This window comes from Zootoca vivipara, chromosome 1 (assembly GCF_963506605.1).
Source record: "Zootoca vivipara chromosome 1, rZooViv1.1, whole genome shotgun sequence".
Classification (NCBI taxonomy): Eukaryota; Metazoa; Chordata; class Lepidosauria; order Squamata; family Lacertidae; genus Zootoca; species Zootoca vivipara.
In genome coordinates, this window is record NC_083276.1 from 132,566,670 (window position 1) to 132,710,848 (window position 144,179).

Here is a 144,179-nt window from a genome sequence, read left to right on the forward strand (position 1 = left end):
GAGTAAGCAACTAAGCGAAATAAAGCCATGGAACGCTTATTTGCCTTCTATCTATGCATTCTGACACTCCAACAATGTGTTCTGCTTCAATTTGACTCATTTTACAAAGGTGCTTATTCCTGGAGTGAATATGCAGTTCTACTCAAGAGTAAGCAACTAAGCGAAATAAAGCCATGGAACGCTTATTTGCCTTCTATCTATGCATTCTGACACTCCAACAATGTGTTCTGCTTCAATTTGACTCATTTTACAAACGTGATTTTTCCTGGAGTGAACATGCAGTTCTACTCAAGAGTAAGTAACTAAGCGAAATAAAGCCATGGAACGCTTATTTGCCTTCTATCTATGCATTCTGACACTCCAACAATGTGTTCTGCTTCAATTTAACTCATTTTACAAAGGTGCTTATTCCTGGAGTGATTATGCAGTTCTACTCAAGAGTAAGCAACTAAGCGAAATAAAGCCATAGAATGCTTATTTGCCTTCTATCTATGCATTCTGACACTCCAACAATGTGTTCTGCTTCAATTTGACTCATTTTACAAACCTGATTATTCCCGGAGTGAACATGCAGTTCTACTCAAGAGTAAGTAACTAAGCGAAATAAAGCCATGGAACGCTTATTTGCCTTCTATCTATGCATTCTGACACTCCAACAATGTGTTCTGCTTCAATTTAACTCATTTTACAAAGGTGCTTATTCCTGGAGTGAATATGCTGTTCTACTCAAGAGTAAGCAATTACGCGAAATAAAGCCATAGAACGCTTATTTGCCTTCTATCTATGCATTCTGACACTCTAACAATGTGTTCTGCTTCAATTTGACTCATTTTACAAAGGTGCTTATTCCTGGAGTGAATATGGAGTTCTACTCAAGAGTAAGCAACTAAGCGAAATAAAGCCATGGAACGCTTATTTGCCTTCTATCTATGCATTCTTACACTCCAACAATGTGTTCTGCTTCAATTTGACTCATTTTACAAAGGTGCTTATTCCTGGAGTGAATATGCAGTTCTACTCAAGAGTAAGCAACTAAGCGAAATAAAGCCATGGAACGCTTATTTGCCTTCTATCTATGCATTCTGACACTCCAACAATGTGTTCTGCTTCAATTTGACTCATTTTACAAACGTGATTATTCCTGGAGTGAACATGCAGTTCTACTCAAGAGTAAGTAACTAAGCGAAATAAAGCCATGGAACGCTTATTTGCCTTCTATCTATGCATTCTGACACTCCAATAATGTGTTCTGCTTCAATTTAACTCATTTTACAAAGGTGCTTATTCCTGGAGTGATTATGCAGTTCTACTCAAGAGTAAGCAACTAAGCGAAATAAAGCCATAGAACGCTTATTTGCCTTCTAGCTATGCATTCTGACACTCCAACAATGTGTTCTGCTTCAATTTGGCTCATTTTACAAAGGTGCTTATTTCTGGAGTGAACATGCAGTTCTACTCAAGAGAAAGCAAGTAGGTGAAAGAATCCAATAGAACGCTTATTTGTCATGTATCTATGCATTATGACACACCAACAATGTGTTTCACTTCAATTTGGCTTATTTTAGGTAGTTGCTTGTTTCTGGAATGAACATGCACTTCTACTCAAGAGAAAGGAAGTAAGTGAAAAAAACCAATAGAACGCTTATTTGTCTTGTATCTATGCATTCTGAAACACCAACAATGTGTTTCACTTCATTTTGGCTTATTTTAGGTAGTTGCGTGTTTCCGAAGTGAACGTGCAGTTCTACTCAAGAGAAACCAAGTAAGTGAAAGAAACCAATAGAACGCTTATTTGTCTTGCATCTATGCATTCTGACACACCAACAATGTGTTTCACTTCATTTTGGCTTATTTTAGGTAGTTGCTTGTTTCTGGAATGAACATGCAGTTCTACTCAAGAGGAAGCAAGTAAGTGAAAGAAACCAATAGAACGCTTATTTGTCTTCTATCTATGCATTCTGACACTCCAATAATGTGTTTTGCTTCAATTTGGCTCATTTTACAAAGGTGCTTATTTCTGGAGTGAACATGCAGTTCTACTCAAGAGTAAGCAACTAAGCGAAAAAACGTATAGAACGCTTATTTGTCTTCTATCTATGCATTCTGACACTCCAACAATGTTTTTTGCTTCAATTTGGCTCATTTTACAAAGGTGCTTATTTCTTGAGTGAACATGTAGTTCTACTCAAGAGTAAGAAACTAAGCGAAATAAACGTATAGAACGCTTATTTGTCTTCTATCTATGCATTCAGACACTCCAACAAACCTCTTGAAGAAGTGTGCATGCACACGAAAGCTCATACCAAAATATAAACTTAGTTGGTCTTTAAGGTACTACTGAAGGAATTTTTTTATTTTGCTTCGACTCAGACCAACACGGCTACCTACGTGTAACTCCAACAATGTGTTTTGCATCAATTTGGCTCATTTTACAAAGGTGCTTCTTTCTGGAGTGAACATGCAGTTCTACTCAAGGGAAAGCAAGTAAGTGGAAAAAACCAATAGAACGCTTATTTGTCTTCTATCTATGCATTCTGACACACCAACAATGTGTTTCACTTCATTATGGCTTATTTTAGGTAGTTGCTTGTTTCTGGAAAGAACATGCAGTTCTACTCAAGAGAAAGCAAATAAGTGGAAAAAACCAATAGATCGCTTATCTGTCTTTTATCTATGCATTCTGACACTCCAACAATGTGTTCTGCTTCAATTTGACTCATTTTACTAAGGTGCTTATTTTTGAAGTGAACATGCAGTTCTACTCAAGAGTAAGCAACTAAGCGAAATAAACGTATGGAACGCTTACTTGCCCTCTATCTATGCATTCTTTCACTCCAACAATGTGTTCTGCTTCAATTTGGCTCATTTTACAAAGGTGCTTCTTTCTGGAGTGAACATGCAGTTCTACTCAAGAGAAAGCAAGTAAGTGAAAGTAACCAATAGAACGCTTATTTGTCTTGTATCTATGCATTCTGACACACCAACAATGTCACTTCATTTTGGCTGATTTTAGGTAGTTACATGTTTCTGGAGTGAACATGCAGTTCTACTCAAGAGAAAGCAAGTAAATGAAATAAACCAATAGAACGCTTATTTGTCTTGTATCTATGCATTCTGACACACCAACAATGTGTTTCACTTCATGTTGGCTTATTTTAGGTAGTTGCTTGTTTTTGGAGTGAACATGCAGTTCTACTCAAGAGAAAGCAAATAAGTGAAAGAAACCAATAGAACGCTTATTTGTCTTGTATCTATGCATTCTGACACACCAACAATGTGTTTCACTTCATTTTGGCTTATTTTAGGTAGTTGCTTGTTTCTGGAATGAACATGCAGTTCTACTCAAGAGAAAGCAAGTAAGTGAAAGAAACCATAGAACATGCAGTTCTACTCAAGAGAAAGCAAGTAAGTGAAAGTAACCAATAGAACGCTTATTTGTCTTGTATCTATGCATCTTATTTGTCTTCTATCTAAGCGTTCTGGCTTATTTTAGGTAGTTGCTTGTTTCTGGAGTGAACATGCAGTTCTACTCAAGAGACAGCAAGAAATAAACTTGCTTTCTCTTGAGTTTATTGAGTAGGGGCGGCACATCCAGGCTCCTAGAACCCAACTCCTAGGGGTCAAGGTCCTTTTAGGCCTCCCAATAACATGTTTCAGGGGCCTGAACCACATGTTGATGGGCGGTGCCATTCAAATGGTGGGGGATACCGTGTCATGTGATCAATTATATGGGGCAGAGCTTACCTCTGTCTTGGCTCCATTTTTCACTGCTGCTGCTGCAGTGACAGCAATAGAGAGCTGCAGCATGCTCCTTAGAGACTAAATCTGCTGTCCCCTTGGCAGCCTCTACAGCAGCCTATTGGTGAATAGGACTCACTGCTGGTCTCCTCCCTCTCTTGTTCCCTTCACTCCCTCCTTCTCCCTCGGAGGGAGGGGGGGAGAGGGAGAGAGAGCGAGAGTGCAGCGCCATTTGTGGCCTCACGGGCCAAAATTTCTTGGGCTGGCCCAGGGTGGCAGGGTTCAGAAGAAGGATTTTCCTCAGAGCTGCATCAGGGGAGGCACTCTATGCCTTCACCACTGTGAAGATTAAAGGGATGAATAACTGCCCATGTATGTCCCACTGAGCCAGATAACAAATTATTATCTCCCCCTACCTTTGATACAAGAGGGACGTGGGTGGCGCTGTGGGTTAAACCACAGAGCCTAGGACTTGCCGATCAGAAGGTTCGAATCCCCACAACGGGTTGAGCTCCCGTTGCTCGGTTCCAGCTCCTGCCAACCTAGCAGTTTGAAAGCACGTCAAAGTGCAAGAAGGTAAACGGCATTTCTGTGCATTGCTCTGGTTTGCCAGAAGCAGCCTTGTCGCAACCCCAGAGTCAGTCACGAGTGGACCCAATGGCCAGGGGTCCCTTTACCTTTACCCTTGATACAAGGAGCTTGGAGAGACTTTGATAGTTCTCCGCCTGCCTATTTTATCTTCACAACAACCCCAAAAGGTAGGTGAGGCAAGGTGATATCTTGCACTCAAGACAGTAGTGTGGCACAGCAGCTATGCCTGCCTCCTACCAGTACATCCCACCAAGGAGGGGGTGACATAGGGCTGGTGTGGGATGTGGCCAGGGAAGGTAGAGTGCCAGAAAGCGAGGCTAGATAACTTCGTTTGTCCCCACCTCACCCCCAGGCCTGAGTTTTCCCACCTTTGGCAAAAATGATAGAGGCAGTCTAAATATAACAGTACTTTAATAATGTTATGCAAGTTGTTTCAGGGATTCTTATGGATCAATAGATGGGATAGAACTATACCAAAAAAGCAAAAAGTCCCCCTGAAGTAGGTACCCTGTGCCTGCCCCATAAGCACTTCTGATGATTTAATGTTTCTCTGAAGGCTCACACAAATTTTGTGAACATATTTCTAACAATCTGGAAGAAGTACCCTATCTGAGAGACTGCATTCTCTCATACAAACCTGCCTGAGCTTTGAGATTTTTGGGGGAGGCCCTTCTCTTGGTCCCACCCACCCACCTTCTTGGGGGCTGCTCTCAGACTTTGAAACTTCCTCTCTAGAGAAGCTAGACTGGCTTCCTCCATTGAAGGCTTTTAGGAAGTGACCGCCCTGCAGTTTTTATTGTAATGATTTTATGTGTTCTTTTATGTGTATGTACTTTAATTCCACTAATGTTTAATTGTGTTTCAGTTACAGTTCAGTTACAGCGTTTCTTTCTGTATGTTTTTAGCTGCTTCGATTTTAGTTGTAAGCAGCCTTGAGTCCCCTTATGATGATAACAGCCCTCCCTTATATCAATATCCACTCCTCCTCCTTAGTCACAGGGTTTTGTTCCATCTACTTCGGGTCGCTATGAACGACGATGGCTCCATTCGAGAAGCGCTCACCTCCAGTCGGAAAGTGGTACAGCCCAGACGCAGGCCGGCCACCTTCTCTCGGAAAACGACAACTAATGGGGAAGCAGGGGAAGGAAGGAGAAAGGCCCTTTCGGCGAGGCGAAGGGGCGGGAGATTGCTGGGCGGGGAGTCCGAGGGAAGAGGAAGCAGGGGAGCGACGGGCGCGGGGGGAGGCTGTAGCGGACGCGCCCGCTGCCTGCCTGCCAGCCAGCTGGCCGAGCGCCCTTGTGCAGCCCCTCCTCTCGCCGCTCTCCGGCTGGGCGTGGGATTGCGCGCTGCGGAAGGGAGGGGAGGCGGAGCGAGGGAGGGAGGGAGCGAGGAGGGATTTGATGGATTGAACTGCAGTTGCGGGGCTGGAGGCTGGCGAGGAGCCGCTGGGAGCGCGCGCGGTGGGGGTTTCCTCGCGGGCGCATCGTCGGGGAAGCGAAGCGGGGAAGGAGGCTTCTTCCCTCGGTAGGTGGGCAGGTAGGTGAGGAGGAAGAGGAGGCCGCCGCCGCCTCCCGCCTGAAAAATGAATGAATGGGCCAGGAGGCGCAGCTGAGCCGCCGTCGGAGCCGTTGATCCAGCCGGGGCCCTCGCGGGTGGAAGGTCTGGCCAGCGAGCCGCCTTTGTTCGGCGCTCGGCAGGGCTGCGGAATTATGATTGCCGCCGGCAGCCGCCGCCGGCAGCCGGGCGCGTCGTGAGAACGGGCCGAAGCGAGGCCGGGCTTGCCTCCCCGCAAGATCCTCGCGGAGGGTGGGCGGCGCGGGAGTCTCTTTCAGCGGCGCTCGCCGAGCCAGCCCTCCGCGCGTCCGCGGCGCCATGGGGAATATCTCCTCCAACATCTCCGCCTTCCAGTCACTGCACATCGTCATGCTGGGCTTGGACTCTGCGGGCAAAACCACGGTGCTGTACCGGCTCAAATTCAACGAGTTCGTTAACACGGTGCCCACCATCGGCTTCAACACGGAGAAGATCAAGCTGAGCAACGGCTCCGCCAAGGGCATCAGCTGCCACTTCTGGGACGTGGGCGGCCAGGAGAAGCTGCGCCCGCTCTGGAAGTCCTATAGCCGCTGCACCGACGGCATCATCTACGTGGTGGACTCAGTGGACGTGGACCGGCTGGAGGAAGCCAAGACGGAGCTGCACAAAGTCACCAAGTTCGCCGAGAACCAAGGCACCCCGTTGCTGGTAATCGCCAACAAGCAGGACCTGCCCAAGTCTCTGCCGGTAGCGGAGATCGAGAAGCAGCTGGCTCTGCACGAGCTGACCCCGGCCACCACCTACCACATCCAGCCTGCTTGCGCCATCATCGGCGAGGGGCTCACCGAAGGCATGGACAAACTCTACGAGATGATCCTCAAGCGCAGAAAGTCCCTCAAGCAGAAGAAAAAGCAACGGTAGACAAGAGACCCCGAAAGGGAGCTGCGGCGCCTTGAAACCCAAACGGAGCTTGATCTCCTGGTTTGACACGTCCCTTATGGAGCATCAGATGAATGCCTGTTTCCATCCACCTTTCCATGCTGTCCCAGACCCCCTTCCGTTTGCTTCCCCATTAAGAGGTAGGGTATCGTTTTCGTGTTGGCTGGCGCTTGGGAGGCAGGTCAGATATGCGCATGTCAGCTTCCCCCTCCCGCTGCGAAACCGCCGCGAGCCCTTGGACAAGGAGGGAGGCTCTCCTGGGTTTTCACATTCTGAATCTAGCAGGACTAGAATACAGGCGAGGACAACATGGCTTTATCAACTGCTTCCGTCCCTGTGGACTAACCTACACAACGCTTACCCTTGTTTAAATTCCTCTGGAAGGTGTCTTTTTAACTAGATATGGATAGATGGAGAAACGATTTTGGGAGATGAAAGCCAGAAGGCTGGATAGCACAGGGCAGGACCCTGTTTAATCTGGATTAAAGTTTGTGCCACCATCTCAAGATCTGAGTAGAAGCCCAAGGTGATGTGTGCATGAAGAACACTAGACTTAAGAAATATTGCTTGATAGGAAAAAGATGCTGTGGTTAGAAGGAAAAAACTGATGCAGATGAAAATACATCATCAGTGTATATGGCTCATTGAAACCAGCCTTTGTGGAAACGGTTTTCAGTCTTAAGATAGACATCTCCAAGGTATTTATGGTCTGGCAGGTTATTATTACCACAGTCCACATGATGTGGTGCTACTTCCTGGAGTGACTTATGTGTTTCAATAAAAGTGTCCCTGCCATTTCAGTTAGGTGTGAGGATGTGCAGCAGTGCCAGAAAGCGGGGGTGGGGTGGGGGTGGGGGTGGGGCCTTCAAACTGTGGGGACAAAGAGGACAGCCCTTTAGGCTTCGTTCAGAATGCAACACCCATGTACTGCTATGTTAAAATAGAATTCTGTATGTTGATTGTGTGTTAATGCACTTGAATTGTAAAATCTTGAGCTGCCTGGATCCTTTGTGACCTGCAGCTGCTGCCTGGTGCTGTGTTCTAAGCATTATGCTAACAAATTTTATTATCTATTCATAACTAGTCTATACACTGTAGCAATAACCAGGAAAACATTTTCTCAATCATATGTCCTTACTGTAACATTTGACTGCAGACATTCCACCCCTTCTTCACTAAATCCAATCAGACTTAAAATACTCTCTGATGATTTTCATGAACCAGAAAATCATCTCACTGCAGCAATGAAAAGCAATGGGTTGTGGGAGGGAGCCCACATACACTTTGACTAAGCTGATGAAGTACAAAGAAGGATTCCGTACCAAGTGGATATTCTGAAGAGAACAAAGATTTTGTGTAAGCGAGAGAACTGCCAATTCACCTCAATGAGTGGAATTATGAGTTACATCAATGTAAGCACTTGAGTTTGCCGGACCCTCCCCTCACTGTTCTGAGGGGGTTCTCTCAATCCTCCAGAGTAGATTTGCGGGGGTGGGGGATATCCCAATTCCTCTAGTGTGAGAACATGTGCAGGGCTCCCAAACATGAGACAGGTTCGATGAATCCTGCCTATTTTTTCTTTTTCAATCCATGGTTAGTTGTGCTGCCAAACATAAAGAAAATGGCAAGAATACTTCCCCATTGTAGGATTCCTATGGATTTCTGCAGGCCAGGAGAAATGGGTATTGTTTACATAGGTTCTCATCCTGCAAAACTAACAGAGCCATCCTATACATGTCTGTACAGAAGTAAGACCCATGAAATAAATGGGATTTTCTCCAAGGTATCTAGGATTGCAGGCCCTTGGAATTCCATGGGACTTACCGGTACTTCTAAATAGGCATGTATAGGATTGCACTGTAGGGCTGCAGCTCTAGTCATACTTAACCTCAGAGCAACTTCATTTAGTTCAGTGGTATTTACATCTGAGAAAACATGCATAGAATCAGGTATGCACACTTACTTGGGAGCAAGCGCCATTGAGCATGGACTTCTGAGTGAACATGCCCAGGATCAGGTTGCACAGCCAGTGATGATATAGTAAGAATATCAAGAAAACAGATTCATGAGAAGTTGGTAAGGGAGTTTGATCATCTTTCCTAGAATGGTTTTTATATAGGCTTTGAGTGACAAGCCCTTTTGTGTATTAAAAAGCCTGTAAAAAAGAAAGCTTACATGCCACATGAGAGAGTTACACCTGTGGTTCACTGATTTTAGCTTACTTACCATAACTTATGGAGCTATGATTATCTATTTTCTGCTTTAAAATGTCCCTTCCAAAAACAGAACAAGCCTAAATTGGCAAAGGAAGAGGAGGAGGGGGAACTGATTTTCCCTTTCACACCAAGCTTTGTAGGTCTTTGTAGGAATCCATGTAGTACGGTAATTATCACCTTTTTCTTGCGGGGTTCTGAACCTTTTTACAGCTGCATATTAGGTAAATATTAAGAAAGCAAAGTTGTAGGGTTTGTTCCCACTGTTGTATTTTCATGTTAGAAAAAGTTTTGCCTGCTGAATGTTTGCCTGCTGTGCAGCTGTTTAGATAAGTAGTTGGTAACCTCTGCAGTCAAGTATTACTTACATGCCTGGAGAATTCTAGTTACATGCATAGAAACCTGTTCATTGATCTACAGAGCGGGCTGGTCCCATTGTTTTAGAACACCATAGAACTGTGGTGGGTTTTTTAAAATTGTTTTTATCTTCTTCCGCTCACAGCTCTCTCAAGCACATTTGTTACCTCATAACTAAGAGAGACACAGAGAGAATATATTTATTTTGAAACAATGTTAAAAGCCAAATGCTGTAATTTTGTAAACACTGTTTAGGAATTAGAAAATGCTCAGATCAAACTCCACTATGCCAGTGTGTATGGATTCTTTTGTTATTGGCACAAAATGTTTCTTACAAGCCTTAGTAACAATTGCTAAAAGCTACCGGTAAATTGTCACATAATCTGCTCCTGCAGACCAAGTTGCACAGGTGCTAAGTGACTGGTGCTTAGGCCTTTATCACCCCAGTTCTACAAAGTATTAGATATGCCAGTCTCTCTATTGGACCAACTTCAATTGGCACTGGAGTATGCAGACTTGTGAGTTATACAGAGTTCTTCATCCAGCGGAATGGAAAGGAGGGATGGATAGATAACACCTATAAACATTTAAACACTTGTGTTTGGTGAAAACAACAAACCTGAAAGATCTTACACATTTTCTGTGACCCATATGGCACCTATATTTTGTTTGAAGCAAAGCATTTAAACATATTCCTGGCCTGATGGAAGCATATGCACCTCTTAGGTGGAAATCCTATAGACATTTACCTGGGAGTAAGTCCTACGGGATGCGGGTGGCGCTGTGGGTTAAACCACAGGGCCTAGGGCTTGCCAATCAGAAGGTCCCACTGTAGAGTGGGAAGGTAAACGGCTTTTCCGTGCGCTGCTCTGGTTCGCCAGAAGCGGCTTAGTCATGCTGGCCACATGACCTGGAAGCTGTATACCCGCTCCCTCAGCCAATAGAGCAAGATGAGCGCCGCAACCCCAGAGTCAGTCACGACTGGGCCCAATGGTCAGGGGTCCCCTTTACCTTGACCTAAGTTCTACTAAGCTTTGGGGGACTCATTTCTGAGTAGACGAGTGTAGGATTGCACTTACTTTCTTAACTGAGACCAGTTAATTGGGCTTGAATGCCCAATTGGTGCCCCTAGCATGCAGATTGCTTTTTACTGCCAGTTGTTTTCTTGTTATGAATAGCCAGCACAGTCTTTACTCTAGCCAAAAACAGTCCTGACAGGCATCTTTGTCAGTAAATTGCCTTATCAAAGGCAAAGGCTTCGAGAACTAAGGTGGCAAAACACCTTGCCATTAAAGCGTTATATTTGACCCTCCTTTGAGAACAAATTCTTCCCACTCCCAGGTATTTTGTCCTCTTCAAATAATGTTGGCAGATTTTTAACAGATGTTACAAGATGTCACATTTCAGATGTTTTCTTCACCATGCACCAATTAAAGTATTGTAGCAAAAAACGTATCTGACCAATGTTACATTTTCATTTCATGTTATCTCTTTCCAGACTTGCTATCTCTCTTTTTATTTATAGGTAGGTAGGGACCCAGGTGGCACTGTGGTTAAACCACTGAGCCTAGGGCTTGCTGATCAGAAGGTCGGCGGTTCAAATCCGGGGTGAGCTCCCGTTGCTTGGTCCCAGCTCCTGCCAACCTAGCAGTTCGAAAGCATGTCAAAATGCAAGTAGATAAATAGGAACCGCTACAGCGGGAAGGTAAACGGCATTTCCATGTGCTGCTCTGGTTTGCCAGAAGCAGCTTTGTCATGCTGGCCACATGACCTGGAAGCTATACGCTGGCTCCCTCGGCCAATAATGTGAGATGAGCGCGCAACCCCAGAGTCTGTCACGACTGGACCTAATGGTCAGGGGTCCCTTTACCTTTACCTTAGCCGTGTTGGGCTGCCGTAGTCGAAACAAAATAAAAAAAATTATTTCCAGTAGCACCTTAGAGACCAACTAAGTTTGTTATTGGTATGAGTTTTCGTATGCATGCACACTTCTTCAGATACCATTGCTACAGATGTGAAATTATTCATTCAATGGGGCGGGGGAGAAAAGTAATCCTCATTAGGAAAGGTAAGGCTTCCCCCTAGGAGTTCTGGAAACACTGAAGGGACTCCATTGGAGCTGCTTGCATATACTAAAATATGCTTGCGGAACCTTCAGGTAGCTCTTCTGATAAACGGTTGTGCACTTCAGTGCCACTTCAGAGGTTACAGGATTTATCGACAGGAAGCAGCGTGCAATCTGCAAGCAGGCCACACATGCTTTGAGCCAGTGTGGTGTAGTGGTTAAGAGCTGTAGACACCTAATCTGGGGAACCGGGTTCGCATCTCCGCTCCTCCACATGCAGCAGCTGGGTGACCTTGGGCTAGTCATATGAATATGTCTCTCAGCCCCACTCACCTCACAGAGTGTTTGTTGTGGGGGAGGAAAGGAAAGGAGATTGTTAGCCGCTTTGAGACTCCTTCTGGTAGTGATAAAGCGGGATATCAAATACAAACTTTTGAGCGCACAAATAGGTTTCTGCAACTCGGATGCTTTATATGAGCCGGTAAGCCTCTGCCTCATCTTTGCTCGCCTGCTGTCTATATGCAACAGAACCCACATGCGCAGTTATCACAGGTTGCATGTTAATTCTTACAAAGATACTGGGCAGTATCTAACTAACTCAGTCCATTGGTGCAAGGACTGAGCAACATAATTTCCTCCCACACTCCTTTCCCAATCTGCTCTGGGATTTTCCTCAATCCTCTGAAGCAGATTTGGACAAGGGTGCAGGGTGCCCATCCAGAGAGAAGTGGGACATTCTGTTGCACAAGCATAAATTTGCACTGATGGGCTCAGTTTGATACTGTTTATACATTTTACAATGTGTAAAGCAGCCTTCACTTTAATTCTTGTTTAGTTAATTTTCTCTGTACTGTTAAGCAACAAAATATTTCAAAGCAGGCGCCAGTTCCATCTCAACTTGCATGCAAATATGCAATGGAGCTCTTCTTAAAGAAGAAAAATCAGGAAAGGATTCTCTTGAACAGAAAAGTAGGAGATGGAAGAAAGAGTACTAAAATCAAAATGCATGTCTGTTGCATTCTGCCTCTAAATTGTTGGTATTTTTATATGAGCAAGTTTGCAAAGACTTGTTAGCAACCTACTTTAATCTTTGATTTTGTGGCAGGGAGTGAATGTAAGCAAAAGTAACAATAGTTTCACCCCTGGTGAAAATTTAGGGCATCTTATACATCTCTCCTTTTCATCCCATGACAAATAACCATGTAAACGAAAGGAGAACTGTTATCTCTGGTATGCAGTGCTGGGTGGAGAACTAGCTTCTCCAGAGAGACAGGGACTGATGAATGAGCAAAAATGATTAGCAAGGGGAGGGGGCATTTAAAGAGCCTAGGATTATTTGCAGTCCATGTAGACAGGCTGCTGCTGTCTCTGGAGAACTAGGAGATAAAGAATGTCTAAATCCTAATGGTTGTATAAGGAGCTCTGTTTCCAAGCAAGACTTTTTTTTAAAAAAGAAACCCTTAAGCTAACAGGTACTCCTCCCACCAGATGTCAAAGAGGACAACAACTACCAGACTTTTAGAAGACATCTAAAGACAGCCCTGTTTAGGGAAGCTTTTAATGTTTGATGGATTACTGTATTTTAATGTTTTGTTGGAAGCCGCCCAGAGTGGCTGGGGAGGCCCAGCCAGAAGGGCAGGGCATAAATAAATAAATAAATAATTTTTAGTTCTGTACCTGCAGCTTAGAACAATGGCTCAAGGAGTTGCAGATGGAAAGAACAGTGTAGTACAGAATATCAGCACCTTCAGACGTGTATGGTTCAAATGATAGACTGGCAATTGGTTTGTTGAAAACTTCTGCTGCAATTGGTTCTGAGTCCTGTGCCAAGTTGATACTGAGACTTATGATAAATCACACAAATGGAGCTTGATCTTTACAAATCCCATACTATCATGCAATTTGCTAATAAAATAATGCTGTTTTAAGACATTTTGCCCTTTACTGTAATGGTAATAGGGACGCGGGTGGCGATCAGCAGGTCGGCAGTTTGAATCCCCACAATGGGGTGAGCTCCCATTGCTTGGTCCCTGCTCCTGCCAACCTAGTGGTTCGAAAGCACGTCAAAGTGCTTCTCTGGCAGGAAGGTAAATGGTGTTTCTGTGCGCTGCTCTGGTTCTCCAGAAGCGGCTTTGTCATGCTGGCGACATGACCTGGAAGCTGTACGCCGGCTCCCATGGCCAGTAAAGCAAGATGAGTGCCGCAACCCCAGAGTCATCCGTGACTGATTGTTAGATCAGGGGTCCCTTTACCTTTACCTTTAATAGGATGATGTGACTTCACAATCTCATTACTGTTTATAATTGAGTTGACTACAACTAGAGATGGAGCATATAGATTTAGCAAGAACATGCAGTCTGATAAATTAATGCAAAGTTCAGTCTCAGATGCAAGGAACTAACTAAGAGTGAATGTGTTCTATCTGAGAACCAAGACCAGATTAATACAGTATTTTAAAACCCTAAAAAGGTAAAGGTACCCCTGACCGTTGACGTGGGTGGCGCTGTGAGTTAAACCACAAAGCCTAGGGCTTGCCGATCAGAAGGTCAGTGGTTCGAATCCCTGTCAGTTGCTCAGTCCCTGTTCCTGCCAACCTCGCAGTTCGAAAGCACGTCAAACTGGCGGGAAGGTAAATGACGTTTCCATGCGCTGCTCTGGTTTGCCAGAAACAGCTTAGTCATGCTGGCCACATGACCCAGAAGCTGTACACTGGCTCCCTTGGCCAATAAAGCGAGATGAGCGCCGCAACCCCAGAGTCATCCGTGACTGGACCTAATGGTCAGGGGTCCCTTTACCTTTACCTTACTCGTTAGGTCCAGTCATGGACGTCTCTGGGGCTGTGTGCTCATCTCGCTGTGTAGGCTGAGGGAGCCGGCATTTGTCACTTCCGGGTCATGTGGCTAGCATGACTAAGCCGCTTCTGGGCGAACCAGAGCAGCACACGGAAACGCCGTTTACCTTCCCGCTTGGAATGGTACCTATTTATCTACTTGCACTTTGACGTGCTTTCGAACTGCTAGGTGGGCAGGAGCTGGGACTGAGCAACGGGAGCTCAACCCGTTGTGGGGATTCAAACCACTGACCTTATTCTTCTTCATCATCTTTTAAAAAAATTTATTAGAATTTTATTTACAACATACCGTAACACAACCCCCCCACCCCCAATACACAAATCCACCCTCATTAAACATGAACATAACATACAGTGAGCATAACATACAACAATACAAACAATGAACCTCCGACCTTCTGATCGGCAAGCCCTAGGCTCTGTGGTTTAGACCACAGCGCCACATATAAATAAAAGTGAAATGATATAAGAAGCATTTGGATTATTAACGTAAGCAAATGAGCATCTGCTACTCACTGGCTTACTAAATTACTGAATTTAAATAATCAAAAGCAATATGTGAAGTTATAGAAATATATAAAATAAAATTAAAAAGTTTCCAATTTTATACAGTTTTCTTTTTCTTCCCCCCCCCAATTTTTTTATTGCTTTTATGAAAACAAATATATAAACAACAAATAACACAACAACAACAAAAGAAAACACAACATTACAAACAAAAGCAAGAACATATAAAAGAAAATATACGTTTCACAATTTTTCATCCTTTCTAATCATTTTGGGGTGACTTCCTCATATCCCCCCATACTGCGTTTCACTGTATTTCAATTCTAACAATTTCTATTTCCTCACCTTTTAAGTTAATACTTATTTTAAATCTAACCATTAACTATCATTCTTTCATATTATCCTTAATCTTAAAATAATCTCTAAAACTACAACACAACATTATACGTATTTCCAAATCCATTTCAAGCTAACTAATATTGCAATATTTATTCAAATAATCTTTAAATTTATTCCAATCTTCTTCCACCAACTTTTCTCCCTGGTCACGGAGTCTCCCGGTCAGTTCAGCTAATTCCATATAGTCCATCATTTTCATCTGCCATTCTTCCACCGTTGGTATTTCTTGTGTCTTCTCTTCCACTTCTTTGCTATCAAAATTATTGCTGCTGTTGTGGCGTATAAAAAGAATATAGCATCTCTTTTAGGAATTTCTTTTCCAACTATACCCAATAAAAATAGCTTCTGGTTTTTTAATAAAGGTGTTTTTCAACACATTCTTCAATTCATTATAAATCTTTTCCCATAAGTCTTTTATTTTGGGGCAAGTCCACCACATGTGGTAAAAAATTCCTTCAACAACTTTCCAACATTTGTTATCATGTGTATGATAAATTTTTGCAAGTTTAACCGGTGTTAAATACCACCTATACATCATTTTCATCATATTTTCTTTCAAAACATTATTTGCAGTAAACTTAATAGACTTTTCCACAACCTTTCCCACTCCTCCACCATTATATTATGCCCCACATCCTTTGCCCAATCATTCATTACCGATTTCACTTGTTCATCTTTCGTGTGCCACTCCAGCAATACAGTGGTGCCTCTCTAGATGAATTTAATTCGTTCCACGGGTCTTTTCTTATAATGAAAAAATCGTCTAGCGAATCCCATAGGAATGCATTGAATTTTTTTTGAATTTTTTTTTGCCCATAGGAACGCATTAATTGAATTTCAATGCATTCCTATGGGAAACCGCGATTCGCTAGATGAATTTTTCGTAAAACGAATTCATCTAGCGAGGCAACCTCCACTCGAAAAATCCTCTCGTTAAGCGGAAATTTCGTTAAGCAGGGCATTCGTTAAGCGAGGCACCACTGTATATTTCAACCACTTGGCTTCCATATGTAACCTTTTCTGAACCTTGGCCTCTAATGGTGAGATCCACCTTTCTTTTAAATTTTTTTATTAAGGGTTTTTTTGGTATACACAATGTCTCTCTTATTTTTTTATGAGGTATTCTACTGAACTTATCTAGTAGGGTCAACAAACAGGGAACCAATTCTGAAACCAACCAACTATTATGCTTTAATATTTCTTTAACAAAAGGAACATGCATTGCAGTGCGGATCTGGGGCAGCGTGCCAGGCAGCTGGCAAGGGGCCAGGGCGGTGCTGCTCCCCACCATCCTGGTCGCTGCGGCTAAGGGAAGAGGCGCACGATAGGCAGCGCCCCTGAGGGCCCCGGCAGCAGCAGCAGCTGGAGGTGGCACGAGAGGAGCAGGCAGAGGGGCGTAGGCGGAGGGCACTGCACCAGCCCCATCCCCATCCTGGGCGCAAGCTAGGCCCACCGAGCTGTCGGGGCGCGTGCACGCTCCTGCTTCGCACTCCGTCTGCTACTGGCCGGGAGCCGAGGCGCTCAGCTGATAGGATTGGAGGCCGAAAAGCAGCTGAGCCAACGCGCAGCTCCCAAAGGCCTGGCAAGGAAGGGCGCTCCCTCGGCACCGTCGCCCCCAAGGGAGCCGGGCTGGAGGCGCGCACCAGGAAATGTCCTCTCGGGCGCGGCGTGGTGCTGTCTTTCTCTGTGCGCTCCCGCGCTCCAGTTCGCTCTTCCTGCTCTCCGCCCCTCGGCCACCCGGCTGGCCTTCCCCTCCCTTGCCTGGGCAGAGACTTCTTTCCTGCAGAAGCCGTGCTAGCAGGGGCGACTATGCCCCCTGTAGACATGGGAGGCGGCCCCAGGCAGCGCCGGGTGGCGGGCGCCAGGCAGCGGGCACCAGGCACCGGGCAGCGGGCACAGGGGGCGGCGGGCAGGCTGGCCAAGCAGCGCCCCTCCATTCTGGCACTCTAGGCAGTGGCCTAGTCTGCCTAAGCGGATGCGCCGGCCCTGGATGTTGTCTAGGTTTGTCATTGCTTTTCTCCCAAGCAGCAGGCGTCTTTTAATTTCGTGACTGCTGCAGTGATCAAGGAGCCCAGGAAAGTAAAATCTCTCGCTGACTCCATTTCTTCCCCTTCTATTTGCCAGGAGGTGATGGGGTTTTTTTATCTTGGTTTTTTTTTATGTTGAGCTTCAGACCATATTTTGTGCTCTCCTCTTTCACTCTCATTAAAAGGTTCTTTAAATCCTCCTCACTTTCTGCCATCAAGGTTGTGTCATCTGCATATTTGAGGTTGTTGATATTTCTTCCGGCAATCTTAATTCCGGTTTGGGATTCATCTAGTCCAGCATGATGAATTCTGCATATAAGTTAAATAAGCAGGGAGACAATATACAGCCTTTCCCAATTTTGAACCAATCAGTTGTTCCATATCCAGTTCTAACTGTAGCTTCTTGCCCCACATAGAGATTTCTCAGGAGACAGATGAGGTGATCAGGCACTCCCATTTCTTTAAGAACTTGCCATAGTTTGCTGTGGTCGACACAGCCAAATGCTTTTGCATAGTCAATGAAGCAGAAGTAGACGTTTTTCTGGAAAACTCTAGCTTTCTCCATAATCCAGCGCATGTTTGCAATTTGGTCTCTGGTTCCTCTGCCCCTTTGAAAACCACCCGGGGCGGGTGTGTGCTCACCACTTGATGGAGTGGGGCATGCCACCAGAGTGACTGCACCCCTCCCAGGTGCCCTCCAATTGAAGGGTGGCTGAGGGGGAAGAGGCGTGTGTGCACCACCCCCACATTGCTTTTTCCGGCAGGGGCACACTGCCTAAGCCACCACATCAACCCCTGCAGGCACAGTTGTTGAGCTTTTCTAAAGATATAAGCCAAAGTTGCTGAGCTTTTTGGGGGGGGAGATCAGCCAAAGGTGTTGAAGGAATACGAGTTACAGGCTCTGGCCTGGAATGCTTGCTCTCTGACTTGGTTGTGATCAATAGTTTACCCGAGAACAACCAGGAAACAGAAACTGAAGGGAATTGCTTAGCTTGGGGCTGAGACAGCTGATGACAGAAAGGTTTTTTCTGAACCCTCAACTTGCTTCTGCCTCTGGGTGGGAAGTGTGGCTAAGTTGCTTATCATTACATAGCTGCCTGTCAAAGTGGAATTTCCATCACAGAAAACAGAGATGAGCCAGCCACAAAGGAATGTAATGATCTGCCTGTTTTCCTCTTACACCTCTAAGCCTTGCTAAGTGCAGCTTTGAAAGACACAGCAGGGGGGGGGCGGGCGTGATTCATGGTGCTTTGGCATCCACCATCTTCTTCCCGTTTCCTAAATATTTAGAGAAGAACAGAGGTCCCAATGGAGGTACTTTCATTATGCCTCTGCCATCTACTCCAAGTGCAACATGCCAGTGATCCCAGAGATAGGTGTGAAGGATGGTGCTTTTCAAAACAGTGCACAACTTCTGTTACTAGGGTTCATCAGCATGCTGTGGATTCATCTTGGAAAACTGACAGTGTTACTTCTCTCCATGTGTGACTTCTACCCAAAGTAAGAGCATGGCTGAGAAAACACTGATAACACAGCAGCTTTTGTAAACTGCAGTGTTGTAAACTGGTCTGGGACTCTGGGCCTTGGCAAGAGTGCAACTTTGCCAAAACTGCTTTCACCAGCCATGGATTTTGTGCGGGGAAATTCATAGGCAAGAGAAAATTTAGATTTATATTTGATCACTAGCACTTTCTGGTAGGCAATGTGGATCCTCTTCTATCTATTTATGTTAAGATTAACACAAGAGAGTTAACTCAAAAGTTTGCATGCCCTTTCTGTGCCTATCCAGCAGAAGTTGGCTTACCTGCTTACTGCCTTGTAACATTTACTCTACAGATGTCCCTTTTAGTGAAAGGGTGTGTAATAAACAAAATCTGCCCTCTTCTGGGGTACTCTTTTGTACCCCATCCTTATGGGTAAAAAGAGTCCTTTTTAGGTTCTCCATCGGTAGGAAAAAATAACAGAGGCCAACCAGAGAATATTGAGAAGCAAAGCAGCTAATAAGCTTGATCTTTATTAACTGTTGCAACAGGGTGTTCTCTCTCACACAGGAGAGAAGAAGGACCCAGAACAAAAGCGTGCCTGCCCTTATATAGACATTTAAAATTGCCCACCCTCCGGTCCGAGGCCACCCCCATACATACATCACAGAAGGGGTGTAGCCCAAGACCACACCCCAAACACGTCACACCTGCATCACAGAAAAGGGTGGTCTACAGCAGAAATATGAGTATGTTGCTTCTATCCTGTCAGTCAGGAGACCTGATAATACCTTATCTGATTGCATTTCCTGGGTAGCCTGGCCATTCCTTTGAGATGGTAAATACATTGTTGCGTACACGCGTGCTAACTCCTGTCTGTGGTGCCTACCCATTTCCCCAATAAAGAGGCAAGAGTATGGATTAAAATTGGCCACAACTTTATTGAACTTCAGAAGTGGGAAACTTGGCCCAGGCCTTGGCAGGTAACCCTCTCAGCCCGACTGGCTGAGGATATGCAGGTTGATGAGGCCAGTGATTGCATCCCTCCCAACTTGAAGATAGACAAAGGAAACCTTGCCAAGGTCTAAAACCGCCAAAGTTGTGACGAATTGCTGTGGGAAGGCGAAACCTGCCAATGCAGGGAAAATTCCTTCCCGGTTCTGAATACAGCAACCATCTTATGACGGCAGCAGCGCCCGCCTACCTGTAACGCAAAATAATAAGCTGTAAAGCAAACACTGTTAGCCTGATGATCGCTGACCTAGGAAGGAATTTTTGGAAAGAAAAATGTTAATAGAGTGGGTGGGTGGCTGCAGAAGAAAGGAAGAACTTATCCACTGTGCTCAGCCTCCTTTCTTCGGCCTTACTCCGCCCCCTCCGGCCAGGTGTCCTTTGTCCAACCTGGCCAGGTGGCGGGTCATAGGCCAACTTGCCCAGGTGGGTGGCACCGGCCAGGTAAGCTCCACACAGTGTCGCAAACCCCGCCCACCTGAGGGGAGGGGTGAGGGCGGATATTGCGTACACACGCGCTAAATCCTGTCTGTGGTGCCTAACCATTTCCCCAATAAAGAGGCAAGAGTCAAGAGTATGGATTAAAATTGGCCACAACTTTATTGAACTTCAGAAGTGGGAAACTTGGCCCAGGCCTTGGCAGATAACCCTCTCAGCCCGACTGGCTGAGGATATGATGAGGCCAGTGAGAGGGGACTGTAAAGCACAAACTTACACAGCATGCCCTTCCACTAACCCCATCCGGGAGTTTGACCTACGAGCTGCTGCTCCAGGGCCAGGGACTCCTGATTTTGCCCATTTGAATGGGCCCCTGCAACGCCGCCGCATGGGAAGGGAGCCTGATTGCATCCCTCCCAACTTTGTCTATCTTCTAGACAAAGGAAACCTTGCCAAGGCCTAAAACCACCACCCAAGGCCCATAAGGGCCTCACCGCCAAGTCCCACGACCAAGTGACCATGGCCCATACTCTAACGTCCGATCCTGATGACCAGCCAGTCCCTGAGGGCCTGCCGCAAGTCCTTTAGCCAGAGGTCATTCCCAAGCGGTGTCAAATGCACCCCATCGGCCCTATAAATGCCAGCCTAATGGTGGGGTGTGGGATAGAGAACCCCCAGGTTTTTTGCATGGTATTGCGCATAGCTCTGTTGATTTTTTGCACCGCAAAGTTAATGCGAGAAGGATTGGGAACCCCCCTCCAGCACAGGCAGGGGGGTTAGATTGGACCAGCCTATTGCCATCGTTGGGTACAAGGTGTGCAACATCTCTATATCTGCCCTTGCCTCAAGGATAAGAGCAATGCCTTTTTGCTCAACCAAGTCATTTCCCCCCAGGTGTACCACCAGTACTCCCGGGGGGCCATGCATTGCTGCAGTCTTACTAAGCGTGGGCATCAGGGCTGACCACCGCATGCCCCGGTGGCCCATCCAATAAATGCGTACTTTAGGGTGAATGTTAAGGTGAAGACCCCCTTCTTGGGACTGGGCATGTTCCACTGCCCAATGTACGAAGCTGTGCCCTACCACCCAGATCTTCATGATGGGCAAACCTGCAAGAAAGTTAAATTGCAAGCGTTAAGGAAGAGGAGCCAGGGCGAATGTAGCTTTTGTACGCTGCTGAGCGCCAGCACCCTAATGTCTTGATGCAGACTGGGTCCCAACCCTGGATCGCCGCTGAAGTGGCAGCACCGATACGGAAGGAGTGCCCCGAGTATCCTTGAGGATCTGCTCCGCAGGCTGCTAAGACTTTGCGCAAGACTGCCGTAAATTGAAACCGCGATAAAGGCCGGGCGTTAGCATGTATGAAGAAAGGGCCCTTGCATTTTGGCTGGACCCTGGAAAAACTGCGTGAGGGGCAGGCACCCTCTGGACCTGTTGGGGCAAGCATCAGTGTGGCACCTTTTTGCAGTTGGTCTGTTTTTGAGGACCGAATTTTGACATTGACAGTGTCCCCGGAGAACTTGACATCTGAATCCCGCAACCCTGCTTGCAGTGCTCCGGCTGCCAGACACTTCCCAATACGCATAGCCCCAAAGAAGGCCAGCAAGAATGCCGCTCGAAAGAGACATGTTTCAAAATTTCTGGTAATTTTTTCCTAAGTAGATTCAGGATGTCAATGGTAATGGGCTTTCTGCCATCCTGACGCGGAGGGATGATGCAACGCCAGCAACTTTTTAACGAGAAATGTGTCACATGGGTCCGGCCAGCGAAGGAATTTACAAAAGAAGGATATAGCTGCCCTGTAAAGCATTAAAGTTTTAGTGGCCAGGCCCCTGTGCTTCAGGAGAACTAGGAATTGAAGTACTTCCCCCTCAGATGCGCGCCACGTTTTGGAGCGACGAAAACGCCCAAAGGCGTCCCAGGCCTTGGAATATGAACGTCTGTTGGAGGTGTGGGATAAGCAAGGGTGATCTTTACCACATGTGGTGGACTTGCAAATAAATTAAAATATTCTGGAATCAAATCTATGAAGAGATAAAAAAAATGTTAGGAACAACTTTTGTTAAGAAGCCCGAAGCCTTTCTTTTAAGTATCATTGGGAGCGAGATACCAACCTCCATGAAAGAATTATTTTTGTATGTGTGAGGGACGAGGGATACAGGGAAGTCCCTCCCATCTTAAGTTCCAGCCCATCCCCAAGCGCGGGAGAGAGTAAGGAGAGCTCTGCCTCCAGCGGAGAGTCAGGAAGTGGTGTCCGAGGCTCAGGCAAGGTTGTGGAGCCCAGGCCGCAGGTGGGACAGGAAGTAGGACGCACAGGGGGGAGGCCAATTCCCCCAACTCCCGAATTGCGACGCAAACGTAGGGGGAAGAGGTTGGGTCTGCCAAAGCTGTGGTGCTGGAAGAAAACGCGCCAATCGCCATTCGGGAGTTCAGACACCTCACCTTAAGGATGCATTTTTACTGCTCTGAACACTGTAAATAATCAGCACTTAATAAAAACCTTAAAAGACCATGCTGGAGTCGTTACTCTAGAGTAGCCATACCAGGCCCTCTGACAGCAACTCCCGAATCTTTTTTTTGGCTACTTTGGAGTGCAGCGATGAGCGCTCAAGAGGCTGAGCATTGGAGGCTGGAGGCCGAAGCAGCGAAGCAGGAGCTGCAGAACCTCACAGCGCACGCACAGCAGCAATTGCATGCCGCTCAGGAGGAAGCGCGAGGGGCGCAGGAGGAGCTGAACAAGCTGGTGGACCAGGTGAGGACAAAAGAGGAGACTGAGAAACAGCTAAGGGTGATGGTTTTGGACCTACAGAAGAAGTTGGAAGAGGAGAAAGCCGCTAGAGGTGGGGGGGTGCCCCAGCCGCAGCTAGTCCAAGTGAGAAGGGGACAGAGCCTAGTCACCAAGTTTAGCGGCGACCCTAGGGAGTACCTAGGATTCGAGACAGAAATAAATTATGCGCTGGAATTGCATGCAGCAGAATTCCCAGATGACGCGCACAGAGTCTCCTTTATCATAGAGCATTTGACGGGGGCCGCCCGAGAATGGGTAAGACCGCTCATCGCGCAAAAAAATCCTTGCATGAAGAACGCAAAATTATTTCTAGAAGCTTTAAAAATAATGTACGCTAGTGACAGTGAAATGGAGGCCACTAAAGAGGAGCTTCATAACTTAACACAAGGAAAATCGACAGTTAGGGACTACTGGGCGAGATTCACCATGCTGGTGCACAAACTGGGGTGGGATCTGCAAAGTGAGCCAGTGAAATCAGCCTTCTACATGGGTTTGCACGCAGACGTTAAGGATGAGCTGGCAAGAGGTCCCAAACCGCGAACTATGGATGAGTTAAGCAAAGCGGCGCTAGCGGTGGGGGTGAGACAGGAATCCAGATGGAATGACAAACAAGCGACGCGCGCAGCAAAACCTTGGTTCCCACGCTCCCAGGACAGACCACATCACCAAACCCCACCCCAGGGCCCGCCCCCACACCCGCCCAGGCCAAGCCCAGAGCCGGAACCGATGGAGATCGGAGGAGCGCGCGCGCGGGCTTTTCAAACCCCGGCGGCGCCAAGACGCAAGGAGGGAAGAGGCGGGAATTGCTTTCTCTGCAACTCCCCCAGGCATCGCGTCAGAGACTGCCCTCATCGCAGAGAGTGGCAAGGAAAGGCGGGAACGGTTGTACCTTCCCCAGCTGACGCAGCACCACAGCAGGGAAACGAGACAGCCTGGCTGCAGGAGACAAGGGGGAGCGGCCAGGCACAGTCAGCAGACAACAGCCCCCGCCCGCCCACCCGCACAGAGAGGAGCACAGCCAGCCCACCACTCCCAGAGCAGGAGTGGTTCTAGAAGTCACGCTCACGCTCCCAAATGGCTATCCCCTGACAGTCCTCGCCTTAATTGACAGTGGTGCCTCAGCCAACTTCTTCTCGAGAAACTTTGCGGAAGAGCACCAGATCCAACTTCTGCAGCTGGATTTTCCCCTGCACGTGGCCACCATTGACGGCAGGGAGCTGCTGGGAGGGGCCATCACGCATCAAACCCCCCCCATGAGAATGACGGTGGGAAGGCACTCAGAGACACTGGCTTTCAACGTCACAACCATCTCAGACCCCCCCATCGTCTTGGGCATGAGCTGGCTGACGCGCCACGACCCCTCCATAAGTTGGCACCAGAGATGCATCACTTTTGGATCGGACTTTTGTCTGGAACATTGCATGCAGCACCAACCAGGGGAGGGGCCTCCGATAGCCACGGTGGCCACCATGCACGTCAAGGGGGGTGAGGCAATACCCAAGCCGTACTGGGACCTGCAGGAGGTCTTCAGCGAAGCGGAGTCCGACCACCTACCCCCACACAGGCCTTTTGACTGCCAGATCAACCTGGTGCCAGGGGCAACTATACCCCCAGCCAAGCTGTACGCCATGTCAGATCAGGAACTGGAGGATCTGCGCGCTTTCATCGACAAGAACCTCAAGCGGGGGTTCATCAGAGAAAGCAAGGCAGCAGGGGGCAGCCCGGTCTTCTGGGTGGACAAGAAAGACACGCAACAGCGCCGTCTGGTGGTGGATTTTAGACGGCTGAATTCGGTGACAGAGCCAATGGCTTTCCCCATGCCCAGAGTGGATGATCTCCTGGCAGCGGCACGCAGGGGCAAGATCTTCACCAAGCTCGACCTAAGAGGGGCGTACAACTTGATTAGGATCCGGGAGGGTGATGAATGGAAAACCACGATGTTCACGCCTCTGGGCTCTTTTGAATATCTGGTGATGCCCTTCGGGTTGCAAGGGGGCTCAGCATGCTTCCAGGCCTTCATGCACCACGTCCTGGGGTCCCTCCTCTTCAAGAACTGCTTGGTCTTTCTGGATGACATCCTTATCTACTCCAATGACCCAGTGCAGCATGTGAAGGATGTCAGGGAGGTGTTGCAGCGCCTGAAGGACAACCACCTGTATGTGAAGCTGGAGAAGTGCAAGTTTCACACCAAAGAAGTGGACTTCCTAGGCTACAAGCTGTCAGACAAGGGGCTGGCGATGGACAAGGACAAGGTGCAGGCCATTCTGGACTGGCACAGCCCCAGGACGCGCAAAGATGCCCAACGCCTACTAGGCTTCGCGAACTTCTACAGGAAGTTCATCAAGAACTTCTCTCGCGTCACGGCTCCTATCACCGACTGCCTGAGAGGCAAGCAGAAGTTCCGGTGGACACCAGAGGCGCAAGCAGCGTTCGAAAGCCTCAAGAGGGTATTCGCTTCAGACCAGCACCTGTTCCACGTGGTGCAGGATGCGCCCCTACGCCTGGAGACAGATGCTTCAGACAAGGCTCTGGGAGCGATTCTGTTGCAACTGGACGCCAACAGAGAGTGGAGACCCTGTGCCTTCTTCTCCAGGAAGCTGACCCAGCCGGAACGCAACTACACAGTGTTTGACAGGGAACTTCTCGCGATCCACGCTGCGTTCCAGCACTGGCGACACTTCCTGGTGGGCGCCAAGCACCCCATCCAGGTGTGCACAGACCACAAGAACCTGGAGTTCTGGAGAACTGCCAGGGTGCTCAACCAGCGGCAGATACGGTGGGCAGAGTTCTTCTCGAACTTCAACTTCTCCATCCACTACATCCCGGGAGAGCAGAATGTCAGGGCGGATGCCCTCTCCCGCAAGCCAGAGTACATGGAGGAGGAGTTGCCACCGGCACCCAGGCATATTTTCCCCCCATCAGCATGGTCCTGCGGAGCAACAGTGGTGAGCGAGGCAGAACTCACAGCACTGACAGCAGCTGATGAATTTGCCACCCGCATCTTCAGAGAACTGAGAGGGGGGGGGGAGCAGGCCAAAGACTTTGAGGAAAGGAGGGGTTTGCTTTTTTACAAGGGAGCCCTGTACCTGCCAACCAAACAGCTGAGAGGTAAGGCCCTCAAGCAGATGCACGACAACCCAACGGCGGGTCATTTTGGAAGGGACAAAACCACTCACCTAGTCATGAGACACTTCTGGTGGCCAGGGGTGCGGGAGGATGTTCGGGATTATGTAAGGGGATGTGACACCTGCCAGCGAGCAAAGGTGGTCAGAGCGCCACCAGCTGGTTTGCTGGAGCCCTTAGCCACACCGCACAGGCCGTGGGAAGTAGTGTCCATGGACTTCATCACAGACCTGCCGTCGTCCAGGGGCAAGACCGCAGTGTTGGTGGTGGTGGACCTCATGTCCAAAATGTGCCATTTTATACCGTGTGCCAGGGCGGTCTCGGCAGAAGAGACGGCCAAACTGTTTGTTGACCACGTATTCAGACTGCATGGATTGCCTTTAAGGGTTATTTCGGATCGTGGCCGCCAATTTGTTTCCAGGTTCTGGCGGCGGCTCATGAACCTCCTGCAGGTGGAGGTCAGCTTGTCGACGGCTAGGCACCCGCAAACCAATGGACAGGCGGAGCGGGTCAACGCCATTCTGCAGCAGTACCTGAGATGTTACGTCAGCCAGAGGCAAACGGACTGGGTGGATCGCCTGCCACTAGCAGAATTTGCCTACAACAATGCGGTGCACGTCTCCACAGGGGTGTCGCCCTTTAAGGCCAACTACGGGCACGACCTCAGATCTTTCCCGGAGAGGGAGGGGGAGGAGGAGGAAGAGGGCCCACAGGCAGAGGATTGGGCAGAGGACCTGGAGACGGTGCACCAGCAGCTCAGAGAACACTTGGAGAGGGCCAAGGAAGCGTACAAGAAGGGGGCAGATCGCCACAGGCGACCGGGAGAGGTCATCAGGGTGGGGGACAAGGTTTGGTTATCCTCGGAAGGTCTTCCCACCAGGGGGCGATGCAAGAAGTTAGCACCCAGGAGGCTGGGCCCCTTCACGGTCACGCAACAGGTCAACCCGGTAGCCTTCAGGCTAGCACTGCCGGAGGACATGAGAGTGCACCCAGTGTTTCATAGATCGCTGCTGTCGCCGTACAGGGAAAGTACCAGGTTCAGGGACAGCGATCAGCCTCCAGAGGGAGGGGGGGAGACGGGAGACGCCCGACAGCTCAATGAGGCAACTGAGATTTTAGACTCAAGGAGAGGGGTGAGAGGACTGGAGTACCTGATAGCATGGGAGGACACTCCGCCGTCCCACAATGAGTGGATACCGGCCACAGAAGTACCTGAGGAATTTTTAGTGGAAGAGTTCCACGCCCTGTTCCCCCACAGGCCCAAGCCCTGGCACATGGAAAGGGAGGGAGAGGGGGAGGGGCAGGAGGAAGGGATAGCAGGCAGCAGCTCTCCATGGAGATGGGAAGCGGAATTTGAGGACACGGAAGAAGAGGTGTGGGTTTCACCGAGGTCAACGACGTCAGAGGCAGGAGAGGACTGGCAGAACATTTTTACTCCCACCAGCTCTGACGCCACTGACTTCTTGGGATTCCCGTCTTCTCAGGGGGAAGGAGAAAGATCGCAGGATTGGGGGGAAATTTTTACACCCACAGGCTCGGATGCCACAGACTTCTTGGGGTTTCACTCGTCCCCAGCAAGCGGAGAGCCACTAGGAAGGGGGGGAGAGGAGCCTGGGAGGGGGATGGATGTGAGGGACGAGGGATACAGGGAAGTCCCTCCCATCTTAAGTTCCAGCCCATCCCCAAGCGCGGGAGAGAGTAAGGAGAGCTCTGCCTCCAGCGGAGAGTCAGGAAGTGGTGTCCGAGGCTCAGGCAAGGTTGTGGAGCCCAGGCCGCAGGTGGGACAGGAAGTAGGACGCACAGGGGGGAGGCCAATTCCCCCAACTCCCGAATTGCGACGCAAACGTAGGGGGAAGAGGTTGGGTCTGCCAAAGCTGTGGTGCTGGAAGAAAACGCGCCAATCGCCATTCGGGAGTTCAGACACCTCACCTTAAGGATGCATTTTTACTGCTCTGAACACTGTAAATAATCAGCACTTAATAAAAACCTTAAAAGACCATGCTGGAGTCGTTACTCTAGAGTAGCCATACCAGGCCCTCTGACAGCAACTCCCGAATCTTTTTTTTGGCTACTTTGGAGTGCAGCGATGAGCGCTCAAGAGGCTGAGCATTGGAGGCTGGAGGCCGAAGCAGCGAAGCAGGAGCTGCAGAACCTCACAGCGCACGCACAGCAGCAATTGCATGCCGCTCAGGAGGAAGCGCGAGGGGCGCAGGAGGAGCTGAACAAGCTGGTGGACCAGGTGAGGACAAAAGAGGAGACTGAGAAACAGCTAAGGGTGATGGTTTTGGACCTACAGAAGAAGTTGGAAGAGGAGAAAGCCGCTAGAGGTGGGGGGGTGCCCCAGCCGCAGCTAGTCCAAGTGAGAAGGGGACAGAGCCTAGTCACCAAGTTTAGCGGCGACCCTAGGGAGTACCTAGGATTCGAGACAGAAATAAATTATGCGCTGGAATTGCATGCAGCAGAATTCCCAGATGACGCGCACAGAGTCTCCTTTATCATAGAGCATTTGACGGGGGCCGCCCGAGAATGGGTAAGACCGCTCATCGCGCAAAAAAATCCTTGCATGAAGAACGCAAAATTATTTCTAGAAGCTTTAAAAATAATGTACGCTAGTGACAGTGAAATGGAGGCCACTAAAGAGGAGCTTCATAACTTAACACAAGGAAAATCGACAGTTAGGGACTACTGGGCGAGATTCACCATGCTGGTGCACAAACTGGGGTGGGATCTGCAAAGTGAGCCAGTGAAATCAGCCTTCTACATGGGTTTGCACGCAGACGTTAAGGATGAGCTGGCAAGAGGTCCCAAACCGCGAACTATGGATGAGTTAAGCAAAGCGGCGCTAGCGGTGGGGGTGAGACAGGAATCCAGATGGAATGACAAACAAGCGACGCGCGCAGCAAAACCTTGGTTCCCACGCTCCCAGGACAGACCACATCACCAAACCCCACCCCAGGGCCCGCCCCCACACCCGCCCAGGCCAAGCCCAGAGCCGGAACCGATGGAGATCGGAGGAGCGCGCGCGCGGGCTTTTCAAACCCCGGCGGCGCCAAGACGCAAGGAGGGAAGAGGCGGGAATTGCTTTCTCTGCAACTCCCCCAGGCATCGCGTCAGAGACTGCCCTCATCGCAGAGAGTGGCAAGGAAAGGCGGGAACGGTTGTACCTTCCCCAGCTGACGCAGCACCACAGCAGGGAAACGAGACAGCCTGGCTGCAGGAGACAAGGGGGAGCGGCCAGGCACAGTCAGCAGACAACAGCCCCCGCCCGCCCACCCGCACAGAGAGGAGCACAGCCAGCCCACCACTCCCAGAGCAGGAGTGGTTCTAGAAGTCACGCTCACGCTCCCAAATGGCTATCCCCTGACAGTCCTCGCCTTAATTGACAGTGGTGCCTCAGCCAACTTCTTCTCGAGAAACTTTGCGGAAGAGCACCAGATCCAACTTCTGCAGCTGGATTTTCCCCTGCACGTGGCCACCATTGACGGCAGGGAGCTGCTGGGAGGGGCCATCACGCATCAAACCCCCCCATGAGAATGACGGTGGGAAGGCACTCAGAGACACTGGCTTTCAACGTCACAACCATCTCAGACCCCCCCATCGTCTTGGGCATGAGCTGGCTGACGCGCCACGACCCCTCCATAAGTTGGCACCAGAGATGCATCACTTTTGGATCGGACTTTTGTCTGGAACATTGCATGCAGCACCAACCAGGGGAGGGGCCTCCGATAGCCACGGTGGCCACCATGCACGTCAAGGGGGGTGAGGCAATACCCAAGCCGTACTGGGACCTGCAGGAGGTCTTCAGCGAAGCGGAGTCCGACCACCTACCCCCACACAGGCCTTTTGACTGCCAGATCAACCTGGTGCCAGGGGCAACTATACCCCCAGCCAAGCTGTACGCCATGTCAGATCAGGAACTGGAGGATCTGCGCGCTTTCATCGACAAGAACCTCAAGCGGGGGTTCATCAGAGAAAGCAAGGCAGCAGGGGGCAGCCCGGTCTTCTGGGTGGACAAGAAAGACACGCAACAGCGCCGTCTGGTGGTGGATTTTAGACGGCTGAATTCGGTGACAGAGCCAATGGCTTTCCCCATGCCCAGAGTGGATGATCTCCTGGCAGCGGCACGCAGGGGCAAGATCTTCACCAAGCTCGACCTAAGAGGGGCGTACAACTTGATTAGGATCCGGGAGGGTGATGAATGGAAAACCACGATGTTCACGCCTCTGGGCTCTTTTGAATATCTGGTGATGCCCTTCGGGTTGCAAGGGGGCTCAGCATGCTTCCAGGCCTTCATGCACCACGTCCTGGGGTCCCTCCTCTTCAAGAACTGCTTGGTCTTTCTGGATGACATCCTTATCTACTCCAATGACCCAGTGCAGCATGTGAAGGATGTCAGGGAGGTGTTGCAGCGCCTGAAGGACAACCACCTGTATGTGAAGCTGGAGAAGTGCAAGTTTCACACCAAAGAAGTGGACTTCCTAGGCTACAAGCTGTCAGACAAGGGGCTGGCGATGGACAAGGACAAGGTGCAGGCCATTCTGGACTGGCACAGCCCCAGGACGCGCAAAGATGCCCAACGCCTACTAGGCTTCGCGAACTTCTACAGGAAGTTCATCAAGAACTTCTCTCGCGTCACGGCTCCTATCACCGACTGCCTGAGAGGCAAGCAGAAGTTCCGGTGGACACCAGAGGCGCAAGCAGCGTTCGAAAGCCTCAAGAGGGTATTCGCTTCAGACCAGCACCTGTTCCACGTGGTGCAGGATGCGCCCCTACGCCTGGAGACAGATGCTTCAGACAAGGCTCTGGGAGCGATTCTGTTGCAACTGGACGCCAACAGAGAGTGGAGACCCTGTGCCTTCTTCTCCAGGAAGCTGACCCAGCCGGAACGCAACTACACAGTGTTTGACAGGGAACTTCTCGCGATCCACGCTGCGTTCCAGCACTGGCGACACTTCCTGGTGGGCGCCAAGCACCCCATCCAGGTGTGCACAGACCACAAGAACCTGGAGTTCTGGAGAACTGCCAGGGTGCTCAACCAGCGGCAGATACGGTGGGCAGAGTTCTTCTCGAACTTCAACTTCTCCATCCACTACATCCCGGGAGAGCAGAATGTCAGGGCGGATGCCCTCTCCCGCAAGCCAGAGTACATGGAGGAGGAGTTGCCACCGGCACCCAGGCATATTTTCCCCCCATCAGCATGGTCCTGCGGAGCAACAGTGGTGAGCGAGGCAGAACTCACAGCACTGACAGCAGCTGATGAATTTGCCACCCGCATCTTCAGAGAACTGAGAGGGGGGGGGAGCAGGCCAAAGACTTTGAGGAAAGGAGGGGTTTGCTTTTTTACAAGGGAGCCCTGTACCTGCCAACCAAACAGCTGAGAGGTAAGGCCCTCAAGCAGATGCACGACAACCCAACGGCGGGTCATTTTGGAAGGGACAAAACCACTCACCTAGTCATGAGACACTTCTGGTGGCCAGGGGTGCGGGAGGATGTTCGGGATTATGTAAGGGGATGTGACACCTGCCAGCGAGCAAAGGTGGTCAGAGCGCCACCAGCTGGTTTGCTGGAGCCCTTAGCCACACCGCACAGGCCGTGGGAAGTAGTGTCCATGGACTTCATCACAGACCTGCCGTCGTCCAGGGGCAAGACCGCAGTGTTGGTGGTGGTGGACCTCATGTCCAAAATGTGCCATTTTATACCGTGTGCCAGGGCGGTCTCGGCAGAAGAGACGGCCAAACTGTTTGTTGACCACGTATTCAGACTGCATGGATTGCCTTTAAGGGTTATTTCGGATCGTGGCCGCCAATTTGTTTCCAGGTTCTGGCGGCGGCTCATGAACCTCCTGCAGGTGGAGGTCAGCTTGTCGACGGCTAGGCACCCGCAAACCAATGGACAGGCGGAGCGGGTCAACGCCATTCTGCAGCAGTACCTGAGATGTTACGTCAGCCAGAGGCAAACGGACTGGGTGGATCGCCTGCCACTAGCAGAATTTGCCTACAACAATGCGGTGCACGTCTCCACAGGGGTGTCGCCCTTTAAGGCCAACTACGGGCACGACCTCAGATCTTTCCCGGAGAGGGAGGGGGAGGAGGAGGAAGAGGGCCCACAGGCAGAGGATTGGGCAGAGGACCTGGAGACGGTGCACCAGCAGCTCAGAGAACACTTGGAGAGGGCCAAGGAAGCGTACAAGAAGGGGGCAGATCGCCACAGGCGACCGGGAGAGGTCATCAGGGTGGGGGACAAGGTTTGGTTATCCTCGGAAGGTCTTCCCACCAGGGGGCGATGCAAGAAGTTAGCACCCAGGAGGCTGGGCCCCTTCACGGTCACGCAACAGGTCAACCCGGTAGCCTTCAGGCTAGCACTGCCGGAGGACATGAGAGTGCACCCAGTGTTTCATAGATCGCTGCTGTCGCCGTACAGGGAAAGTACCAGGTTCAGGGACAGCGATCAGCCTCCAGAGGGAGGGGGGGAGACGGGAGACGCCCGACAGCTCAATGAGGCAACTGAGATTTTAGACTCAAGGAGAGGGGTGAGAGGACTGGAGTACCTGATAGCATGGGAGGACACTCCGCCGTCCCACAATGAGTGGATACCGGCCACAGAAGTACCTGAGGAATTTTTAGTGGAAGAGTTCCACGCCCTGTTCCCCCACAGGCCCAAGCCCTGGCACATGGAAAGGGAGGGAGAGGGGGAGGGGCAGGAGGAAGGGATAGCAGGCAGCAGCTCTCCATGGAGATGGGAAGCGGAATTTGAGGACACGGAAGAAGAGGTGTGGGTTTCACCGAGGTCAACGACGTCAGAGGCAGGAGAGGACTGGCAGAACATTTTTACTCCCACCAGCTCTGACGCCACTGACTTCTTGGGATTCCCGTCTTCTCAGGGGGAAGGAGAAAGATCGCAGGATTGGGGGGAAATTTTTACACCCACAGGCTCGGATGCCACAGACTTCTTGGGGTTTCACTCGTCCCCAGCAAGCGGAGAGCCACTAGGAAGGGGGGGAGAGGAGCCTGGGAGGGGGATGGATGTGAGGGACGAGGGATACAGGGAAGTCCCTCCCATCTTAAGTTCCAGCCCATCCCCAAGCGCGGGAGAGAGTAAGGAGAGCTCTGCCTCCAGCGGAGAGTCAGGAAGTGGTGTCCGAGGCTCAGGCAAGGTTGTGGAGCCCAGGCCGCAGGTGGGACAGGAAGTAGGACGCACAGGGGGGAGGCCAATTCCCCCAACTCCCGAATTGCGACGCAAACGTAGGGGGAAGAGGTTGGGTCTGCCAAAGCTGTGGTGCTGGAAGAAAACGCGCCAATCGCCATTCGGGAGTTCAGACACCTCACCTTAAGGATGCATTTTTACTGCTCTGAACACTGTAAATAATCAGCACTTAATAAAAACCTTAAAAGACCATGCTGGAGTCGTTACTCTAGAGTAGCCATACCAGGCCCTCTGACAGTATGCGACCGCAGCAGCTAGGTTACTGATAGCGAAAAGTTGGAAGGAGACCAAAGTACCTACTTTGACGGAATGGCAAAGCAAGCTACAAGAACTAGCAGAGATGGCTTTGCTAACTAATAACCTGAAAGGCAAATCGCAAAAAAAAAAAATCAGAAAAATGGGTAAAGTATAAATTATACGTTCAAAAATACACTAAAGGTGCACTGAATTTGGTAACAATCGATTAAATCAAAAGAGGGGGGGGACAAAAATAAAACTTATATATGAGGTTTTGATGCATGAAGAGGAATGAACGTATTGGATATGTGTATTAGGGGAAAAAAGGGGGTTTAGTACATTCGCATAAGTTTAAAATTACATCAGAAATTGGCAGGAAGTTTGATAAGAAAAGAAATGTATAAAAGAAAAAGAAAAAACCAAACAGACATTTTTTTTCGTTTCAATATTATCTGTTTTATTGATTCTTATTGGATTCTCTCTCCATACTCCAGCGTTAATATAAACAATGTATAGCAAGATATAAATAAATAAGGGGAATGGGAGGGAAGGGGGTAGGCGGGTGGAAATGAAGGGATGGGAAAGGGCGGAAGAACGGGAGGGGGGAGGGGGAATTACAAGTATTAAGGTTCATTTGTAAGATTTGATGTGTTCTTGATTTCTATATCTTTTCTATTTTGTAACATTTTAAATATTCTAATAAAAAACTTTAATAAAAAAAGAGAAAACGCCCAAAGGCGTCCCAGGCCTTGGAATATGAACGTCTAGTGGAGGGGGCAAGGGCTGACAATACTCCCTGGTTCACTTCTCGCTTCCAATCTCCCACAGCTCACCTGGAAAGGTGTCCGGGGTCTGGGCTGCCTCTGGTGCCAGCTCGCGGAAATGCTCCATCTGGAAACGAGATAATGCGTCAGCAATGTTATTATTGAGACCAGGTATGAAACGGGTTATAAAAGAAATGTTGTGCCTTAGGCACTCCAGAACAAGTAGGCGCAGCACCCTGATAGCCCGGCTGGACTTAGGGGACTGCCTGGATATGATTCTTACCACCAGCTTGATTGTCAGACCAGAAACACACCCTGGAATTTGCGAAACGGATTCCCCAGAGGCATATGGCAACTAGACTAGGGAAGAACTCAAGGAAGGTTAGATCGCGAGTGATGCCTGCTTTATGCCAGGTGGGCACCAGTGGCCCCTGAGGAATACACCAAACCCATGATGGCCGGAAGCATCCGAATGTACCTGGAGTTCCACCCCTGGGTCAAAGATTTCTTGCCAAAATGAGACCCCATTATAGTCCTGTGACCCAGATTTTTATATCTTTCTTTATCTGCTTTGTCACCCTTATGTGATGGTGGGGAGCTACCCCCCCCCCCGGCTGTCAGGCATGCCAGGCGGGCACAAAAGGTTGCCTGGCGCAACCACCCTACAAGTGAAATTGAGATGGCCCATTAACGACTGTACCTGGCGAAGGGTGGTCTTCCAATAGCACTTTCAAGGAATCAAGTTTGGCCTGGGGAAGCCGTGATGACTGCTGTTGTGTGTCCAGTTCAATACCCAAGTAGGTGAGAACCGTAGAAGGACCCTCCATCTTATTGGCGGCCAACGGTATGCCAAAGTCCGCCACCAGGCGCATGAAACTGGCTAAGGCCAGGGCGCAAGTGGGCGAATCGGGGGGCCTCATTATCAAAATGTCATCTAAGTAATGAATCACGTAAGGGGAGCCAGATAAAGTTTTTATGGCCCACTCAATGAATGTGCTAAAAGCTTTGAAGGCCGCACAGGCCACTGAACAACCCATAGGCGTGGCCTTGTCAAAGTACCAACTGTCATTGAATTTAAATCCCAGGAGCCAAAAATCTTTAGGGTGAACTGGGAGCAGCCGAAAGGCTGACTCAATGTCACATTTTGCTAATAAGGCCCCCTGGCCTAGTTCCCTAATCATTTTAATTGCCACATCCAAAGACGCATATTTTACCGAGCAGTGTTCCCGTGGTATGGCATCATTTACCAACCCACCCCTAGAATAAGACAAATTGTGAATCATGTGGAACTCACCCAGGATTTTCTTGGGCACTATGCCAAGCGGGGAAACTATAAATTTATTAAACGGGGGGGGGGGAGGAAAGGGGCCAGCTATCCTGCCTAGGCGCTGCTCCTTCTCGATTTTGTTGGATGCATTTCCCTTACTGCCTTCTGATTGGGAGGGGTTCTGGATACTAGTGAACTGGAAAGTGGTATGCGGAAACCGTGGCGAAATCCGGCCTCCAAGTAGTTGGCTGCCGTCCTGTTGGGATAAGCTTGCAATAAAGGTAACATTGCTGCCAAAGTGGGGCCAGAGTGGGAAAGACCTCATTTCTTAGAGGTCCCCCTTAACGTCCCTGAATGCACTCCTCGATCCAGTCTTCCAGAAGCCATGAAAAGGCAGCTTGGCTCGAAAACACTTAGTGCGCGGGTGTGAACCACCACAACGCTCGCACACATGGTCAAAGCGGCAGCTGTCCCTACTACACAGCCCATTGTTATTCTCCCAGCATGCAGACGTAGCCACCCTCCTTATTTTCGCGGGGGGGTTACCTGACTTATCCCCGTGAGGCCGTTTTTGGAAATGGGGGGCCACTACTTCGGACCAAATGTTGCTATCTTTTATGTCCCAGTGCGCCTTGGGGTCTGCAACCGCCCTCCCCCGAAAGTCCTCATCATACTTCAAGGCAGCGCTGTCCCCCGCCATCTTTCTGGCCTTTAGGATGATCCCTAGGTAATTTGCCAGGTGCCAGGCCCTATCGGGATAAGCGGCAGCCACCAACCCCATGTAAGAAGCATAGGTGATGAGCCAATTATCAAACGTCCTGTCTACCTCTGCTGCCTTCTCTTTCCTTTTATGTAATTTTGGCTTGTACTTAGAGCATAAGGAGTGAAAACATATCCACAAATTCCCCATTTAATATGCTGTTGTGCAGCTTCTTTTTCAGCTGGATACCGGGAGGCTGATCTGCCCACTTAAAATTGGATGCCCGTACCTTGCCTTTTGCATCGAACCCATCTCCGCCGCACGGCTCCTTTGCCCCAAAAGGCGCAGCGGTTACGCCAAGTGCGCTGTTCCCAAATCCAACTAGGCAGGAGCCTTGCAGCGCTCCTCCTCCAACTCGTCACCTGAGGAGTCATACGTACCAGAAAGGTCTGAAGAATCCAAAGAGTCCCTCTGGTGCTTACGCCCATGCTTCTTTGAACTGTGCGACCTCTTCTTCTTGTGTTGTGTTCTGCGCGAATCGGGGCTGGAGGAGCTGTCCGACGAGCTAGACCTACGCCTCCCTGCGTGAGAGCGCCTACGAGGGGATCTGGACCAATCCTTAGCCTTAGCCAGGCGACGCTGCAGGACACGGTTTTGGCGCCTTAATTCCTGCAGCTCATCTATGCTGGCCAATGAAGAATCGCTCTCTGAAACAGAAAAACGTCTTTTTTCCTTAGGGGAGGCCCTGTAGAGCCTAGCCTCAGAAGGGGAGGGGCCCTCCACTTGATCTTCCCTCACCTTTCTCCTGGCGAGTACCAGTTTCATGGGAGGAACCTTCCTACCTGAAGATAAAGCCCTTTTCTTGATTCTCTTGGCTGCTTTAACCGCATTGCTCGGCGTGCCCCTTGCAAGTGCCCTCAACCACACGAGGGGGGGGGAGCTGTCCTTTTGTCCAGTGGCCATGGCTTGTGCCTGAAAGGACCAGGGCGTCTACTACTGCTACAGTCACTTTGAATTACTAACCTGATTTTAATTTATTACCCCTATTAATAACTATTTTACGTATTGATTTATTGATTAATTTATATTATCTGTCTGTTTGATTAACAAAGCTCAGGACAGAACCAACCAACCTACTGCACTCACGCACGCTAAACTGTATAAAGAGAGTAAAAGGTTAAATTCATGCCCACTGAAATTGAATATGCACCACATGAACCAATCAAGCTGGAAAGGAGCCGGAAGGTCATCTAGTCCAACCCTTGCAATGCAGTGCAAGGCATTGCAGTGCAAGCCGGAAAAAACTCAACCCTGATATAGTCGGAGAGTCCGACTAGGCCCCAGTGGGATGTCCCCAGTGGTCCACAGGTGCCGCCACCGCCAAATTAGTCGAGTTAGGAGCGCCCACTGTTGAATCAGTGGCCGTGGATGGGCCTGCCAGGCCCTCCCACAAGCCGCTGTCGCCGAATTAGGCCGCAGCGTGGCCTTCTCACAGCCGCCTGCACCCCAGCTGAGCCCAGCGGGGTGCCCTATTGAAGCAGTGGCCATGGATGGGCCCGCCGAGTCCCCAAACACGCCACCGCCGCCGATTCAGGTCGCAGCGCGGCCCACTCACGGGCGCCCACAGCCCAGCTGGGCCCAGCAGAGCGCCCTCTGTTGCAGCGGCGGCAGCGGATGGGCCCACTGGGCCGCACCACCGCCAAATTAGGCCGCATCGGGGCCTTCTCCTGGGTGACCGCAGTCCAGCGGAGCGCCCCCCGTCAAAGCGGCGGCCATAGAAGGGGCCGCGCCCCCACATGCCGCTGCCAAATTTGGCCGCTGTGCGGCCCTCTCCCCCCGCGTGCTGCCGCCACGAAATTAGGCCACAGTGCAGCCTTCTCCCGGGCGCCCACAGCCCAGCCAGGCCCAGCGGAGTGCCCACATCAAAGCGGCAGCCACGGATGGGCCCATCAGCCCCCCCCCCGCGCCGCCGCCACTAAATTAGGACACATCCCAGCCCTCTCCAGTGCACCCGTGGCCCAGCCGGGCCCAGTGCAGCAACCCCTGTAGAAGTTGGGGACCATGGATGGCTGCCCGGCAGTCAGCACCTCCTCATGGCCCCCACCACAGAGAAACAGGCCAGTGGAATCAAAGTAAATTAAAAATAGATTAACTATAGCAGTTAACCAATAGCTCCCACTACAGCCACAGGCACGGCCTCCCAATCAAATTAAGTTAAACATAGATGGTATAAACCATCATGAAAAAACCTCACATTTGAGGCCTAGGTGGGGGTAGGTCCAAATTAAATTGAATGTACTTACTTGGATCCGTCTGAAGACCCTCGAGGAGTTCCTGGCTGCAGAAGGAAGAAAGAACAAAGAGGCTTCTCCACTGTGCTCAGCCTCCTTTCTTTGGCCTTACTCTGCCCCCTCTGGCCAGGTGTCCTTTGTCCAACCTGGCCAGGTGGCGGGTCATAGGCCAACTCGCCCAGGTGGGTGGCACCGGGCCAGGTAAGCTCCACACAGTGTTGCAAACCCCGCCCACCTGAGGGGAGGGGTGAGGGCGGATATTCCTGAATCTCTTACGCATATTGATAGTGTGCTTAGCTTAACAGATACTTGCCAGACTGTATTTACAGGGAGGTGTTTCCCCCTACAGTCCAAAGACAATTGGAAAGCTTTTCCCATTTCCTTCTTCCTTGCATGGAAATATTTGAGGTCAATTTGGGAGAGTCAAAATGGTTTCAGGACTTTTTCAGTACTGTTTTCAGTCATTGGTTTATATATTTATGTACATGTTTGTCTTGTATATTTATGAACATATATATCTAAGACCTTAAAATTCTTATAACAGGTGACAAATGGAGTTAAAAGGGGAAAAGGCAGAAGAGTTGTCATGACTCTCCTTGAAACCCATCCAGGAGCCCATGGGGAGTTCACATGCCTCAGGCTGAGCAACTCTGTAGCGCTGCATTAAGCAAAGGGACTAACATTTGTCACATATGATTTGTCTCTTCTCATCCCACTCCTTGTGCACATTGAAGCACACAGCCTAGCTGGCAATTAGTTTTAAAATGCCATTGATTAAAAAGTGGGGCAAGCTGGTGTTGAGCCAAGGTCTTACCCAGGGGTCACCAACCTAAGGACCATGGGTCAGAAGCAGCCTGCTTGGAAGTCATTTGACCGGCCCCCAAGCCACCCCCAAGCCGAGCTGCCCACTCGCTTGCTAAACTGGTGCAGCGTGTCGTGGGGACTCGCTTTCACAGCGCTGGAAATTGCGCCTGCGCAGATGCAGATGCTGGAAATTGCAGGCAGGTGCAATCTGGCCCACGGAGGGATCTCCGCGGGACCGATCCAGCCCAGGCAAGATAAACCTTGCTGACCCCTGGTCTTACCACAAAGCCAGTTTGGCTTTTGTCTTCTGCTCTGGAATAAAAGATCTGAAGAAAACATATAAGGAGTTGTAAATGAAAGGGGTATTTCAGCCACAACACCCTTCTGCGTGTTGCCCTTTGATGCACTGCAGCCAAGCCTTTCAACAAATATAATAATAATAATTTTTTATTTATACCCCGCTCTTCCATATTCACCTTTTTCAAAGATACAGTACTGGTTTTAATGGGGAAAGCCACCACGGTGTTTTCTCTTCTAATAGATCTTTGTATTTCTCTTTAAATTTATCCAATCCCGGATCCAGCAAATGCAAGATGCCTCATAATATAATCTTAAATCTGGTAGAGAGAAACCTCCTCTATCTTTATATTTAATTCTTGGTTTCCCCCTTCTCCAGATAAATCTTGAAATGCCTTTTTGCTATTCTCTGAAGCAGCTCACACTGCTTACCACCAGGATTGACTGAAATAAAAACATTTTTTTGCAATACATTCATCTTAATCACAGAAATTCTACCTAATAATGACAAACTCATGCTTCCCCAGATTTTTAAATTCCTTTTTTTATTTCCAGAATTTTTCATAATTATCTTTAAATATATTAATATTCTTAGCTGCCAACCATATTCCCAAATATTTACAGTAACTTTATATATATATATATAATTATCTCTGTCTTCTGCTGTATCTCCTTTTTATCTTGCTCTGAAACATTATTCACTAAAAGCTTATTCTTATTTTTATTCAATTTAAAACCTGATACTTGTTCAAATACCTGTATTTTACCTAATACTTTCAGTAATGAGTTTATAGGGTCTTCAACTGCTATCACAAGGTCATTCGTGAATGCTTTCCGTTTATATGCTTTATTTCCTACTTTTATTCCTCTGATGGTTTCTTCTGCTCTTATATTTCTCACCAGAATCTCTAATACTAAGATAAACAATAATGGTGACAATCCCTTTTAGAATTTTGCATTTCTCAGTAATAATTCACTATTAATCTTCCTTGTTGCTCTGAGTAAATTGCATCTATTCCTCTTCTAAACCTTTCCCCGAAATTCATCTCTTCTAAAACCTTATACATAAATAATCAATAAATATTATCAAATGCCTTTTCAGCATCAATACACATCAAGGCTGCTTGTTTTTCATTTCTTACCTCCAGGTACTCTATGACATCAATTATATTCCTTTTATTATCTTTCATCTGATGAAAGCATTTTTAATGTTATTTTCATTAATATGCCCACTTTTAACTAAGATACGACAGGAATGTCAGCTTGGCCCTGTGACCATGGGTGCCTGGGGCTCTGGATCCCAGGCAGCATGAATGGCCCTGGCACCAAAATATGTGGGTGCCCATCCTCTTCATGGGGAATTTTGTGGGTACTCAGGCCCCAGGGCCCCAGGGAGCCATCACCTATGGATATGCATTTTTGTAAACACTGGTCAATCTCTCTCTCCTTTGCTCCTGATGTAGATCTTCCCTCACCCCTTCTTCCCTGGCAGGGGAGCACCATTTTGGGGTCCACCTCGGATGCCAAAATGTCTCAAGCTGGCCCTGCCGTCCTTTCCAAGCATGGGCCTGAGTAGATTTCTGCTTCCCCCAAGCAAAACAGCTCTTTAGTGCTAAATTGGTTGACACGACTGATGTCTGCTCCAATTCAGGGCTCCTGCAGACTTCCTTTTGTGTCACGTTTCTAGGCACAGATTCCTACTCTAAAGTTCTGTGTCCAATGCTGCTTTCTATACCCCGCTTGTTATGCTGAATGCATGAATGCTGAAAGATTGGGGGGGTGCTGTTGTTTTGCTGTACCTTGATAGCCTCAAGGCCTCATATAATATTTCAGTTAAAAATGTGAAAAGGGAGAATCTGTCTCTGAAAACTGGCAACCACTCTAACAAAAAACTGAAAGCTGAATGGTACAAATTCCAATGTGGGGTTGAACAAAATTAATACAGAAGAAGTTCTTGCTCTGACAATTGCTGCTTCTCCAGTCCTGGAACAGTCCTAGTCCCCTTTATGCTGTGGAGGGACTGGGGATGAGGCTGAGGGGCAGAGGCAGTAGTTCCAACCACTACAACTCACTGCCTTTTGCAGAGGTAACATGCCACCGTGTATGCCTCAAAGATCACATGAGTAAGGCTGTGATCACTGAGTAATGGAACTCAAGGGATGCAAAAGTAGACAACAGAAGTCAGGTCAAAGAGGTACTGGCCCTTTGTTCGGAAGGAAGAACAAAGGAAGATTTTATAAAGATCTCTTAACCAACAAAATTCATAGCCTTACCATAGTGCCTTGAGATTGCCACAATCCAAGAAAGCCTACAGAAGTTATGGTAAAGTTTAAGTGATGCAATGAATGAACTCTTTATTGTTAATGTGTACAGCTGTTGGATCAAGAAACTAAAGCAGCTATGTATTTGAGAAATAAATCATGTGATTCATGAGAAACATTTCCAGATGATTCAGCTTCCCATATGAAATGAACTGTGTTTTCTTTAACAAACTCTTCTAAATGAGCAAACATTTCCATGTTTGGATTATTATATTTTATGAAACTTACTGATAACAGCCATAGCTCTCAGTGGCATACTGAATATCAGGATGAGCTGAATGTTATGATTAGTTCTGTGGTATTTCTTTTGAAAAGCACTATGAATGTTAGTGAGGCATTAAGAACATTAGTTTTACTTCTTTCCAGAAAGTACAAGTCATTGAGGGTGTTTTTTTTGGGGGGGGGCTGCTAAGTCACAAGTATCAACAAGTTTGTCTGGTGGTTGGAACTTCCTCCAGTAACAGGAGCCCATCTGCTCTGAGCTTTGCATGCAGTTTGCCACAGCTGCAGTTGGATTGAGCATTAACCCCCACAACTCCTCTTTTGCAAAGTCAGCCTGCAGCCTTGTGACAGATTAAAATAATGGAAAAACTACCAAGGAAGCAAGAACGAGATCAGGCAATCTACAATGGCTCATGTGCTTAAATGACTGCTTGGGCTGAAGCCTCTCCTCTGTATTTCCCCCTAGCATCCTCGCACCTGAAAATGTCCCTGATGCAAAAGAATTCTCATGCATGTCCCGCTTTTTATGGACTTTTAAGAGCTTGTGCTTCCAAACAGATAAGATTCCCCAGACATGCCTAGACATGCTCAAAATTCCCAAGATTTTTAAACCTTGTACTGCATTCTTCTTCAGACAACCCTCCATCAGCTAGATCTTGACTATCTACATTTTTGTACTGCTTCTTAATTACATCTCTTTCTGCTTCACCTCGTAAAGGAAGAAGTCAAATGCAGACATCACTATACATCCTTGAAACATTGTATCTAAAGAGGAGTTCCTTGAATGTTCCTCGAATGTACAGATACAATGGATTCAGGAAACAATGTTACTGTATCCCCAAATCCAGATATACCAACCTTCTAGAGCTTTAAACTATGTGCCTGTATGGGGTATGTCATAGAATCATAGAGTTGGAAGAGACCACAAGGGCCATCCAGTCCAACCTCCTGCCAAGCAGGAAACACCATCAAAGCATTCCTGACAGATGGCTGTCAAGCCTCCGCTTAAAGACTCCACCACACTCCTTGGTAGCAAGTTCCACTGTCGAACAGCTCTTACTGTCAGGAGGTTCTTCCTAATGCTTAGGTGGAATCTTCTTTCTTGTAGCTTGAATCCATTGCTCCGTGTCCACTTCTCTGGAGCAGCAGAAAACAACCTTTCACCCTCTTCTATATGACATCCTTTTATATATTTGAACATGGCTATCATATCACCCCTTAACCTTCTCTTCTCCAGGCTAAACATGCCCAGCTCCCTACGCCATTCCTCATAAGGCATCGTTTCCAGGCCTTTGACCATTTTGGTTGCCCTCCTCTGGACATATTCCAGCTTGTCAGTATCCTTCTTGAACTGTGGTGCCCAGAACTGGACACAGTATTCCAGGCTGCCACATCCTGCCACAGCCATGTGTTGGCATCCTCCACTGGTGGTGTCCCCCGAAACCATGAAATACCCCAATTTCTTGGCCTTTTCGCCCCAAGACGAACATCTTCCCAAACATTCCAAAATCTAGCACTTCTGTGAGTCTGCAAAACATGAGCTGCATCTAACACGGAAAAGCGAGCGGCCCTCTCTTCATATATTATTTTTCTCTCAATAAAACAGATGGGTTAAACAAAAACCAAGTGCCAAATAACACCCCCACCACATCTGTAAGAACTAAATCATTTTGTGTGGCAGCATCTACACTTTGGAACTCTCTGCCTATTGATATCAGGCAGGCACCTGCATTGTATTCTTAGAAATGCTGAGCTGAATTTTAATCTGTTTTAATATTCTAACTTGTTGTATATTTTAAAGGATTGTAATTTTTCTTGATTTTATTGCTTTATCTTTCTGTAAATTACTTTAAGGGTTTTCTTTACAATCAAGCACTGTGTAAATTTCATTAAACAAACAAACAAACAAACAAACAAACAAACAAATAATAACATTGAGTTATATTTCCTGCCCAAGTTTCTTTACATTTGATTTTTTCAAGGTTCTTAACCATCCTGCTTTTCTCTGATGTCACAGAAGCTAGGAAAATGCTGTTTGCGTTTGTATGGGTTTCATTTTTAAAAGAGGGACACTTTCTGGTTCTATTATGAACACCACCATAAATTAGGATTGTTCCGTAGTTAAGCAATGAGCATTCTGAAATCTCTTTTGCCAATTTCGCCACCTAGTGGCTAGTTCATTAGTTTTATCCTGAAAGGCAAAAATGCATACAGTACATGCAATGACCGAACATGAACATAGATTGAAAGGTAAAGGGACCCCTGACCATTAGGTCCAGTCGTGTCCGACTCTGGGGTTCCGGCGCTCATCTCGCTCTATAGGCCAAGGGAGCAGGCGTTTGTCCGCAGACAGCTTCCAGGTCATGTGGCCAGCATGACAAAGCCGCTTCTGGCGAACCAGAGCAGCTCACGGAAACGCCGTTTACCTTCCCGCCGGAGCGGTCCCTATTTATCTACTTGCACTTTGACGTGCTTTCAAACTGCTAGGTTGGCAGGAGCTGGGACCAAGCAACTGGAGCTCACCCTGTCGCGGGGATTTGAACTGCTGACCTTCTGATTGGCAAGCCCTAGGCTCAGTGGTTTAACCCACAGCGCCACCCGCATCCCGATAAATCCTCCACACACACACACACACACACACACACACACACACACACACACAATATGTTTTTTTTTTCATAATCATTTTTATTGTTTTATCTTTTCATACATCATCAGAAATCGGAAAGTGACATTTCAATACAAAAAAAGTTAAATAAAAAGTATACAAATTCCGAAATATGTCTTATCGTATTTTTTAGCTAAACTAAGAATTGCTACAATTTATCAACTTCATCTTATAACTTATTTGTTTCTGTTCACTTTCTTGTTTCTATAAATATTTTCCTTCTGCTCCTCTTCTAATCGACTTCCTCCTCTCTCTCTTTCAGACTTATTCTTTCATTTAATCAGTTTTGCGCTCCCTAAAATTGTACCCGTCACAAATTATCTTACAAATTAAACATAAAATTTTTGACTTAGGTTACTTTACCACTGTTGCAATTTGTAATGTTATATTAACCCACCGGCGTTTCATGTCTTACCATGTTCCTTCAAGTACTCTATAAATTTTTCCCATTCCTTTTGGAACTTTTGCTCCTTTTGATCCCTTATTCTTCCCGTCAGCCTCGCCAATTGCAGATATTCTAACATTTTTTCTCTCCAGTCCTCCATAGTTGGTATTTCAGTCGTTCTCCACCTCTGGGCCAAGATAACTCTCGCGGCGGTGGTAGCATACATGAAGAGTTTATGATCCTCTTTTTTTATATTCCTGCTCAATATCCCTAATAGCATTTCCTCCGCTCTTTTTGGGAAAGTATATCTTAATACTCTTTTCAATTCATTATATATTTGCTCCCAATAAACTTTGACCTTTTCGCAAAGCCACCATTGATGATAGTAGTCCCCCTCTTTAGCATTACACTTCCAACATTTTTTGTTGTTGGTTTTGTTAATTTTGGCTAATTTAACAGGCGTTAAATGCCATCTAAACATCATTTTCATGATGTTTTCTTTTAGAAGGGTACAGGCCGTAAATTTAATCTGATGTTTCCATAGATTTTGCCATTGATCGATATTAATATCATGGCCCAAGTCTATTGCCCATTTAATCATACATTCTTTGGTGATTTCGTCCTTTGTGTTCCATTCCAACAGGAGGTCGTACATCTTTGTTAATAATTTGTCTTTACCTTCCACAATTTCCAATTGGAATTTAGATTTGTTAGTCTCGAATCCCTGATTTTTATTATCTTTTTTGAACATGTCCTGAATTTGATAATATTGGAGCCAACCTATTCCCCTCTCTTTCAATTGCTCATATGTTTTAATCTTCCACCCCTCTTCCGATTCAACAAGGATATCCTCATAAGTTAGCCAATTCAATTCCATATTAGTTTTTTTATAGTCAAAACTTCTGTTGGTGACAACCACCTAGGAGTTTTTCTTTCAAGTATGCTTTTATTTCTGGTCCACACTTCATACAGTGGTTTCCTAATCACATGGGATAGGAAGCCTCTGTGTGATTTAACTTTGTCTTGCCACAGATAACTATGCCAGGTGAATCTGTTGTTAAATCCTTCAAGATCTAGAAGGTCCGGGTCTTTTAGCGAGATCCACTCTTTTAGCCATACCATACAGGAGGCCTCATAATACAATTTAAGCCCCCTCTTTCCTTTTTGTCAGTTAGTATCTTAAACCTGATCCGTGGTGTTTTTCTCTGCCATATATATCTTGAGATTACCTTCCTCCACTCCTCAAATATACCAACACCTTTTAGTACTGGTATCATTTGGAACAAAAATAAGAGTCTAGGAAGTATATTCATTTTCACTGTGGCTATCCTCCCCCACAGTGAGAGATATAATTTTTTCCATGTTTCTAGGTCTTTCCTTATATCGTTCCAGGTTTTGATATAGTTATCATTATATAGGTTTATATTCCTTTCTGACAGCCAAATTCCAAGATACTTTACCCTCTTTACCATTTCAATCCCGTATTTCTCCTGAAGCTCCTCCCTTTCCTTTTTTGTCATATTTTTAATAATCATTTTGGTCTTTTTCTTGTTCAGCCTGAATCCTGCTAGAGTTCCAAATTTGTCTTTATGAGGGGCTTTCTAATAAAACAAAACAGTATTAAAAAAAAGGAGAGGGAGAAGAAGATAGAGCAAATATTTAGGTCCCAATTCCCTTGATACCCAGATATAATCTATCCTTCCAGAGCTCTGATTGGGCTCTGAAAAGAATGTGTACTGCTTAGAGGTGGGGTTTTTATACCTCCAACTGTCAATTAGGTCTAACCTTTCTACCATGTTGAAGAAGGACTTTGGTAACTTGCAGTCTTTATTTGATTTCCTCGTCCCCGATCTATCCAACATTGGGTTAACCACCCCATTGAAATCTCCCAAAAGGAGCATCTTTTCATCTATGAATTCTAATAATCTTTTCTCTAATTTTTTGTAAAATGTTGCTTTTCTCTGGTTTGGGGCATACACTCCTACAACCAGCAGTTTTCCCCCTTGCACCATAACTCTAACTGCAATTACCCTGCCCTCTTCATCTTTAAAAACCAATTCCGGTTTAAACTTCTCTTTTATATAGAAAACCACGCCCCTTTTCTTTTCGTCACTTGAGGTGGAAAATTCTAGGCCTAATTTTTTATTCATCAAAATCCTTTCATGTTTTTTTACAATATGGGTCTCCTGTAAACAAATCAGGTCTAATTTTTCTTTTGTTAGAACATATTCAAATTTGTTTCTTTTGCTTTTGCTATTTAATCCATTCACGTTCCAAGATTTTATTTTCAGTGCCATAGTTTTTATTTCTGTTAAATATATTTTATTTGTTTTTCGTAGGAATACACTATATTCACTTTTTTTTTAATGTACGTTCCTCCTTATCTATATCAATATCTGAGTTTTCTCCTTCTCCTTCACCCATGCTTTTCTCTTCCCCCTCTTCTGGTAGTTCTTCCTCTTTCTCTTCCCCTCCCACCGCTCCCTCTTCTTCACTCTTTTCCATTCCTAAGATCTGTCCATACCTTCTCCCGAATTTATCGATATCACCTTGATTTTTAAACGTAAATCTCATACCCTTGAAATGAAAAGTAATTCCATTCGGGATTTCCCATCTGAAACCGATATCGTATTTTCTCAACACCTTGATAAACTCCCGGAATTTCTCTCTCTTGCGTAGTACTCTTGTGGGCACTTCTTTAAATATGATTATCTCCCTCCCGTCAATTACAAATTTGTTTGAAAAGCTTAGTTTTAGAATTTCATTTCTTATGTACATCGAATTAAAAATAACTAAACAATCCCCAGGGACCTTTTTTGTCTTTGGTTTTACCGGTTTCATCCTAATCCTAAACGCATTCATAATTGCGGCCTCAATTTCTCCTTTGTCTATGCCCATCCACTTTGCTAGCTCCACCGAGAGTTTCTCCTTTACGTTCTCATCCCTTTCTTCCGGCAGGCCCCTGAATTTCAAATTCTGTTGTCTTTGTCTATATTCCATAAGGGCCATATTATCCAACATTTCTTCTTTCTCTTTTTTTAATTTGTTTATCTCTTCCCTTAAGCTTTCGGTTTCTTTTTTAACCTCTTTCATGTCTTTTTGCACCTTTTTAGCACCTTCTTCCAGACCCTTGGTTTTCCCTGCCACCTCTCTAATTTCTTGGGTTAACTCCCCCACCACCTTTTCAAATTTTTGGTCAATTGAATTCTGTATGTCTACTAATTTTTTTTCGATGTTTTGCTCACTTTGTTTGATTTCTTTTTTTATCTCACTTAGGAGTCCTTCCCAATCTTTACCATCCTCTTGTCTAGAGGGGCGTCTGTCTGATGGGGTTGCTATCGATTTTGCACCTCTTTTTTCCCCCATTTTCTTATTTTCACTTAATCGTCACTTTTTATATTTCCCGCTCTTTTCCCTCCCCACTTTCTCCCCCCTCCTTTACAGAGACAACCCTTGCCTTTTCCTTATACTGTTGAGAGTTCTAAAAAATAATTGTTACTTGGCTCCCCCCCAAGTCTATTTCCCCACTTATCACCAGTTTGGTGAGCCAGGTGTATTAAATGTCTTTCTCTCAACAGAAGGTAGTTCCGTACAGAGAGGAAAAAACTCACAGTCCCTCCTCTTAGATGTTCACTGTTGTCCTCCTTCGTGGTCCGATCTCTTAGAATTCAGGTGGCCCTCCGTCAGTTCCAAAACAATAAGTCAAAGTGAGGTGGGGGTCCCAGATATATCCAAATATATTTAGGTAGGTCTGTTGGTCCACCATATTTAATAATAGAACAGTCTGTGCAGACCCAGATGACGCCCAAAAGGTCAGTAAGTAGCGCCAAACTAACTTCAGGGTCTTAAAAATAACTCCGTTTTTCTTTCTAAGTCCACGCCGCTAAGCGTTTCTCCCCTCCGTTCTGAAGCGTGGGAGTGGCTGGGGCGGGGATCACTTCTGCGGGGGTTCGCGTTGTTTGCCGAGATTGCCTTTAAGTAAATTAACTTCCCAGAGGGGAAACTTCAAATACTTAAAGTAACTTAAAATATTTTAGTCCAGGAGAGTCACCCCCTTCAACATACCTCTTTATTCCGCTGGCTACAGCACGACGGGAAGAATAATATTCGTTTTATTTATATTTTTTGTCACTCTGCACCGCGGAGGTCTCTGAGACGAATCTAGTTGTATGATTCTCAGAATAGTTTTACCCTCACTTTCCCCCACCTTTCTCTGGGGGGGAGGAGGCTCCTCAGTCAGTCTTTCCTTGAGACACCGCTGGTGACACACTCCTCCGCGGCCGGTGAGTAGTTTATCCGCCGGTTACTGGTTACTGGTTTTGGTCGGCGTTTTCTTGCAACCTTTAATCGAGCGCCATCTTTAACTCCAAATAGAGAGAGAAGTCCATTCCAAATTCAGATTAGCCCCTCTGAAGCCCGGCAAACTCCACACAATATGAGTGTGAAACATAATATTGCTTTTTCAGTACCAATTCTATCTTTTTCTTTGAAGAACATCTTAAATGCAATGTTTTATTTTATTTTATTTTTAAAAAATGTGTTAGTAGGTTAATGGTTCAAACCACCTATACTCCAACCAATAATAAATTCAGATGTCCCATTAGCCATCCTCTATATACCTTTTAATAATACTCATAGGAGAATGCTTGATGAACTCCTGGGCTGAAAAAAACTTGCCTCTGCCACAGGTTTACAAATACTTAGCTGAAACTTGTAATAAAGTGTCATGGTGCTAACAGGCATGGAATTAACTCTTTATTGCCAAAAGTAAACTTACCAGTTAGGCAAAGGCATGTCCATCAGTCCTACATCTCTCAGATGCTCCTAGGTATGCACTCAATGAGGCAATTTCAGCAACTGAGAGGCCCCACCTGAGCTGAATGCAAGCAGGAGAAGACTCCGCCTGTGTGTCACCTGTTTTGGCTCCCCCTGCTTCAATCCTTTCCTGGTTCTGCAAGACAGTGGAAGAGGAGAGGTGAGGGCTGGAGGAAGAGATGTGGAAGCCCCTGACAATCCACCAGCCTGATCTCTCTCTTCCTGCACCTGTTCCTCACTCCTGCCTCCGAGTCTCATCTCATGACCGTTACAGGTTCCCCCAGATCACTGATCTCATCTTCCAAGTAACTCTCCAAACCCGCTTCTCCCCGTGCCCACTCCTCAGAGGCCAGCCAGTCCCTGACATGTTGTTGTTCTTTAGTCGTTTAGTCGTGTCCGACTCTTCGTGACCCCATGGACCATAGCACGCCAGGCACTCCTGTCTTCCACTGCCTCCCGCAGTTTGGTCAGACTCATGTTGGTGGCTTCAAGAACACTGTCCAACCATCTCGTCCTCTGTCATCCCCTTCTCCTTGTGCCCTCCATCTTTCCCAACATCAGGATCTTTTCCAGGGACATAGCACCCTGGATTATAGATCTCTTATTTGGGCCAGGCAATCAATATGTCCAATTACTCTTTCAGTAAATATTTGGTAATTTGGGCTTTGTAACAATTACTGTACAATTAAGAAATATCAACAACCTCAGATATGCAGATGACACAACCTTGATGGCAGAAAGTGAGGAGGAATTAAAGAACCTTTTAATGAGGGTGAAAGAGGAGAGTGCAAAATATGGTCTGAAGCTCAACATCAAAAAAACCAAGATCATGGCCACTGGTCCCATCACCTCCTGGCAAATAGAAGGGGAAGAAATGGAGGCAGTGAGAGATTTTATTCTTGGGCTCCTTGATCACTGCAGATGGTGACAGCAGTCACGAAATTAAAAGACGCCTGCTTCTTGGGAGAAAAGCAATGACATACCTAGACAGCATCTTAAAAAGCAGAGATATCACCTTGCCGACAAAGGTCCGTATAGTTAAAGCTATGGTTTTCCCAGTAGTGATGTCTGGAAGTGAGAGCTGGACCATAAAGAAGGCTGATCGCCGAAGAATTGATGCTTTTGAATTATGGTGCTGGAGGAGACTCTTGAGAGTCCCATGAACTGCTAGAAGATCAAACCTATCCATTCTGAAGGAAATCAGCCCTGAGTGCTCACTGGAAGGACAGATCGTGAAGCTGAGGCTCCAATACTTTGGCCACCTCATTAGAAGAGAAGACTCCATGGAAAAGACCCTGACCAAACTGTGGGAGGCAGTGGAAGACAGGAGTGCCTGGCGTGCTCTGGTCTATGGGGTCATGAAGAGTCAGACACGACTAAACGACTAAACAACAACAAAAACAAAACAATTACTACTCAACTAACAGTACCAAATTGTTTATTTTTGTCATTTTTAAATTTACTGATATGTTCTATATTTTGTCTATTGGTATTTCCAATACTCTATATTTCTATGTTTTGAATGTTTGTTGTAAGCTGCTCTGGGCACAGTTCATTGTGGAAAAGTCACATATAAGTAATCTCAATCAATCAATCAATCAATCAATCAACAATCAATGGTGTCCTGTAAAGATGCAAGCCAGGCTGAAGGATTCAAACTCAGTGGTAACAAAGATAGCTTAATGGAGTCTCAGTGTACAGACATGGACCTCTACATTCCAGCTGCTGGAGCCCAGCGCCTTTCTGTCCTGCTTATGACCTCCCAGAAGCTGCCAGCATAGAAAATAGATGGACTCTAGTTTGAGCTAAGTGATTACAGTGGTACCTCGGGTTAACAACTTAATTCGTTCTGGAGGTCCGTTCTTAACCTGAAACTGTTTTTAACCTGAGGCAATTTGTGTTCTCATCCTGAAGCAAAAACCCGAGGTACTATTTCTGGGTTAGCAGTGTGTGTAACCTGAAGTGTCTGTAACCTGAAGCATCTGTAACTTGAAGTACCACTGTATTTATTCATTTGTTCATTCATTTATATTGACTTTCAGATCTTCTTTTGAGTAGTGTTATAAGAATTTTAAGGTCTTAGATATATAATAAATGTTCATAAATGTACCAAACAAACACGTACATAAATATATAAACCACATGTCTGGAACAGTGTTTTGCATGTGGAAGGTCCAGGTTCAATCTATAGCAATGCCAGTTGCTGGAAACTGCAGGAGGGGAGCTTGCTCTTGTGCTCAAATCCTGCTTGCTAGTTTCCCACAGACAGCTGTCTGTCCACTGTGAGAACAGGATGCTGATGAGCCTTTGGACTGATCCAGCAGGATCTTCTTCAACATCCTTCTGGACCATCTAGAGGGGTTGGGAGCTGGGGGCACTGTCATACAGTGGTTCCGCTTCTTCCTCCTGGGTTGTGTTCAGAAAGTGGTGGTGGGGGATGAGTGTTCAGACCCCTGGGCCCTCACTTGTCGCGTGCCTCAGGGTTCTGTCCTCTCCCCCATGCTTTTTAACATCTACATGCAGCCGTTGGGAGAGATCATCAGGGGGTTTGGGCTGGGTGTTCATCAGTATGCGGATGATACCCAGCTCTACCTCTCTTTCAAATCAGAACCAGAAGGCGGTGAAGGATGGATGACAGCTAACAGATTGAGGTTAAATCCTGACAAGACAGAAGTACTGTTTGTGGGGGACAGGAGGCGGGCAGGTGTGGAGGACTCCCTGGTCCTGAATGGGGTAACTGTGCCCCTGAAGGTGCACAGCCTGGGAGTCATTTTGGACTCACAGCTGTCCATGGAGGCGCAGGTCAATTCTGTGTCCAGGGCATCTGTCTATCAGCTCCATCTGGTACGCAGGCTGAGACCCTACCTGCCTGCGGACTGTCTCGCCAGAGTGGTGCATGCTCTAGTTATCTCCCACTTGGAGTACTGCAATGCACTCTACGTGGGGCTACCTTTGAAGGTGACCCGGAAACTACACTAATCCAGAATGCGGCAGCTAGACTGGTGGCTGGGAGCGCCGAGACCACATAACACCGGTCTTGAAAGATCTACATTGGCTCCCAGTACGTTTCCGAGCACAATTCAAAGTGTTGGTGCTGACCTTTAAAGCCCTAAATGGCCTTGGTCCAGTATACCTAAAGGAGCATATCCACCCCCATCATTCTACCCTGACACTGAGGTCTAGTGCCGAGGGCCTTCTGGCGGTTCCCTCGTTGTGAGAAGCCAAGTTGCAGGGAACCAGGCAGAGGGCCTTCTCGGTAGTGGCGCCCGCCTTGTGGAATGCCCTCCCATCAGATGTCAAAGAGAAAAACAGCTACCAGATTTTTGGAAGACATCTGAAGGCAGCCCTGTTTAGGGAGGCTTTTAATCTTTAATCGATTATTTTATTTTTTGTTGGAAGCCGCCCAGAGTGGCTGGGGAAACCCAGCCAGATGGGCGGGGTATAAATAATAAATTATTATTATTATTATTATTATTATTATTATTATTATTATTATTATGTTTCTCCAGGTAGGGCTGGAGAACACTGGGGAACCATTGCCAGTCAGTGTAAATACCACTTAGCAAGATGGACCAATGATCTCATAAGGCAGCTTCCTGTGTAACTAGGACAAGAATCTAATGTGGTTCCCAGAACCTTCAATTGAGAAGCATGTCACTTCCATACTTGGTGGTTCAATTCTGCTAGCCTCCCACCAGCCCTCCAGACATTCATCTAATCTTCTTTCAAAACTATGTAAACTAGTGGTGGTCACATCTTGCAGCACCAAACACCACAATTTATTTATGTGTTGGTAAAGAGCTTTATTTCATTTGTCTTGAACCTCCTAAAAATCAACCTCAACATAAACCCAATTTGGAGCATCATTAGAATAAGAGGACAATAGTGTAGCAAATGTCATGCTGCAACTGAAGTCAGTCATTCGCAGGGCAGGCATGTCGGGAAGAGGGTTCGGGAAGATAGGCATAATCCTGTTTCCCACCATAGACTACACATTTTTCAGATGCAGGTACATAGGACACTAGATGCCCTTCCACCACGGGAAGAAGTATATTCATTTTAATGTATTTGTATATAAAAAAAGCTCCCCCATTTCCATATTTCCATTGCAGAGCATAAACTGTTTCCCTACTACCTAAGGATAAGGCAACTAGAGTAATATTACCTATTTAAAGCAGAAAACAGGAGGAGAGAGTGGGATTTCTTACCCTTCAGGATAATCAGGAATTATCTTTTAAACTACCTAGTGGGTTGGAGTTATTCAAAATGCAGTGACTGATTCATTTCTAATCACTTGTAAATGATGACAGAAAGCAGCTGTTAATTTAAGATTTTTAAAAATCCATTCTGACCTACTAAACATGGTGATATACCACTTTCACAGACAGACTACATCAAAACATGATTATATGCAGCAGTAGATACATCTTCTATAGGGACAAACATAAGAAAACCAAACTGTTTATTTTGTTGTCCAACTTCTTCTGCACACACTGCAATTTTTAAATTGTTTTTCTTGTGAACTACTAGCTAGAGAGGACAAGTATTGTAACCTCAGTGCCAGAAATCTTGACTACCACTGTGGTTTTATGTGGGGCTGCCCTTGGCTCTGGAAGCTCTAGCTAAAGCAGAAGGCAGCGGGGAGATTGTTGATGGGGGCAGATGGCAGACAACATGTAACACCTCTGCTAAACTATCTGTGCTGGCTGCCCATATGCTACCAGGTCAGATTCAATGATTTTATATTAACATATAATGTCCTGATCAACTTGGCTCCAGCATAACTGGGACCAGTTTAGCAGAATCACTGAGATCATCCAGAAGAGTCCTGCTAGTTGTCCTCTGTGTTTCAGAAGCCCATCTGAACTACAAAGGAAGTTGCAATAAAGAGATTTGTGTGGAAGTGGCAGCCCACATTAGTATGTTAGCACATCCTACAAGGAGATCAGAACAAATGACAAGATGTGCAGAACATTTGGTGACTGGCATCAGAAATCCCAGAATATGATGTATGTCAACATAAAGAATGAGAAATGAATTTGAAGGTGCATTCTGCTTAGTGGGCAGATTGTAAAAAACTAGAGTTAAATGATATGTAAAATGCTAATTTTTCAATAGAAAAAGGTCCATAGCTCTCCAGGGTCATCCTTCCCACTTAATCAAACTTGCCAAGCAGCTGCTTTCATTCATTCCGTTGGATCACTTCCCACTTGAAACAGTCACTCTGGTTGCATTTGAAAGCAAGTTACTGGAATGTTGCTTTTCCTTGGAAACAAAGGGATCAGAGGCATCCTTCCCATAGGGGCTAGTGGCTCGTTGCGCCAGGGCGCCGGCCTCTCAGGGGCACCACAGCATTGGCGGGCCGCAACGAGCCACTAAGCCCTATGGCTCTTCCTCCTCCTCTGCCTCCTCTCCCTCGGTCGCAGGAATCCCTTGCCCACCGAGCGGCGGTGGCGGGAGCGGCTCTCGAGGGGCCTCCTCCATGTCACCAGTGCAACCGCCTCCTGCTCCTCGGGCCGCTGGGCAGCAGCAAGAGCACCGGCAGCGGGCTGTAGTCAGGCAGCCCCAAGGGCGCCCTCTGCCCCAGGCTAAATTTCGGGAAAGGGAGGGGGGCGCCAGAGGGACCTTTGCACCACGGCACTGGATGTGCTTAAGACGGCCCTGAAAGGGATTGTTACAAATTGATGTCCTCTATTGTTCACCTCTGATTTGGTTTATCAGCAGGAGGGGGGGGGGGGACCAAGAGTCTCATTCTCCTCTCAGGAGCCAAATGCTAGTGGTGGGCAGGACCAGAAACAAAGGTGGGCAGCACAAGGAAAGGACACTCAGTTAGCTTCTACACAACCTCTCACACTCCATCCAGGAAAGGAAGAGATCATCAGAGGCAAAAACACTTCAAGGAGGTACCTAGCTAGGGTGGAGAGGGCTGTGGCCTGGGGAGAGTCCCAAGGGCCAAATAGAGGGCCCCTGGGACTGAGGTTCCTCACCCTTGAGCTAGTGCAGAGTGTGTTCTACTAGCTGGGAAAAGTGAGAGACAGAATCAACTGCGGTGATCCTTACAAATAACCTTATGTAGGAAATCCAGCCATTTCTTAATTAGTTGTTGCTAAACCACCAGTTTCAAAACTGAACGACACCACATCACTACTTGTAAACTTAATTTGGGAGCTCTGGCTTCCCTAAAATTTCCTCCTCAAACCTTGAAGCTTAGCTCAGCACCCCCAGAGACAAGGAGTAGGTGAATTATGGTTACTCAGTAGTAGTAGTAGTAGTAGTAGTAGTAGTAGTAATACCGTGTTTCTCACAAAATAAGACAGTGCCAAGGAAGAGGAAAAGGAAGATGCCTGTTGGCGCCTGGAACAGGATGTTGCTGCCCCGCCAAATCGCCCAGCAGTGTGTGCCACGTGGAGCCCCGACTGAGCAGGAGCCGGCAAGAGCTGCAGCAGGACCCCGCGAGAGCCACAGGTCCCGACCGGGCGAGAGCCTGCAACAGTACAGGGCGCTGAGCCCCGACCAAGCAGGACCCCACGAGAGCCAACCAGCAGGACCCGGGAGAGCCGACAACAGCACGCCTCCCCGAGCCCTGACCCAGCGGGACCCGGCGAGAGGCGTAGCGCGCGCCGCACCAAGCCCCGACTGAGCGGGAGCCGGCAAGAGGCGCAGCGCTCGCCGAGCCGAGCTCCGACCCAGCAGGAGCCTGCAACAGCGTGCCTCCCCGAGCCCGATCCAGCGGGACCCGGTGAGAGCCGGCCACAGTGCACCCCGCTGAACCCCGACTGAGCAGGAGCCGGCAAAATAAGACATCCCCTGAAAATAAGCCGTGGTGTGTTTTTTTGGAGGAAAAATAAATATAAGACATGTATTATTTTAAGAGAAACACGGTAATAATGTATAATTTATACCCCGCCCATCTGGCTGGGTTTCCCCAGCCACTCTGGGTGGCTTCCAGCAGAATATTAAAATACAATAATCTATTGAACATTAGTAGTGAGCAGTATCAATCCAAATGATGAATCTTGCCACAGAAAGAAGTTCAAAGGGTGTTAGGATTACAGGAAGTCAGAAAGACCTCAAGCTTGAATGTGCCCTTACTTACACAATTATCTAACTGCCGGGGGGGGGGGTCAGCTGTAGCTGCTCTGGACTCCAGTAATTGTTCAGAAGAAATCAGGAGATGGTGGGATAATTTCTGAAAGCTTAAGCTTAGACAAATATTTGTCTATAATCAACACCTAGGCTTAGGAAGCTTCAGTACTGTAAGTTACATATAACAACTAAAGATTGTATTGAAGCATTAATTTTCTTGATCAAAACAGGAAGGTGGATTATAATGAAGTCTCTCTCTTCCCTTTTGTACCAGATTTAGCACGTAAACTGTTGCTTATTCAGTAATGTTCCACTTCTGTGCAAGCTTGTGCTGCTGGGAGAAGTTTCTTCTTCAATCCAGGAAGCTTTCATCTGAGTTTGTTCGCAAAATCTTTCAGAAGACCTTTCAGATCATTCAGCTTCAAATTAAAAACAAACAAACAAAAAGCTCATGTAGTCATAAGGTGTTACAATTCAAGCACAGGATTCTCCTGACTAGTAGAAGAGACTGCATAGAACTGTCTATAAGCTCAGCCTTAAACTAACCCACTAAGTAGCAGATTCCAGTAACTCAACTAATACTTTCTAGTTTGCAGACATACACCATAAAATAACTTGCTGATAATGCAATCTGAGTGCACCAAAATGAAGCTTACATTTTTGCAGCTGTCCTCTGAATTCAACTGAGGAACGACACTGTCCTGACTTGCTCATATTTCTTTGGTGGAGGATTGAGAGACCTGCCATTGCTTCATTGCTTTTTAAGAGCAGGGCCACCATAACAGCTTAAACTCTACTCCTCATGTTGGATTGTTGTTGTTGTTGTTATTTCCCAAATTTCTTAAACACCCTTCACCTGAGGATTGCAGGGCAGTTGGCCCACCCTGCCTAGTCCAATGACTGCTTTTAAATGATTTTAAATAGTTTTAATTTGCGGTGTTTTAAATTTTGGTTTATGGATTGGTGTTTGCTGTGTTGGGGGAGGGATTAATGCTTAGTTGGGGCTGGGGGTTAGATTAATTTTTAATATAACAGAATTGTTGTTGTTGTTTTAAATTAGTTTCTATTGTTTTATATAGTTTGTATTTGGTTCTTAAGGGGAGAGGGTCAGGGCTGCCAGGGAGTGGGCCCCAGCCAACAGAATGGACGGGGCAGGTTCCACAGGGAGGGATGCACTGGACGCCCAATCTCAGTGATCACGGGTAGGAGGAGGAGTTATGCTAAGACCAGACCATGTCATTACCGAGGAGGCAGGTATAGTCATTGTTTGAAGACTATTCCTGCCTCCGGGTCTGGTCTTGACCGAATGAATACTGGAATTAGCAAAGAATACCCACATGACCTGAAGATGCTGCTGTGCAATGCCAGGTCAATGATTCACAAGACGGCTGTCATCCACGACTTCATCATGGATGGAGGACTTGACCTGGCATTTTTGACAGAGACTTGGTTGGGTGAAGCAGATGGGCCTGTCCTTGCCGCTGCTTGTCCACCAGGTTTCTCTTATGCACAGCAACCCAAGTCATGCGGGCGGAGAGGGAGGTTGCAGTGATTTACAAGAAGTCATTACGGTAGCTTGCACCAGGCGTCCTATAGGGAAGACCCAGTTTACTGAGTGCGTGTTCCAGAAGTTTGGCAATAGGGAAAGTACAGGACTCCTTCTTGTGTACCGACCTCCCCGCTGCACCAAGGATTCCTTGCCCGAGCTGCTTCAGGTCTTGGCGGATGTTCTTCTGGAGGCACCTGACACGACCTTACAAGGGGCCACTCAGGACTTCCTGGAAAGCATGGCCTCCATGGGGCTCTCCCTGAATAAGTTTGGCCGTGGACATGCCTTAGACCTGGTGTTTACCTCTATTTATGTGGGTGATCTGACACTAAGTAAAAGCGAAACAAAAGAAGTGTCATGATCGGATCACTTTCTGGTACAACTGGACTTCTCCACAATCCACAATCCTTCCCCTCTGCAGGGAGGTGGGACTGATTTGGATGGTCCGCCCCCGCCACTTAATGGATCCAAATGGTTTCCAGAGAGTGGTAGGGGATGTTATATCCTACGTTGATGGCCTTTCAGCTGATGCTCTGGTGTCCCGCAGGAATGCGGAGTTAACCAAGGCTATCAACTGTCTGGCTCCAAAGCGCCCTCTCTGTTTACATAAGGCCTGGACAGCCCCATGGTTTTCCCAGAGCTGGAACAATCGCTGAGATAGCTAGAGCGGGGGTGGCAGAAAACTGGTTCTGAACTGGACCGGACACGAGTTAGAGCTCAACATCAAGCCTACCAAGTGGCAATAGCGATGGCGAAGAGGACTTTATTTACTGCCTCTATTGCAGGCATCCCCAAACTTCGGCCCTCCAGATGTTTTGGAGTACAATTCCCATCATCCCTGACCACTGGGAGTTGTACGCCAAAACACCTGGAGGGCCGCAGTTTGGGGATACCTGCTCTATTGCATCTGCAGAAAATAGCAGCAGGAGACTCTTTCAGGTGGTTCACAATTTAATGTAGTACCTTTGCCATCGAGACATGGTAAAGACCCCAAGATCTCCTGCAATTATTTTGCAGGTTTTTGCAGATAAAGTTGCTCAGATTCATTAAGAGGTAGACTCCACCGTGGGAGCAGGGCTGGGGCAGGAGAGTGCTAGAGTCCTGTCTAGTCATGCTATATGGGATCAATTTCAATCTGTTACCTCTGAGGATGTGGACAGGCTACTTGAACAAGTGAAACTGACCACCTGTCTCCTTGACCCTTGCCCATCCTGGCTCATAAAAGCGAGAAGAGAAGGGCTGGGCAATGAACTCTGTGGGATGGTGAATGCTTCCCTCTGTGAGGGACTCTTTCCACACACCCTGAAAGAGGAAGTTATTAAATCACTTCTTTTTAAAAAATCTTTAGACCCGGCCAATATGGCCAGCTATAGCCCAGTCTCAAATCTTCCAATCTTGGGCAAGGTGATTGAGCGGGTGGTTGCAGAACAACTCCAGGCACGCCTGGAGGATGCGGACCATTTGGATCCCTTCTAGTTGGGATTCAGGCCTCATCATGCGACTGAAACTGCTTTGGTCGCGCTGGTTGATGATCTCTGGCGGACTAGGGACAAAGGTGAAAGCTGCTTCTTAGTTCTTTTGGATCTCTCAGAGGCCTTTGATACCATAGACCACAACATCCTTCTGGACTGTCTGGGGGGGGGGGCTGGGATCTGAGGGCACTGTAATACATAGTGATTCTTCTCCTTCCTCCTGGACTGTGTCCAGAAAGTGGTGTTTGGGGATGAGTGTTCAGACCCCTGGGCTCTCACTTGTGGGGTGCCTCAGGGCTCTGTCCTCTCCCCCATGCTTTTTAACATCTATATGAGGCCACTTGGAGAGACAATCAGGGGGTTTGGGCTGGGTGTTCACCAGTATGTGGATGATACCCAGCTCTACTTCTCTTTCAAATCATAACTAGTGAAGGCGGTGAAGGTCCTGTGTGAGTGCCTGGAGGCGGTTGGAGGATGGATGGCGGCTAACAGATTGAGGTTGAATCCTGACAAGACAGAAGTTCTGTTTTGGAAACAGGGGGCGGGCAGGCGGGTGTGGGGGACTCCCTGGTCCTGAATGGGGTAACTGTGCCCCTGAAGGACCAGGTGTGCAGCCTGGGAGTCATTTTGGACTCACAGCTGTCCATGGAGTCACAGGTCAATTGTGTGCCCATTAGCTCCATCTGGTACGCAGGCTGAGACCCTACCTGCCCATGGACTGTCTTGCAAGAGTGGTGCATGCCCTGGTTATGGACTAGTTGGACTACTGCCATGCGCTCTCCGTGGGGCTATCTTTGAAGGTGACCCGGAAGGTGACCCGGAAACTGCAATTAATCCAGAATGAGGCAGCTAGACTAGTGACTGGGAGCGGCTGCCGAAACCACATAACACCGGTTCTGAAAGACCTACATTGGCTCCCAGTACGTTTCCGAGCACAATTCAAAGTGTTGGTGCTGACCTTTAAAGCCCTAAAAGGCCTCGGCCCTGAAGGAGCATCTCCACCCCCATCATTGATGTCCGGCTCCGAGGGCCTTCTGGCAGTTCCCAGGGCCGGCTCTAGGGGTAGGCTAGGTGGCGCGGGGCACCAGGGTGCTGGCCCGGCAGGGGGGCGTCACGTGGCGGAGCCGCCTGGAAGCCGTGCTGCGCCCTGCGCCAGCCCACCAACAGCAACAAGAAACGGGGCGGAGTGGGGGCGCCGGAGTGATCTATGCACCACGGCGCCAGGGTGCCCGACATGGTTGAGACGGCCCTGGCGGTTCCCTCACTGCAAGCAGTTATTTTTAATATTTTGTTGGAAGCTGCCCAAAGTGGCTGGGGAAACCCAGCTGGATGAGTGGGGTCTAAATAATAATAATGATAATAATAATAATAATAATAATAATAATAATAATAATAATAATAATAATAGACACACACGGAAAAAGAGAGCTTTTATCTGCCTACCAGAAAAAATCAACATGAACATGTAAAGGTTAAAGGGGGGGGATACCTGAAATGCTTTGATGTGTTATTAATTAAAAAAGCAAATAAAAAACAGGCAGCCCTAAAATATTCAGTTTTTTATTTTAAAAAACCTATAACACTTTTTTGAAGCATTTTACTAACAAACATGTAAAATAGACTGAAATATCCTATTTCTTACATTGCATTTGTAAATACCAAATTCATTTGAGATCTTCATGGGTTTATACCGGAAGGCTGCATATTACTGCCACTACTGTTATTATTTTTAATACATTTTTATTACTGTATTTACTCAAATGTAATGTGCACCTTTTTTAGCCAAATTAATTGGGGAAATTAGGGGGTGCATTAGATTTGATACTGCATTTTCATTCACCAGCAAATACCTTTTTGGTTTCAAGGTTCTGAAAATTGAGGTGTGCATTAGATTCGATGGTGCATTAGATTTGCATAAATACGGTAGTTTTCAACAGCGTATAAACAAAACAATAAGTTTTCCCCACACTACTAATATTATTATATTATTATTATTATTATTAATGTACCTTCATATCCAGTTGTCTAAATCGCTGGGCCATTCTGTGAAAGGAAACATAACCATCAGGAATGAAGCTTTGATTTATGGATGTCTTAACTAGAGACACAATTCTAGCCAGGGGTGCCAACCTGAATAAAATATTAGTGGGGGGGACAGGTAAACCCCACCCCGCATAATCAATCACATGACGTGGTGCATGCACACCATTTGAATGGTAATGCCCATCAACTGGGGAGCAGCCCCCTCAAATATTTTACGGGGGGCCGGAAGCCCCCGAAGCCCCTAGGAGTTGGTTCCTATGAATGTAGCCATGTCATGTAATCCTTAGGAGAGTCCTTACTCCCTCTCTGCACACCATGGGGGGAGGGGGGGGTCAAAAGATGCTTCTTCTACCAGTAAGATGTTGCCTGCCACAAAATACATGTGCACATTATCTAAAAAACAAAGTACCTGTGCTTCTTGTTTTACCTATTTGTAAATTTAATCAGTTAATAGCCTTGTACAATCAACTGATTAAAATTTCTTAAATCAGGTTGAAGCCCTACATTATACATAAATGAGATAGAGTTTAAAATAAAAACTAAAGCTACTACTTTCAAATATAGTTTTATTTCATTCTAGTGTTGTTACTTAAAATATACTTTCATCATTGCCCTGGTGGCTTTGGGGATAATTGCCTATGCTATTTTTAAAATGTTGGAAACAGTTAATATCTATAGCCATATTTTGAAATCTTTACAAGTTGGCTTGTATTATTAGCACCAGAACTCTTCTAACTGTTCATTCTTAAATGGAAAGTCAATATATATGAATCAATTGAAGAAGTCGTTAAGAACATGAAGCTCTGCAAGGTGTCCAGTGTGGGTTTCAGAATAAAATATAGGCTCTGAAGTTTGATTAAATAGGAAAGACAAAGAAAGCAAGAAAACATACTCTTCTGAGGAATCATTAGCCTTGATATTGATTTTTACTAGATAATTTTCTTTCATGACAGCTTCCCATGCCAGCGTTTCATTATCTTCATTTTTTGAACCTTCAAGATACAAAATCCACAACAAATTGGAACATGAGCATATTTATTGACAAAGCAGACAAAGAGCTATTGAATGCAGCTAAAACAGTAACCACAGTAGTTTCAGAAGATCTGATGCTATTACAGCCCAATTCAGAAAGACCAGCTAGGTGTTCAGAAAAAAGTCCTATTGAGTCTTAGCTTAACCCTCTAAAGTGGTACCTTGGCTCTCAAATTCAATCTGTTCCAGAAGTCCGTTTCAAAACCAAAGCATTCCAAAACCAAGGCATGCTTTCCCATAGAAAGTAATGCAACCCCTAAAGCAGCATTAAAAAAATCAAAAAATTCCTTCCAGTAGAACTTTAGAGACCAACTAAGTTTGTCATTGGAATGAGCTTTCGTGTGCATGCAGATGTTGTTTAGTTGTTTAGTCGTTTCCAACTCTTTGTGACCCCATGGATCATAGCACGCCAGGCACTCCTGTCTTCCACTGCCTCCCGCAGTTTGGTCAAACTCCTGTTCGTAGCTTCGAGAACACTGTCCAACCATCTCGTCCTCTGTCGTCCCCTTCTCCTAGTGCCCTCAATCTTTCCGAACATCAGGGTCTTTTCCAAGGATTCTTCTCTTCTCATGAGGTGGCCAAAGTATTGGAGCCTCAGCTTCAGGATCTGTCCTTCCAGTGAGCACTCAGGGCTGATTTCCTTCAGAATGGATAGGTTTGATCTTCTAGCAGTCCATGGGACTCTCAAGAGTCTCCTCCAGCACCATAATTCAAAAGCATCAATTCTTCGGCGATCAGCCTTCTTTATGGTCCAGCTCTCACTTCCATACATCACTACTGGGAAAACCATAGCTTTAACTATACGGACCTTTGTTGGCAAGGTGATGTCTCTGCTTTTTAAGATGCTGTCTAGGTTTGTCATTGCTTTTCTCCGAAGAAGCAGGCATCATTTAATTTCGTGACTGCTGTCACCATCTGCAGTGATCAAGGAGCCCAAGAAAGTAAAATCTCTCACTGCCTCCATTTCTTCCCCTTCTATTTGCCAGGAGGTGATGGGACCAGTGGCCATGATCTTGGTTTTTTTGATGTTGAGCTTCAGACCATATTTTGTGCTCTCCTCTTTCACCCTCATTAAAAGGTTCTTTAATTCCTCCTCACTTTCTGCCATCAAGGTTGTGTCATCTGCATATCTGAGGTTGTTGATATTTCTTCCGGCAATCTTAATTCCGGCTTGGGATTCATCTAGTCCAGCTTTCGCATGATGAATTCTGCACATAAGTTAAATAAGCAGGGAGACAATATACAACCTTGTCGTACTCCTTTCCCAATTTTGAACCAATCAGTTGTTCCATATCCAGTTCTAACTGTAGCTTCTTGTCCCACATAGAGATTTCTCAGGAGACAGATGAGGTGATCAGGCACTCCCATTTCTTTAAGAACTTGCCATAGTTTGCTGTGGTCGACACAGTCAAAGGCTTTTGCATAGTCAATGAAGCAGAAGTAGACGTTTTTCTGGAACTCTCTAGCTTTCTCCATAATCCAGCGCATGTTTGCTATTTGGTCTCTGGTTCCTCTGCCTCTTCAAAATCGAGCTTGCACTTCTGGGAGTTCTCGGTCCACATACTGCCTAAGCCTGCCTTGTAGAATTTTAAGCATAACCTTGCTAGCGTGTGAAATGAGCGCAATTGTGCGGTAGTTGGAGCATTCTTTGGCACTGCCCTTCTTTGGGATTGGGATGTAGACTGATCTTCTCCAATCCTCTGGCCACAGTTTTCCATATTGGAAATATTCCAAATATGGAATATTAGCATATTGGGTGTAGCACCTTAACAGCATCATCTTTTAATTTTTTTTAAAATTTTAAATTTAAAAAAATTAAATAGTTCAGCTGTAATATCATCACTTCCACTGGCCTTGTTATTAGCAGTGCTTTCTAAGGCCCATTTGACTTCACTCTCCAAGATGTCTGGCTCAAGGTCAGCAACCACACTACCTGAGGTGTACGAGACCTCCATATCCTTCTGGTATAATTCCTCTGTGTATTCTTGCCACCTCTTCTTGATGTCTTCTGCTTCTGTTAGGTCCTTACCACTTTTCTCCTTTATAATGGTAATCTTTGTACAAAATGTTCCTTTCATATCTCTAATTTTCTTGAACAGATCTCTGGTTTCCCCCTTTCTATTGTTTCCCTCTATTTCTTTGCATTGCTCGTTTAAGAAGGCCCTCTTGTCTCTCCCTGCTATTTTTTGGAAATCTGCATTCAGTTTCCTGTATCTTTCCCTATCTCCCTTGCATTTTGCTTGCCTCCTCTCCCCCGCTATTTGTAAGGCCTCGTTGGACAGCCATTTTGCTTTCTTGCATTTCCTTTTCCTTGGGATGGGTTTCGTTGCTGCCTCCTGTATAATGTTACGAGCCTCCATCCATAGTTCTTCAGGCACTCTGTCCACCAAATCTAAATCCTTAAACCTGTTCCTCACTTCCACTGTGTATTCATAAGGGATTTGATTTAGATTGTATCTTACTGGTCCAGTGGTTTTTCCTACTTTCTTCAGTTTAAGCTGGAATTTTGCTATAAGAAGCTGATGATCTGAGTTACAGTCAGCTCCAGGTCTTGTTTTTGCTGACTGTATAGAGCTTCTCCATCTTTGGCTGCAGACAATATAATCAATCTGATTTCGATGCTGCCCATTTGGTGATATCCATGTGTAGAGTCGTCTCTTGTGTTGTTGGAAAAGAGTGTTTGTGATGACCAGCTTGTTCTCTTGACAGAACTCTATTAGCCTTTGCCCTGCTTCATTGCTAGTTGTTCCTTTTATCTCTTGATTCCCTACTTTAGCATTCCAATCCCCTGTAATGAGAAGAACATCCTTCTTTGGTGTCATTTCTAGAAGGTGTTGTAAGTCTTCATAGAATTGGTCAATTTCACTTTCTTCAGCACTGGTAGTTGGTACATAAACTTGGATTACTGTGATGTTAAAAAGTCTGCCTTGGATTCGTATCGAGATCATTCTGTCATTTTTGAGATTGCATCCCATTACAGCTTTTGCCACTCTTTTGTTGACTATGAGGGCCACTCCATTTCTTCTATGGGATTCTTGCCCACAGTAGTAGATATGATAGTCATCCGAACTGAATTCGCCCATTCCCTTCCATTTTAGTTCACTGATGCCCAGGATGTCGATATTTATTCTTGTCATCTCATTTTTGACCACATCCAGCTTACCTCTGTGAGGGACAGGGGATATCGCGAAGTCCCTCCCCTCCTGAGTTCAAGCCCGTCCCCGAGCAAAGGGGAAAGCAGGGAGAGTTCCGATTCCAGTGGGGAAGCAGGAAGTCGTGTCCGAGGCTCAGGCAAGGTAGAGGAGCCAGGGTCCCAGGTGGGACAGGAAGGGGCAAGTAAGGGGGGAAGACCCATCCCCCCAACTCCAGAATTACGCAGGAAGAGGAGGGGCAAGAGGATGGGTCTGCCAAAGCTTTTGTGTTGGAGAAAGACGCGCCAAAAGCCATTAGGAGGTTCTGAAACCGACTGACAACATCGCTCCGTGTAAATAGCAATGACTTGAGCACTGTAAATACGCAGCACCAATAAAAGAATAAAATGCAGAGCTGCGTAGCGTCGTTACTCTGAAGTAGTCCACTCCGGCCACTGTGACAGCAACCTCCTAATCATTTTTGGGCTACTTTGGAGTTGCCGGGATGAGCGTGTCAGAGGCGGAGAAGTGGCGGCAGATCGCTGAGCAAGCCCAGCTAGAACTGCAACAGCTGTCGCTGCAGGCGCAGGGAGAATTGAAGGCAGCTAAAGAGGAGACTAAGAAGGTCCAGGACGACCGGCTACAACTTGCGGAACAGGTGAGAGAGCTCCAGGAAAAAGAGCAGCATTTAAGGGCGGTGGCGGTAGACCTCCAAAACAAGCTGGATGCAGAGAAAAACAAGGCGGGAGGGGCACCCCAAGTCCAAGTGCTGCCAGGAAGGAGAGCCGGGACCCTAGTAAGCAAGTTCAATGGAGACCCGAAGGAGTTTCAGGGCTTTGAGACTGAGATTGTGTATGCTCTTGAGCTGCACCACGATGAGTTCCCTGATGATGAGCACAGAGTAGCGTTTATTGTGGAGCACCTTACAGGGGCGGCCAGGGAGTGGCTAAGACCGTTAATTGCAACAAGGAATCCTTGCATGAAGAATGTCAAACTATTTCTAGAAGGTTTGAAAACGATGTATTCGTCCGATAGTCATATGGACCAGACTAAGGAGGAACTTCATAATTTACGCCAAGGAAATATGACAGTTCGCGCGTATTGGGCGAAATTCACCATGCTGGTGCACAGATTGGGGTGGGATCTGGAGTCTGCCCCAATGCAAGCGGCGTTTTACTTGGGGTTGCATGAGGAGGTGAAGGATGAGCTCTCGAGAGGTCCAAAGCCCAGTAATATGGATCAACTGAGCAAAGCGGCTCTGGCGGTGGGGGTGAGGCAGGAATCCAGATGGAGCGACAAGCAAGCAACGCGCGCAAAGCGGGCTTGGTTCCCACGGTCGCAGGAGAAGCCACTCCCTCAACAACCCTTTCAAGCCACGCCTGGGGCCAGTCAGGACCAGGAACCCATGCAGATTGATAGCGCGCGCGCGCGGGCTTTTCAAACCCCAGCGGCGCCAAGACGCAAGGAGGGAAGGGGTGGGAATTGCTTTCTCTGCAACTCCCCCCAGCATCTCGTCAGAGACTGCCCACATCGCAGGGAGTGGCAAGGAAAGGCGGGAACGGTTGTGCCCTCCCCCACTGACGCAGCACCACAGCAGGGAAACGGGAAAGCCTGGCTGCAGGAGACAAGGGGCGGCAGCCAGGCACAGTCAGCAGACAACAGCCCCAGCCCACCCACCCGCACAGAGAGGAGCAGAGCCAGCCCACCCCTCCCAGAGCAGGAGTGGTTCTAGAAGTGACGCTCACGCTCCCAAATGGCTATCCATTGACGGTCCTCGCCCTAATTGACAGTGGTGCCTCAGCCAACTTCTTCTCGAGAAACTTTGCAGAAGAGCACCAGATCCAGCTTCTGCAGCTGGATTTTCCTCTGCACGTGGCAACCATTGACGGCAGAGAGCTGCTGGGAGGGGCCATCACTCATCAAACCCCCCCCATGAGAATGACGGTTGGAAGGCACTCAGAGACACTGGCATTCAACGTCACCACCATCTCAGACCCCCCAATCGTTTTGGGCATGAGCTGGCTGGCGCGCCACGACCCCTCCATAAGTTGGCATCAGAGATGCATCACTTTTGGATCGGACTTTTGCCTGGAACATTGCATGCAGCACCAACCAGGGGAGGGGCCTCCGATAGCCACGGTGGCCACCATGCACGTCAAAGGGGGTGAGGCGATACCCAAACCATACTGGGACCTGCAGGAGGTCTTCAGTGAAGCGGAGTCCGACCACCTGCCCCCACACAGGCCTTTTGACTGCCAGATCAACCTGGTGCCTGGGGCAACTATACCCCCAGCCAAGCTGTACGCCATGTCAGACCAGGAACTGGAGGATCTGCGCGCTTTTATCGACAAGAACCTCAAGCGGGGGTTCATCAGAGAAAGCAAGGCAGCAGGGGGCAGCCCGGTCTTCTGGGTGGACAAGAAAGACACGCAACAGCGCCGTCTTGTGGTGGATTTTAGACGGCTGAATTCGGTGACAGAGCCAGTGGCTTTCCCCATGCCCAGAGTGGATGATCTCCTGACAGCGGCACGCAGAGGCAAGATTTTCACCAAGCTAGACCTGAGGGGGGCGTACAACTTGATCAGGATCCGGGAAGGCGATGAGTGGAAAACCACGATGTTCACGCCTCTGGGCTCTTTTGAATATCTGGTGATGCCCTTCGGGTTGCAAGGGGGCTCAGCATGCTTCCAGGCCTTCATGCACCACGTCCTGGGGTCCCTACTCTTCAGGAAATGCTTGGTCTTTCTGGATGACATCCTTATTTACTCCAACGACCCAGTGCAGCACGTGAAGGACGTCAGGGAGGTGTTACAGCGCCTGAAGGAGAACCACCTGTATGTGAAGCTGGAGAAGTGCAAGTTTCACACCAAGGAGGTGGACTTCCTGGGCTACAAGCTGTCAGACAAGGGGCTGGCAATGGACAAGGACAAGGTGCAGACCATCCTGGACTGGCACAGCCCCAGGACGCGCAAAGATGCCCAACGCCTACTAGGCTTTGCCAACTTCTACAGGAAGTTCATCAAGAACTTCTCTCGAGTTACGGCTCCCATCACTGACTGCCTGAGAGGCAAGCAGAAGTTCAGGTGGACACCAGAGGCGCAAGCAGCGTTCGAAAGCCTCAAGAGGGTGTTCGCCTCAGACCAGAACCTGTTCCACGTGGTTCAGGACGCGCCCCTACGCATTGAAACAGATGCTTCTGATAAGGCTGTGGGCGCCATTTTGTTGCAACTGGACGCCAACAGAGAGTGGAGACCCTGTGCCTTCTTCTCCAGGAAGTTGACCCAGCCCGAGCGAAACTACACAGTTTTTGATCGGGAACTTCTTGCGATCCACGCGGCGTTCCAGCACTGGAGACACTTCCTGGTGGGCGCCAAGCACCCCATCCAGGTGTGCACAGACCACAAGAACCTGGAGTTCTGGAGAACTGCCAGGGTGCTCAACCAGCGGCAGATACGGTGGGCGGAGTTCTTCTCGAACTTCAACTTCTCCATACACTACATCCCAGGAGAGCAGAATGTCAGGGCGGATGCCCTCTCCCGCAAGCCAGAGTACATGGAGGAGGAGGCGCCACCAGCCCCAAGGCACATTTTCCCCCCGTCGGCATGGTCCTGCGGAGCAGCAGTGGTGAGCGAGGCAGAACTCACAGCACTGACGGCAGCGGATGAATTTGCCAACCGCATCTTCAGAGAACTGAGAGGGGGGAGGGAGCAGGCAAAAGACTTTGCAGAACGCAGAGGGCTGCTTTTCTACAAGGGTGCGCTGTACCTACCCACCACCCAGCTTCGACGTACGGTCCTCAAGCAGATGCACGACAACCCTACAGCGGGGCATTTTGGAAGGGACAAGACCACTCACCTAGTCATGAGACACTTCTGGTGGCCAGGGGTGAGGGAAGATGTTCGAGACTATGTAAGGGGCTGTACCACCTGCCAGCGGGCGAAGGTGGTCAGAGCAGCGCCACCAGGGTTGCTGGAGCCCTTAGCCACACCACACAGGCCGTGGGAAGTGGTGTCCATGGACTTCATCACAGATCTGCCTTCGTCCAGGGGTAAGACTGCAGTGTTGGTGGTGGTGGACCTCATGTCCAAAATGTGTCACTTTATACCGTGTGCCAGGGCAGTCTCGGCAGAAGAGACAGCCAAACTGTTTGTTGATCACATTTTCAGACTGCATGGATTACCTTTAAGGGTTATTTCGGATCGTGGCCGCCAATTTGTTTCCAGGTTCTGGCGGCGGCTCATGAACCTCCTGCAGGTGGAGGTCAGCTTGTCGACGGCTAGACACCCGCAGACCAACGGACAAGCGGAGAGGGTCAACGCCATTCTGCAGCAGTACCTGAGATGCTACGTCAGCCAGCGGCAGACGGACTGGGTGGATCGCTTGCCACTAGCAGAATTTGCCTACAACAATGCAGTGCACGTCTCCACAGGGGTGTCGCCCTTTAAGGCCAATTACGGGCGCGACCTCAGATCTTTCCCAGAGAGGGAGAGGGAGGAGGAGGAGGAGGGCCCACAGGCTGAGGATTGGGCAGAGGAACTGGAGACGGTGCACCAGCAGCTCAGAGAACACTTGGAGAGGGCCAAGGAAGCGTACAAAAAGGGGGCAGATCGCCACAGGCGACAAGGGGAGGTCATCAGGGTGGGGGACAAGGTGTGGTTGTCCTCGGAGGGCCTTCCCACCAGAGGGAGGTGCAAAAAGCTGGCACCCAAATGGCTGGGCCCCTTCACGGTCACGCAACAGGTCAACCCGGTGGCATACAGGCTGGCACTGCCAGAGGACATGAGGGTGCATCCAGTGTTTCATAGATCGCTGCTGTCGCCGTACAGGGAAAGCAGCAGGCTCAGAGACAGCGAACAAACCCCCGAGGGAGGGGGGCAGAGGGAAAGCAGGGAGCAACTCAATGAGGCCACGGCCATCCTGGATTCAAGGTGGGGGGTGGGGGGCCTGGAGTACCTCATGGCATGGGAGGATGCTCCACCGTCACAGAATAAATGGGTCCCAGCCACTCAGATACAGGAGGAATTCTTGGTGGAAGAATTTCACGCCCTCTTTCCCCACAGACCCAAGCCCTGGCACATGGAAAGGGAGGGGGAGGAGGAGGAGGCACGGGAGAACAGCTCACCATGGCGCTGGGAAGCGGAGTTTGAGGAACCAGAGGATGAGGTATGGGTGTCGCCAAGATCCACCCAGTCAGAGGAAGGAGCAGCTTGGCAACACATTTTTACCCCCACCAGCTCTGACGCCACGGACTTTTTGGGATTCCCGTCCTCCCAGGCGGAAGGGGGGGGCTCGCAGGACTGGGGGGAGGTGTTCACACCAACGGGCTCGGAGAGCACCGAGTTTTTAGGCTTCCAGTCGTCACCGACACATGGGGGGGGCCTGGGGAGGGGTGAAGGAGAGCTTGGGAGGGGGGTGGATGTGAGGGACAGGGGATATCGCGAAGTCCCTCCCCTCCTGAGTTCAAGCCCGTCCCCGAGCAAAGGGGAAAGCAGGGAGAGTTCCGATTCCAGTGGGGAAGCAGGAAGTCGTGTCCGAGGCTCAGGCAAGGTAGAGGAGCCAGGGTCCCAGGTGGGACAGGAAGGGGCAAGTAAGGGGGGAAGACCCATCCCCCCAACTCCAGAATTACGCAGGAAGAGGAGGGGCAAGAGGATGGGTCTGCCAAAGCTTTTGTGTTGGAGAAAGACGCGCCAAAAGCCATTAGGAGGTTCTGAAACCGACTGACAACATCGCTCCGTGTAAATAGCAATGACTTGAGCACTGTAAATACGCAGCACCAATAAAAGAATAAAATGCAGAGCTGCGTAGCGTCGTTACTCTGAAGTAGTCCACTCCGGCCACTGTGACACCTCCATCCATGGTTCTTACATTCCAGGTTCCTATGCAATATTTTTCTTTGCAGCATCGGACTTTCCTTTCGCTTCCAGGCATATCCGCAACTGATGCGGAGGGGCTCATCTTCCAGCGTCATAACTTTTATATGCCTGTTGTCTTTGTCCATGGAGTTTTCTTGGCAGGGATACTGGAGTGTACTGGAGTGGCTTGCCAGTTCCTTCTCCAGGTGGATCACGTTTAGTCAAAACTCGCCACTATGACTTGGGTGGCCCTGCATGGCATAGCTCATAGCTTCTCTGAGTTATTCAAGCCCCTTCACCACGACAAGGCATTGATCCATGAAGGGGGTGCATGCAGATACACTGAACCAATGACAAACTTAGTTGGTCTCTACCGTAAGGTGCTACTGGAAGAATTTTTTTTATTTTGTTTCGACTACGTCAGACCAACACGGCTACCTACCTGTCCCTAAAACAGCAATTTAACATGAATTTAACTATCTAACGAGACCATTGATTCAAAAAATGAAATCAATAATCAATGTACTGTACTATAAAATAAATAAGACAGTATTGTAGATGATAAAATTAAAATTAGATTTTTTCTTACCTGCACTGATTATAGTCATTGCTTGGATCCATTTCTGCAGTCACACAATCAATCTATCAGTAGCTGAACTGGGTTCCTACACAGTCACAAAAACAAATGAACTGAAAAAGCCTCAAAAACAAAAAAGCAAAAGAAATAGCAAAAAGAAATGTGCCAAACTTAATCTGTTCTGGAAGCCTGTTTGACTTCCGAAATGTTCGCAGCGTCTGATTGGTGAATGCGCCCTGGAAACAATAACCGACACCCGCATTGGACGTTCTGTTTCTGAAATATGTTTGAAAACCGGAACACACACTTACGGGTTTTTGGCATTTGGGAACCAATGTGTTTGAGTACCAAGGTACCACTGTATTGGAAACTAGCTTTCTCTTTAGCTAGTTTTCTCTTTTGCACCCCATCCTTTGTTCCAATGAAGGGCCATTTTTACATTTCAAATGTAGTATCTCTCAAAATGAAAGTGCAACATTGGACAAACAATTGTCTGAGAAGCCTTCATACACTTCTGTGACTCCTACCCTTCATCTCATAAATAGTTACTGTGCAAAATACTGCATTACTTACAACAAATTGATGGCTGTTTACATTCATTTTTACAGCAGCATTTTAAAAGTTTCCTCATCACCATGTAGATATAGGCAAAGATGACAAAAGGAAATGGTATAGTTAAGCGGCTGCAGTACTCTTGAATCAAAAAGTAGCGCTGGAACTTCCATACTTGGTCATTGTTCTCTTGAACCGATCCAACAGTATAACTAATGGATAGATTAACACACGGGGTTATTAGTTCCATATCAACATTTGCTCCTTATCTAATATGTCAAAATCAGCACATACATGAAAGTAAGGTAGCCGTGTTGGTCTGAGTCGAAGCAAAATAAAAGAATTCCTTCAGTAAAGACCAACTTGGTTTTTATTTTGGTATGAGCTTTCGTGTGCATGCACACTTCGTCAGATGCTGAAGGTATCTGAAGAAGTGTATCTGAAGAAGTGTGCTTTAGGTATCAGAAGAAGTGTGCATGCACATGAAAGCTCATACCAAAATAAAAACCAAGTTGGTCTTTAAGGTGCTACTGAAGGAATTTTTTTAAAAAATAAAAGTATGGTAAGGGTTGGTGATAATAGATCAATTACAGGGACTATGAAAGCCTCAAGATTTACAAGACGGAGGGGAGTTCACACTAGTGTTATGAGTTTGCAGGGGGCAGAGTCACCTAAAAGTCCTAGGAACCAGACCCCCCACCCCCACCCCACCCCCCCAAATTGTAGGAGATTACTAAATGCCTGAAGTTTTCACACAGGTGCAAGAACAGCTTAGCAACATAAAAATGCAGGCTGAATCAGTTTCTTGGCCAGGAATCATCATGTACCAGAAAGGAAGATAATGAGCAACTGGCATCAAGAGTTACCCTGTGCTGCAAAGGAGCAAAGGAGTGTGAGTCCCTCCTCCCATGAGAGGATGGTGAGCTAGGACCAGGTTCAGGATTATCAGTGTCTGATGATGCAAGCTGGGAGCAGGAGTTCCAGGGGGGCAGTGGGTGGTGACATAGATGGAAGGAAAAAATGTGGCATTTTAAAAAGAGGTTTGGACTGGGGGACCAGGGGAGAACTCCCTGTGTGCTGGCTGCTTGCTTTGGACCCAAGCTTGCTAAAGCTGAGAGAGGAGCATGGAGAACCTCTCTTGGGGCGTCATGTTCTGCAACCCCTCCATTGAAGGCTCTTAGGTGCAAATGTGTGTAAAATAAACCCCATTTCTTAAAGACACTAGCCTCTACTGTGCCTTGACTTCCCAAAGGAATCCCCTGGGAACTTGCTACAGCTCAGTAGCAAGTGGTGGCACATATTTTTATTTCCCAGTTTATATACTGTAACCACTGGTTAAAATTCTATCATTAATATTACATTGTTCTTTCAATTAAAAATACAAACGCCACATGTGGCTTTTTCCATTGCTTTTTCACTTTTTATACTTATTGTTTATTTACCTTATTCTAATCATTTTGATTTTTCTTCAAGTATGAATGCATTTCCTCATTTGGGCACATCTAGCAGCAGCTAGACTGGTGACTGGGAGCGTCCGCCGAGACCACATAACACCTGTCTTAAAAGAACTACATTGGCTCCCAGTACATTTCCGAGCACAATTCAAAGTGTTGGTGCTGACCTTTAAAGCCCTAAACAGCCTCAGCCCAGTAGACCTAAAGGAGCATCTCTACCCCCATCGTTCTGCATAGACACTGAGGTCCAGCTATGAGGGCCTTCTGGCGGTTCCCTCGCTGCAAGAAGCGAAGTTACAGGGAACCAGGCAGAGGGCCTTTTGGGTAGTGGTGGAATGCCCTCCCACCAGATGTTAAGGAAATAAATAACTACCTGACTTTTAGAAGACATCTGAAGGCAGCCCTGTTTAGGGAAGCTTCTAATATTCGATGAATTATTGATTTTTAATATTTTGCTGGAAGTCACCCAGAGTGGCTGGGGAAACCCTGCCAAATAGGTGGGGTATAAATAAAGTATTTATTATTATTATTATTATTATTATTATTATTATTATTATTATTAGTGTCTGAGTATATTGACAGTAGAAAGGGTAGAGTTAGGGAAACTGTGTAAGCAGAGGAGCAGCTGTGTAAAAGTCTTGCTTTGAACTAGTGTATCTCAATTTCATCAAGATCAGAGCCATCCCACTTACTGTGAAATCCTACACATGTTTATTAAGAAGTAAGTCCTGCTGTGTCCTGCAGCATAAGAATCCATTTCTATTCAAAATCACATTGCATTGATGAAGAATAACTTTGCAGAAAACAGTTAAGTAATTTGACAGTTTGTGATGGTAATGTTATTTCACCTAAAAATGGCTATTGGTTGCTGACGTGCTGCCACATCATACCACATCACTAATTAAAATGCCTTGGTAATTACAACCTTCCTTATGGAGAATAAAATCATATGTTGGATTGAAATTAATCCTATTCTAAACAGATTAACCATTGAAAAAGAACTAAAAATAGATAACTGGTGTGATCCAGTCTGCTGCATTCACTTCCCAAACAATTTGTAGGCAGCTAGAACTCATGTTAAGAAGATCTCAAAACCACCAGCCACATCCTGTGGAGTTACACCCAGCACATCAGTCTACATACCCAAACATGGCTATTAATAAGTTAACCAGGAGAATATTGGTGGAGAGCATGTAGATGCACACTAGTGGAATGGTGATCCACTCCGGGAATCGGGGAAGATTGTTGGAATCCAGTTCTACACACAGAGGCTTCGATTCATTCCCAGTGACAGTACAGTGATTAAAATCATATGTGGTACCTATCATGAAAAGAACAGAAAAGACTCCTGAAATTCCAAAGCTATTGTTAAGATTATGACATCAAACTCATAACATGTGTTGTCAGCACATTCGTTGTCTCTCTGGATTTTGCTGAGCTAATCTAGTTGCCTAATAGGAGTGCATAAAGCTAGAATCCTATATAGATAACTTTGTGAAAATTGTACATTGTAGGGATTACTGTGCAGAAGTGAATACCTGCTGAGCAAAGATGTGCCCAGAAAACAGAATCCCCATGTGGCTGGCTGCACAATTTAGGACTAAATGGCATCACAATACAACTCTGTATGAGATTTTATTCAGCATGCAAACTTTTGCCACTCCAATCTTCCTTCTGGCCCTACAAGGAAAGTGACTGGCATTGTCCCAACATGAATTGTGTAGGTGGTGTGGGCCGATTCAATTTGGATGTATCATGACCTGAACTGAACATAAGTCCACTTTAGACTCTGTAGTCCAGGCATCCCCAAACTGCGGCCCTCCAGGTGTTTTGGCCTACAACTCCCATGATCCCTAGCTAACAGGACCAGTGGTCAGGGATGATGGGAATTCTAGGCCAAAACATCTGGAGGGCCAAAGTTTGGGGATGCCTGCTGTAGTCCTTTGGATCTCATTACAAGATCACTCTGCCCTGTGAACACCAGACTGATTTCAGTAAGCGTCTGTGATACTGAAAGAGCTACATGAATTCTAGCAGCACATGTTTTCCACTAAAACAGGATACCACTACATAGCTGCCAAGTTATCCCTTTTTTAAAGGGATTTTCCCTTATGCTGAATAGGCTTCCTCGCGAGAAAAGGGAAAACTTGGCAGCTATGTACCACTAATATCTCCTTATTACTCTGACCCATTGCTCATTGGGATTGTATGGATGGATACCGTCAATATCTGTAGGATAATGGCCAAACATTACAAGGTAAGGCTCATAGACAACAGATCGAAATATCCATTCCCAGCGGTGTTCATTCTTCCGCAGGATCCCTTGTCTGGCTACACCAAAAGCCACCATCCACACCGCAAAGAGGAACAGGAAGAAGAAGACATCAATCAGCTGTGAAAGGGAACATTTAAAACACAATGTCAGGGTGATTCTGTAAAGTCATTCCACCCAGAAGGGTAAGGGGAAAAAGATTTTTAAAACTTAGGAAACTGTCTCTTGCTTCTCACTGTGCATCTATTTATGAGAAAGTCTCACTTAGCTGCTTTGCAGAGGTCACACACTCCTGGTTGTTTATTTTGCTTTGAATTAAGAAAAGATACAAAAACACCTGAGGCAAATCAGAGCTATGTGCAGGGATGTCTCCAAGGCAGGGATGCAGAAGCTGTGGCCTTCCAGATATTGGGCCACGATGGCTAGGGATGATGGGAATTGGAGTCCAGCCACACCTGGAAGGCACCAGACTCCACCCACCCCACATCCCTGTGCTCCAGGGCACCAGCTCTGCCCTAGAGGAAACAGCCAGGGCAGATGCTGCTGTAGCCAGCTAAGTCCAGCACATAATTGCCCAAGTACCGTAAGTACTCTATTCACTTCAGTATATAACCATGGAAATGAGTGCTCATGAGAGCTTGCAGGAGCTACTTAGATTACGGTAGGTGGGGTTTTATAATCACCACATATACTTTCACTAAATCACAGAAGTAGCTCCTCCAAAGAGGAGAAGTCCCCATATCAGATGAAAACTAGCATGTGGAATAACAAATGGGAAATGATTCAACATCTGCACTGGCTCCTAACTCCTCGTGTAGTTTACACAGCAGTGCAGCGTGATGTGCCTGCATGCAGGGTGTGCCACACCGGCAGGGTGTGGAGGGTAAAGGGAGCCTGCCATGCCAGCCCAGCCCTCGCCGCCAATGCCACTGGAGCAACCCCTCTCCTGCAAGTGGGGCCACGCTGCAGCGCCCGCTGCCCACGCAGAGGGGAGCTCAACTGGCTGACGCAGCCCCCACAACACCAGCAGAGAAGAGTGGCCATGCTGCAGTCGCCCCTTGTCCACCTCCCTCCATCTGCACATGCTCATCACCCAGGGAGTGCACTGAGCAAGGACCAGGGATCGCTGGCTGGCTGGCCATTCAGCAAGGGGGCTGGAGATGCAGCAGTGAGGCCAGGCCAGGCTGGGCTCCGGAGCCCAGAGACCCCTGGCGGTAGGCAGGGAAGGACAGGGAGCCAAGGACAGGACCCAGCAGGACGCGCCTGGGCGGGACAGGAATCACGGCAGAAGCCAGCGCCTGCATGGGGGCACTTAGTTTGTGCCCACTCAAAATTGTGAGCGCAGGGCCCTGGACCTCCTGAGTGCTACACCCCCAAGTGTATATGTCTTCTGGCTTGGGAAGGGTTTGTGCTCAGCACCCATGCCTGTTCTGCTACATAATGTGAGAATGAAGTTTCAGCCCAAAACACTTGTGTAAGTGCTGCCAAATTTCATTCCTTGCTCAATGAAGGTATAAGATCAATGATGGCAAGATTTTGCAAAAAGTATCTGCAGATGTGGCACATGCACACAGACCCACCTCTCGTGACAAGAAACCAATTGCCAGCTGGGACGGGGCTTGGTGACACAACCTCCAGCTCTCTGTAGCACAGCAATTGGCTGCAGCGCAGGAAAGTATTGCTGGCCTCAAATCTGAGCCCTAGAAGGGACGTTCTACCTTGTAATTCAGGGCTGTTGCTGAAGATTTGTCACAGGTATGACTGACAGGCACTGCAGAGTTCCCGCACTAACGTCCCTTGCAGAGGATTAATCATGAATCAATCTATCAGCACACAGATGACAGAAGGAAAGCTGTAGGCCCAAACCATACAGTCATTCTCCCTTTTATATCCCCATGACTACTTAAACCTTTATTTACACAGAGAGACCTCTGGGAGACTCAGGCTTGACAATTACATTTCATATTGAATCAATCATAGTCCTTACCATTCTCTGAAGCATAATTATCTTGGGTCCTAGATTCCTGCTTACAGTGAAAATATGGATGAGTCTTAGAGTGAAAATAATGTAATCCAGGCAAAAAATTACTCTGCCAGAATACCAGGATGCCTCATTTGAAGAATGGAGCCTGTGCAAAGAAACAGATATACAAAAATTCCAGTTTTCAGTGTTCCCACTTAATAACATCAATTTGGGCACAATTTGTTTTCTGTCAGATCAGATGTTATGACAGGGTGACACCTTCCCACCCCATTTCCCCAAAATACCTCAGCTTCACCCCAGGAAGCATCACCTTATATCATTATCATTATCATAACATGTTTGTCTAGTGCAGCCTTTCTCAATCTTGCATCCCAGCTGCTGTTGGACTATAATTCCCATCATCGCTGACCACTGGTCTAGTAGCTTTGCAGAAAACAAACCCAGGTGCAGTAATGGCATTATAACTCACCTGAACACTATTCCTATTATGAAGTAAAAAATCCCAAGGGTGTCCATAACATTCCACAAGTCGGTAAAGTACTTACTACCATTCATATACCACTAAAGGGGGAAAAGAAGACAAAAGTCACCCAAAAAAGGTAGGAGTTCATAATAATAATAATAATAATAATAATAATAATAATAATAATAATAATTTATTATTTATACCCCGCCCATCTGGCCGGGTTCCCCCAGTCACTCTGGGCAGCTTCCAACAAAATATTAAAATACAGAAATCCATCAAACATTAAAAGCTTCCCTAAACAGGGCTGCCTTGAGATGCCTCCTAAAGGTCTGGTAATTGTTGTTTTCTTTGACCTCTGGTGGGAGGGCATTACACAGGGTGGGCGCCACTACCAAGAAGGCCCTCTGCCTGGTTCCCTGTAACTTGGCCTCTTGTAGTGAGGGAACCGCCAGAAGGCCATTGGCGCTGGACCTCAGTGTCCGGGCAGAACGATGGGGGTGGAGATGCTCCTTCAGGTATACTGAACCGAGGCTGTTTAGGGCTTTAAAGGTCAGCACCAACACTTTGAATTGTGCTCAGAAAGTATGGGAAAGTATTGAAGACATCTCTTAAAACTACTGATGGTTCTAACTGCCATAATGAGATTGTATAGGACCAGTATGCTTAAACACTAACTTAATCTAATCTTACTGAAAGGTTCTGCCCCATGTAATATAGTCTTGATTTGTACAGTCATTTACTCTAGCTTTGTATATGCTTTTGGAGAAAAAGCCATGAATGTCATCCTTATGTGATGGGTGCTCAAATGCATCACTGGCAATAAATGTACTTAATGCCTATTTTTTAACATCTGGGTATCCAAATTCCACTAAGGTGCAAACTATTCCTGCTGGCTGAAAGTGTATGTGAAAAATAAACTGATAGCACTTTCTGAAAAAAAAAGAATTGTGCTCAGAAACGTACTGGGAGCCAATGTACTGGGAATTCCAGAGCACAGGAAGCTGCTAGAAGTTGTTGGACTCCAATCATCAGAGCTTATGGGAGTCACAGCCTGGAGGGCACCACATTGGCTCCTCCTGCCATAATGTAGCAATACCGCAAACCAACCTTATTGATCTCTACTTACAAGGCATAGTCTTCCTATCTATATTAACACTGCTCATTGAGAAATCATGACTCCAGAAGCTAATAGAAGAAGAGCTAGTGCAGTGCTGGACTAAAAGCTGGGAGGCCTGGCAGAAGCTCCCTGGGCCAGTCCTTGCCTCTCTGCCTTACCTACCTCACAGGGTTGTTGTGAGGATAATATGGAGAGGTCCTTGGAAGAAAGGTGGGATATAAAAGCATAAATAAATAACATACTCTGCTGCCTGATCTCATCCATGCTTATGCAGAAGTAAACCCCACTTTGTTCAGCAAGACTTTCTCCCAAGTAAGTGTGCAAAGCAAGCTAGCTAATAATATCTTATAGCTGCAACATCTGTAGTATAATTAAAATAATTGAATACAAACAAAAGGACAATACATAAGATGTCAAACAGTAAGGATATTGATTAAGATGCTTCTCTGGACTCCTCAACTAAGCACAGATTCCCCCTATATATCATATTGTTTTTATTTACACGCCAGTGTGGTGTAGTGGTGAAGAGCAGTAGACTTGTAATCTGGAGAACCGGGTTCGCTTCCCCACTCCTTCACATGCAGCTGCTGGGTGACCTTGGGCTAGTCACACTTCTCTGAAGTCTCTCAGCCTCACTCGCCTCACAGAGTCTTTGTTGTGGGGGAGGAAGGGAAAGGAGACTTTGAGACTCCTTCGGGTAGTGATAAAGCGGGATATCAAATCCAAACTCCTCCTCTTCTTCTTCAATACAATCTCATTGCTATAGCCCTTGGATACTGTCTTTGCAATGTGGATTGAAGCAACCCCCTTAAAAAAATAATGACCATGCCTTGAATAAGACCATCACAGATCCAACTGCACTAGAATGTGCCAGATCCTGACTTCCCGTTTCTACCGACTCCCCAGGATGGGGGAAGACTGTCTCGAAGACCCACAGATTGTCTGAGATTGCATTGTGCAAGTGGCAGGACACTGGGTCACAGAGCACAGTACGGCTGGGACTCTCCGAAGCCACTTCCATAGTCAGGAATATCTGCTTGGATAAAATAATTAGATTTGGACAATAAGCAGACATAGTCTGGACTGAAGAAGATTGGAAAAAAACTGGCGTTTAAGCTAGGAGTTCAATTTGATTCTCGTCATGTTTTGGATTACAGAGGACTGGTATGTGCTTTCTTTACTTCAATACTTATAGTTGGTTTTCTATGCCAAGCCTCATTAAGAAACCTAATTTATTTTGAGGAGTACAGATGGACTTCTATTTATAATTAAATACTCAACTGCGCAACTTTGTTTGGTTTGAAAGGCTTGATAAAGAAAAGAAGAATTAAGATGGCACCTGTGACACAGCAAAAATAGAAAAATGAAAGTTGTTCCCTGTTTTGAGGGAAGTGGGAGATGCTTGTTGGCTGACTTTGCAGTGATTCAAGACAATAATTTGAGATAAAATACAGAGCATTTGTTTGCAGAACTTTCATTAAGTGCAAGAGAGAAGCTAAATGGATGTCTAGCAGATTTATATCAGTGGAATACAGTTCATTTACATTGCAAATGCAAACATATGCCAACATCAAAGACAGATTTGGACAACAGCCTGGAGGGGAAAAAGTTAACAACTTAACAAGCTGAGAGTGAATGCGTAATGAAAACTTCAAAAGAAGATTTGGATAACAGCCCGGAACAGAGATCGGAATGAGGAAGGAGAAGCTGCGCTGCTAAACAAGTTGGGGAAACTTACATTTTGAACAAAACTGTACTCGATGGATGCAAGGACATATGATTTTGGACATGATTGAGAATCGCAGAGCCAGGGATGGAGAACTTTAAAATGATAAGATCGGAATGTGGAAAACAGGAAACCAACAAGAAGAGCAAGAATGAGACATTGGAAATATGCTTCAGAGGTCCAGAATATGAGGAGTCCGAAAAAATTTAATAATTAACAATTTGGACTACAATTTGGTTGTTTTATTTTAGTGTATTGTTTGTAATTGGAATATTGTGTTTGGAATATTATAATTGGCTGTTTGTATTGGAAGACTAAAAAAATGATTTTTTAAAAATAGAATGTGCCAGATCCCTTGTGTCAGATCCACCAGCTCATGTTCCTTATTTTTAGAAATACTCCTGACAGCTTTCATTCATCTCATTTGCTTCTTTCCTATCTAACATTATCAAATGTTTTCATATGAATACTGATTTGCATAGCCTTTTTATGAGTTCATTTTCCCACCTTGTTACGCATGAGCCTAGTATGACTTTGTGGGTGGCAACTGGGAGTATCAGCTGCAAAGCAAGGCAACGAGATTGCCAAGCAGGTCCATGACAATGGAAAATATTTATGCAACCCAGAGATGTTACAGGGATCTGGGAATATACAGCTGCAAAATTACACACAAAATCTGTACTTCTGCAAAAAATACACATTAGATGGCTGTAAACACACCTGTAGCTCAGGAATGCTATCATATTTTAGGAGCTGAAATGTAAATGTTTCTTTTTTAAAAAAATAATTTTTATTAGTTGTATATAACAACACAAAAAGACAAGACATAAAGAAAAACATTTATGCCCACCTTCCCCCCCTCCCCCCACAAGTCCCCTTCTGCCACAAGTGGATCCTGCGGGTGTTGAGAGTCGAAGGTAGTCCATTTTAAAGCTGGGTTTGTCCTCACCCCCCTCTCCCTAGCTCCTGAACCCCCCCTGCCACCAGGAGGCCCCGAGACATAAGGAGAGATTGGGATAGGGAACCCCCCCAACCATTTATATCTTCCAGCATAATAGACAAACAAACAAACAATTAAAAATTTCAAATTCTTACTTTGTTAAACATTGTATTTGTGACTTCCTCAGATCCCTTCTTCCTGATTTTCATAGTTCTTAAATATAATTATGGCGGGTTTCTTATTCTTAATTCCAATTCTAATTCTTAAAACTCAACATTATTTCCCTCCTTCTTCGTGCCACCTCCCCACAGGCCCCCTCCTGCCACAAGAGGCACCCATGAGGTGTGACCATCCAAGGGAGGTCTAATTTGTAATTGGGTTTCCTTCCACCCCTCCCTCCCCCCCCAAAGCCCCCCCTGCCACCAGAGGCTTCAGGTCGATAGGGAGGAAGATAGGTGGCTATCCACCCAACTACCTGTCTAAACATAGCATTGCTACTCCACAAATCCAAAATTTCTTCCCCCAGCCCTTCCTCCACCCCCCACAAGAAATGTCAATTATTACATATTATTAATATCTCTAACCACACATCTTAACATTATTCTCTTAAACACCCTCTTCTCCCCCCCAGAGTCTTTCCCCCATTTGTTCCAACATTTCCTTCATCCAGCCAAGATTTCAGAACCGTTTTTCAGCCAACCTAATTACCAATTTACCAGTTTTTTCATCCCACACCAAGTCTTTCCCAAATCAAACTTCCAGTCTCTGTCCTCCCCCCCTCTGCTTTTCCCACCCCTCAATCTCACTTCTCTCTTTTCCATTTTCCCCAGTCTCCCCATTTTCAAAGATCATTATCCATTGGGGGTGATGCTTCTCCACAAAGATTGCTTTCTCACTTAAGTTCCAAGAACTGCTAATGTTGGTACTCTTTTCTTGATCTTCTTCTTTTTCCACCTTTTGTTGAGCATCATCCTCTTCTTGATTTTTGAGATCCCTTTCCTTTTCAGAAATGTCATCATGGTCCTGACCATAATCCACTGTACTCGTCCACGGTGAACTAAATTGTTCCTGTCCCTTTAAGAGATCTCTCATTCCTCCCAGAATTTCCAAGTAGTTTAATACAGTCTGCCAGAAGGCTGCTGAATAGGGTGTTGACATTCTTTCTTAACCACAAGCAGAATGAAGATTAGAAGACAGTAGACACTGGAAATTTCCTTCCTTAGACACGGTGACCTCCATCTTGGCTATCCATTTTTCAAAATCATTTACATCTTCTTATATCAAATAATATCCTTAGCGAATTTTTTCTTCTTCTTTCCCTTTTTGACAGCTGTCAAATTTATTTCTTAATGACCTTGCTGAGCCTCGTGGGGTGCCAGCTCCAGGGTCAAGAAGGGGTTAAAAAAAGCTTCTTTCTTTGGAGTTATAAGGCAGTCAATTTCCCTTTCAGCTTTGGGATATTTTCGCGCCTCTATAATCCACAGTAGGAAGAAATCGACTTCTGAATTTTTGAAATCTCTTCCTATAGTTCCAATTGGATTTCCAAAGTTCGAATTAAAGATTTCACTTACTTTGTCCAAATCTTTTGTTTCTTGGGAAGAATCTGCCGCTTGCTGGTAGAAGACTCGGGGCTTCGCTTCTTGGAGGTGACGGTGGTGCCCAAAATGGCTCCTGCGACTCCACTCCGCTGGCTCTCGGCTGACTCTACTGTCTCCGGGCAGCGGAGGAATCGCTGTTTAGAGCTCCGCTGGGCTCTAAGCCCCCGGGGCGCTCTTCCTGGGGTTTTTGTGGGGAATCAGCCCCCCCCCCTGCGGATTCCCCCCCCCTCCGCAATGCCAGAGACCTCGGAGCTCGAGGTCTCTGCGTCCTCTTGCCAGCGCGGCAGACCGGAAGTGGCTGAAATGTAAATGTTTCTTAAACTGTTTCCCCAATATAAATATAGCTCAAGTTTTATTATGCAACAGTGACATCTATTGGCATATAGTGTTAGCATTTGTCACCCGGGGCAGTTGTGAAACTGCCCCAGAGCAAGGACAAAGCCAGTGCAATTATCTGCGGTTGCTCTCAGCTTGAAGAACAAAACACACAAGCCATTGAATAAGGCTAAACTGCTTTATTGTGGCAAAATGCAGAGTCTTTCTCTGTTTGCCCAGCTCAGACATTCAGAGCTGTTCAGCATGGCTGCCTCTCTCTAGCATAGCAGGCAGTGAAGAGAGAACAGCAGTTCCACTTCAGGAACACAACAATAGTTCCACTCTGTGGAATGAAAACACATACAGTCATATGATGCACAACAATCCTATGACTGCAGACGGGGAATGAATCTCCCAACAACCTCCCCCGATTTATGCACCATGCTGCAGTCCACCTTCGGAACTACCTGCAACTGGATTTGGCATTGGCCTTACCATCTTGCACTTCTGATAAGTCATGGCGTCATAGCACTTTGACTACCAGGAAATTGCACAGTTGGCTTTGTGGTACTTGAACCCTAGCCATTGTTCCTGCTTGCGGAAACAGTGTTGGTACACACATCCTGTGGACGTGGTCCAGCTTCCTTTACTAAGGAAATAGCCTTTACCCATACAGCCTTTGGGCATGGTTTTCTGTCCCTTGTGGACAAACTCTGTACCCTTCTCTAGACTCCGGGTTTCCAGACCTGTGTTGAGCCACCTACAACAGCGTAATCTGTAACAGCTGTGTTAGCAAACTCTTGAACATACATGGTGAGATTCTCACACTGTGTAGCTGTTTTTGAGTTGTGCACTTGGCACATCTCCTTCACTGTATCCGTGGAAAACTCATGTGAGCACAGCTGCTTACTATGTAAGCCACCAGCAATGGGGTTGTTTGGGGGGGGGGGAAACCATCCAGAATTGTGTCCCATGCCGCACTGCAAGTCAAATCAATTCGGTATGAGGCTTTAGTACCACAGGAAGAAGTCTATGCTCCCTGGTTTGTGACTTTTCAACCCACATGTCGGAAGCATTTGATTGGTATCCAGGCTTTTTCTGGGTTTGTCACTGTCCCTATCTAGGGAAAAACTTTGCAAACTGTGTTTGCTGAGCATTTTGCTCTGTGTGTGACATTGGAACCCACATGTCAGACCCTGTCACTGGCATCTGGACTTTTTCTGGGTACACTTTGCCACTATTTACTCCCCCTTTTAGCGATGTTCTGAACACTTGGTGTCTGTTAAATGGACCTTCAGAGTCCCCCTTCAGAGTCCCCTCACCTTCAGAGTTCCCGTGTGTGACGTCTCTTCCATCCACATGACATCACCCATCACCCAAACGGCTCTATCTGCCCCCCTCACAAACCCCTGCGGCCTGGCCGGTTCCCCCCGCACTGGAGTTTTTTTCTGTTAAAGGCCCATATTCAGTTGGTTGGAATGTTCTGTTGTGATGTCACTGCTAGTATGCAGCCAATGGTGAGGTGATGTTCCTTTGAGTCCACTGGAGGGCACTGTGTCCCCCCCCAAAAAATCATGTTTTTACCTGTGAAAGGTGTGACATGTATATACTGTATGTTTATGTAAACACTCTCACATTGGTATGGGACGTCATGTCAAAATTTCAATGCAATCGCTCAAGCGGTTTCAGAGAAAAGTGGTTGCACACCAACATGGACCTTTTACATTTTTATATATATAGATGAGGAGGAATTAAAGAACCTCTTAATGAGGTGAAAGAGGAGAGAACAAAATATGGTCTGAAGCTCAACATCACAAAAAACTAAGATCATGGCCATCACCTCCCAGCAAATAGAAGGGGAAGAAATGGAGGCAGTGAGAGATTTTACTTTCTTGGGCTCCATGATCACTGCAGATGGTGACAGCAGTCATGAAAATAAAAGACGCCTGCTTCTTGGGAGAAAAACGATGACAAACCTAGACAGCATCTTAAAAAGCAGAGACATCACCTTGCCTACAAAGGTCCGTATAGTTAAAGCTATGGTTTTCCCAGTAGTGATTTATGGAAGTGAGAGCCGGACCATAAAGAAGGCTGATCGCCGAAGAATTGATGCTTTTGAATTATGGTGTTGGAGGAGACTCTTGAGAGTCCCATGGACTGCAAGAAGATCAAACCTATCCATTCTGAAGGAAATCAGCCCTGAGTGCTCACTGGAAGGACAGATCCTGAAGCTGAGGCTCCAATACTTTGGCCACTTCATGAGAAGAGAAGACTCCCTGGAAAAGACCCTGACCAAACTGTGGGAGGCAGTGGAAGACAGGAGTGCCTGGCGTGCTCTGGTCCATGGGGTCACGAAGAGTCGGACATGACTAAACGACTAAACAACAACAAAAACAAACCAATTACTACTCAACACAGCCAAGCTCACACAGCCCCGAGTGCTCACTGGAAGGACAGATCCTGAAGCTCCAATACTTTGGCCACCTCATGAGAAGAGAAGACCCCCTGGAAAAGACCCTGATGTTGGAAAAGATGGAGGGCACAAGGAGAAGGGGACGACAGAGGACGAGATGGTTGGACAGTGTTCTTGAAGCTACCAACATGAGTATGACCAAACTGTGGGAGGCAGTGCAAGACAGGAGTGCCTGGCGTGCTCTGGTCCATGGAGTCACAAAGAGTCCACGACTAAACGACTAAACAACAACAACAAATATGCAGTTGATTTTTTTCTTCCTTTGTGCATTGTCAGTCTCTCTGTCCCCCCCCCCACCTTGATGTAAGCCACACTCCCAGTGCCAGATTTACGTATAAGCTAAACAAGCTCTTTGCCCCCCCCCAAAAAAATTAAAGGAAAACAACTTGATGTACATTTCCAAAATATAAGACAAAAAACAAATAAAATAAAACCTACATACAGCAACAGTGCTTTGTGTTGTGTAGACTCCTATGATGTAAGTAATGGGCTCCTCCTGCCAGCCTGCTCCCTAAAATATCACTGGTTTGCTCATTTCTATATATAGGGTGCCTACATTCTGCATGTGCAAAGAGCTTTATATAAATATTAGGGCCATAAATGAGCGTATAGCATATATTCAACACAAAAAACAGCGACAATTTGTTGTTGACAAAGGACAACTGGACATATAAAGGGCTCCATGACCTTCAGGAGCTGAGGGCCTCATCCAACCTAAAACTGGCCCTGCACCCTCCAGTGGGTCCTCTCAGGTATTACAGCTGTATTACAATACTGCTCATACACAACATAGATGCTTTGCTTAGTGAGCTCCAGCCTGCTGTTTTACAGAACTAGATATGTGGAAGTAAGAGGATGCTCTGATGTTACTCCTACCACGCTTGTCTGCTCCTCAGACGCAGGAATTAAATCTGTGACACTGACCTTCCCCATGGTTAACATTAACTGGAATTGGCTCTGAACAAGGATCTTAATCCAGCCACAAATTCTGTATAGCATCATGGACTAGGGTACAATGGAAGCAGTGGCAAATTGCAACCTCAGCAGAGATACTATAAATTAATCCATGAACTCAGGTTAAGTAATAATGGCCTGGATATAATTCCAAATGCTCTACTGGGACCTTCATGGAAAATCGTTAGATTTCAACTCCACTGGAGCCCCATTCAAGTGTTCTACTTCCATGTTAAATAAATCTGCAAGAGGGGAAAGTGATGAAAGGTGTACTCAGCATCAACCTCCACAAACTGGAGACAATATTTGAAGCATGGGGAGGCAATACATGCAGAGAAGGATCCCCCACTGCAAAAGTTCTCCCTTCAGCTCACTGGTAGCAGTGACAGAGGAAACTAGCATGTTCATCCTCTCTCTCCTGACACACGTCTTGATTAAACTCAGAAGTAGAAGACCTGAATAGGGCTGGAGCCTCTTCTCTTTTTCTGCAACTAGAATAATCTCCTGGAAATAAAAACTTCTGCTGATTTCCAAGAACTCCCTACTTGTCTCACTTCATCACAAAGCAGGATGAAGACCAGCACATAGAGGATCAGTTCCAGCATGGTGGGTTCCTTCTGGAAATCCATGAGCAGGACATAGGCAAAGAGCAAGAGGAAGGCAATGTAGAAGATGACAGTCCAAGAAAAGACTACAAAGGGTGAAGTGAAGAACCAGGCATAATACAAGAACATCTTTTTGCTCCTCTCGGTTGGCTTTTTCCTGTGAAAGAGAAAGAAGCAGCTTAGAACAGGCTAACCAAGCTGAAAATGAGCATGCTGCTGAGTGGAGGCACACAAGAACAACACTAGACAAATAGGTGCCAGTACTCACCTTGAAGTTGTTACAGCAGGTGTCACACTTTTTAACAACAACAAAAAGAGCTGGCAATACTGCGTACCCTTGAGTACCCCTTAAAAAAGCACTGGATACTATCAAACAAGACCAATCTAGGCAATGCAATCTCTCCAATGGATGCCTAGGGAGCTGCACAGCCACTTGCTACTTCATTCTGACATTAACAGCGATTACATTTTTATTTATGTAAGTATTTTTAGGGTGCCTTTGAGGGTACAACTGTCCCAGGAATTACAATCACCCCTTTGCAGATGTGGAGATTTCTCTGCAGTGGAAGCAAACCTAAAGCCTGCGTACTTACTACAAAAGATGGCAGCAATTGTATTTTAGCTTTATTAACTAAAAGTAATTTACCTGAAAGAGATGAAACCACAGCCTATTAAAGGGAAAAGGAAAAGGCAGAGGATAATCTTCCAGTTCTTGGTGTCTCTGGAGATCTCCCCATACCATTGTTTCGAAAGAAAATTCTGAAAGACAGCAGTAGTAGTAGTAGTAGTAGTAGTAGTAGTAGTAGTAGTAATATTTATACCCCAGCCATGTGGGGTGACTTCTTTTGTTGGGTGACTTCCAACAAAATATAAAACATGAGACATTAAAAACTTCCCTAAACAGGGCTGCCTTCAGATGTATTCTAAAGGTCAGAAAGTTTATTCTCTGAAAGGAGGGCATTCTACAGGACAGGTGCCACTCCCAAGAAGGCCCTCTGCCTGGTTCCCTGTGTGACGGATTGGGCTGGCTTGAGTAGAACTCCAGGGTGTTAAGTGTTAAACCCAGCCTCTTAGTTGATTGACGGCATTCCATGAGGGGCGGGACAGCCACGGGTTTAAAGAGGATGGGTAGCCGTTAAATCAGGAGAGAGGGTTTGGGGAGCGTGAGCGTGTGGGAGGTTGTGGAGGAGGTTACTAGAGTAGGTGTAGATGAGGAATTGGTTAGGTTTGTAATAATATGCTTAACAAGAACAGTTCTATTGAAACCACATGCTTGTACACATGAAACTTGAATGCAACCGTTAAGATTTTAAGACATTAAATGTTAAGTTAAAGTGCCATTTAAACTACCGTTGGTGTGATCTTTCCAGCAGAGGTAGCTCACCTGGTGGGGATACTCATTAAAAGGGACAAAACCCCTATCCCAGGCAGAAAGGATAGTTTGTTGTCCCTTGAGTGCACTGAGAGGGGGAGGAAGAGGGAGACTGGTTCAAGGGAGGGAGGAAAGCTTCACAGTGGGGAAAGCTCAAGTGAGGAGAACCCCTTACTGGTGTGTACACTAAGAATAGTCTCATATTCACCCCAGAGCTTAAGAAGATACCGGGCCACATTTGGGCTGGAAAAGTACTCTCATTTTATTTGTAAAACCCACAAGGGATCCCCCTGGATTGCAATAAGGCTATAGGGAAGAGTGGAGAGGTTTAGTGATACCTCAGAAATCCCTATTAGTGCTTTTTATAATTTGAGAGGTTTGGAAACAAAAGGCGTAAGGTGGGGACATTGTACGTCGCACCCTGTAACTTTGCTTCTCACAGTGGGGATGGAGCCACTCCTTCAGGTATACTGGGCCAAGGTCACTTAGGGCTTTAAAGGTCAGCACTAACATTTTGAATTATGCCCAGAAACATACTGGGAGCCAATGTAGGTCTTTCAGTGTTATGTAGTCTTGGTGACCACTCCCAGTCACCACATTCTGGATTAGTTGTAGTTTCCGGGTCACCTTCAAAGGCAGCCCCACGTAGAGTGCATTGCAGTAGTCTAAGCAGGAGATAACCAGAGCATGCACCACTGTGGCGAGACAGTCCGCAGGCAAGTAGGGTCTCAGCCTGCGTACCAGATGGAGCTGATAGACAGCTGCCCTGGACACAGAATTGACCTGCGCCTCCATGGACAGCTTTGCATCCAAAATGACTCCCAGGCTGCGCACTTGGTTCTTCAGGGGCACAGTTACCCCATTGAGGACCAGGAAGTCCCCCACACCCACCCGCCCCCTGTCCCCCCAAAACAGAACTTCTGTCTTGTCAGGATTCAACCTCAATCTGTTAGCCGCCATCCATCCTCCAACCGCCTCCAGACACTCACACAGGACATTTAAAAGAGAGGTATTTAAAAGAGAGGTAGAGTTGGATATCATCCGCATACTGATGAACACCCAGCCCAAACTCGCTGATTTTCTCTCCCAGTGGCCTCAAATAAATGTTAAAAACCATGGGGGAGAGGACTGAGCCCTGAGGCACCCCACAAGTGAGAGCCCAGGGTCTGAACACTCATCCCCGAACACCACTTTCTGAACACGGCCCAGGAGGAAGGAGTGAAACCACTGTATAACAGTTCCCCCAGCTCCCAGCTCCTCTAGACCAGGGGTCCCCAGACTACGGCCCCCGGGCCGGATGCGGCCCAATTAGCCTCCCAATCTGGCCCGCGACGACCCCCGCTCTTACGGCGCGCGGTGTGGCGGCGATCTTCAAAATCGGCAAAAAATCGCCGAAAATCCTTTGTGCACATGCGTATGGGCCTCTCCCGACCCAGAAGAGGTCATTTCCGATGCACTTCCGGGTTGGGGGAGGCCCATACGCATGCGCACAAGCGATTTTCGGCGGTTTTTTCCGACCGTGTGCGTGTGCGCATGCGCACGGGCGCGCACTCCCCCGCCCTCCGGCCCGCTGTGCGCGCACTCCCCTGCTCTCCGGCCCGCCGCGCAGTCGGCGCGGCGGGCACCGGCCCGGAGCCCGGTAAGTCTGGGGACCCCTGCTCTAGACGGTCCAGAAGGATGTTGTGGTCAATGGTATCAAAGGCCACTGAGAGATCCAGCAGAACTAGGAAACAGTTTGTCTAGCCCACCAGAGATCATCGACCAGAGCGACCAAGACAGTTTCAGTCCCATGATGAGGCCTGCAGGGATCCAAATGGTCCGCATCCTCTAGGTGTGCCTGGAGTTGTTCAGCAGCAATCCGCTCAAACACCTTGCCCATGAATGGAAGATTTGAGACTGGGCAACAGTTGGCCATATTGGCCGGGTCTAAAGATTTTTTTTTAAGAAGCGGTTTAATAGCCACCTCTTTCAGGGGGCCTGGAAAGGTTCCCTCACAGAGAACAGATTGGAACAGAGAACAGATTGGAACTGATTCCATGCAACTTGACTAGACAGGACTCTAGCACCCTCCTGCCCCTGCCCTGCTTCCACGGTGGAGTCTACCTCTTTCCGAATCTGAGCAACTTTATCTGCAAAAAAGTGTAAAATCATTGCAAGAGATCTTGGGATCTTTACCATGTCCCGATGGCAAAGGTGGTTCCATTAAATTGTGAACCATCTGAAAGTCTCCTGCTGCTATTTTCTACAAATGCAATAGAGGCAGTAAATAAAGTCCTCTTCACCATCGCTATCGCCACTTGGTAGGCTTGACGTTGAGCTCTAACCTGTGTCCGATCCAATTCGGAACCAGTTTTCTGCCACCTGCGCTCTAGGCATCTCAGTGGTTGTTCCATCACCCTCAGCTCTGGGGAAACCATGGGGCTGTCCAGGCCCTATGTAATTAGAGAGGGCGCTTTGGAGCCAGACAGTCTTGGTTAACTCCGCATTCCTGCGGGACACCAGAGCATCAGCTGAAAGGCCATCAAGGTGGGATAAAACATCCCCTACCACTCTCTGGAAACCATTTGGATCCATTAAGTGGCGGGGGCGGACCATCCAAATCGGTCCCACCTCCCTGCTGAGGGGAAGGATCACGGAGAAGTCCAGTTGCACCAGGAAGTGATCCGATCATGACACTTCTTTTGTTTCGCTTTTACATAGTGTCAGATCACCCACGTCAATAGAGGTAAACACCAGGTCTAAGGCATGTCCATGACTATGAGTTGGGCCAAACTTATTCAGGGAGAGCCCCATGCTTTCCACGAAGTCCTGAGCAGCCCCTTGTAAGGTCGTGTCGACATAGATGTTAAAATCCCCTAGGACAACCAAACTAGGTGTCTCCAGGAGAACATCCGCTACAACCTGAAGCAGCTCGGGCAGGGAATCCTTGGTGCAGTGGGGAGGTCGGTACACCAGAAGGAATCCTGTACTGCCCCTATTGCCCAACTTCCGGAACATGCACTCAGAAAACTGGGTCTTCCCAATAGGACGCCTGGTGCAAACTAATGACTTCCTAAAAATCACTGCAACCCCCCTTCCCCCCCACATGATCTGGGCAGCTGGCAGCTGTGTGTAAGAAAAAACCTGGTGGACAAGCAGGGCAAGGACAGGCCCATCTGCTTCATCCAACCAAGTCTCTGTCACAAATGCCAAGTCAAGTCCTCCATCTATGATCAAGTCGTGGATGACAGCCGTCTTGTGAATCATTGACCTAGCATTGCACAGCAGGTCATGTGGGTATTCCTTGCTAATTCCAGTATTCATTCGGTCAAGACCAGACCCGGAGGCAGGAATAGTCTTCAAACAATGACTTAACCTGCCTTCTCTGTAATGACATGGTCTGGCCTTAACGTAACTCTTCCTCCTACCCGTGATCACTGAGATTGGGTGTCCCCGTGCATTCTGTTGGCTGGGGCCCACTCCCTGACAGCCCTAACCCTCTCTCCTTAAGAATCAAATACAAACTATATAAAACTATATGAAACAATAGAAACTATTTAGTAACAAACAAAAACAATTCAGAGTTATATTAAAAATAAACTAATCCTCAGCCCCAACCAAATGAAATTTTAATCCTACCCCCAACAGAGCAAAAACCAAACAATAAACCAAAATTTAAAACACCATAAATCAAAACTATTAAAAAACATTAAAATGCAGTCAGTGGACTAGGGCAGGGTGAGCCTGGGCCCCACCCCTAGTCCAGAATGGATAGGGCCTTCAGCACTCACAGGGGTTAGATCCAAATCAAGACCCTTGTGAGAAGGGGCTATACATGATGCACTTGACAAGTATGTGTGCAGCAGTGTCGCTAGCCTTCTGGCTGCCCGGGGTGGCAAACCAGAAGGCACCCCGCCGGTGTGTGCGTGTGTCCGTCACGCGCCTGCGTCGCACATCCTGACGCATGCATCACGACGCATGACACACACGTTGTGCTACGGAGTGGGTTGCCGGGTGGCGGTGCTCCAGCCCCGGCAACCTGCTCCGTAGCGCGACGTGTGCTTCTTCCTACTCAGGCGGAGCAGCTAGGGGTGTCTCCGCTGATGCCCCTCGCCACTCCGCCTCCGCCTGAGTAGGAAGAAGACAAAGCGCGCTATGGATCGGCTTGCCGCGCGCTTTGTCTTCTTCCTACTCAGGCGGAGGTGGAGTGGTGAGGGGCGTCAGCGGCCGCCGCTGACGCTGCTCTCTGGCCCGCCCCTTGCCTCCAGCCCGCCAGGAAGAAGCAAGGGGCAAGGCCAGAAACATCGGGGCCTCCGCAATGGCAGCCACGCCGCCGCCACAGTAGCAAGGGGGCACCGTGTTGCCCCCCCAGCCACGCTGCACCCCGCAGAGCAGAGCCCGGAGCGCCCCACCCTCCCGCCCCCTATTGCGATGCCCCTGTATGTGTGGGATAACCAGCCTCAGATAACTAACATGCTTAATTCTAATTAATGCATGAAAGGTCTAATACCATAGAATAAGCTGCCCTGCATAAGGTGGCTATGTCACTTCCCTTACCTTGGGAGGAAAAAGCTCATCAAGCCTATGCTTCACCCACCAGCCCAGTCTATCTGAGAAGCTCAATGTGTGAATAAGTTTAAGCACAGGCTACTTTGGAAAACTATTCCACTTAGAGGAAATGGTAGGCAGAGAAAGGTGGACTAAAGGTGTCACCTCTCTACTTACAAAGTCCCCCATTGGAAGTGCATTTTCACATAACTCTCATTACATCAATCAATCAATCAATCAATCAATCTATTGTCATAGAAAAATGCATTGTAGGTCAGAACACAAAATAGTTAATGAAACATAGTAGGAGATACTTTAGGAAAAAACTGTCGAGACATTACGAGGGATGAAAAAAGGCTCATTACATGTATTTCTGTGTAATATAAGGTTCCAGCTTTAGTACTATGCCATCTTATTATGTGACGTAGTTTGAACTCTGTAATCAAATCACAGCATTACCTTCTTAATATAGTATTTTCTGTGAATGAATGAAATAATAATTCATCAGGAGAGAGCATCATATAAGACATTACAGCTCAGAAGTAAGTGCTACAGAATTCAATAGGTCTTACTCCCATGTAGATGGGTATAGAAATGTTGGCTTAACCATTTCTGTTTCACTGAATAAAACTGACCACCAATTATCTGTTTGCATCTTGGCTATTATACCTGGACTCCTGGCTGAGCAATGAATTGTTGGTCCTTTGCTTCCACAGCAAGTTCTAGACAATTGCTTCCACCCCAGGCTTCACAGGAATAGATAAGAAGCTGTTCAGCCAGATCTTCATCACTGCTGTAACATTCTGTGAACAACTCTAAAAAGTATAAATGGACAGAGAATAAGAAGCATCACCAGTCTGTTGAGCTCTTCCTGTGAGACTTATGCATATACAATTAGAAAAAGACTATGGAAATTATTTCAATACATGATTGTAGCGGTGAGAATTTTTTATGCATATACATGGAAAGATTCATCATTACCTACCATGGAGGAATGGTTGTTAAAATTATTGGACTTAGCTGAGATGGGCAAAGTTGATGTGCTTAATCAGAGAAAAATCCTAGTCAATATTTACTAAAAATTGCAATGCATTGCTTGGCGTTCAAAGCTAAATCTGAAAGTTTAATTTTGCTGATTTGCTGCTTTCCCATTATGATTTTTTAGCAAATATTTGCATTAGCTCCACTCTTGAGTTTGAGCCTTTTAGATTAAAACCTACCAACAGCTCTTGTCTCATATTCATTTGCCAGCTCCTCTGATTCCCCAGCAGCATTGATATCATTCTTTACCTTAGCCAGGCTTTTCAGGAGCTTGCTCGCCCCTAATGCTGCCAGAGTGCAGCCTCTAGTCTGCAAAGAGAAAGAATTGCCAGGTTACAAAACAGCATTACTTAGGAGTTACTGTAACTGTGACACAATTCCAGGAACATCAGTTCATATCCCAAAACAGCAAGGCAACTGCATAATTTAATAGTACTCTGTTCCCTGAAGCTGTATCTGGGTGCTGCAGTTCTGTTTCATCTTACAATTCTCAAATTTGGAAAGGGGTGTCAAACATCTTGCTGCTTAAACTGGAAGCTAAAACGTTAAGGCCATCTGCCTTAAAGTAGGGGGTTGGAGTTGGCTGAACAATCTTTCCTGACTGAGCAATCTACTCCAACCCCTGCCACTCATGCAAACCCCCCCCCAAACAGCGTACAAATCAATATGGCTAACCTGACACAACAAACAAACAAACAAACAAACAAACAAACAAACCATACTGCAACCAACCAAATGCAATCAACCAAGCCCTGCACCATCCAATCTCTTACAATGCCAATAAAAACAAATAACTATATAAACACGGTCATACCTCGGGTTGCGTTTGCTGCGGGTTGTGTATTTTTGGATTAAGTACTCGGCGGACCCAGAAGTGTTTACTTCCGGGTTCCGCCGCGTGCACATGCGCAGAAGCGTTCTGCACGCTGTGTGCACTGCGCATGCACAGAAGTGCTCTATCGGTGCTTCACGCATGCGCTAAAGCACCACTTGGGTTGAGTACTTTTTGGGGTGCAAACGACACCCCGGAACAGATTGTGTACTCAACCCGAGGTACCACTGTAAAGGACCTACCCACGACATGCTAAAAAAACTCCTGTGCAAAAGCTATACAACAGAGTGAAAATATCATTATCCCTCTAATCCTCTCTCTTCCTCTTTTCCACCAGTGTCTATAACAATAGTGTCTTACTGAATGCAAACAAGCCCTATGAAAAATGACTCTAAGAATTGAAAGTGGAGATGCTATACGTACTTTTTCTTGCTTATTTGTTTCATATCACACAAACTTTAATAAAAACTAATTAAAAACAAACCTCTGTCAAAAGCCTCACCAGTCTTTCCTTACAAACCTCCAAGAAATGAGACTCCACTATTTCCCTACACAATTTTTTTTCTGAGCTGACTTTAGAAAGCGTTCCAGAGGTTTCACCCAAATTCACCTACCTGAAGTTTACATCCACCATTTTTCGTCCTATCCTCACACCCAATTACTGTTTCCCTCTTCTTTCTTGTCTCCCTTTAGATGTTTAAAAGTGAGCAGGCTTCATCTTATATTATATTAAACTAGTGTAATTCAGCCCGTTCAATAAACGGGCGCTAGAACATCCCGGGATTCAGAGAAGTGCTTGCACAGCAGCGGCGGGAGCCGGACCGGGCTCCTCAAAGGCGCCCTTCCTCCCCCCATTCACCTCCGCCGGCCTCCACCCTCGCTTCCCCGACGTGCCCTGCAGTAAGGCAGTGTCCGGCCGGGAACGGCGGTTGGAGGAGGCGGGGGGAGCGCACGCACGTGCAGTCTCTTCGTCCAGTCCCTGTGTCCGTGGGGCACATGCGCAGTAGCGCGGACACAGGGACACAAGGAATCTGGACGCAGAGACACTTGCACTTTATTATATAGGATTATTCAAGTGCAAAATGCCAAGGGTCCACCACTTTCTAATCACAGTTCTCAATATTTCAAAAGCAGGGAAGTGCCATTTCCACACACAGGGAGGCTTCAATATTAATTAAGGAGTATATATTTTCTAACTGAACAAGCTCTAGCTCAAACTCACATGAAAGCATAATGGACAAAAATGCCAGTCATGCTGGACATGTAGCATACCTGTTCCCAGATCACTTTGGATAGCTCCTTTTTGTTTTGAAGGACTGCCCAAATAAAGAGAACCTGCAAGGGGTGCCTTGAGATAAGGGAGGCATCCTGAAAGCATATAAAAACAAAAATAATAAAAATTCAATTGTTACTCAGAATAGATCTATTTAAACTGAGTAAAATGTAGCTGAATACCACCCTTTTGTTTTACTTGGTTCTAAGTTTTAACAGCTCTCCTCTGCTATATGTGCATCTGAGTTACATACCAGCAGCTGTATCTCAATGTCATCCTTGCTGCTCTTGTCCTCTTTTTTGAGACCTTTCCTGAAATCCTCCACCATCTTCCACACAAATGTAAGGAGGGCATCGTTGTATGAGTTCTTAGCAATCTGTAGATTCTTAAACACCAGACTGCTGAAGTTGTTGGTATACAGATCAGTTAGAACATCATTAGTGAGAAACTTCCTCAGATTTAAGCCATTTTCCAGAAAGAGGCGGACAAATTTTGGCCTGTCCTTTACCAGGGCTGTGAACATGACATCCTGAAGGTCTGCAGACTAGCAAGGAACAAAAGACAGCAAAATGTTGACCCAGTTTGACAGCAGAAGTCTTTCTCTAGTCCCTTGTGCTTCTCTTCTGCTACACAAATTGTGATTCATTTCTTATGGTAGCCTTAATATTCTCAACAGAATAAAATATTCCTCCTGAGACAATAGGCTGTAGCTTCATATTGTCCACACACAGTGAAAATAATTTCCATATGGAGCTTCAGAAAATTATCTCCATTTAAAGCTTGGAGAAGTTTACAGAGCAGCCTCTCATGTTAGTGTGCATCTAGGAGTAATTGATAGGACCCTGTGTTCCATCCTATTGGGGGGGGGGGACCAATGGACACATTGATTGACTGCAACTGCACAAACTGATTGCCTTGCCTTTCCAAGTTTTCCTGCCATTAAAGAGATGGACTCCTGGCACCAGCCTTTCCATCCAAGAGTGTCAGCCTTGTCCCTGCCTGCCTGGTGGCTTTTTCCAAGGTGAAAGCAACATAAGCTGCTCTACGTACCTCCCAGCGTCGATCATTGGTAAAGATCTCTTCACTAGCCAGGTCCAGCTGGTTCCATTCCAAAAGCAGTTTGAGTTGCCCGTTCCAGTTATCTTTATCTTGTTCATTTGTGCTGAAAGCTACAAGTGCAGAGAGAAGTTGGTGGTTGATTTATATTGAAACAACTCTCTGGTTTGTTTCCAGTTCTCATTTGAGTCTTGGGGTGGGATGAGGAAATGCTGAGGGGTGGAGATGACATCCCGCCACCTTAACATCTCTCTCAAGCCTGCCCATTAACCAAAAGGAATATCTCTTTGTATATGAATGTGCTTTATTCTGAAAAGAAACAGAAATACTGTTGCCGGAATCATGTTTACAATCATGTAAAAAAAGGAGAGAATTCTGCTCAAATATTACAGTTCTCATGATGCACCCAAAACTGTGGTAATCATATTTTAAAATATAATAATCACCATATTTTCATGATTGTATGATGGATCAGAAAGTATTTGTGAATAGTCACTGTGCATATTTTTATGTTTATATTAGTATTTTTTTTACATTTCATTTTCTTCAGTCCTCGCTATTTACTTTCCCCACATACTGTATTCCCATCCATGTGTGTGTATACTGAGGATAAACATTCCCCCATCTGATAAAGTGAACTCTAGTTCATTTGTTAGACTTTAAGACACAGCTTATAACTCTTAATGTTTTATTATAAATTGTTCATATATACAAATCAAATAAATATGAAACATTATAAAAAGAATTAAGGAATTATAAAATGGTTGATTTTGCTGCAACAGCCTTACTGAAAATTCATACAAGAAGCATCATGCATGTATTCTCATAATTATCAGCATTCATTTGATAACAGAACAAAGAGACAAAATAGCTCATTTAACCTCTGCAAATTCCAAGACAGCACCAAGGCTCCATTCAATGTTTGAAGTTGTACTCTGCATTTCCATTTCTGTTTGCTTCAAAACATAGAAAACTATGGAGAAGTTCAAATATAAGCTGCCTACTGCTTTTGATCCATTACAGTGTCTGATCACACTCACTTGTATTTTCCATGATATTCATGATTGTTTCAGTTCAATAGAAATGGGTGCCTTTGCTGAACACCACCAATTGCCCAGTGCACATTTAAATCTTCCAAATTCCAGTGCGGATCTGAAAATCCTGATGGTTCCAGACCAGGGAAAGAGAAATTGCCACTCATTGCTATTCTAGCAAACTCTTTTCCAAAAGGGAAAATAGCGATATTGCTCAAATTTGTGTACAATTCATGACTGATGAGTTGCTAAGTACATTGTTTTTAAGGTAATGAGAAAATAGAAACTATTAATCAAGCAATATGTGTTTTTTTAAAATAAGTTTGGTTGTTTAATGAATTGATTAATTAATCAATTTTATGAACATCCATCCCAAACATTCTAGATGGCTTCCAAAATTTATTAAAATGCAATGTAAGCAACTGAATAATATTAAGAGACAAAACCAGCAACAGCATACCTTTATAAAGAGCAAATGAAATTGCGTTGCTCACAATTTCATCTCCTGCTTCTTCGATTTTGATCACAGTTAACAGATGAGGATTTTCAAGTACTTCTTTAATCTGCGCAAGGAAAGTTATGGTTTACTCTATCCGGAGGATCTTCATAATCAAATTACTGTCCTTTACAGAATATCCTGTCAAGTTTAACTAGAACTTATTACACAACTGTTGGAGATAAGTGGAGCAGGGAGGAATCATTCTGTTAGTCTTCATAACAATTTTAATATTACATTTTTTATGTGTCTAATGGACAAACACAACAGCAGTTCTGTGGCTTGAAATTCCACTACAGAAAAATATAGGAAGGATTGGGTCAGTGCACATACTGGCAAGCTTACCCACACATGGTCAGGATTATATATATATATATATATATATATATATATATATATATATATATATATACACACACACACACACACACACACACACACACACACACATACATGGCCGGGATGTGGGTGGCGCTGTGGGTTAAACCACAGAGCCTAGGGCTTGCAAATCAGAAGGTCGGTGGTTCAAATCCCGCGATGGGGTGAGCTCTCGTTGCTCGGTCCCAGCTCCTGCCAACCTAGCAGTTCAAAAGCACGTCAAAGTGCAAGTAGATAAATAGGTACCGCTACAGCGGGAAGGTAAACGGTGTTTCCATGAGCTGCTCTGGTTTGCCAGAAGCATACATACATACATACATACATAAACAATCCCTAAACAATCCCAAAAGAAAAGGCAACAACTACGCTAAGGCTCTTTTGTAACTGATTGGCAAATTTATTTATCTGTCCACCCACCCACCCATCATTCATCACCCATCTTCTCTTAGAACGGTCCAGTGGGATTATGAGGCACTGCATCACCAGACCCTGGTCTGGTTCAGCTGTTTTAAACAGATTTTATATATGTACTAGCTGACCCGGCCACACTGTGGGGGGTTTTTTTGGGGGGGAGTATTGATGTCATTTGTGTTTTGAATGGTAACATAACTTGTTTTTGGTTAGTGTTTTGATGTAATATGCTTTTCCGGATGTATGAACTTTGTCCTTGGATTTGTTGTTTTAATTATTTTTGTTTTCTTATGATTGTTTGCTGTGCCTGACTCAGGGTCCTTGTTTCCCAGGAAAGGGGGACGATGTGTCCATTCCCCCCTGGACAATGTGTTTTGTCCTCCCCCCCCCATTGTTGTGTCTCATCCCTGTGATTACTCCCATCCTGTAGCAACCCATGATGTATCCTGTCCCCCTCCCCCCACCCTATGTCAGCCCATGACCTATTCGGGCCCCTCCTCCCCCCACCCCCCACCCAGGGCTCCACTTGGGATAGTATTTAAAGTAGAATAGAGGCCTAATCTGCAGGCTGTTGAGCTGAGGCCTAGTCTGTAAATGGAGCCGAGGCCTAGTCTGTAGGCTGTAAAGTAGAGCCGAGGCCTAGTCTGTAAAGTAGAGCCGAGGCCTAATCTGTCGGCCTTGGCTTGGGCTAGTATTTAAATGCAAGCTGAGGCCTCTGCCCTGTATCTCCATTCCTTGGCCTGACTCTGTGGGTTGTCTGGTAATGGCCGCCTTGGTGGTTTCAGTTGCTCGGTTGATGACGTCATTATTTGCCGCTGCCCTTCAGAACTTTTGCTGGTGACAGCGCGCGATCTGCCTTTCTATTGGATGCTGCTGGAGTCTTCAGAGCTTCTGCTGGTGATATCTAATTTGGGCACCACTTTTTGTGTTTGATCATTATTTTAGGTATGAAAGGTGTGGTTTTTTTGGAATTTTGTTTATACCAGATCCCTCCCTGATGGGCAAGGTACGCTTGTCCTAATTTGATGCAATTTGGTTCAGTGGTTACAGAGGAAGGGTGCTACATCTGCACACACAGTGGGAATATATATATATATATATATATATATATATATATATATATATATATATAGTTTTAATTCTATTACTGTTTAATTGTTTTTTCTATGTTTTTAGTGATTCTTGTTTTTTCTCTGTAAGCTGCCTTGAGTCCCATCAGGGAAAAAGGCGGGGTATAAATAAATAAATAAATCATCAACAACAACCAATAACAATTCCCTTTTAATGCAAGTAAAACATTGTGCTAAAATTTCCAGAGCTTAGCTAGTCAATAAGTCTCTCCCAACAACCATTCACTGAAGGCTGACATATGGTTGAGCCTCTAAAGAAAACAGAAGTGTAAACAGGGCTCCTATCAATGGATAAACTTACCCATTTGATCCAGTTTTCAGTCTCCTCTTCTGTGAGTCTAGAAAGGGTTCGAGGCAAGTATCTGAGTAATTTCTCTTTGACAGATGATGACGTAAGTGAACCTTCTGACTCTGCTATGCTTGCAATCACGTCTGCAATCTGACCAGAACCTTCCACCACTACACAGGGAATTTTGCTCTTGACTGCAGTGTTAATGGCCTGTGGAATAAACCATTAGGATGAATAAAGATTCAGAAAAAAAGTCATCTTCCTGTAACAGTCCTTCTCGCCAGACCAATGCAAAGGATAGATCTCCAATGGCGCCTCCATTCTGCCAGCCATAATGCATTTTCATTTGCAAGAGAGGCACAACAAATTGTCACTCTTGACATGCACACCACTCTGGTCAGGGACTATGCAAATCCCCATGTTGGCCACTGATTCCAGACTATTGTGCTCAGCATAGGCGACACAGAAACTGTAGCAATGAACTAGCCATCTTGTTTGACACAGAAATAAGAAATGGGTAAATGGTTTTTTGGTGAAAAGGTTTAACATGGGGTTCTTCTATGGGGCTATATTGAAAGCAAAGAGAGCACTTGGAGCTCTAGCTAAGTTAATGATTAACTACTAACTGATTGTAGTTTCTCTATCATGTGAGTGTTGTAACCTTAGATCATGTGAGAGGTATTGGGTTGAAAAATATCCATAATGAAGGTAGTTGCCTTTGAGTCTTTTCTCCTAAACTCAATGGAGTGAAGATGTAAATTGAAGCTCTCCTGAAAGGAGAGCAAACAGTCTGGAGGCTGGAGGGAGTTCATGATGGTTGGGAGTTTGTAAAAAAGGAGATATTAAAAGCACAACTTCAGGCCATACCAATGAGATGGAAACATGGAATGTGCCAAAAGAAGCCAGGGCGGCTATCTAAAGAACTTTTAACTGAGTTAAGATTTAAAAGGGATATGTACAAAACATGGAAAAGGGGGGAAATCACCGGAGAGGAATCCAAACAAATAGCCAGCACATGTAGAGACAAAGTCAGAAAAGCTAAAGCACAGAATGAACTCAGGCTTGCTAGAGAGGTTAAAAGCAACAAAAAGGGCTTTTATGGGTATGTCCGCAGCAAAAGGAAGAACAAGGAAACAGTGGGGTCACTTAGAGGAGAAGATGGTGAAATGCGAACAGGGGATAGAGAAAGGGCAGAACTCCTCAATGCCTTCTTTGCCTCAGTCTTCTCCAAAAAAGAAAACAATGCCCGACCTGAAGAATATGGAGCAGATGATTCAGCAGGGGAAACACAGCAGAATAAGTAAGGAGGTAGTACAAGAATACTTGGCTAGTTTAGATGTATTCAAGTCTCCAGGGCCAGATGAACTACATCCAAGAGTATTAAAAGAACTGGCAGAGGTGATTTCAGAACCACTGGCAATAATCTTTGAAAATTCCTGGAGAACAGGCAAAGTTCCAGCAGACTAGAGGAGGGCAAATGTTGTCCCTATTTTCAAAAAGGGGGAAAGAGAGGACCCAAACAATTACCACCCAGTCAGCCTGACATCAATACCAGGAAAGATTCTAGAGCAGATCATTAAGCAAATAAGGGTTCTGTCTTGGGCCCAGTCTTATTCAACATCTTTATCAATGACTTGGATGATGGGCTTGAGGGCATCCTGAGCAAGTTTGCAGATGACACCAAATTGGGAGGGGTGGCTAATACCCCAGAGGACAGGATCACACTTCAAAATGACCTTAACAGATTAGACAACTGGGCCAAAGCAAACAAGATGAATTTTAACAAGGAGAAATGTCATCTGCAAATGAATTTTAACAAGGAGAAATGTCATCTGCAAACCTGCTCAGGATGCCCTCAAGCCCGTCATCCAAGTCACTGATAAACATGTTAAATAAGACATTTTAAAAGATGGTGCTGTTAAGGTGCTACACTCAATAAGCCAGCAAATTTGAAAACTCAGCAGTGGCCAGAGGATTGGAGAAAATCAGTCTACATCCCAATCCTAAAGAAGGGCAGTGCCAAAAAAATGCTCCAACTACCAAATCTCTATGTGGGACAAGAAGCTACAGTTAGAACTGGATATGGAACAACTGATTGGTTCAAAATTGGGAAAGGACCACAGCAAGGCTGTATATTGTCTGCCTGCTTATTTAACTTATATGCAGAATTCATAATGCGAAAGGCTGGACTGGATGAATCCCAAACTGAAATTAAAATTACCAAAAGAAATATCAACAACCTCAGATATGCAGATGACACAACCTTGATGGCAGAAAGTGAGGAGGAATTAAAGAACCTTTTAATGAGGGTGAAAGAGGAGAGCGAAAAATATGGTCTGAAGCTCAACATAAAAAAAAAAACTAAGATCTTGGCCACTGGTCCCATCACCTCCTGGCAAATAGAAGGGGAAGAAATGGAGGCAGTGAGAGATTTTACTTTCTTGGGCTCCATGATCACTGCAGATGGTGACAGCAGTCACAAAATTAAACATGCCTGCTTCTTGGGAGAAAAGCAATGACAAACCTAGACAACAACTTATAAAACAGAAACATCATCCTGCCGACAAAGGTCTGTATAGTTAAAGCTATGGTTTTCCCAGTAGTGATGTATGGAAGTGAGAGCTGGACCATAAAGAAGGCTGATTGCCGAAGAATGGATGCTTTTGAATTATGGTTCTGGAGGAGACTCTTGAGAGTCCTAAGGACTGCAAGAAGATCAAACCTATCTATTCTGAAGGAAATCAGCCCTGAGTGCTCACTGGAAGGACAGATCCTGAAGCTGAGGTTTCAATACTTTGGCCACCTCATGAGAACAGAAGACTCCCTGGAAAAGACCCTGATGTTGGGAAAGATTGAGGGCACTAGGAGAAGGGGACGACAGAGGACGAGATGGTTGGACAGTGTTCTCGAAGCTACCAACATGAGTTTGACCATGTTGGCAGTGGAAGACAGGAGTGCCTGGTGTGCTGTGGTCCATGGGGTCTGGAAGAGTCAGACACGACCTAACAACAACAACAACAACAACAACAACAACAACAACAACAGATTAAGCAAGAGTTATTTTTCAGCTGATAAAAGAAATGAATCACAAATATGAACCATCAGTGGTGGTTTATTTTACCTGGTGACAACTTTTATTGTTAGAAATTTAATTATTGTTGTTGTTTAGTCGTTTAGTTGTGTCCGTTAGAAATTTAATTATAACAACCAAAATATAGGTTTATACAATTATTCAACAATACTTAGTATATGTTGTGGTTAGGGTTTTAGTACTATATCAGTATTAGTACTGAGGCAGTTGCCAACCAAATCAACGGGATTAGTAATTGTTTTAGGATGATAAGACTATACTCATGCTCCACAAAGCTATTAGGTGTATTAGCTTTCAGAATATTATTAATGCAGCATGTCTGGTACAGTACAATCCTATTTTGCAGACAATATCTCTGAGTGGATGCAACCAACATTTAACCACATTGCAGGCAGAAATGTTCACAAGTGAATGGAAAATGCATTAGAACGTGTGTTTGTGTGTGTGTGTTTAACAAAAATTGAGTCTGTGGTCCAGACTCAAAACCACATAAATGTTCATTACACTTTAGATAACAAGGAATGCTAATGAGACTGAAAATACTCGAAGAGGAGGAGGTATAGCAAATAACACAAACACAAGGATGCAACATAAGGAACCTGAAAACGTCTCACATAAAAAATTAGAATATTTCAAATAATGCCACATGTTGAAATTTAGACCTAGTAAGCAAGGATATTTCTCAGGGATCATTCTTGGAAATTTTGGGTGCATATAGTCTACTGCAGTACTGTCACAAATGGAATTGAGAGACAACTTTGAAGATACTAGCCATTAAATATAGACAGAAGAATGAACACTAACAGTTACACTAGAGGTGAAGTTGACAACCATTTATCCAGATTCATGATCTAGTAACTGCAAACTGATCTAATGTAACTTAATGAAACAATGTAATATAGGCTGCTATTAATATAATTAGCAAGCATGAACTCATTTTATAACCATTTTAAACATCACACGAGACTCCTGATATTTTATACTGAAGGTCCTAAGATAACTGACTGTGCAAAACATTCAAGAAATCTAAATAAGAATAATGCATATTTCAAATGTCAAAACAATATCGAATTAAACAAATTACCTAGTTAGGAATTCATCCACTTGCGAGCCTTAACAGAATTTATTGGATATTTAATTACTGAAAACTAGTTTTTCTTCTCAAGCTTCTGATGCTGAATAAGCAGAGTTCCCTCTGTCACAAGAAGGGTAGACAGCAGCATGATCCTGTGCATATTTAGTTGGAAGTAAGCTCCACTGTGTTGGGTGGAACCTGGAAGCTGTCTGCGGACAAACGCTGGCTCCCTCAGCCTATAGAGCGAGGTGAGCGCGCAACCCCAGGGGTACCTTTACCTTTACCCCCTTAGTAAAGGTCCTTCAGAGCAAAGTTCTGTGAAGACGAATGGTAAATTCTATAAAAATAAATTGGATTTGCTGCCCGATAAACGGATCAGTCAAGAGCAGGCTTTAATCTTCGCATTGTGATGAGAGAGTGGAGAATTTGCCAGCTTCAGTTTTAGGAACAGAAATTGGTGGTGGCGGGAGAACAATCACTACCTCATCTGCTTCACTTCATGCTGCTAAAAGTCAGTAATAGTCTATACTAGAGGTAAGTAATATCTATTTGACTGACATATATTCTTTTAACATACTTGCTTGGTGGTATGACATATGAAGGGTGGGATTTATGGCATTTGTGTGTGTGCGCGCTTTGGCCCTCCACTAGTTCAGTTCTGTACATTCTGACCTCAGAGCTACTCCTGTTTCTCATCTGTTTAATGTACATTGGCTCCCAGTACGTTTCCGAGCACAGTTCAAAGTGTTGGTGCTGACCTTTAAAGCCCTAAATGGCCTCGGTCCAGTAGACCTGAAGGAGCGTCTCCACCCCCATCGTTCTGCCCGGACACTGAGGTCCAGTGCCGAGGGCTTTCTGGTGGTTCCCTCGTTGCGAGAAGCCAAGTTGCAGGGAACCAGGCAGAGGGCCTTCTTGGTGGTGGCGCCCGCCCTGTGGAACGCCCTCCCATCAGATGTCAAAGAAAAAAACAACTACCAGATTTTTAGAAGACATCTGAAGGCAGCCCTGTTTAGGGAGGCTTTTAATGTTTATTCCATTATTGTATTTTATTTTTCTGTTGGAAGCCACCCAGAGTGGCTGGGGAAACCCAGCCAGATGGGCGGGGTATAAATAATAAATTATTATTATTATTAATTATTTTATTATTATTATTATTATTATTATTATTATTATTATTTAATAACACAACTCTTCTGCTTCTCTTTTGGAGTCTCTAACTGGTGCACGGTTAACAGGGAGGTGCACAAGCACATGAATAGATGCACAAGGCACCCATTTAAGAATATTTTGATGTCAAGGAATCTATGATTTTGAGCTGGTTGTCTAGAGATCACAAAATATCCCTCTGAGTTAACAATGCACTAGAATATAAACAAACAAACAAACAAACAAACAAGCAAACCCAGTAATTCTTACAATGGCTATAAGCAACCATTTACCTCTCATACATACACACCAGGGTTTGACCTAAGAAAAAAATTAATTAGAATTAACCATTGAGATCTTTTTGCCTCCTTCTGTTGATATTGAAAAAGCTTGCTTGCTCAATATATATATATACACACACCTTTTAAAACAGCAACCATTGCCAAGAACACTCAGGATATTACTGAAACCTAAGCACACAGTCCTCGCATCTAAATGAATGAAACTGCAAAATGCTACATTCCATGCACACCTAACCTAAGATGTAGAAGACAGAGGGAGATTTTGGGGGGAACATACTTACTTTCAACGTTTCTATTCCACCTCCTTGGGCGAAACACACAATTGGAATCTTCCCACCATAATTAGAATCTGAAACACAAATGCAGTAATAAACAAATGTATACATTTCCAGAAGAACACTTGCACAATTTAAAATTCTCAGAATTGTCCTTTGACCAGACTTTGTGTATTCCATTCTGAAAGCAGGAATTCATTAAAATGTGCCTGACCTTTCCATAATTTAAATAATCTCTCTTTATATAGCACTAGAATATTTTGCTGAATCTAATTTGATTCCTAGATTCGCTCTTCTCAGTATTTTAAGGAATGGCTACATTCCTCTTTGTTAATCAATACTTAGAGGCTTTTTCTTTGTTCACTTCAACTTGTACACAAGGCCCCTTCTCTCTCAGCTCTGTCGCTATCATCTCATGTTGATTCTTGGTATCTCTGTTCATAATTTCATTCATCTCTTCCAGCATCACAGTGGCATCCTTTATCTGTTCCAATTTTCCAAACAACTTGTCACAGGCGCTGTAGCGGCTACTCTAGAGTAACGACTCCTCCAGGCGTTGTCTTTTCATGCTTTTATTCAGTGCTGATTATTTACAGTGCAGAACAGTGCTATGTACATGTTGTCAGTTAGGGGTCAGAACCTCCGAATGGAGATTCACGCGTTTTCTTCCAGCAAAGTAGTCTAGGAATACTGAATCTCTGTCCCCGTCGTTTCCTGCGCAATTCCAGGGTCGGCGGGATTGGCCTTCTTCCCTTGCCTCCCACTTCCCTTCCCACACTGGGCATGGGCTCCGCTACCTTGCCTGAGCCTCGGTCACCACTTCCTGAGTCGCCGCTGGAGATATCTCCCTCCCCACTAGCACTAGCGCTGGGCGACGAGCTGGTACTTAAGATGGGAGGGACCTGCCTGTAGCTTCTGTCCCTCACACAACTATATGGATATCTACTCCATTTCATCACCTGCTGTTTCCCACTTTGCCTGTACTTTCTCATGTTCAGGCACATCTGGATCAACATCTTTTTCCACAGGTCCTATGCATTCTTTAATCCAATGTTTCTCTGATCCATTCTCATTTATCATTCTGCACATCTCAGCTCTTAATTCTGACAGCTGTTCATCTAACAGTTGTCCAACGATCAATGGGATATTCAGCAGTATCTTTGCCATGTTGGGTTCTATTAATCTCCCTTGTGGCAGTCTCTGCTTCAAGAAACTGGTGTCTGTCTCTTTAAGCCTGCATTAATCCTGAATTCCATTGCCATGCTGATGTTCCTTAAGCAGCCTAATGTAACCTCTGTAACTGCATCCTGATCCAGCCAACTCACTCTACTGAGTAGTGTGGTAAGGCATTGGGGGTGGGGGGGATTTGGTTAGGATTTTAATGAGAGCCTATCTAATTTTCACTTTACATGAAGCAAAACACAGCTCCTTTTTAAATTTTCTAATGACTTGCAAAAATGTGTACATCAAACAAAATTGCATAAAATTTTCACTAAACTGACATATTTTTATGAGCATTGTTGTTAAACCAATATTTTCTTGCCACTATCTAGGTAAAACCTGCTGCATGCTATCTTAAGACTCCTGTGTAAACTTTGAGGCTCTTCCATTATGCTTAACATTTTCTCTCTCCCACCCCCCTTTTTTGTTTTTGTTTGGCTATTATTTTAATTTGCGTTCTGGCTTAACATGCAGTTGTGCAGATGAAGTTGGGGGGGGGGGATTTGAAATTGTACTCACCACTTCGTAACAGTTTTAAAAGTTGGATATTTGTCTTGTTTACCTTCCCTCTCCTCCCTCCCTCTCTCGCTCCCTTCTCCTCTCTTCATTATTTTTCCTCTGTAAGCTCCTCCAGGTAGCAACCTCAGGTTACCTTAAGTTATTCTGTGTTTTGTTATGTAAACTGACTAAGCCTTATAAATAGTAATAATAATATTTCCCATGATTTCCATCCAGAAACAGTGTAAAATTAATGCTTTGGGTTAGTAGATTTAATCAGCAAAGAAGGTCATTTACTAAGATACTTTAATTTATTTACTTACTTAATATATTCCTAGACTTCCTTTCAAGCAAAACTTCTTTGAAGGTATTTTACCATAAAACCAAATAAAACACTCCTGATTTGGTGTTGAATGTTGTCTGTTCTAGCGTGCTTGCCCTTTGTTGTTGTTTTTTTTTAAACCAATTCACAAATCAAGAACCTATAAATTGACCACTAGTAATGAACCCAGGTTGCAGAAATTACTGCAAATTTATGATGCTATTTTTGTGATATACAAATGACATGTTCTACTTATTTGTAGTACTGTATTTTATATCCTTATTATAAAGAAAGAAACCCAAATTAAAACAATTCACAATTAAAACTAGTTTGTTCACCCTCGGATATTCCTTTAATGCATTGGACCGACCCTAATGCTCATTAGAAACTGACCTGGCATAATGCGTTCTGAAATATATTTTTCTAACTGGGTTCGTAGCTTGGCCTCTATGCCGGGGTATCCATTAGTGCCATTATCAACCAGAATTAGATGTGTATGGTTATTATCCAGACAGTACAGTGGGTCCCTCTTGAGGTCATCCATGATATAGGGTGCGGAATAATACATCTGGAAAAGACATCCACATTAACAAAAAATAAGCTACTTCCACCAACTAATTACAGTTGTTGTGCAACAGGAAACCTCTAGCCACCTCTTATTTTACCTCTTAGAACTTTACAATACTCTTCTGCACATATTGCAGCTCTTTGTCAATAGCCTCTTGTGACTCTTGTCATCACCAGCATTGCTGTTTCCTCTCTCATTTTTGTATTGCCCTAGCCTGACCCACCTCCAGGAACTGATGTTTGTTGTGCCCTTTCTAGGCCCACTGCTGCCCTGGCAGTTCAAAACTTTACACCCTTCTATTCTAAGTATACATCTACCCAGGGTTCTCCAAATTCCTAGAGACAAAATTAACTAAATTGCCTTCTAAATTATGCATTAAGGTTGGAGTGCACTTTTAGCCATTTCATCAACAATACATCAAAATGCAGGACTCTTTCAGCTTCGAGAAGAATAAGCCAGGGTATCAGTGCACACAAGGGTGTGCTTTAAGTAAAGAAGCCACCTCCTCATTTATACAGCAACAAGCTACATTTATGGGGTTACATATACAAGTTGGAATCTGGGAAAGATGTAACATAACTGCAGGATGTTAATCAAGTTCAGTACCTCAGCACTGCAGTTTCTAATCAGACTCTCGCGGTTAGAAACCATCCCCCAAGCAGCGATTCCAATAGCAACGACATTCTCTTCGGAGCTCCTGCTGATAGTGTTATCTCTTACCACTTCCCCAATATACTTCATCAATCCATAATGCGTTCCCCCAGTGAATATCCAGGCCCCTGTAGTTTGAGAGTGCAAAGCCAGGCCAAACAGGGTCACTTTGAATGTGTAAACTGCTTCATAGATTTTAAAACATTTAAGAAAGCTTCCCATCCCCTGAATTGTGTGTGTGTGTGTGTGTGTGTGAGAGAGAGAGAGAGAGACAGAGAGACAGACAGAGAGACAGAGAGACAGACAGAGAGACAGAGAGACACTATAACATGACTGTAGCCCGGGGGGGGGGGCAGAGGGGCAGCTGCTCCCCAATCAAGTAAATAAATAAAAATACCTAACAAAAAAGTAGAAATTGTAGGAAGAGTTTGACAGATTTTTCTGAGCACTTGGGGACAAAAGAAAGTAATTTAAAGCAACTGTTTTAAAACAGCATTTGGAATCTGCTAGACAGAGCCAAAGAATGATGACAAGTGGGTGTCCTGCCCCCTCCATAAATCCTGGCCATGCTTGTCAAGACCCCCCTCTTGGCTTCACTGGTGTGGAACACAAAGGAACGCAGAGCAATACCTTTGCCACCAGCCTGGCTGCAGGAGTGTCAGGGACTGGCTGGATGACAAAGAGTGGTGGGAGCTGCCTGCCCAAAAGCCCCCCAGTAGATGACAATTTAGATCCCGGATTGTGGTGGTGGGACACTGAGCCTGGGGAAGGGATGAGCAGGGAGGTGCTATGGCATTTGAGCGATCAAGGGGGGTCAGGAGGAGGAGGCCCTTCCAGGACAGGGTTAGAGGCTGAGAGCCACAGCATGAGCACAGAGGTTGCCCTTGTTGCCCAGCAGGACAGTCCCAGTCAAGAAGAGTCCTGCATGTGGTGGGGAAATGGGCCAGAGAGGCCCAGAGCAGGAGCCCAACTTCTCAATACAGCCTTCATCTATTTGGGAGGGATCCAGAGGGAGAGGATAGAGGGGGAAGGGAAGGGTCAGTGGTCAGTTTCAGCAATGCCTGAAATGGATTCCATTAATTCCTAAAGGCTGGGGTGGCAATAAACATGCAGAACTGAGAGCAGCTTATCTTCTTTATTTTTTGCAAGTGTTTTGGGAGGAAAGGCTTGGTTTTTTACCTTTAGATTGTGCAATATAGATCAGCCTGCTGACTATCTTACGCATACGTGGCTTTAAAGCAAAGTTTTTTGCTCCCCCCGTGACAGAGATGATGAGGTTGGGAGTTTTCAGCTGCCAGTGCTGGGTCATGAGGTCGTAGAGTGTTTCCGCGTCTGTGTCACACGACAGGCGGATATACTTAAAAGGGAAGAAAATCATATTTACAATAAGAAAAATACCCCACTTAAGCCAAAAGGCAGGTGCCTCATTTTGTCAAGACCTTCTATTCTCATCACATGACGCTGCCATGTCTGCTTCAGGCTCTTCAGTCAAGAGCTGGTGTAAATAAGATGCTGACTGCATAAAAGGCACCAACTTGTGCCAGGTTCTGTGATGTGCAGCATTTCATTTAAAGGATTCTTAATCGATGCACCAGCCCTATTCACCTTTGATCTCTTCTTTTATCCTTCCTGTTACTGACTTATGATGAATGCCTAAGCCTGCAATCCTAACCCCATTTACCAGACAGTAAGTCCCATTGAACTCAATTCCTTCTAAGAGCTCTTCAAATGTCAGGTTGGCACTTATCCCTTCATGCTTCCACTGGGTGAGTGTGCATGCAAAGAGAGATTTTGCCTCAGTGTTCAATCTCAGTTTTAAACATCTACTCTATTCTTTCTTTGGTGCCAACAGTTATCCCAGCACCTACCGGTACAAACTCCCCTCTGAATGTATCCAAATGGAAAAAGAAAATACCGGTAAATAAGTTTCCTGGCAATTGTATTTTGAAACACTGAGTACTTTATTTGGACTTAATACGGTAAATTTCATAGAATCACAGACTCAACAGAATTAGATAGAAAGAATAGATAAGACTCTCAGCCCCAAAACATTCTCGTCTTTTGAAATTAATCCTTTAGAAAAGATGACCATCAAAAACCCTATAGAAAAACAAAAAGGACATTTAATTGACTTACTTTTCCTGTCTTGCCCAAATTTTCAAACTCAATATCGCCAAAGGCATCCGTTGGGGATTCTTTAGTGTGTTTCTTATAATTCCATTTTTCATGGTTGCTCATCTGAGTCCCTTCTACATGCTGTGATTTCGAGTACCCACATTTACATAGATTGTCACTATCAAGAAACGTATATTGGGGAAGAGAAATAACAATCAACCATCAAAGCTTTTTGACCAGGAGCATAACAAAATGATCTGAAATAATTCAAAAATCTAAGACATAAGAAGTCAAGGACTGCTGGCCAATTAAAGAAGGAAGGGTCATTGGCCTCTGGCCCTCCAGATGCTCTTGTGGGGCTGAAACTCCAAACATCCTTGATGGGAGTTTAAGTCCAGCAATACTTGGAGGGCTGTATGTTGACCACCCCTGATCTAAAACTGGGAGCTGGTTCCGCTCCTTCCTCCTGGGTCGGGTCCAGAAAGTGGTGGGGGGGGGATGAGTGTTCAGACCCCTGGGCTGTCACCTGTGGGGTGCCACAGGGCTCCAGCCTCTCTCCATGCTTTTTAATATCTACATGAAGCCACTGGGAGCCATCAGGGGGTTTGGGCTGGGTGTTCATCATTATGTGGATGATACCCAGCTTACCTCTCTTTCAAATCGGAACCAGTGAAGGCGGTTGTCAGGGCTGAGTCAGTACATTAGGGTTCCCCAGATGTGGGGGAGAACTTCAGGGTAGAAGAAGAGGACGCTGTGCCTGAGGAGGAGGGAGCTAGAGGAGCTAGCGAACGGATTGAGGTTGAATCCTGACAAGACAGAAGTTCTGTTTTGGGGAAACGGGATGGGCAGGCGGGTGTGGGGGACTCTCTGGTCCTGAATGGGATAACTGTGCCCCTGAAGGACCGGGTGCGCAGCCTGGGAGTAATTTTGGACTCACTGCTGTCCATGGAGGCGCAGGTCAATTGTGTGTCCAGGGCAGCTGTCTACCAGCTCTATCTGGTATGCAGGCTGAGATCCTACCTGCCTCGCCAGAGTGCTGCATGCTCTAGTTATCTCTCGCTTGGACTACTGCATTGTGGGGTTACCTTTGAAGGTGACCCGGAAACTACAACTAATCCAGAATGCAGCTGCCAGACTGGTGACTGGGAGCTGCCACTGAGACCACATAACACCGGTTCTGAAAGACCTACATTGGCTCCCAGTACGATTCCGAGCACAATTCAAAGTGTTGGTGCTGACCTTTAAAGCCCTAAACGGCCTCGGTCCAGTGTACCTGAAGGAGTGTCTCCACCCCCATCATTCAAGCCTGGACACTGAGGTCCAGCGCCGAGGGCCTTCTGGCGGTTCCCTCATTGCGAGAAGTGAGGTTACAGGGAACCAGGCAGAGGTTCTGACTATCTGACGTTTAGAAGACATCTGAAGGCAGTCCTGTTTAGGGAAATTTCAAATGCCTGATGTTTTAATGTGTTTTAAATATTTTGTTGGAAGCCACCCAGAGTGGCAAGGTATAAATAAGTTGTTGTTGTTGTTGTTGTTGTTGTTGTTGTTGTTGTTGTTGTTGTTGTGGCTTATCAGAATGGGATCTTCAGTCTTTTTCAAAAGATCATTGTTGTTGGTTTTTTTTGGCAGGGTCTGATTTCTTGCCAGTAGACATAGCAAGTGCTAGAATCAGAATAGAATAGAATAGAATAGAATAGAATAGAATAGAATAGAATAGAATAGAATAGAATAGATCTTTATTGTCACTGTCCCCTTGCGGGAACAACAAAATTTCTCAATTGCTGTATCAACTCAATTAAAATACTCCACATGAATTAAAATACTAATAAGCACAATACAACACAGAACAATAAACAAAATAAAATCATAGAATCATAGAATGACTTCAAAGTCCAGAATTTCCATTTAAGGCCAAAATTGCTCTAGGAAAGAAACTGTTCTTGAGATGGCTCGTTCTTGCCTTCATTGTTCTATATCTCTGTCCCGTTGGCAGGAGCTCAAAGAAACGATGACCAGGATGCGATGAATCTCTTGATATGTCTAGTGCCTTTCTATGGCACCTGATGGTATAAATATGTTCTAAGGTAGAGAGAGAACAAGCAATGATGCTCTCTGCTGTTTTGATAGTTCTGCTCAACACTGTCCTATCCCGACAAGTGCAGCTTCCGTACCACACACATAAGCCATACGAGAGCACGCTCTCAATGGCACAGTGCTAGAAAGCAAGCAGCAACTTTTGTGGAAGGTGGTTTTTCGTTAAAATTCTCAAAAAAATACAGTCTGTGCTGCACCTTCTTCGCAATCCACCTTATATTGACACTCCAGGACAAATCTGAACGTTGTCACCCTCTCCACACAGGTTCCATCAATCAAAAGTGGCTGGACATCGATTTTCTGCTTCCTGAAGTCCACCACAAGCTCCTTTGTTTTCTTTGTGTTTATAAGCAAATTATTGGTTCTGCACCACTTTATCAACTGCTCCACCTCATCTCTGTAGTCCATCTCACCCTTCTTATCAGAGATGAGCCCAATCACAATCGTATCATCTGCAAATTTAACAGTCCTATTACTAGGGCAGGCAGAAACACAATCACAGGGGTAGAGAGTGTAAAGGAGTGGGCTAAGCACGCATCCCTGTGGTGCTCCTGTATTAGTACTGAGCATCTTGGAGGTATAAGGGCCCAAGCGGACCCTCTGGGGGTGATCTGACAGAAAGCCCAATATCCACCCACAGAGTGATGGCGGGAGGCCCAAACCTCCCAAACCTCCCAGTTTAAACACCAGACGTTGCGGTAAAATGGTGTTAAATGGCGAGCTAAAATCTACAAAGAGCAATCTGGCATAGCTCCCCCGCTGCTCCAAATGTGCAAGAACAACATGTAGGGCAATCGCCACAGCATCCTCTGTCGATCTTTTCTTTTTATAGGCAAATTGGAATGTGTCCAATCCCCCTGGCAGGCAGGCAATAACATAATTCCGTACTAACTTTTCAAAGCACTTCATGATTATAGGTGTGAGTGCTACTGGGCGGAAGTCATTCAGATTTTCCGGAATTGGAACAATAATGGAAGACTTTGGGGCAGGATGGGACAGTCGCCTGAGATAGGGATCGATTCAGAATCCCAGTAAGAACTCCTGCTAGTTGATCTGTGCAGTCTCTCAATACCCTTCTGGCTACTCCATCTGGTCCTGTGGGCTTCCTTGGGTTGATTCCTTTCAACATCCTCCTCATCTCTCCATCTTCTACACTGAATACTACATTCCCTTGTACCGGTGGTGATGATGACAATAATGATGGTGGCAAAACCTCCGCAGATGTCGCTGTGGATGTTGCTTCAAAGCGAGTGAAAAAGACATTCAACTCCTCTCCAAGGGCTGCCTCTCCCTCATCCACCAGGGACTCTTTAGGTTTATAACCAGTCAATTCCTGTCCACCTCGCCACACCTGCCTGGTGTTAGTGCTGGATTCATTTCTTACAAATGTGTTCAATGAATGTGTAAATGTTTACACTGGGGCTATTTTAATTCTTGTTCAGAATTTGGCAATAAATATTTGCTTACATTGACTTGGTATCTTTAGTGAAAAAGACACAATCTCTCTTCTTAAAGTTTTCTTGAATGAAGTGCACCAGGTCCTATGGGAGCAAGATGTGAAAGAGTTGAGTGAAATCTGATTGCACACTCCTCAAACAACGAATTACCATCGTGTGTAATACTGTACACTCTTTGAAATACATAATTGTCTCCAAAAAGGTAGAGCTATTTTTACTTCACAAAGAACAAAAGGTCATCAGAACAGAATTGTAATGAAAACACTATTTAAACAATTCTCCTTTTTTTTTACAAAACAAAAAAACACCATTCACTTAACTGTTAAGTTTAACCTAGGTGATAGCCTTTAAAAAGTTTAAGGATAGAAATTGTCTATAAATGCAACAAAATACAGACAGCTACTTTATATGATTCCAGCTTGTGTGTGGATTTCACACATGGTGGGGTATACAGATCAGCCCTGGGCTTCCAACTCTGCCCCACTGTTCAAAGAACCTGCAGTGAGAACCAATACCAAATGGTGCTTACACTTCACAGTTTCAAACGTTCACAACGGTAATTCTACATATGGGGTACAAGAGCCTTCGGCCCACCTTCCACTGTGTGAAAAACAAACACAGAACCTCAGATAATAGCAATATCTAGTATAAATATAACTATCACATAAACCCAGCAGAAAATGAAAATTGGGCTTCTCTTGAATTAACCAAAGATGAATTGTGAACTCACATTCTTGCCTGAAGGTCAGGGTAAAATAATTCCAACCCTACTTTTTTAAAAAAATATTTTTATTAAAGATTTTTTAGTTTACAAAATATACGCATTGTCTCTTATTTCAAGTTGTGCTTTCTAAAGGTCAGTTTCATTTGTTGTAAGACATTAGTGTTACATACAGTGTTAGGTTAGGAAGAAAAGAGGGGGAGGGGAATGGCAAGTGGGGTGGGGTGGGGTGGCAATGCTTCTATTCTTCTACTTGTGTGGGTTCTCTTACTATTTGCTTGCTGTATTTCCTTGGTGGTAAGAGAGGTTGGGGGGGGCTAGGGTGTGGCTGTCTTTGGTTGGCTGTAGTGAGATTGGTTTGTGTGTGAGTGGGGGTGGGGGTGGGGGTGGGGTGTTTGGATCAGGTTAGCCAGATTCTTGTTGTCGCCTTGTTGGGCTGTATATGTGATAAAGGGGAGCCATACTGGAGTGAAGGCATCTTCTTCTATTTGTCCCCAGGTCAGTTTCAGTTTATTCGTTTATTTTTCTAGAATGACCGCTCCCCACATCAAATGGGGGTGCTTTTTGCGTGGTCGTACGCAGCCCCCCGGATTCCAATGTGACTCCTGGTAGTTCAGGCTGGCCTCATCCTCCCCAGGCTGGATACCTGGAGGTCTCTGCCTACCTCAGCCAATCATCCTGGGGAGGCGTTGCCAGGGGATTGACCAGGTAAGGGGAGGGACCACCCTGCCCACACAACAGGTGTAGCTTTCCTGCGAAGCGGCAGTCAACTCCAGAGCTTCTCCCACCCTACCCTCCCTCAGTTAAGTCTTCTTTTGCAGGTTAATCTCTTCTCCACAGGTACGCGGGCGCTGCTATGTCAAGGTCGCTGTTGAAGGACCGGAAAGGAATTTCCCTGCATTGGCAGGTTTTGCCTTTCCCATAGCAAACGTCACAACTTTGGCGGTTTCAGGCCTTCAGCGGAATCCTTTAGTCTATCTTCCTAAATGGGGGAGGGGGCATGAAGTGGTGACCCATGCCCCCATTGCAATGGTGATCTCAGGGTTCCCCATTAAAGGGGTCTTGAGGGGAGGCATTGGCCATACGCCGAGAGGTTGTCATTGCTCTCCCCTCCACCAGCGGCAGCCCAATCCCCACACATTCTGGATAACCCTCATGTCTCCCAGATGCTCGGCTGGGGACTGGGAAGGATAAACGCCCAATGCCTGAGCCAAGGTCTCCCTTAATAAAGCTGTGGCCAATTTTAATCCCATAGCACATTGTCTTGTGTCATCATTCCACTCAGGGGTCGCCTGGGGTTGGTGGGACTCTGCCTGTCCATGCAAAGGCTATTTCCCATACTACTTGGTACCATTGGTCCAGGCTTACTCCTGGCAGGTCTCTCCAGTGTCTGGCTATGATGCTTCTGGCTGCTGAGAGGAGGTGGGTGATGAGCTCTTTATGATGTGAGTGGGCATCTTGGAATATGTTTAGCAGGGAATTCCAACTCTACTTGTCAAATAAGATGTACTGACCTTTCAGACAGTATACAGCTTGCTAGTCTGACAGCTCAAAAATGACAAGTGAGACTGATTGGTAGATTTGCACAAATTGTACTGTTCAGTTCTGGAGAACTGCTCTCTAGGTGTACTTGTCAGCATCTGTGAGCATGAAACCTAAGAAAGGACTACCTAGGGTCATTGAATGACTGAAAAAAAGGTAAGGCCAGGATTTCAGAAGACATGGAATATGGCTGGTGAAACTGTTGTTGTTATTGTTGTTGTTATTATTGTTAATTGAATTTATATACCGCCCTATACCTGGAGGTCTCGGGGCAGTTCATTTATTCATTTTAGATCATTGGTGAGGGACCCTTTTCATCCCAGAATCTGTGCACATTCACAGGCAAACTGCTACTCTTTTTCTTTGCTTTCTCCCTCCCTCCCTCCCTCCCTCCCTCCCTCCCTCCCTCCCTCCCTTCCCTACATCCATCTGATCCTTTTCAAATCTGCTCAAACTCTTCCCACATGCAACCTGCTACTAAGAATGAGATATGACAGACCCTACTTCACCCTCCACAACTAAACCAAACCTTGTCCATTTTGCCTAGAAACATCTGTTAAATAAAGGTTCATTATTCAAAACTTGAAATTTGCTGAGTTTCACAAAGGGAAAATCAAAACATAGAGGGAGCAATCCAAAACTAATTCATAGTCAGAGTATCAGAGTAGACACATTGAATCCAATGGACAGTCACATGTTATACCAAAGAAAATGGTAACAAGGGCATAAGATGAAACCAGCTCTACACAACAATGGCTAAGCATGAGGTCAACTCTGGACTTTTGTCTCAGCTGTAGCTGATTACTTGTCTACGGTATCTTGAAATATTCACTGTCAGCTTTTACACAATACTCACAGTAAATTTAAAAGTAGACAAGCTCTGTAAATCCCAGAATCTGACCACTAATAAACAAAGAAAGTTCACCATCAAGTATATGCTTTCTCCATACACAGCACAATCACATTTTGCATCAATCAAATGAGCCTAGGAGGATTTTACAAATATAAGTTGAAAAGAATCCTTCTACTTACATTCTCGCTGTATGATAGATCTGTGCTACGAGAAATACTGGAATAAAGACTTTTTGAGCTCTCCAAGGTACCATTCCTTCGACTTCTCATTGTATCTTCAAAATCTGAGTAACACCATCTGCCCAAGGAGAGAATCAAAGTGATATCTCTTACATTTTATTTTTTTAAAATTCATCTTAATTCATTTTGCAACCATAGAAAAAACAATACATACACACCAAAAAACACATGAAAAATACAAAAAAAAGAAAAAAAAGAAAAAAGATATATATATAACCTCACATAATCTTCATAACATTTTAGACTTCCCCAGTTCCCCCCTCATTGATTCCCTATTTCAATTAATCAAAAAGCAGTTTTCACAATATTAAATGAATGTTAATTAAAATTTCATCTCTACTTATCACCATTCAATTCTATCTATATACTCAAACATATCCTTATAATCTATTAATTGTATCTCCCTTTAGCTTAGATTTTACCAGCAATGAAACTCCATTTTGATATTTCCTCCTCTCTCATAATCTTTATAATCAATCTATTAACAATTCATCCCCCCTTCCCCTGGATCCAGATTCCCCAGATGACTCAGTGAATTCCATATTTCTTACCAGTGTCGGACTTTCCCAATCAATCCAGCCTAAACTCATACAATTAACCTTTTTAACCCACTCCCACCCTTTCCGAAAACTTCCACCAATATTTTTTAAACAAATTCTGCTGTTTTCCCACTTCTCTTACTGCTTCCCAACACCCTCCCCCAGTCTTCCCAGTTTCCCAGAGATTTCCTTGCACTCCCTCTCTCACTGGAAGTGCAATAGTCCCCCCGGTTCTCCCTTGAGGAGTTCTTTGTACAGATCCAAACTCTGTTCCACATCTCTCACATGTGGAACATTCTGCCATACTTCTTCCTCCTCTCCTTTGTAACTCTTAAAATCCAAATTATTAATACTGTCCATTATTTGTGGTTTTTCCTCCAATTCCTCCAAACAGATCTCTTCTCTTTCCGCCTCATTTTCCTTGCTGTGCCATTTAATTGTTTATTAACTTGTCGCCAGTCCTTATTGATCTTGATCAGTTCCTCTTTAATGTCCAAAAGTTCTGAGTAAATCTTTTGCCAATATAAATCTTGTAATGATGTTGAGTCTGCCATCAGTGTTGCCCTCTCAGATCCCATGGGAAAACAGAAGATAACCAAACCGGAAATGGCAGGGATCAAATTTCCAACCAGACACCATTTTAAGTCCAGTTCTGGCTATTCCAATCCATTTTGATTCTTTTATTATAATTCCAAATTTTAATTCACAGTCTTGAACACCTCTTCAAAATCTCTTTAAAAATTAATCCAATCCAATAGTCAATAAAATAATCCAATCTTGGTGACAACGAAATTATAAGTCTATTCACTGGTCTCCCCAGGGACCCAGATCCAGCTACCTGGGGGAATTTTTAACTTCTTTAAATGTCTTGCAGGCAATTTATCTCAGTTCAAACCTCTCTCCCCCAAGCCTGCTTCAGGGGAGCATTTTAACAGTCAGATTCCCGGTAAATTGATTGCTTCCTTTCACCTTTCCTGCCAAGGGTCAGGTTACTGCTTCAAAACAAATCAATGTGGGAGACCGACCTCCATTTTTAGAATCTCCCACTGTGACCAATTCATTAAAATTATTTAGCCAATCAGGGTTTTTTACTCACGATGTCCAAAATCAGAAGAATTTTTTTCCTTAAGAAGGCATCCACTGCTCTCCACTTATGGCTCAGAGCTTCACTCCGAGAGGGTAAAAATGGCGCTCGGTGGCCCGCGACCCCCACTCACTCCGGAGCTCCCGACAGGGCTCCCGGGGAGTAAAGGGGTCGCTTTTTGGGCTCTGCCGAGTAGCTTCATCTCCAGAAAGATATCTCTTACATTTTAAATGGAACAAAAAAATTTAAAAAATCCTTCCAGTAGCACCTTAGAGACCAACTAAGTTTGTCATAGGTATGAGCTTCTGTGTGCATGCACACTTCTTCAGATACACTGAAACAGAAGTTACCAGACCCTTATGTATAGTCAGAGAGGGGTATTACTCAGAAGGATGGTGGGAATGGGTGATTGGCTGAGAGGAGTGGTAAACCTGTTGACAACTGTTAACAACTGCAATTGGTCTCGCAGGAAAAAGCAAGGGGTGAGATGACTAAAGAAAGCTTTATCATGTATAATGAGATAAGAATCCAATGTCCTTATTCAGACCAGGTCTCTCCATGGTTCTAAGCTTGGTAATGAGTTGCAATTCAGCAACTTCTCTTTCCAGTCTGTTTCTGAAATTTTTCTGTAATAAGACAGCTACTTTGAGAATGTCCTGGGAGATTGAAGTGTTCTCCTACTGGTTTCTCTGTCTTGTGATTCCTGATGTCAGATTTATATCCATTTATCCATTTATCCTTATGTCTGTTTGTCCAATATAGAGAGCTGAAGGGCACTGTTGGCATTTGATGGCATACACAATGTTAGAAGATGAGCAATTAAATAGTCCTGAGATGGTATGTTTGATGTTGTTGGGGCCAGTAATGGTGTTGTCCGGGTATATGTGGCAGCAAAGATGGCATCTGGGTTTATTGCAGGCTCTGGTACCAGTGTCCATGTTAAGTCTAGTGGTTGTATTCTTGTGGGCGAGGAGTTGTTTAAGATTGGGTGGCTGTCTGTAGGCAATGAAAGGTCTTCCTCCCAGAGCTTGAGAAAGGGAGCTGTCATTGTCCAGGAGAGGCTGTAGATCTCTGATGATGCATTGTACTTTTTTAACTTGGGAGCTGTATGTGATAACTAGTGGTGTTCTGTTATTTTCTTTTGGGGGTCTGTCTTTGCAGCAAGTTCTCTCTGGGTATCAGTCTCACTCTGTTGATCTGTTGTTTAACTTCATCGGGTGGATATTTTAGTTCTAAACAGGTTTGCTGTAGATCTCTTAGGTGAGAGTCTCTGTCTGTAGAGTTGGAACAGATGTGGCTGTAATGTAGGGCCTGGCTGTATACGATGGATTGTTTGGTATGTCTGGGATGGTAGCTAGAAGCATGTAGATATGTTTGTCGGTCAGTTGGTTTTCAGTATAGGGTGGTGATTATATGCACATCCTGAATTTTTATAGTAGTGTCCAAAAATGTATTTCTTGCATAGATTGGTTCATTGTTAGGTTGATGATGGGGTGGAATTCATTGAATGTTTGGTAGAAGGTGTCCAGGGTCTGTAGACCATGTGTCCAGATAATAAAAATATTGTCATTGTATCGCAGGTACAAGAGAGGTTTGAGTGGGTAGGAGTTTAGGAAATGTTGTTCTAAATCCGCCGTACTGTGGGGCCATACGGGTGCCCATTGCTGTGCCACTGATCTGGAGAAACAGGTCATCACCGAATTTGAAGTGGTTGTGGGTAAGGACAAAATGGCAGAGTTTGGTACTAAAGTCCGCTGTGATTTTATCTGTGGGATGTTGGTATACAGAGTTTCACCCCAGTACAGCTTTCGCCACTCTTTTGTTGACTATGAGGGCCACTCCATTTCTTCTACAGGATTCTTGCCCACAGTAGTACATATGATGGTCATCCGAACTGAATTCACCCATTCCCGTCCATTTTAGTTCACGGATGCCCAGGATGTCAATATTCAGATTTGAATCATAGAATCATAGAGTTGGAAGAGACCACAAGGGCCGTCCAGTCCAACCCCCTGCCAAGCAGGAAACACCATCAAAGCATTCTTGACATATGCCTGTCAAGCCGCTGCTTAAAGACCTCCAAAGAAGGAGACTCCACCACACTCCTTGGCAGCAAATTCCACTGCCGAACAACTCTTACTGTCATGAAGTTCTTCCTAATGTTTAGGTGGAATCTTCTTTCTTGTAGCTTGAATCCATTGCTCCGTGTCCACTTCTCTGGAGCAGCAGAAAACAACCTTTCACCCTCTTCTATATGACATCCTTTTATATATTTGAACATGGCTATCATATCACCCCTTAACCTTCTCTTCTCCAAGCTAAACATGCCTAGCTCCCTAAGCCGTTCCTCATAAGGCATTGTTTCCAGGCCTTTGACCATTTTGGTTGCCCTCCTCTGGACACGTTCCAGCTTGTCAGTATCCTTCTTGAACTGTGGTGCCCAGAACTGGACACAGTACTCCCAGGTGAGGTCTGACCAGAGCAGAATACAGTGGTACTATTACTTCCCTTGATCTAGACCAGGGGTGTCCAACCAGTAGATCATGATGTACCGGTAGATCCCCAGCTGATCCTGGTAGATCACAGGATCCTTACTGTGTACAAAAAGTTATGGGGAAAAGCTCAACAACTCTGGGCAATTCACCCACCCCATGCACGCTCCTCCTCCCTCCAATGACAAATGGGAAGATCACTGCCAGGTTTTTTTTTTTTAATACTGGGAGTAGATCACAGTCTCTTGAGAGTTAGACATGCCTGATCTAGATGCTATACTCCTATTGATGCAACCCAGAATTGCATTGGCTTTTTTAGCTGCTGCATCACACTGCTGACTCATGTCAAGTTTGTGGTCTACCAAGACTCCTAGATCCTTTTCACATGTACTGCTCTCAAGCCAGGTGTCACCCATCCTGTATTTGTGCCTTTCATTTTTTTGCCCAAGTGTAGTACTTTACAATACTTACTGTCCAATGGGGCCTTACAAATAGCAGGAGAGAGAAGGCAAGCAAAATGTGAGGGAGATAGTGAAAGATACAGGAAATTGAATGCAGACTTTCAAAAAAAGCAAGGAGAGACAAGAGGGTCTTCTTAAATGAGCAATGCAAAGAAAAAGAGGAAAACAACAGAATGGGGAAAACCAGAGATCTGTTCATGAAAATTGGAGATATGAAAGGAACATTTCATACAAACTAAAAAAATTCCTTCAGTAGCACCTTAAAGACCAACTAAGTTTTTATTTTGGTATGAGCTTTCGTGTATCTGAAGAAGTGTGCATACACACGAAAGCTCATACCAAAATAAAAACTTAGTTGGTCTTTAAGGTGCTACTGAAGGAATTTTTTTATTTCATACAAAGATTACCATAATAAAGGACAAAAGTGGAAAGGACCTAACAGAAGCAGAAGACATCAAGAAGAGGTGGCAAGAATACAGAAAGGAATTATACCAGAAAGATATGGAGGTCTCGTACACCCCAGGTAGTGTGGTTGCTGACCTTGAGCCAGACATCTTGGAGAGTGAAGTCAAATGGGCCTTAGAAGATCAGTCTACATCCCAAAGAAGGGCAGTGCCAAAGAATGCTCCAACTACCGCACAATTGCGCTCATTTCACACGCTAGCAAGGTTATGCTTAAAATTCTACAAGGCAGGCTTAAGCAGTATGTGGACCGAGAACTCCCAGAAGTGCAAGCTGGATTTCGAAGGGGCAGAGGAACTAGAGACCAAAGTGCAAACATGCGCTGGATTATGGAGAAAGCTAGAGAGTTCCAGAAAAGCATCTACTTCTGCTTCATAGACTATGCAAAAGCATTTGACTGTGTCGACCACAGCAGACTATGGCAAGCTCTTAAAGAAATGGGAGTGCCTGATCACCTCATCTGTCTCCTGAGGAATCTCTATGTGGGACAAGAAGCTACAGTTAGAACTGGATACAGAATAACTGATTGGTTCAAAATTGGGAAAGGAGTACAACAAGGTTGTATATTGTCTCCCTGCTTATTTAACATATGCATAATTGATCATGCGAAAGGCTGGACTGGATGAATCCCGAGCCGGAATTAAGATTACTTGAAGAAATATCAGCAACCTCAGATATGCTGATGACACAACTTCGATGGCAGAAAGTGAGGAGGAATTAAAGAACCTTTTAATGAGGGTGAAAGAGGAGAGCGCAAAATATGGTCTGAAGCTCAACATAAAAAAAAAAAAACTAAGATCATGGCCACTGGTTCCATCACCTCCTGGAAAATAGAAGGGGAAGAAATTGAGGCAGTGAGAGATTTTACTTTCTTGGGTTCCATGATCACTGCAGATGGTGACAGCAGTCACGAAATTAAAAGACGCCTGCTTCTTGGGAGAAAAGCAATGACAAACCTAGACAGCATTTAAAAAAGCAGAGACATCACCTTGCTGACAAAGGTCCGTATAGTTAAAGCTATGGTTTTCCCAGTAGTGATGTATGGAAGTGAGAGCTGGACAATAAAGAAGGCTGATCGCCGAATAATTGATGCTTTTGAATTATGGTGCTGGAGGAGACTCTTGAGAGTCCCATGGACTGCAAGAAGATCAAACCTATCCATTCTGAAGGAAATCAGCCCTGAGTGCTCACTGGAAGGACAGATCCTGAAGCTGAGGCTCCAATACTTTGGCCACCTCATGAGAAGAGAAGACTCCCTGGAAAAGACCCTGATGTTGGGAAAGATGGAGGGCACTAGGAGAAGGGGATGATAGAGGACGAGATGGTTGGACAGTGTTCTCGAAGCTACGAACATGAGTCTGGCTAAACTGCGGGAGGCAGTGCAAGATAGGAGTGCCTGGCGTGCTCTGGTCCATGGGGTCACGAAGAGTCGGAGACGACTGAATGACTAAACAACAACAACAACAGTACTTTACATTTCTCCTGTTAAAATTCATCTTGTTTGCTTTGGCCCAGTTGTCTAATCTGTTAAGGTCATTTTGAAGTGTGATCCTGTCCTCTGGGGTATTAGCCACCCCTCCCAATTTGGTGTCATCTGCAAACTTGCTCAGGATGCCCTCAAGCCCATCATCCAAGTCATTGATAAAGATGTTGAATAAGACTGGGCCCCAGACAGAACCCTGTGGCACCCCACTAGTCACTTATATATAGGATGAAGAGGAGCCATTGATGAGCACCCTTTGCGTTCGTTCGGTCAGTCAGCCAGTTACAAATCCACTGAATGGTAGCATTGTCTAGCCCACATTTTACCAGCTTCTTTACAAGAATATCATGGGGCATCTTGTCAAAGGCCTTGCTGAAATCAAGATAGGCTATATCCACAGCATTCCCTTCATCTACTAGGCTTGTAATTCTGTCAAAAAATGAGATCAGATTAGTCTGACATGACCTATTTTTCATAAATCCATGCTGACTTTTAGTGATCACAGCGTTCCTTTCTAGGTGCTCACAGACCGTTTGCTTAATGATCTGCTCTAGAATCTTTCCTGGTATTGATGTCAGGAATTTTTGGGTCCTCTCTTTTCCCCTTTTTGAAAATAGGGACAACATTTGCCCTCCTCCAGTCTGCTGGGACTTCGCCTGTTCTCCAGGAATTCGCAAAGATTATTGCTAGTGGTTCTAAAATCGCCTCTGCCAGTTCCGTCCAGGAATCAGCGTGTTTTTACATGAGTAAAATGTGTCCTTTTATTTAAAATGCAACTCTGGGTTATTTGTGGGGCCTGCCTGGTGATTTTATATGAATAGAATGTGTCCTTTTATTTAAAACTAGCAGTACCCAGCCACACGTTGCTATGGCTCATCCCTGTGACTCCCCCCACCCCGTCTCGACCCATGACCTATCCCGATCCCGTCCTCCCCACCCCCACCCAGGTGAGCCCGCACCTCCACCCTCCACTCAGCCGAGTCTGCAAACCTGAGCTGAGCTGCTTTTGAGAGGGAAACTTTTCTAGCTGCAGTACCAGTGGTGTCGCTGCTAGAGGGTGATGTTTTGCAACCTCTCCTGGTTTTCCCTGGGGAAAAGGACTTAAATTTACAGCATGCACTGCTTTGAAAGAGAATATGATGAAAATTATGTACAGATGGTATTTAACACCGGTAATATTGGCAAAAATGTATCGTACATCTGATAATAAGTGTTGAAAATGCAAAGAGAAAGGAGGAACCTTTTTCCACATGTGGTGGACATGCCCCAAAATAAAAGACTTATGGGAAAGGATTCATAATGAAATGAAAAAAGACACTTTTATTAAAAAGCCAGAAGCCTTTTTGCTTGGAATATTAGGGGAAGAAATCCCTAAAAAGGACGCTACATTCTTTCTGTATGCCGCTACAGCAGCAATATTATTAATTGCCAAGAATTGGAAGACAGAAGAAATACCAACTATAGAGGAATGGCAAATGAAGATGATGGACTTTATGGAACTTGTCGATCTGACTGGGAGATTCCGCGACCAGAAAGAAGAGAAGGTGGAAGAAGATTGGAAGAAATTTAAAGTATATTTGGAAAAATATTGTAATATATAAAAATATTGAAATTCTTAAGGAAGTTGTTATAGGCTATCAGAGTAGAAATAGGTGTTATATGTGGTATTTTTAATTTATATTTTAGATTTATGATGAGTAAGTTTTTAATATAGTTAATATTTTGATGTAGATAAGTTTTGAATCTTAGAAACTGCTAAAGATGGTTAGAAGTGGAATTCAGTTGGGGGGACTTGGGAAAGTCACCCAACGATGTTAAGAAAAGTAGAAAATAGTAAGAATTAATTGTGTGTTGTTTGTTGCTTTGTTTGTTTTTTGTTTGATTGTTCTTATAAAATGAATAATTATTTTTTTAAAAAAAATCCAACAATCAGCACATACTAGAATGGGGGGGGGGGGTTTCCCACTGCATATTCAGCATTGTAATGAGAAGGGGCAAGGAGGGGTCCCAGTATTGCTTCCACTTTGTTTCCCTCTATTTCAAGTATGACTTGCTTCCCTTCCCTTTCTTGAATTTCTCTTCATGCTTCTTTCTCAGTTTGCAAGGACCATCCCTAAATATCATTTTCTCATATTCCTATCTGCTACCTGGGCATTTTGCATTTTTTCCTGATGGGTACTTCTCTTTATACCATTTTGTTATGAATGATATTGAAATACAGGGTCTCAGGTAGAATATTTGATGGATAAATAATGCAATAAAAATAATTGTACATTTGAAACATGTGAAAGCATTTTTTTCAATGAAACCCACCAGGAGCAGGAAAATGTAAATGGATCTGGAAAGGATAAACAATATTCTAGTTCAGTGACAAAGTGTGCTTGAGACCCAATGGCAGTAGCTCTGTGTGAGGATCTGCCCCCTTCATATGCAAAGTGGAAGCAGGGAATGAATGGACCTGTTGGAGCAGAGACTGGTGGACTCGGCTGCCTGCTCTTCTTTCTCCCATAATGGCCCCCCGAACTGGAGTCACAGCTGACTAGAGGGGGCAAGTGGGGAGAAAGGCTGAGGGAGGAAGATGAACTGGTGGGCAAGGCTTCAGATTTCCCTCTGTGTGTAGTACCCCCCTTAAGTGCACCCTCACCTCTGTTTTATACTTGGAACTGATCTGTACTGGGTTTGAACAGTTTACTATGGGTTTCCAACATTTCTTCAATGAAAATAGGGACGTCCTAAGGAAAAGCAGGACCTTCTAGGATCAAATCAAAAACTGTGATGGCTTTATTAAATTCAGGATGTCCCTGGAAAATAGGGACACATGAGTGTCTGATTTCATGAAGTCAGCATCAATTAATGATACCCCTAAAATAATTATTTAACTTGGTATGCCCTTGTTTCTGGGTTTATCCAGCATGCTGTGTCCTCAGAACTAACACTGCTCACTATGAATCTATCAATTCAGTAATAGACTTTTTGAAGTAACAGGTAGGTAGCCGTGTTGGTCTGAGTCGAAGCAAAATAAAGAAATTCCTTCAGTAGCACCTTAAAGACCAACTAAATTTATATTTTGGTATGAGCTTTCGTGTGCATGCACACTTCTTCAGATACACAGACTTTTTGAAGTATTTGGTCTTCTTTCTGACTCACTACAACACACAGTATTTTGCTCAAAAGCAAAACAGACATTTCATGATGTGAACAGACCACCACAAAATGATTTTGCTTCCATGCACATTTCACCAATTCTCACTTTTCTTAATTAACTGTTCTAATGAAGATGATTTATCTTATTACTGATCTTTGTAAGACACTCTGAAAGCATATTTTGGCTGACAAGTGAGATAAAAATGCTTATTTTTTTTCCTCTCAGCTGTATAGTATGCAAAATAAAACAAAATGCTGCTTCAAGACAGTGGAGCTTGCTGGAAGTAAAGAGGGTGAAAAAGAGAGGGTGAGTTGTGGGAAGAAGAAGGTCACCTTTGAAGCCCTAGCCTTACTAGCTGTGTTTGCTTGTGAAGTATACACAGTTTGAAGGATAGGCACCTAAACACTCCAAAGATCCCTAGCAGCCATATGCCTTGACAATAAAAACATGTCATCAGATCAACTGGCATTTCTTTTAAATATTGAATAACTTCATTTCCTTCTACTCCAGTCTCCTCTCTTTACAAATAGCTCCTTTTTCAGACTGCTTTGATAGTCTGATTCATCAAAACACAGCATCTCATTTCTCTTCAGCTATCAACAGAGACCACAAAAACCTCTCTCTCTCTCTCTCTCTCTCCTCACCTTTTCTGGAACTATTTGTACACACCAAAAAAAGGACACCCCTGAAACGTCTAAGCTATTTCCATTCTCTAGCATTTTAACAACAGCACTTACCAATGTACATGAAATGATACCGTTGGGTGCCATCACTGTGAAATCACTATGTTTCATAGCAACGCCATTGGGGGGGGTCAACTTATTGTAATTATGTACCAATTTGTCCTGTGTGCTCCATATCCCTAGCACAACCCTCTGAGAATTGGCTCACACAAGCATCTTCCAGTTGATGGCACCAGTCCTTTCTAATCTGGCTACAGCATTAATAATCCATCAAAAATGGCACTACAACTTGACTATCTCCTGTGTAGCAGTCAATTATGGTCTACAATGGATTTCACTCTGAATTACTGCAAAAGGGGGTTCAGATGAGCATTTCCATAGCAACACTAGTGTCGCCTGGAGGATTTGCTACAGAACACTGTTGATGGTGTTGAAGCAGAGAGAAGGGGGGAGGTCTTTTCCATATGGGTGGGATTCCTAAGGGCCAGTGTCACAGTGGATACATTGATAACATAAGTATATATTAAAGCTGCTAGAATGGTTGAAGAGCTTTACGGTAACTTAGGATGTATACTCACAGCAGGTCTACTTTCTATAACTCAGTCAGTATAGACATACGTCATTTTGATCAGATGTGCAATATTCCCTGCAGTATTGATTCTAGGAGAACTGTATCAGCCTGCCTAGGACCTGAGTGTTGGGGGGGGGGCTTTACCAGGGGAAGTATATTGGCTGGTCACATGGGATAGGATCTCCTCAGTGTTGGCACCTGCTCGAGGAATTCCCTCATGCTGCAAGGCAGCACGACTGTATTGACATTCTGGCACCAGATTAAAACTTGTTTGCCCAGGTTGCAAGCTCACTACTGTAATTGTTTGTGTTTTTATGTTCATTTTTTATTCTGGATTATTTTACTTGATCTCATTTTTCCTGGCTTGTTGTTTCTGTTTTAAATAATATTGTAACTCACCCTGCAATCATTTCCATGAAGGGCAGGCAAAGAAAGCTTCTGAATGAATGGATGAATGAATGAACAAACACGGTTCTGCTAGTTTTCAGCAAAGGACAGTTTAAACAAACAAACAAACAAAATGTTGATTAATATTTATTTGGATAAAATCGCAAGGTGTTTGATTTTTTATTTTATTTTTAATGGCAGACTGTCTACTTGCAAAGGAAAGAAGAAGAAATCAGGATAAGACTCCAAGGCCAGCACCAAAATCAGGGGACAACTGAGCTCACTCTGTAGCAGGAATGCCTGCATACATTTGTGCACACCCCATGAGAACTACTGAATTTCAAAATAGGGATAACTCTTTGCTATAATAAGTATAAGCTGCACTAGCACCCACACAACAATATCTCACAGCAGTGAACATTTCGGTGAAGAAAGCGCAGGCACACTATTGAATAACAGAAAGAAATATTCACCCTTCATCCCACTGAAATCCCACACCCAAATATGGTAACAAATCATTCTAGGTGGGTGTAGAGTCCACCCTTTCTTGACCTAGGACCCACATGTGGCCCAAGTTGTCTAGTTTTCTTTTTGTCATAAGTTTACCTAGTGGTAGTGCTGCTACTGTAACTCACCTTAGGTCAGGCCTTAATCCTGTGTAGAGGGTCCCAATCCAGGAGGTGAATACAGATAATTTTGATGGGTTTCCAAAAAGATTACTAGAATTTTCAAAGCTACAGGGCATTTTGAGCTTAGGGCTGTTTAACACATTTGGATATAAGAAATACATGTAAAATATTGCTTCCATGCTTCTAAAGAAATTCCAGTCCCAAGATTTAGATTCAATTTCAGCAACTGAACAAATTGGAATTTGTATTTTCCAAATGACCTAACAGCCAGTGGTATTTGCCCGCACCTAAATCATAAATAATCCTGAATTCTGACCACAATCAATAGATTTGACAATGGATTTGCACTCATAGTCATGAAAGCAAATTATTCCATCATTTTATTTTTAAAATTACCACCATAATGTACGGTAAGTTTCATAGTATGACTATTCTAGATAAAGTGTACGTACATTATTTGTTGGTCTCTGTCATAATTACTAGCTTCACCATCTGGTTTATTTAATAGCCTTAACACACCCAAAAAAGAAAAAGAAACTGGACAGTACTTCAGTTAAGCTGGATGTGAAGATGATTCATTATTCATTCAAAGCTCAAAAGGATTTAAATAATTTCACCATCCACATGAATTATTTAAAGACAAATGTATTATAGAGAGCTGGAACAGTTTTGTGAATGAACAGAGTGGCAACCTCAAGCCCATGTCCATGCCATACAAGGATTTATACGGCTGAGTTGAATCACTATGAAATGCCAGATATACTCTGAAAATAAATGTATCTCAGTAGCACTCCCCAGACAGGGGAGTATATATTTCCCCCTAATATAAATATTTGCCAGTATTTAGTAACTATGTTTTGTTCCTAAATGGAAGCACACAACAGGCTACAAAAGCTTATTAGCACAGATAGTAAAGGAAATATTCAGCAGTAACTAAGGATAACTACTAAGCTGAAGGCAAAGTACAATATTACATACCTATTTGATAATATTAGCGCACTCTGCCAAAGCTCCTCAGCCTTGGAAAAGTCGTGTGTGCAGCAGGAGGATTTTGACAGACTTCCACTATCCACTGCTCTGCCTGGTCATTTGTGTCATTCCACCTTTTAAAAGTGGGAGGAGCTGAAGTAAGAGGGGGGAAATAAGGAGTTCACAACAAATCACGTTGGTAATAAGTACTATTGGCAGGAGAATATTTGCAAACAATGTTGATAAGAATGGTAAGTATTTGCTGTTCTTACATATAAAAAGTGGAAGTCTGCTATGATATAATATTTGATGTTTCCAGGAAAATTGCAATCCCCACAAATATAAAATATTCCTTAAGAAAAATTAATACGCTAGCATGACTGCAAGCTGGCATCTCACCTGCTTAATATTGATTTAAAAAATCAGATTTGAAAAGGCAGCAAGCTGCTACTGACTGGAGAAGCATCTCATTTAAAAAATGTAAGGGGGGGAACACTTAATAGGTGATTGACAGTAACTCTACAAAGCTTAATATTAGAATTAACTCTCAAAGTCTTAGGCTCAATATATTTAAATTAGTTTTGTGGATTGTTGATTTTTTAGGGTTGTGCATGTGTCCTTCACAGCTTTGACATTTGGAGTGGAATTTAGAATTTACATAAAGCATGTAGATTTTATATATGCATCATCTCTACTTGTGCTCAACTGAATATGAGTAAAACTCTCAGCAGGAATTTGTTGGCAGTGTGCATTCATCATCATTGTACCTTTTCTGATGCTACACTCCAAAAGATTGACTCCAAGCCAAAGTTCTGAAGCTCAAAGAAAAATCAAGAGCACTGTGGGTAAAACCATGCAAGTAGAATTATACAAACAATCTAATAATAAGCAAATGTTATTCAACAACATGGAAAATGCACTCTGTCCTTATTGTTTGTGAGTGAACTTCCTTTGACTCCATCAGCAGGGGTCTTTTTTATGAGATCCATTATCCATTATGTAGCCTCTTAAGTAATTAAACCCATTTCAAACATCTTAGGTCATAAATGCACAGAAGCTTGATATTTTTAGGCTAAGTGCTATCTTTGTTTCAAAATGCTATGCGACTAAGCTCAGCTGTGAAATTTTTAATAAGTGAAAGTAGCTATTTTTGTAACAGGTCAAAAGGGTTGCAGCTCCAACAATTACTTCATTATTGTTATTATTTTGCAACTATACATTAGATTGGTACATAATATTTTAATAGTGGTTTTACATTTTCTCTAAAAGTTTTAGCTATTGATGCGTAGTCACAGAAACTCCTTTTAACCCTTGTGTTGGTTCCCTAATGCCTCATGTGCACTGAGCAGGGAAGGTGCCAATTTCTGCTATTTTTTTCTTCCTCCCAGTTGCAGACTAAAGTTGGGGGGTCCAAGGGCTGCAGCAGGAAGCCCTTTGTTAATTATCCTCAGTCCTCACAAAATCATAGAAATGTTGAGTTGGAAAAATACTCCCAAGAGTATTCCAGCCCTTTGCAATGCAGGAACCACAGCTAGCTTACCTGTCCCCTTTCTCCCTTCCCATGAAACCTGCTCTGATCCATTTAACAGGTTTATCATGCCTGATGACCACAGTGTGCGACAGGACAGCACCCTGTGCCTCCCCTTTTTCTATTTTAATCAATCTAGTCAGAAATCTGAACAGTTTGCTTAAGTTTAGGGATTTTAGTAAAGCTGGCAGATAGCTTTTCCTAAGTGATTTTGGGGTGTTTAATTTAGTTTGGCATTTGCACATATCCAAGGTGATTTATAAACACATGAAGCAGCTTTTAAAAAGGTTTTTTTAAGTAGTAAAAAGAAAGGTTTTTAAAAAATACACAATCAACATTGAAAGCAAAGACCTTTTCATCCAGCTATAAAGCTTGTCAATTGTTTCCCAAAAGTAGGTAGGTGCTGTTTGGGTATTTTAGGAGAAGAACTGGCGCAAGAAAATCGGACATTTTTTATGTATGCTACAACAGCAGCAAGAATTTTAATAGCACAGAATTGGAAGACTGGAGAAATACCATCAAAAGAACAATGGCAAGAGAAGCTGGTGAATTATGCAGAGTTAGCAGAGTTAATGGATAAACTGCGTGAAAAGGACAATAGTGACTTTGGAAAAGAATGTAAAAACTTTTTACAACTTATTTGCAGAAATAACAAAAAAAATGGACTTGTTGGCAGGATTTAAATAAACATTTACAATTTTATTTACAAAGAACAAAAAATATAACAGATATTATGTACAAGCAGCAGAATGTAACATTTGATGTAATAAACCAGAAATGGAAGTTGGGGAAAGTCACAGGGAGGGGGGGGGGAATTGGAAAATGAATGTTAAATAATGATATTGGATATTTGTTATGAGAAAAGAAAACCAATAAAAAAAAATTTTTTTTAAAAAAGGGGGGAAGACATGCAGAGAAGCAAGGATTCCCAAAAGGATTCCATTCCCTTTGCCGGGCATCCTATGTGCCCTTTGACCCATGGGAACACTTGATGCTGGAAACTAGGGATAGAACTATTTTTGACTCAGTTGCCTGAGGTACTCTCAAGCTTGGTGTTAAGAACAAGAAATGGAGTGAATCTATTATTATTCCCGGTGGCAAGGGCCCTCACAGCCCAGTAAAATAACAGAGGCGCCAATGGATATTAAGTGGGAAGTCAGGAGATGGTCTTGGATATTAAGCTGATGTATTCTGTTAGGGTGAGAGAAAGGAGAGAAATAAATATTGTAAAAGGATAAAAAAAACCTTGATAGATTTTTACAGTACTATAGTAAAAACCCTAAATTAGAAAGAATTGGATTGATCTGATGAATGATTAATATCTCAAAATGCTTAGAAAAGTTAAATTATCAGGTCTCAATGCAACTTTAAGAAGTTGCAACTTTTTTCAAAAAAATAATAATCTTGATAGATGTTTATAGTGGACCCTGGGGGTATCCAGTGGAGCTGAGTGGTGGGAAAGACAAACTGAAACACCTCTTCACACATCACGTAGTTAAACTGTGGAATTGCCAGCTGTGCTGATGGCCACCAATTTAGGCAGCCTTCAAATGGGATTAGATAGATGTCTTCATGTGCTGCTCATGGACTTCCAATGGTCATCTGGCTGTCCACCAGGGAAACAGGATGTGGGACTGGTTACATGCCCTCCAACATTTCTCTGATGAAAATAAGGATGTAATAATAATAATAATAATAATAATAATAATAATAATAATAATAATAAATATTTTTACTATTTATACTCCGCCCATCTGACTGGGTTGCCCCAACCACTCTGGGCAGCTTCCACATGTATAAAAACTTCCCTTCAGCCAGATTGGGGGTTGGATAACTCAGAGAAGTTATGAGCTATGCCATGCAGGGCCACCCAGGATGGACAGGTCATAGTGGAGAGTTTTGACTAAATGTGATCCACCTGGAGAAGCAACTGGCAAGCCACTCCAGTATCCCTGCCAAGACAACAGGCATATGAAAGTTATGACGCTGGAAGATGAGCCCCTCAGGTCGGAAGGCGTCCAACATGCTACTGAGGAAGAGTGGAGGACAAGTACAAGTGGATTCAGAGCTGATGAAGCGGCTGGGCCAAAGCCGAAAGGTTGCGGATATGCCTGGAAGCGAAAGGAATGTCCAATGCTGTAAAGAAAAATATTGCATAGGAACCTGGAATGTAAGAAACATGAACCTTGGTAAGCTGGATGTGGTCAAAAATGAGATGCCAAGAATAAATTGAGAGCAGTACATGTGAAAAGGATCTAGGAGTCTTGGTAGACCACAAACTTGACATGAGTCAACAGTGTGATGCAGCAGCTAAAAAAGCCAATGCAATTCTGGGCTGCATCTACCCAGAATCTACTACTGCATCCTACTATAGGAGTATAGCATCTAGATCAAGGGAAGTAATAGTACCATTGTATTCTGCTCTGGTCAGACCTCACCTGGAGTACTGTGTCCAGTTCTGGGCACCACAGTTCAAGAAGGATACTGACAAGCTGGAACGTGTCCAGAGGTGGGCAACCAAAATGGTCAAAGACCTGGAAACAATGCCTTATGAGGAACGGCTTAGGGAGCTGGGCATGTTTAGCCTGGAGAAGAGAAGATTAAGGAGTGATAGGATAGCCATGTTCAAATATATAAAAGGATGTCACATAGAGGAGGGTGAAAGGTTGTTTTCTGCTGCTCCAGAGAAGCGGACACGGAGCAATGGATTCAAACTACAAGAAAGAAGATTCCACCTAAACATTAGGAAGAACTTCCTGACAGTACGAGCTGTTCAACAGTGGAATTTGCTGCCAAGGAGTGTGGTGGAGTCTCCTTCTTTGGCGGTCTTTAAGCGAAGGCTTGACAGCCATCTGTCAGGAATGCTTTGATGGTGTTTCCTGCTTGGCAGGGGGTTGGACTGGACGGCCCTTGTGGTCTCTTCCAACTCTATGATTCTATGATTCAAATCTGAATATTGACATCCTGGGCATCCGTGAACTAAAATGGACAGGAATGGGCGAATTCAGTTCGGATGACCATCATATGTACTACTGTGGGCAAGAATCCTGTAGAAGAAATGGAGTGGCCCTCATAGTCAACAAAAGAGTGGCGAAAGCAGTACTGGGATGCAATCTCAAAAATGATAGAATGATCTCGATACGAATCCAACAGACCTTTTAACATCACAGTAATCCATGTTTATGCACCAACTACCAGTGCTGAAGAAAGTGAAATTGACCAGTTCTATGAAGACTTACAACACCTTCTAGAAATGACACCAAAGAAGGATGCTCTTCTCATTATAGGGGATTGGAATGCTAAAGTAAGGGGGGAGTCAAGATATAAAACTGGCAAGTTTGGCCTTGGAGTTCAAAACGAAGCAGGACAAAGGCTAATAGAGTTCTGTCAAGAGAACAAGCTGGTCATCACAAACACTCTTTTCCAACAACACAAGAGACAACTCTACACATGGACATCACCAGATGAGCAGCATCGAAATCAGATTGATTATATTGTCTACAGCCAAAGATGGAGAAGCTCTATATAGTAAACAAAAACAAGACCTGGAGCTGACTGTGTTTCAGATCATCAGCTTCTTATAGCAAAATTCCAGCTTAAACTGAAGAAAGTAGGAAAAACCACTGGGCCAGTAAGACACAATCTAAATCAGGCATCCCCAAACTTCGGCCCTCCAGATGTTTTGGACTAAAATTCCCATCTTCCCTGACCACTGGTCCTGTTAGCTAGGGATCACGGGAGTTGTAGACCAAAACATCTGGAGGGCCGCAGTTTGGGGATGCCTGATCTAAATCAAATCCCTTATGAATACACATACACACATGGAAGTGAGGAACAGGTTTAAAGATTTAGATTTGGTGGACAGAGTGCCTGAAGAACTATGGATGGAGGCTAGTAACATTATATAGGAGACAGCAACGAAAACCACCCCAATGAAATGGAAATGCAAGGAAATGCAGGAAAGCAAAGTGGCTGTCACACGCTAGCAAGATTATGCTTAAAATTCTACAAGGCAGGCTTAAGCAGTATGTGGACCGAGAACTCCCAGAAGTGCAAGCTGGATTTCGAAAGGGCAGAGGAACCAGAGACCAAATAGCAAACATGCGCTGGATTATTGAGAAAGCTAGAGAGTTCCAGAAAAACGTCTACTTCTGCTTCATTGACTATGCAAAAGCATTTGACTGTGTCGACCACAGCAAACTATGGCAAGTTCTTAAAGAAATGGGAGTGCCTGATCACCTCATCTGTCTCCTGAGAAATCTCTATGTGGGACAAGAAGCTACAGTTAGAACTGGATATGGAATAACTGATTGGTTCAAAATTGGGAAAGGAGTACGACAAGGTTGTATATTGTCTCCCTGCTTATTTAACTTATATGCAGAATTCATCATGTGAAAGGCTAGACTGGATGAATCCCAAGCCAGAATAAAGATTGCCCGAAGAAATATCAACAACCTCAGATATGCAGATGACACAACCTTGATGGCAGAAAGTGAGGAGGAATTAAAGAACCTTTTAATGGGGGTGAAAGAGGAGAGCACAAAATATGGTCTGAAGCTCAACATCAAAAAAACCAAGATCATGGCCACTGGTCCCATCACCTCCTGGGGAGGGGAAGAAATGTAGGCAGTGAGAGATTTTACTTTCTTATGTTCCATGAGCACTGCAGATGGTGATAGCAGTCACGAAATTAAACGACGCCTGCTTCTTGGGAGAAAAGCACTGACAAACCTAGACAGCATCTTAAAAAGCAGAGACATCACCTTGCCTACAAAGGTCCATATAGTTAAAGCTATGGTTTTCCCAGTAGTGATGTATGGAAGTGAGAGCTGGACCATAAAGAAGGCTGATCGCTGAAGAATTGATGCTTTTGAATTATGGTGCTGGAGGAGACTCTTGAGAGTCCCATGGACTGCAAGAAGATCAAACCTATCCATTCTTAAGGAAATCAGCCCTGAGTGCTCCCTGGAAGGACAGATTGTGAAGCTGAGGCTCCAATACTTTGGCCACCTCATGAGAAGAGAAGAATCCTTGGAAAAGACCCTGATGTTGGGAAAGATGGAGGGCACAAGGAGAAGGGGACGACAGACGACGAGATGGTTGGACAGTGTTCTCGAAGCTACCAAAATGAGTCTGACCAAACTACGGGAGGCAGTGGAAGACAGAAGACAAGAATGCCTGGCATGCTCTGGTTCATGGGGTCCCAAAGAGTCCACGACAGAAGAAGAAGAAGAAGAAGAAGAAGAAGAAGAAGAAGAAGAAGAAGAAGAAGAAGAAGAAGAAGAAGAAGAAGAAGAAGAAGAAGAAGAAGAAGAAGAAGAAGGAAAAGCAGGACATTCTGGCATGAAATCAGAAGCCATGATGGCTTTGTAAATCTGGGGCTGTCCCTGGAGAATGGGGATACTTGTAGGGTTTGTGGTTAGGCTTTCGGTGCAATCCAGCAGAGCTCTTCTCATTAGATTTAAGTTTTACTTAATTTTTCCCCCTGTTATGTAATGTGAAAAAAAAATGTAGTTTGATATTTGTTGTCATTGTTAAATATAAAAAGTGGCCATGGCTCAGACTAATGGTCCATCTGGTTCACATCCTGTTTCCCACATTGACCCACCAATGCCTACAGGAAGCCCATGGAAGGACAACCTGAGAGCAAGACAGAAGGGCAGTCATAACCTCTCAGGTTGTCCTTGCTGCTGCTTAACAACTACTCCTCAGTAGCATATTGCCTCTGAACCTGGAACCTCTATGTAGTCATCATTCATTGTTATTAGACATTAATGATGTTGCCCTCAATGGACTTCAACAACCCTGGTGCGGCTGCCTCATCAGGGGCAGCTCAGGAGCTCCTAATTGCCATAACCACTGTGCGCCTGTTCCAAGTACATATCACAACACATTGCTGTTCATACAGTAGGCTTTATTGAGATTTTAATTAAAACATATCAAAGCATAACAAATTAAAACAATTTAACTCAAAATATAAAAGTTCATACAGATACAGTATCATACTTCCAAATTTACATCTGAAAAGTAATTGATATCTAATACATAATTCGACTAAACCTTCCTGTCTAGTCTTTTCCTCTCTAACATCCAAATAAAAAACATACACCTAATATTTCTCTTAAACATATCTAACAAATAAATTTTCCTCTTTTTCCATGTACTTCCTCTTGCCGTGATCTTGGTCTCTTTAAGCTTTTGATAAATTACTGCTTCCCTCACCCAATGTTTCGCCTGCATTTCCTTTTGTTCTATAATCTTTACCTACAGTACTGGTCTCTAGAAATAAATCCAGGATTTTAATGTGGGACATTGTTGCTTCATATAATTTCCGAATTCCCCCCAATTTTGTTCAAAATTTTGTTTACTGCCGCCTCTAATCGAATTGGTTAATTTTGCTAAATCTACATATCCAAATAATTTTTCCTGCCACTCATCAATTTTTGGTATATCTTGTCTTTTCCAGGACGTGATTATTAATATTCTTGTGGCTGCAGTTGCATATAAGAATATTTTTTGATCCTGTTTTTTAATTCCCTCATCTACCATTCCTAACAAAAAAAATTCAGGATTCTTTTTTACATTATACTTCAATATATTTTTTTAATTTCTTCAAAGATCTGATTCCATTTTTTTTATCACATTGTGTCCCTATTTCTTTTTGACACCTCCAGCACAGATTATTTTTTGTCTTATACATTTTGTGAATCTTAATTGGTGTTATATACCACCTATGAAACATTTTAATCATATTTTCCTTGATTTCTTCCGAGGCTGAAAATTTCCAAGAGACTTCCCATAGTTTTCCCCATTGTTCTACTCGAATCGCTTTTCCAAAATCCGATGCCCATTTAATCATAGTTTCTTTTGTTAACTCATCTTTAACCTCCCATTCCAATAAAACATTGTACACTTTAGAAATAATGTTGTTATTATTTTGGAGCAGGTGTTCTTCTAATAGCGAGGGTTTATGCAGTGTCAGGAGTATGGACAGGAGTCAGGCTCTGGGGCCTGTAATGCCTTGCAGGACTGGGGCCTGCCTCAGCTTGTGCTGGGGAAGCAAGGAGTAGTCACCCAGGTGAGGCCACTTGAGATCTCACTGCACCTGGTGGCAGGAGCTGGGAGGGATAAGAGCCCAGCATTTCCCTTCAGCTCTTTGCCACAGCAACGCTATCCGTGCCTGGTTGCATCTGGCCTCTTGATTCTTGCTCCTTGGACCCATGCCTTGCCGACGCCTTGATTCTTGCTCCGTGGACTCTTGCCTTGCCGACGTCTTGATCCTTGCTCCGTGGACCCTTGCCTTGCCGACGTCTTGATCCTTGCTCCGTGGACCCTTGCCTTGCCGACGTCTTGATTCTTGCTCCGTGGACCCTTGCCTTGCCGACGTCTTGATCCTTGCTCCGTGGACCCTTGCCTTGCCGACATCTTGATTCTTGCTCCGTGGACCCTTGCCTTGCCGACGTCTTGATTCTTGCTCCGTGGACCCTTGCCTTGCCGACGTCTTGATCCTTGCTCCTTGGACCCTTGCTTTGCCTTCGCCTTGCTCCTCGACTCTTGGACCTTCGCCTTGCTTCTTGTTCCTTGGACCTTCGCCTTGCTTCTTGTTCCTTGAGCCTTCGCCTTGCTTCTTGTTCCTTGAGCCTTCGCCTTGCTTCTTGCCCCGTGGACCTTCGTCTCTGCCTTGCTCCTTGACCCTGCAACTGCCTGCTGCTGGACCCTTAGCCCTGCTTCTTCATCACCATCTTGCCTCTGGTCCTGACCATAGCTGCCAAGTTTTCCCTTTTCTCGCGAGGAAGCCTATTCAGCATAAGGAAAAATCCCTTTAAAAAAGGGATAACTTGGCAGCTATGGTCCTGACGCCTGCCGACCGGACCGTGACATCCAGGAACTGTTCTTCCAAAGGGATTTTTACAAGAGCTGGTCTTTGTCCGTAATAAAGTATTCTATTCTATTCTATTCTATTTCATATACTGGGATTTCTTGGGGGGAGGGGGGTTGGAACCAAGAAAAAATTCACTGACATCAAAAATAAGGAAGAACTTTCTAACAGTAGAAGCAGAAATTCACCACCAAAACAAGTTGACTATTATATAAAGCTACTGAATGTCCTTCCTTGGAAATTTTCAAGACAAGTTTGGAAGTTTAGCAAAGTGGTGTATCTCAGGAATGCTTCAGGTACAAGATATTTTGTCTCAGATCAGGAAGTGGTATGTGTGTGTACATGTTCCACTGGATCACAACATTGATGAGACACGATTTCAGAAGAATGTTTCTCAACTTTCAATGTGGATTTATGGTAAACAATTAATACCACATTGCCTATTAACCCTCTTTTTTTTAGCATGCCATTTCATATTGATTTTCTAAATAGGCTCTCCATTATCACACATTAAAAATGAGTCAAATCACCTTTGGAAAAGTGCTTGTGCTACAACACAGCAATGCTGAAACATAAGGCCAGCAATTTTCCATCACTTGAAAGGTGATTAGAAACCTAAAAATAA

General features: G+C 45.1%; 2 protein-coding genes across 3 annotated transcripts; one reads left to right on the forward strand and one right to left on the reverse strand.

Annotated features, from left to right (window-relative positions):
* Positions 1-5,767: 5,767 nt before the first annotated feature.
* On the forward strand, positions 5,768-7,635 carry ARL4C (ADP ribosylation factor like GTPase 4C). Its single transcript, XM_035134260.2, has one exon. The coding sequence runs from the start codon at positions 6,202-6,204 to the stop codon at positions 6,781-6,783; it is 582 nt and encodes a 193-aa protein (XP_034990151.1). The 5' UTR covers positions 5,768-6,201; the 3' UTR covers positions 6,784-7,635.
* A 49,854-nt stretch (positions 7,636-57,489) lies between these two features.
* On the reverse strand, positions 57,490-121,357 carry TRPM8 (transient receptor potential cation channel subfamily M member 8). Of its 2 annotated transcripts, XM_035139135.1 has the most exons (25): positions 121,336-121,357; positions 121,183-121,277; positions 117,898-117,971; positions 114,358-114,514; positions 113,401-113,578; positions 112,177-112,349; positions 111,396-111,570; positions 108,968-109,035; positions 103,085-103,282; positions 100,829-100,931; positions 99,329-99,447; positions 98,532-98,822; positions 98,278-98,373; positions 96,353-96,482; positions 95,802-95,947; positions 89,880-89,992; positions 89,174-89,390; positions 79,509-79,600; positions 79,043-79,184; positions 77,004-77,175; positions 75,927-76,104; positions 73,351-73,541; positions 63,078-63,177; positions 62,152-62,185; positions 57,490-57,540 (listed from the first exon to the last, which is right to left on the reverse strand). In XM_035139135.1, exons 1-25 carry the CDS (start codon positions 121,355-121,357, stop codon positions 57,490-57,492), a joined length of 3,315 nt encoding a protein of 1,104 aa, XP_034995026.1. The 2 variants fall into 2 exon arrangements, with proteins under 2 accessions (XP_034995026.1, XP_060137605.1); XM_060281622.1 differs by lacking the exon at positions 121,336-121,357 and having other exon boundaries at positions 99,329-99,468; positions 121,183-121,272.
* Positions 121,358-144,179: the final 22,822 nt, after the last annotated feature.

What these genes read in the sequence shown, in the direction of transcription:
- TRPM8 (XM_035139135.1), bottom strand. Translation starts at nt 121,357, where the DNA reads ATGAATTTTAAAAAAATAAAAT. An exon ending in CCAATGATCGACGCTGGGAG is followed by an intron (nt 98,823 to 99,328) that starts GTACGTAGAGCA and finishes GTTCCTTGCTAG; the next exon opens with TCTGCAGACCTTCAGGATGT. An exon ending in TAAACAGCCATCAATTTGTT is followed by an intron (nt 63,178 to 73,350) that starts GTAAGTAATGCA and finishes TGTATCTTGAAG; the next exon opens with GTTCAAAAAATGAAGATAAT.
- ARL4C (XM_035134260.2), top strand. Translation starts at nt 6,202, where the DNA reads ATGGGGAATATCTCCTCCAACATCTCCGCCTTCCAGTCACTGCACATC.